We start from the raw sequence: 143,297 nt of genomic DNA on the forward strand, positions 1-143,297 counted from the left end.
CACCCAGATTTTGTATATGTGTACATTTATAAAGGTGGTTTAAAGGGAGCTACCCCAGAACACTATTGTCTAGCAAACAAAAGGCTTAGTACCTGGTATGGAGTTACCTCTTTTAGAGCTGTCCCACAGAACCTCCAAAACACGACAGGTATCCTCATATCTCTACGTTACTCTCCAGAACTTGATAGGGGAGTTGCTAAAGATGTCCCATTTAGGACTGAGGACTCCATTTGAGAATAAATGGAGTGTGTGTCTCTGCATTGATTAATATCCACTTTAAAAACAAAAACGAAAACTTCTACCTAGGTCTAGGGGCATAAACACAGATACTTAGAAGGAATTTCGACCACAAGACTGTTTAGGACACAGCAACGGCAGCTTCTTCCCTGGGACTAGGACCTCCCCAGCTACTGCTTTGGGGCGAGTTTTCCGGTGTGGTTGTGCCATTGCTCCCTTTCACTTAGAACTGTACTCAGCATCTAGTCTCTGCCTTCTCGTGAGTGAAACTTGATATTTTATAGATTGTCTTACTATTATTTTCACGTGAGGAGGCACACACCCTGGGGTGTGTGTGGAGATGGGGAACAACTTCGTAAAGTCGCTTCTCTTTTTCCATCACATGGGCTCTGGGTATGTACTCAGGTCATCTGGCTTGCAGGAAAAGCTCCGTTAGCCACTGGCATCTTGCGAACACTGTTGCCAGTACACTCTATTTTAGTGTTCCTACTAGTGGTGTAATGACAATTTCTTGTGTTTTTTATGTGCATGTATGCACATATCATGTGCTGATGATAGTGATGTTTAGCATTTTCCTTGGTGATGACTCCCATCTCCGTATCTTCTTTGCAAAATGTTTATACTTATTTGTTTGGCTACTCTTAAAACTGAAGTTTGAGAACTTTAAAAATATTCCCATAGCCGGGCGTTGGTGGCACACACCTTTAATCCCAGCACTCAGGAGGCAGAGGCAGTCAGATCTCTGTGAGTTCGAGGCCAGCCTGATCTACAGAGCAAGTTCCAGGACAGCCTCAAAAACAATACGGAGCAACCCAGTCTCGAAAAAACAAAAAAAGAATAAATTCCCAATAAAAATCTTTGGATATATGGCTAGAAAATACCTTCTGTCAAGCTGTAGCTTCTTTTCATCCTTCATAGGGTTTTTTATAACTTTCGGTCTTCCATTTTCCATATTAAATGTAAGAATTGTTTGTCTGTCTCTCAGACTTGATGCTTTTCCCTTTTCCTCTTACAAGGTTTATGATTTTACAAGTTTATGTAGATCATGTACATTTTAAATTAATTAAATGAAAAATAATCCCCTCGGAGGGCCTAGGTCCTTCCCCAAATGATGTGACAGACTTTGATGATCCCTCATGGAAGGCCTCACCCTCCCTGGGTGGTCGGTTGGGATCATGGGTGGATGGGAGGGAGAGGGAACTGTTTCTAATTTAAGTGAAAAATTATGAAATTAAAAAAGAAAAAGAACCCCATCCCTCCCTTCTTCTTCTGTCGTGACTTTGAGGACTAATGCTCCAATGTGACTTCTTGAAAAGTTTCCTCTGAATTTCTTTAGTCAAATTTCTTTGCCAAGTCAGCTGGATGTATTCCTGTGAACCTATTTCCCGTTTCTCTATCCCATTCCATTGATTTATGTGTTCGCCCACCTATCCATAATATATACTCATGATTCACAAACTGTTTTGATAAGCCATATTGGGTAATTGTAAATAGGACTAATCTAGAGTAAATAACATTGTTTTAAAAATCAAATTCCCATTATTCATTGCTGCTAAGTAAGACATAAATGATTTTTGTTACCTGTTAACTCTATAATTACTCTAATTTGCACTGCGTACTGACTGCATGTATCTCTTCAGTGTAATAATATTAAGACTCAGTGTAATAATATTAAGAGGCTGAGCTGTCATGAGTGACATTAGTGCTCCCCAAATGGTCTGGTCCTTTTATTCAAAGGCATCATCCTGGAAGCATTGAGGATTCACCAGAGACAAAAATCAGTCCTTAGACCTTGGACTTCCTAGCCTCCACAGCTATAAGTAACAAGATTTCTACTATTTGAACATAATGCACACCAGGACAGGACAGGTCCTCTTTGGAGGACCTAGGTTCAATGCTCAGAATCCACAAGGTTGCTCACAACTGCAGCTCCAATCCCAGGGCATCTGATCACTCCCTACTGGCTTCATGGTTCCAGGCACACACTTGGTGCATAGACAAACATACAGGCAAAACACCCATACACATTAACAACAAAGACAGGTTTAATGTACTTTGTCATTCCTTCAAGAATGAACTAAATCATTTATTAATCAGTCCAAGGGACTTTTTGTGACTGTTGTCCACTATTTAGGACTTTTCAAAAAGCTACATAAACAACCATGTATTCCGCAAAGATCCTTTTTAATCCATGTGTTTTTTTTTCTTGTATTACACCAGCTAGGACTTCTAGTATGACATTAAATTGGTATGGTGGAAGTAAACATCACTGCCTTGTGTTTGATCTCAACAGGGAGGCATTTAGGTTCCCCGCCATTAATTATCACAATAGATGTAGAGTTTTTTAAGCTCTTTATCAACCTCAGAAATTAGCCTCTATTTCTACTTTGCTGAGAGTGCTTGTGAATTATTGTTTAATTTTGCCAAATGCTCTTCTATATCCAGTGACATGGTCACACGGTCTTATTTCAGTTGCATCTCTTCACTGCTGCCCACTCCACTCCCCTCACCCTTATCCAGCACTTCTCCCAAGACTGGCATCGCCCATGGGGTCATGACCGAAGTCTCCCTTTCTTGGCTGTCTGAGACCCTGTCTGTCATGCTTTCCTGGGGCTGAAGTACATGCAACTGTCAATGAGCTATCAAATACAGTCAAAAGAGTAATAGGGAAAGCTCAGAAACATCACTTGAGTGATAATCACATTCCTTCTCCCTCACTGACCCCAAATCTACCAGGTGTCACCTTCCTGGTGGGGTTTGGAAGATTCGATATTCTCCCTCTACCACCTCTGGATACTGATCCTGGTATGCCTCTGGTATTCATATCTCCCGATTATCCATGGGTTTGATCTCTTTCCATCTGAAATGCATGTGTGCCAAGGCTGCTACTGTGTTCTGTTAGTGAAATTAGAATGATAAAGAGGAAAAATGACTTCAGCAAGGCAGCTAGCTCCCATATTTTTGTTTTTTGTAAAATCAATAACATTAAGGCCATGCAGACTAAACTCTTAAACTATTTAAATTTAAATGTCAGAGCCTTTTACATACTTCCTTTGTTACTGAATATCTGTTGAGTCATCTCCCAGAGAGTATGCCGAGTGAAGAAAGCCCCCTTGTGTCCAGCTGTCAGTTTTGCCTGTGGCTTCCTGTATGGAAGGAATGTAATTCCGGATTTCGTCCGACAGGGGGAGATGTTGTGCTAGGAAATGGCCTCTTAGCGGGCTTGCAGACTTGTCTCACCACAGCGGGCCTTACCTACTCCCTTTACAGATTCAGATTTTATTAGCCTACACATAGGCCAGAGGACAATCTACACGTCCAAATGGAGCAGAGATCAAACAAGAGGCTCCCTTTTGCACTGAGTGCTGAAGCACCCATCACGCCCCCCATCTGAATCCCCCCAAATGATCCTGGTTTTTGGATTCCCTTTCTTCTCCTTTCCCACCGAAAATATCCCCTAAGTTCCATCTTATTGCTTCCCTACCACTACCAGAATCACAATGAAAATCAGAGGTGTATCCCATACACTCCTGCTCGGCGACCCAAAGAACTCAGATGCTAGTCAGGGTTAGAGGGGGGAAAGGAACAACAGAGGGGAGGCAGAAAGATGAAACTTGATTGTCAGCACGTTTCCACACCGGCATCCGTTTCTCTCCAGGTAACTATCAATGCTACAGAAGACCCTGCTGCCCAGGTGTCATGCACGTCTCATGCTAACCCCGTTGTTTCTGTCGGGCTGAGCTGACTTTGACCACATCAATACTTTCTTCCTCCTCTTTGGAGAGAAAAGTATACCGTGGCTTCCTTGGATGAATCAAAACAATGATGTTGAGCCCCTCTCTGAATTCCTCCCAACATGGGCATACATACAATCGTGTGGCCTCCAGAACCCCTTTGAGATAGAAAGCTCTCAGAACTATGTCTCACTTCCCCTCCCCCACCCACCCAAAAACAGCCGAAGATGAGGTGGGAGGAAGAACGGGTTCTGGGTTAGAAAAAGAGGTCACCTACGTGTTCTCATCTACAGTTTGGATAACTGGCTTGGTTTTAACGGAATGGATTTCTGGTGTTTGGGTTCACCCTAAGCTATGTAGCACATACATTTGTTTGTTTGTTTGCTTGTTTTTGTTTGTTTTCTGCTGACACGATTTATTTCTTCACTAGAAATTCATGCATTCAGTAGCCATACTGTATCCCTTTACTGTGGAGTTACGGGGGGCTTACTCTCCCAGTCACAGCCCATCTCTGCTCCTCCGCAGAGTAAAAGTTGAGTGCCAGTGAAGAAGCATGTGGGTCACTGGCTTCGCCCTCCCTCCTGTCGTCAGACTTATTAACAGGGACTAAGATCCCCTTCCTTCCCCTGCTGCATTTGTTTCTTGGTTGGCAGACTTTTCGTCCAGATCCCAGAGAATCCTCTCAGGTTCTGGAATGTACAGTGCTGAGTATGTAATGGAAAGGACCCTGGTTTATAGATTACGAGTTCATGGGCTGGGGAGTTGGTTCCAGGGTTGAGAATTTCTTCCAGAGGACCTTGGAGTTTTGAGTCCCAGCACCGCCCCTCCCCCACCCAGGGGCATCTCACAGCCCTCCAATTATAACTCCCAATTCCAGAGGATCTGCTGAGCTCTTACCTGGCTTCCTCAGGCACCAGGCGTGTACCTAGTACGCAGGTATACACGAAGACAAAACACCCATACACTTAAAGCAAATAAATCTAAAAGAAATTTCATAGATGGAAAGCTGAGAAGTTAGACCATGGCCTTGTTTCCTCTCAGATGGGAATGAGTGTAGCAGGCAACTCACTCAATCCTATGTGCAAATAAGAACTTGATCTGAGACGTTTCCCAATTAATTTTAGGCAGCATATATGGAATCCTGTAGGAAGCACTGCTTAGAGTAAACATTGAAGAAACCAGGATTGTCAATCACTCGGGCCTATTTTCTTCAACAAAATCATTGATGCCTGGTCACCTGGAATGCTGGAGTGAAAGTGGTCAGACAACCTGATGGTCCTTTACTATGCCATTAGAAGCCTTCAGCTGAGAACTGCTTAGGCCCTAATTGTGGGTTTTGTCTCTCAGTGACTAGACCGCACCTTATGAAAGAGGCACCACTACTTTGCATCCTCATCAGTAGAATTCTTCTTTGAGCTTATAAAACATTCTTCGTTTACAGGCCTTAGCCCTGGGCACTGTTTCCCAGTCAATGTAACCCATTCTTATGATAAAGGTCTCAGATGCTATAAAATAATCTATAAATGGGGTGTTTCGCAAGGGAATTTCTGTATAACCATCTCTGAAGCTTTCTTATGAGAACTGTCACATGAAAATTTCCCCTCCCCCCAGAAAAATTCTACTGTGTTTAAATGTATAAGAAAAGAAAATCAAATCATGGGGTCAGATTCTCTTGAAGTTTTGATCCCATTTGACTGACTAAGTACAACTGTACCCAGTTTTCATTCTAACATCCTGGAGGTTCAACCCTGTCAGTGGTGATACCCACAATGACCCCACCTGCCACACCCAGTGGAACCTGAAAATAATGAGGAACTTTTGGCTGGTAAGAGTTAAGAAGTGCATAGCCAAACACAAACAGCTGTGGAAACAACCTTTATTACTTTATAACATTGAGAATGTGTGTTTAGAACAAACCAATGGAAATACCATACAAATAACCTTTACTCCTGTTGCATCTAAAATTTCATAACTCACTATAGATATAACTTTTTAAATTTTGCCTTTGGGAAAGATATACAGAGCAGGGGAAACACAATAGAACTAGGGGATATCTTAAAAATAAGAGGACCTGTGAAAAGATCGATGCAATGCTGGTGAATCCGATCTCTTATAAATCTTCCCACACTATCTCACCCATTTCCGTCACAGGATCTAAGACCTCTGGCTGTCTTCAGAACATAAGTTCTCCTTGATTTTGACAGTTGTAAGATTGCTTCCCTGACCATGACTTCTTTTCTCTTCAAGGGACTAAGGCTTGAGTGTCTCACTGCTGAGAAATGTTCTAGGCTGTGTAGTGACCTCCTGGCCCATTCCATGGTAAATCCCATGAAGTAGAACCGTCTCTTCCAGTGTTTGCTCTCCATAACTCACATTCAGGAGTGCCCAGATACCCACATTGTATGGCGGAGACCAGTTTCCTTGCCTGCTCAATGACTTCCACACCATTCGTTGCAGGTTCATTCCAGATTCAACTCTTAAGCCAGAAAGCCAGATCAGAAGAAAGGCAAGTATTTCAGGGACCTTTGGGGGCTGAAAAACCTGTGCCCCCATGACCTGGCTTAGTTCTGGTCATCAGAGAAGGAAGATACAGGTAGAAGCAAATGAATCAGTGCCTTTGACATCAGTTCAAATTACCAGGAGAACCATAGGCTTCTTTTCCCTCACTCTCTGGGCCAACAACTCCAGTTTCTATGCTCTGAACTTTTTGACATTTTTACGTCTCTTAACACTAAGTCCCCTGAGACCCGATTTGTGTTTAATCTTCTTTTTCATGTTACTTTACTTAAATGGTTCAACTCAGATTTTTTTGTGTTGTTCATGAACTTTGAAAAAAATCCTAGAACACAGGAAGCAATCTAAAACATCCCTTTTTTGGTGAAATCAATCATTTTGCAAGTTCATAAAACAGTATTGTCTGTAGAATAACAACACCATAGGCAATTCCCTTAAAGTTGGAAAATAGATTAAGTCCTCTTAGGACTATTGGCTGAACATTTCTTCATCCTGACATCCAAAGATTTTATTATGCCAATATTTATTTTGCTTAATATCAGCAATAATGGATTCCATAATAGAACCAAACTCAATAATATTGGAAGCTCCATTTTGATACTCACAAGTGAAGCCAGCACAGTGCATGGCCACCAGTGAACCATTAGAATCAAGCACTGGGGATCCAGATGACCCATTAAAAAAAGTGGTGTCATAGGTAACCACATGAGGGTTGTGAAACATTTCCTGGAAGCTTCTTTGAGTGAACATGTGCAGAAAGGGCTTAGAAAAATGGTAGCCTATTGCTTCTCTTGCCTGAACATTTTCCTCACATTTTCTTCTTCGGTTATCTCGAGGAACCACTGTACAAGCATCAATAGACTTCTTTCCTCCATCTGGATGGCCAATGATATAAATCAACCCATTAAGTGGTTCAGGGCCTCTTCCATTATACAGTCCAGCAGGTACTTCTTGTCCGTTTTCCTCCAGTTCCAGGACAGCATAGTCCAAGTCTTTATTAGATATCTCAAACCAAGGTTTAACATTAAAAACACTGTCTTCTCTTGGTGGGAACTCTTCATAATCAAAGATCACCTTTACACATTGACTAATTATGCTTGCCCACTCACTTAGCTCTGTGCCTTCCCCCACGACATCAGTTATCACATGCCGACAAGTGAAAATGTACAATCCTCTAAAAACAAAGCAGGTGGCACAACCTTCGTTTCCATTATTGTTCCACCACAGGAACCCTACTGAGTCACTGACCTGTGAAAGACACTTGTACATTTTAACAGAAGTGGAATTTTTTGTCAGTTTTCCAAAGTTTTCTTTGTGTATTTTGAATAAGGAAACGTGCTTCTTTCTTTTTTCACTTGCTTCCTTGATGAATGCTCTAAGCGTTGCTCGTTGTTCTTTCAGTGTGGGGTACTCATTCACAATGCGCTCGTCTACCTCACGAAAGTTGCTGTTCTGTAGCTCAGAATTCGGAATGACAGACACTAGCCTCGAGTTCCTTGTTTGCTCAGCCTCAACCTGAAAGAGCTTGCCATCTAATTCATCCACTGGCTGGGTGTTTTCTATGATGGTGTCCAGGTCATTAATGAGTTTCCAATGGTCACCCTCTGTGAAAATAAACCTGCCATCCTTCCTCAGAGTGTCCTTGATGGTCTCTCCTTTTAAGCCATAGACACAGAGTTTGTTCCCATTTTTATGAAGTTCTCCACACTTCACGATCTTTCTCTTCTTACTCCCAATTGCATGAATGTAAAATCGGACGTAACTGGTAGATGCTTGGTCCTGTGGCTCAAACGATCTTTCTTCCAGCTCACTTTTACTTTTAGAAAATGTAATGACCACGTGGCTGCCTTCTGGCAAACAGCAGAGGGGCATGCCAAGGTTGATGTACCCTTCGATTCCTTCTTTGCCACGCACCAGCATTTCTTTACCCTGATGAGTTTCTATCTCTTCTTTCACAGCACTGAGAGTGCTGAGTGCTTCATATAAGCTACTTGTCCCGTTATGTGTGAGCTCATGCTTCATATTTTTGTTCTTCCTTGGGTTCACATCCAAAGTGACTATAATTTTCCTATTTGGTGGAGGACTCTGATCTTGTCGAGCTTTTTTAGATGAAAGTGATCTTTGGTCCTGGGTGTTGGTTATATCTCTTGGCATTTTTCTCGAGGCCACTTTTACTTGAGAAATACTGGAATCTTCCTGATCTTCTTTGGGCACCTAAAAATAAATGGTGGATACTTTGTAACTGACAACTCTGGTCATATTTCCTTTTTTAGTACCAACTCACATAATTCCTGTGGGAAATTCAGTACCAACCTCAAAAGATCAATAAATAGAGTTCATCTTGGGATCCAAAATACTACCTCAACTTCCCATCACATCATCCAGAAAAGCTCCTCTCATTACATATGGTGCATTTTTCTAACAAATAGTAGGACAGACACAAGTGTTATCCAGATACTCAGAGGTCTACAAGCTTCCCTATATGATATTTCAAGTTATTTTTATTATTTTCAGCAATAGACATTTTATCTTATGCAAACATAAGGTGTATTGCAATAACAGTTTATTAAGCTATTTATCACTAATTTGTTTTTTAAGATTTATTTTAAATATATGAATGTTTTGCCTATGTGTATGCGTGTGCTCCTGTATAAGCCCGATACCCATAGGTGTCAGAAGAAGGCATCAGACCCCTTGAACTGGAGTTACCAGTGTTTGTGTACCACCATGTGGGTGCTGGGAATCAAATCCAGTTCTTGTACAACAGCAACAGATGCTCAATAATTAGTGGGTTTTTGAGATGGAGTCTTGCTATATACTTAAGACTTCCCTGGAATTCAGTGTGTAGCCCAGGTTTCCTTCAAACTCATAATTTTAATATTTTCTTACTACCATGATTCAGGCAGCATCTATCAAGAAATGAATAGAAGCTGTTCCCTTTGTCTTTGTATTAGATTGTACGTTTCTTGTCAATTTTCATCATCTCCCATTCTTATAGGACTTTAGTTAATAACCAGGAGAGGGGAAACTGAGAGGACATAAATCAAATTCCGTAAATAGGAAAGTCTCAATGAAAACTGAAAGTGTCTATGGCAGTTATTGTTAACTGTGTGCTTGACAGAATCTCAAATCACCTAGGAGATGGGTCTCTGGACAGATCTGTGCGGTGTTGTCTTGGTTACATGAATCCCAGTGAGAACCAGCCTAAACCTGCTGGCAACATTTCCCTGGGTAAGATCCCAGACTGTTTGAGACGATAAGGGGGAAGGGAGCATGCATTCACTGCTGTCTACTATTGACTGTGGATAAAACATAACTAACGCTCCCATGGCCCTACTGCTGTGACTTCCCCGCCATGATGGTCTGTCAGAAACTGTGAGCCAAGTAAACCCTTCTTAAATTTAAATATTCCTGGATAAATATGGACTTTTTGTCAGATTTTTTCTTTTCCTTTTTGAGGCATCATATAGTTCACTCTGGTATCAAATTCATAATCTTCTATTCTCTGCGTTTGTAATGCTGGGATTACAGCATCATGCTCTCATGCCTAGCTTGGTGTATTTGAAAGGGAAAGGGATCATAGGTGTTCCTCGAGCTTGTTGTTAAGGGGTAGGACAGAAATAAACAGATCTCAGCTTGTCATGGATTTTCTAGCTATTTGGATGCCTTGTTTTCTAGAATCTGGACACAAAGAAACAAGGAAAAGGTTTTGATTTTGCATGGCAAATGCCTGATGCTTCTCAACTGTCTTGATATAATAAAGTAGCATGTTAGCCTCAGAGGACACAACTGTTTGTCATGACAGAGCCTGAGAGGAGAAGACTCTGGATGTCTCAGCACACTTGCCCAAGTGTCCATCACATGCTCAAGAAACTTCATTCTCTCAAATGTCCATCACATGCTCAAGAAACTTCATTCTCTTTTGTCTCCTTAAACAAACTGGAACCAACCTTCCTTGATTGCCTATGAAGGTTATGGTAAGAATAAATATACAAAATCCTTTGTAAACTGTAAAGTACCAAGCAAATATAGACTGTTATGATTAAAAGGATCAGTCATATCCAGACAGTTTAGTGCTATTAAATATTACTAATTTTGTCTCACATGTTTCAGTGATATATAATATTTGATCACTTAAATAGTATTCATTTTGTTTGTTCTACAGGTGGATACGACATATTCCATTTAATCTATTTTATTAATGTTTCAGATATGATTGCAATACTTTTTTATTCAATGCTGCTTTGATATAGCTAAAAGCTGATTACAATTCCTCATTTTTGCTGCCATCCACCAAAATAAATAAAGTGGGCAAGAAAGATCTTAGAGTATGTCACTGTCCCAATCAACAATGAGGAGCTTCAGGTGAGCTTGGATGGGGGGGGCACACTCCCCATCCCGCACCCAATCAACAATGAGGCATTTTCTTGGCAGTCAATCCTATGTGATTCATGGTAGCTGTCCCACAAGCAATATTTGTAGACATACCGGAGAGAAAAAGTCATTGATTTTTGTGTTTTTCCTCGCATTGAATGGCATCCTCTGTGATCTGCGCTTCTTACAGCTCATGGTGGCTCTGAAATGAAACGCGTGGCTCGGCTGAAACACAAACTTCAAAATGGTTCAAGTTGGGTTGGGAGTTTAGTTCAGTGGCAGCATGCTTGTTCAGCCCTCAGCTCAAAAAAAGATAAGAGAACAAAAGAAAGAGAAAAAGTGGTTTAAGTTATGGCAGTATCTGCATACAGGCTGAAAGATGAACTGGGTCCTATATCGCATCTTTCCCATTCGGCTCTGGCCTTGTTTGTCGCAGGATCGTAACCGTGCAAGCTAACCCGCCAAACATAACCACCCGACAACAAAAGCAGAGCATCACATGTACCAAACACATAACAGAAATCATCTGTATTAGCTAATCCCCATCACTGCCACGAAGGCAGCTTCTATATAGATTTTATTGAGGGAAATTGTATGTTTGACAAGGGAGATGATATATACAAACACACAGCTTAAGGTAAACAGAGAATTCAAATGCAGACACCCAACCCAGCAAAAGGTTTGTAGCTCGGAAACTCAAAACTATGTTCTACCAACACTGTTGTTAAAATCTGCTCTTTGTTTAAAGGAGATGGAGATGATAAGGGCAGGGAAATAGGCAGGAAGAGAACTGAATAGCACCCTGAAAACAAACTGTAAAGAAATATCAAAAAGAAATCCCCATGGGAGACCTCACCCTCTCTGAGGAGTGAATAGGGAGTGGGATGGGGAGATGGTGGGGGGAGTAGGAGGACTGGAGAGAGAGAGAACTGGGATTGCTTTGTAAAATAAGATGGCTTTTAATTTAAATTAAAAAAAAGAAATCTGGAAAGTTTATCCAAAATGACAGGAGCATTAGTTACTGCTTTAGGCCTTATGTTTGAAGTAGCATTTTCCCCTGCTGTCTCTGCATAAGAGAAAGAGCAGTTTAAATACAGCACTGAACCACCAGCCATGCTAAGTATCACTAGAAGGACAAGCACCACAGAGAGCAGCAAGCTCGTCTGTCTTCAGTAAGTCACCATCAACCCTAGCATGTAGAAGACCCTAACACTTCAGTTATAAAGATACAGTCAGAGGGAGTGGACAGGCAGTGACTGGAAAGGCCATCTCCTAAGTGCTTTCCACAAGCTGCCTCTCACAATTCTTCAAAGCTTGCTTAGGTGGGTATTACTATGCTTACTTTATCCATAAAAAGGTGGGGTTCTTGGGCATTGGCAGCACACACCTTTAATCCCAGCACTCAGGAGGCAGAGGCAGGTGGATCTCTGTGAGTTTGAGGCCAGCCTGGTCTACAGAGAGAGTTCCAGGACAGGCTCCAAAGCGACAGGGAAACCCTGTCTCGAAAAACAAAACAAAAATGTTGGGTTCTTTCTAGAGAGGTTAAACTTCCATTCAAAACTGCAGTGAGTATACTTTGGAAAATTTGTAGTATCATTTTCTAACTGAAAATGACAAGAAGAAGGCAGGAAAGAATCATATATGAACTTGAAAATACCCATTATATCGCAAACAACTTTGTTCTTGGAGGTTCTCCAACTTATATATCTTTTCTTTTCTGAGACAAAGTCTCATGAAACTCAGGTTGGCAGTGGACTTTGAACCCTTTGATCTCCTGCCTCCACCTTTCTGCTGCCTGGATTATATGTCATAACGTCTGGCACAGTGATAGAGAGAACCAAACCCAGGGCTTCGAGCACTGCGTGAAGGGTAAACACTCTAGCAACGGGACCACATCTCTAACCCTACAGTGTCTTTTTAAATAGTAGATGACAGATACATGGTAAGATTTTAACAGTAAGTTGTTTCTGTCTCTACAAGTTACACACTTTCTTATATACTTACAATGCCAACTTAGTCACATCAAAATACAGACATCACTTTTCTAAGTTTTGGATTTTGTTGTTGTTACTGCTGCTGCTGCTGCTGCTGTTGTTGCAAGCATTACAGCCCCTGAAAGCCAGGAGCCAAGGAATATCAAAAAGTTACACCACACAACAAACCTCACACAAGAGATTTATTGGGAGTGAAAGAAAACAGTGGCTGCCTCTGCTCTATCGAGAAACAGCAGCAAACTGAAAAGAATACAGGGCTTATACAGAGCTTCTTGGGAAGGGAATGGAAGTTTCCAGAGTGGATATTGGTGGGATTTCACCTCAAGAGATTGGGCTTTTTACTCTGTAGAGTGGGGACAGGGTCCAGCAGTAACTGAAGCACTAAGACAAGAGGGAGCCCTCCAAAGACTTAACCACAATCTTAACCATGATGCCCATGACCTTAAGCCCTCCACTTAAGAAGAATCTAAACCCTAGATTTCTACCAGTAACAACTGCTAATGAGCTATGAAAGAAATCTACTGACCTGCCTGGGTCTAGTCTTCTGTTTGAGAAAAGCAGCAGCAACTGTAAACGAAACAAGGACATTCTATGAAAACATGACAGTGCCAATGACGAGTCTGAGCTCAGCAGCTGCATGACACTGGGCACACTGGCTATTTTCTGCCTCTCCCTCACCCTGAGAGGAATGAAAGAGTCATCCTCGATTGATGTGAAAATCAAAAAGTATGTAATGCACAGTCTTCAGACAATGGCCATATGCGATCGAATGCTCAGTGAACATTACTGCTAGTGTGGCCATCAATACCAATACTTAACCACAGAGAACACTCCTTGGACTGTAGAAAATGAGAGATTAAGAACTTGAGGAAACAGACTAGATTATGATCTCTGCAGGTAGAAATTTATTGTTCAACCAGAAAAACAAGTTGAGGTTCCTGGTCTGTTGATGTCTCATACTGTGATCCATATTTTTAAAAAAAGCGATGAAAAAGGAATATGGATTTTACAGTTCACATACTTAAGCAATTATGAACCATTCCATATCTATACCACACAAATGATTCCAGTGTCCATGCTGGATCATGTTATATTAACATGTGATGTACCTAGAGTTGTCCTGGACCAACCCATATTATGATTTCCAGAGACAATGCCCACTGAACTACCTAGATTTGCTTTCTTTCTTCAGTAAAGCAATAAATCAACACAGCCTGTTCAGGGTCCCTCCTCCAGCCTCCCAGACAGTTCCCGGGAATCCCTCTTTCTCCATCTTCTTCCCTCTCTCTTTTCCTTCCTTTTCCTCTAGTCTTTTTCACCTCCCTCCCCACTCCCCAGTCACTTCCTCTTCCTCTCCCTCTCTCTCCCCCACACTTTTCTCTCTCCAAGTCTCCCTCTTCCCCACTAGCCACATGCACGTTCTGCCCCACTTACTTTTCTCTCAGAAAGGCTTTCTGGAGACAAGGACCACAGCTGATCTATGTCTCTCCCTACACCACGCCCGCCTTTCACTCTAGTGTTCTGGGAGTGGGGGGGTGGGGGCCGCTGAAAACATATTTCTGCTCCCTGGGTCCTTCTACCTCTGGCCCCAAGGGCTTCCCAGCCCGAGAAGCTCCCAGAGGCTCCCGTGTGCCTGAGTTTGGACCCCCAACCCTGCCGAGCGTCACAGTTTCTTCATAGGCCTGCCACCTTCCTTTGCTGATTGATAGCCAGCATCTGCTACACTTGAATTCAGCACCGAACATTAAGTTGGCTCTTCCTAAGGGAAACCCTCTCCATGCTCTGAGGGACACGGGGCCTGACAATGAGCACAGGTGCAATTTGTGTCTTTAAGACCTCTACTCCAATGAATAATAAAGATGGCTTCTATTGTCTAGTCCTTGGCAGAACATTCTGGGTTAGTACATTTATGTTGATGGAAACAGCAGACAAACAAGTCAGTTTAATGTAGCAGCCAACTATTTGTGTGTAGACCGCTTCCACGGTACATGCTAGGCATGCCTGAGAAAAAATCAGTACTTGTTTCTTAGTCTGCGCATTTTTATTCTAAAAAGAAACAGACTTAAGAAATGGATTGGTGAGTATTTGCTATGCACAGTTTGACACGAAGAAGTTAATCTTAAGTGGGGCGTTTTACTCACCGGCTTTTCCTGCCAGGGTACCTTCCCTCCAGTGGCTGTAATCCCGCGTTTTTCTGAAAAACCAGAACCAGACTATCATTTAATGCCTTTGATCACTGGGTGGAGAGATTGCAGATTGGTCCTTTCGCTACGTTGCACATCAGACCATTGGCCGCGCTCAGAGCACGGGACCTGAGCGAGCACTTCCGCCCTGATCTTTAATGGCCACACTGTCAAAGCAGCCAAGCAGTCCTTCGAGTGGGTGTGGACCTCTATTCTCCGGGGATTCCCTCTCAGAACACACTCGACTGAGAGGGGCGAGAAGCCAAGGAGCCAGGAATCGGTGGAAGGTTCCCACCCAGTTTCAGGGAGCTGCGCAAATTCAGGAATTTCCAGCCAGCAAGCCGGGCAAGGCAGGAGAAGCCCAGGCAGCAAGTACTACAGTGCCACCAATGGCTGCAGGCAGCAAGTGGATGAGCAAGGAGGAGGGAGTTGGAGGGCCCTGGACCTTTCTAGGGGACAACATCCCTACAGGGGACCAGCTTCAATGTTTAACAATCAAGAAGAAGCTGCAAATGGTTGGCAAAAACAGATGAGTCTTTTTATCTTAATTTTTAGAAGTGTATTGCATTTGTTTATTATTTATTTGCGTGTGTTATGTGTATGCATGTGTGTGCCACGTATCATAACTTTAAGGAGTTGATGCTTCCCTACCATGTGGGTTTCATGGATTGAATTCAGGTCATCAGGCTTGGCAACAGATGTTGAGCCATCTTGATGGTCTAATAAATCGATTATCTACCGGTAAAAAAGATGATTTCCATTCCAGAAATATACATCCAAATATAATGTTAAGTACTTGCCATGTGTTAGTCTGAATTGAGCTGTGATGTGAGTGTGTGTGTGTGTGCGCGTGCGTGCGTGCGTGCGTGCGTGCGTGTGTGTGTGTGTGTGTGTGTGTGTGTGTGTGTGTGTGTGTGTGTGTTCAACTGACCCTGGGTGTTTTCCTGGGTCATTTTATTTACTAGGGCAAGAACTATCTCAAATTGTAGAAGCTAGATATCTCTGTTAGTTTGGCTAGCCAGCTTGGTCCAGGTATCCCCAGTCTCTGCCTTCAGTTGACAGAGTGACTGGCAGGCCATCATGCCTTTGGGACGTTTTCAGGGGTTCTGGAGTTCTAAACTCTGATCCTCACACCTGAGTGTCAAGTGTTTTACCATTGAGCACAGGCCTTCTCAAGAGCATTTTTTAAATATTTTGGCTTTAAACAAGAGGGCATTCGAGAGAAGACTTGCAAAAAAGCACATACTACTCTTTCAGAGGACCCCAGTTCAATACCCATTACCCATATGGAGGCTTACAACCATCTGTAAATCCAGTTTCAGGGAATCCTATGGTCCTATGGTCCCGGACCGCCAGACCCTCATATAGGAATATATATAGGAAAGTTCAACTGCTGGGACTTCAGAACTGGTGGTGGTTGAGTTTAGAGACCCTATCCCAGCTATAAAGGCTAATCTTGGCTGTCAATTTGACTGTATCTAGGATGCATGCGGTGGGATGGTGAGTGTCGATGACTCAGACCCTCCCCCCCTACCAGTTACTGGTTGGGGGGGGGAGAGACACACTGAGTCGGGAGTCTGTCGAAGCAGGATCTCGATTTATTCCAACAGGCAGGAACTTATATAAGGCTGAGGTAGGGAATGGGAAACATAGGATAGGGTAAGGTGATCTGAGGAGTAAGGGCCAATAGTATTCCACAAGCAGGCAGGTAGCTAGACAAGGGGCAATGTTGTATCAGGTCTGGCTGAGTCACCCTCACATGGAGGTTACAGGTTAGAGACAGGCCTTTGATCTGGATCTTGAGGCTGGAAGACACAGGCTTATTTATTTATTTATTTATCTTTAATCTGGATCATGAGTCTGGAAGGCACACCTTTAATCTGGTCCATACCTACTACTGGAAGCCTATATAAGGACAACATAAGAAGGAAGGGTTTGTTCATTCCTGCCTCCCTGCCCTTGCCTTCGCTAGCATGTCCACTCCTTCACCAGCATTGGAGTCTGCTTCTTTGGGATTCCAGCATATGCAGAAGACCAGCTGAGACACCCAGCCTTGCAGGACTGAGCAACTAATAGATTCTTGAATTTTCCATTCACAGCTAGACATTGTTGGATTAGTTGGACTGCAGCCTGTAAGTCATTTCAACAAATTCTTTTTATACGTATATATTAAGTCATTCTGTAAGTTCTATGGCTGTAGAGAACCTTGACTAATACACCAATCCTCTTGCAAATGCATTTCCCTGCAGCAAAGAAAGAGGAGAGCCCATTGTCAATCCACCAGCGAATAGTAAAAGATCATTCCTCTGTGCTTGAGCAACGCTGAGTAGGATGTCCAGGTTCTTGTGTAACCCATCCCCAGAAGCCCTCTCTCGATGTTTTTTGCACATTTGCTTTTTAGTTCTTGGGATAACAATTTGGGCTCTTGTTCATCATGCTATCCTTCACCTACTAAGTTCAACTCATAAATCACTGTCTCTGTGATACCCTGCCCTAGTAGAGGCAAAGTGCTTTTCTCTGCTTGCCCAGAACACACATGCAACTTTACTTAACTGAAACTGGCCTGCTCCATTGGGGTATGGAAGCCTCTTTCAGGGGCTCATGAAGGAGCCACTACTGAAAAGCATTGGTCTTATCCCTTAAATATCCCATTATTTCATCTATTTCCACCTACCCCAACTATGTGAGGGACCTTGTCAGGTTCTTTTGTTTGCTTGGGGTGTTCTTTGTTTGTTGGTTTGTTTGTTGATTTGACAACAGAAAAATAGCTCAACACTCTTCACTTGGCCAAAACTATAATAGGCATGGCTAGAGCCAATGAGATGTATCATGTCAGAGGAATGCAGAAGCAGGCTACTTTTCAAGGCCAACACTATCCCCAAGCATATCACACAACTATTACAGCCCTGTCTGAGCATCAGCTGAAGGGGAGGTTTCCTTGGTAACCTTGTATTCTCTATCTGTTACTCACTCTTACCGTGTTGCAGAGGGTTTGTTTCAAAGGCGTGAGAGAACAGCTACCAAAAGGCAAACTAAGCTTCGTTCTGCTCCAGTGCTAAAAGTTGTGACCCAGCTAGTCCAGGCTGTCCATGAGACTTAGCTTTACAATTCAAAGGGAAATGAAGGCTGACGCTTAAATGATGACATCAGACTAATTTTCTGAGCAGTGTTCCTTGATGACTAACATGATAACAGAGCAGATGCATCAGATGCTTGCCTCTCAGCAAGCAACCAAACTTCAAGACAGCCAGAAAGCACATGCTCACTGAATGCCAATAGACTGAATAAATGAGAACATCAAGGTGGCAGAACTAGACCACGCCCAAGAAACCAGAACGGGTGGGAGTAGGGGTAGGAAATAGCTCCCTGTGAACATGTGCCTTAATTTTCACCAGCCTGCAACACAATTCTCAGTTAATGACCAACATGCTTGCTGTCGTGGGTCCAAGCTTCTCTCTTTTTTTCCAGCCTTTTTTCAAATTTTTATCTGTTTCCTTTCCTCACATGTCCAATCCTTGTCCCTGCTTGTCCCTGGGCACTCACCATTCACCATTACCCACTGAAAGTGAATCTTTACACATCAGCTTTTATCTTTTAGATGGAGCTGAGTAAAGCATGCACACATGCATACATACATATATATCGTATGTACTACACACACACACACACACACACACACACACACACACACACACACCAGCTCCTTCCTCAGACTTTATGTAACAGCCAATGAAGACTTTATCACTCCAGTTGCTCACATCAGGAATCAACACTGAATTGTCATTTTCTCCACAAAGAAATTCTATAGGCTGCCCCTTTTATTTAAGTGCTAATTCCAACTATGGCTACCACCTTGAGAACCCCAACATCTTTGGAACTCCAAGACAGGTATCTAACTATCTTTTCCACATCTACCACTATCCCAGAGTTTGTAGTCTACATAGCCAACAGAGTGATTTTTAACAATATAAGTCAGTTTATATTATTACTCAGCTCCATAGTCTCCCATTAGAATAGATTTCACACATTTGTCATAAAGTCCAGACTTTGTCTGTGTCCCATGGGATGATTTGCACAGGTATGTGCTAACACTCTTGTGGTATGGTTCTTTCCAGGGAATATTTTATGTACAGAAGAAGTGAAATAATTTCAGAAACATTATCCCCCACCATATTTAGTTTTCATGATTCTTAAATTTCTACCCAATCTACAGTGAAAGATCAGCAAGGCCCCTGCTGAGCTGTGATTCCCCCTCAACTGCTGCCAATTTGGTGCTGCTTATGTGACCAGTTGCTTCAGATTTTAGGAATAACATTCATGTAAGAAAACTATTACAATTCTCCCCATATCTTATTATGTTCTATTATTATTATTTTGACAAGTCTAGTTCTACAGTTACTCTCTCCAAACCCTGCAGAGTGCCCAGAACTTGAGTCAGAATGTAGCTTCACTATGTGTTTTATGCTAAATTTGGAAAAACACACCTGGGGATTCCAAGACCACCATCAACTTTTACATAAATATGTGTTTGTCTATGAGTGATCAAAGTTTGATCTCCATGCCACCTTGACCAGCTACACAAATTCTCCTCTTCTTTGACCAACATCTCAATAGTTAGGATTCTAGGTAAGAGGCATTCACCAGTCTCCCAGTCAATGTTCTAAACATGTGGTCATACAGATAGCTAATGCTCAAAGAAGAGCTGGCCTCACAGATGTCTGGGAAGCAGGGAGAACACTAAGAGAGATATGCATGGTACCCCGGAGAAGGGGAATGGGACAGGATCTCATAAGCAGATTGGGAGCATGAGGGAGGGGAGAGGGAGCTGGGAAAAAGGGAGGGGGAGAAGAGGAGGGGAGAGGAGGTGAGGGGAGGAGAACAAGAAGCTTAAATTGGGGAAAAGTAGAGGAGAACAGGATGAGAAATACATAATAGAGGGAGTCATTATAGGTTTGAGCAGAGATCTGGCACTCACTAATGTGATTTCCAAAGATCTGCAAGGATGACACCAACTGGCAATAGTGGAGAAGCTACCTTAAAAGCCTATCCCTAATAATGAGATTGATGACTACCTTATATGCCATCCTAGAGCCCTCATCCATCCAGTGGCTGATGGAAGCAGAGACAGACACCCACAGCTAAACACTGTGGAACCCAGTTGTAGAGAGGGAGGAGTGATGAGCAAAGGGGCCAAGACCATGCTGGTGAAACCCACAGAAACAGCTGACCTAGACAAGGGGGAGCTAGTGGACCACAGATTGATGGCTGAGAGGCCAGCGTGGGACTTATCCAGACTCCTTAAATTTGGGTGTCATTGAGGAGGCCTTAGCAATCTATGGGGCCTCAGGTAGTAGATTAGTATTTATCCCTGGTGTACAAATGGATTTTGGAAGCCCATTCCACATAGAGGGATACTCTCTCATCCTGGACACATGGGGGAGGGCCTAGGCTCTGCCCAGGATGAAATGACAAACTCTGCAGATCCCCACAGAGGGCCTCACCCTCCTTGGAGAGCAAAGTGGGGATTGGGTGGGGGATTGAGGGACTTGGAGGGGAGCAGGGGAGGAGGGGAGGGAGAGGAAGCTGGGATTGACATGTGAAACAAGCTTGTTTCTAATTTAAATAAAATAAATAAAGAAATAGATACATAAAAAAGAAGAGCTGGCGTCAGGTACAAGATTTTACTAACTTATGTACACCTTAGGCTTATGCATTTCATGTACAACTTTATTCTTCAATCTCTTTCAGGTCCCAGCTCCAGATTATGCTTACAACTATTTAAACAGAAACAGGAGACTGCAAGTCGGCTCACTTGGGAGATTTACACAGTGGAGATATTGCCAGAATCATTTCCCAAATACACCAATGTTGAACTTTTCAAATAGTTGTTACCTAGATTCATCTTGCCCATCTGGTGATCATTTCCCAAATACACCAGTGTTGAACTTTTCAAATAGTTGTTACCTAGATTCATCTTGCCCATCTGGTGATATTACGCTTCATCCTACATGAGCACAGGGGACTTAAAAGACAGACCAAGATTTACAGATGGCTGTGACCACTTGGGCCTTCCCTTAGAGGCTTATCCTTTCATATGGAGATGGACCTAATGACCTGTTGGAAGTCAGGGTTGTCTCCTTTTGTTATGAGAAAGGAGACTAATTGGAGGTCAATCTTAGTGAAAAAACATTAGCAGAAACTTTTCTCAGCAATCCAAAACTTCAACTAAGGTACAGAACGTTCTTACAGTTTCTAACAAGCATGGTTAGTAAACAACTCACCATTCAGTTGTATTGTGAGTAGTCCTCCTTTAGTTAAATTCTACTTTGTATCACTTAATATTTCTAAGCCTGTTTATTAGTGAAACCTATACAGCATCAATTTTACTACTTCAAATTTCTCCTGTATCCATAGGACCTTTGGCTGTAAATTGTGGTCAGCACCTCCTGGTCAGAGGAAAATACCTACTTACCATCTCACCTGGATGAGTGATAGGACACACATGAGGTTAAAATTGTAGTAAGTACTGCCCACATATGCTCACATTGTCCATCATTAGATAAGAGCCCATCTGTCAAACAGGGTAAGGGCCCACCCTATTCCTCTCACCCAGGGTATTGATTCCTCATTCCCCCTAAAATCATGAAAGAATTCAGCAGAGTGCCCTCTGTGTGTCGGAAGGTGGTGCTTCCAGGGGGAGTGATAAAATTCTATTTCAACTAAAACATTTAAAAAATAACCATTTTGGGGGAAATTGAGTAATTATATCATAATCTCAAAACTAAGAGGACTTTTTTTTTAATTTTCAGAAAAACAAACAGAACATAGGGTTCTTGAGCTCCTTGTTTGCCAGACCCTTCTCTAGCCCTGTGGAGTGTATTCATGACTTTTGCTCTCATTATTAATATTATAAATGTATACTTTTGTTACTTCTGCACCTGCATCTTGTTCAATCCTTTGCTTAAGACAAAGAACCTGGACATCCCATCAAAGGACACAGGAAAACAACACTTTGGTACCAAGGATGGCACTCTCTGGAGGTAGTGAAATTGTGCCTTTGAGAGGTTGGACTTTGTGACCTCTTAGGCCTGTGCAGATGTTCCCTCAAGGAGGATTTGGGGACCCTGAGCTATAATGTAAATGATTTTATTCCATTGTGCATGCCTGCAGTGAAGGAGCTGCCCCCCAGCAATCAACAGGGATGCTGGACCATGCACTGGAAACTCAAAAACTATGAGCTAAAATAAGCATTGTGTCTTTGTAAATTAATCATCCCTAATGTTTCCTTAGAATGATAGCAATCCAATGATCATAAGCCCTAGACTACAAAGGCAGTAGCTTCCTGAGTGTTGTGTTTGATTTATCAGTGAATTCTGGACTGTTTTAGACTGACCTTTGGGAAAACAATAGCAGCTTTCTATGAACCTCAGGAATTGTCTCCTCTGATTCTTCTGGGGGATTTTTTTCCTGCTCTGTCACACTCACTGATTAGCAATTGGCTACTATTTCAAGAAGTATCCTCTGAAGACCTCCTAGGCTCTCTCTGCTTCATTGACCTTCCGCCTGCCCGTAGCTTCCCGGTGCAGGCAAGTTGTGGGCTCTGCCTAGTTACTTCCCCAGAGATGTGCCTTGGAAACTGCAGTGAACTAGACAGAAGCATACTGTGCTCGTGTCTTTTCTTTCCCAGGGCCAGAGGTGACTTTCCTGTGCTGCCTGATGTTTAATGTTTGGCAACTGTTGTTCCATGGGTCTTGTATGTCCCTTTTTGAACTTCAATTATTCGAGGTGAAAAGGTAAATCATTTTTATCATCTTCATCTTGTCCATAGACATTAGCTACACTTTATTGATCCTCTAATTCTTTTTGAACTGCAGTTACCTGATTCTTGGTCAAAAGGATAGGATTTGAGTCTATATCTGGTCCTGCAAGGAAACAGGACATTCTAAACCTTCCAAAGAACTGTAAGTTACACTACTGAAGACTTCCTTAAGAGTTAATCAAATTGACCTTCTAATCATCTGGAAAGAAAAAAAAATGTCCCTTAAAAAAGTAACTTCAGATTCATGATATAACCAAAGATGGAAAGAATAACCAGTACTTTAAGGAGATACATGCCTAAAGAACCTTGGAACTCTCCTCTGGGTGCAGTGGCTTGCTATTAAGCCTGCCTGCTTTATTGAGCCCTGACTCGGAAACAATCCCCACTTCCTCTTTTCAGACACAGGGCCACTTCCTGTAAGCTAGCTTGCCCTCACACTGTAGGCACTGTACTCTGTCAGGAGCCACGCCCAAATGCAGCTGCTCACAGACTTGCCTTGCTGATCCAGAACTTTCTGGATCGATCTCTCACTGAGAAACCACAGCTTCCTCTCGTTGTCATCAGTCCTAGCTGGCCTCTGCTCAATGTCCAGTTTGCTTGCTTTGCTTTTCTTTAAAACACCAATAAATAGCTCTACTAAGTCTAGAATTATTTTATCTAGGAGAATAATACCTACTCAAGATGACAAAGCACAGAGCCAGTGGGGGGAGGAGTGAGCAGAAGATGCACACTCACTGGGATTTGAATCCAAATCCACTCCTTCCCTTGATTTTCCCTGGTGGATCCAGAAAGTCCACTTGTCTTCAGAGTAAGTAAGTTGCTAAGGAGAAAAGATCAGCTCAAGGTCTATGCTCCTCGTCAGGCGTCTCTAGTCAAGATTCCTTAAGCTGAAGGAATCAGTATTTATCCCTGGCATACGAATGGACTTTGGGAGCCCATTACACAAGAAGGGATGTGCTCTTGGCCTGGACACACAGGGGAGGGCCTGGGCCCAGCCCTAGATGATATGACAGACTTTGGGGATCCCTCATGGAGTACCTCACCCTTCCTGGGAAGTGAAGGAAAGATGGAATGGGGCTGGTGGGGGCTGGGAAAGAAGGGGAGGGAGCTAGTATTGACATATGAAGCGGGCTTTTTCTAATTTAAATAAAAGATTAAAAAAAGAAAATGTGGTACATTTACACAATAGAGTACTACTACTCAGTGGAAAAAATGAAATCTTGAAATTTGCAGGCAAAGGGATAGAACTAGAAGAAACTATATTGACTCAGAAAATCCAGTCACAGAAAGACAATATGGATATTAGACTTAGAGCAGAGGACTACCAGCCTACAATCCACACTTCCAGAGAAGTTAGGAAACAAGAAGGACCCTAAGACACACATACATGGTCCCCCGGAGAAAGAGAAAGGGACAAGAACTCGTGAGAAAATTAGGAACAAGGGGTGGAAGAGAGGGAGGGAGGGAGAAGAAAGAGAAGGGGAGAAGAGGAGAGGGGAGGAGAACATGAGGAAATGTCAGAAATCCACAAGGAAGACCCCACCTAAGAATCTAAGCAATAGTGGAGAGGCTGTCTTAAATGCCCTTCCCCTATAAAGAGATTGATGACTACCTTAAGTGCCATCCTAGAGCCTTCATCTAGTAGCTGATGGAAGCAGAAGCAGAGACCCACAGCTAAGCACTGAGCAGAACTCCTGGAATCCAGTTGTAGAGAGGGAGGGGGATTGAGCAAAGGGGTCAAGACCATGCTGGGGGAAACCCACAGAAACAGCTGACCTCTTCGGGAGTCTGGGCTGTTAGGTGCACTGCTCTGCCTCCCCGAAGCCCGTCTTAAGGAGGATTTTCTGCATTATTCCACCACAAATAAATCCTCCCAAAATCTAAATCAACCCGGAAACTAAGAGTAACTCACCTAAGCAAAGAGTTCTCTCCAAATCGCGCTGTCACTAGTTTCTGCCTTACTAGGATTCCTCCAAGGCTGTCTGTCTGTCACAGCGGGACTCCGAAGACTTCTGTCACAGTGGCTCGAGAAAAGAGCGCCAAAATATGGAGTCTGGGAGGCCCTGACAGTTCTCATTGGCTGCTCCAAAAGAAGGCAGAGTGGGAGGGCTCTAGCTCTGAAGATTTAAGTCTGTGGCTGGAAAGGGGTGACGCAACCCGCCTGCGATGGTGCACTCCTGAATCTTCCTGTGAGAGGATTAAGTCACAGCCCCTAGAACAGACCTTTCCTCTGCCAGGTTCCTCTTTTTTCGTGAGTATTTGAACATCCCTCGAGGTCGGTAGAGGGCCAGATGCAGATCTGATCATTGAGCTAAGCGGAGGAGCCAGGGTGCAAGGTTTCCTGCCTCAGCTCGACCCAGGCGCCCAAGGTGCCACAGGCAGGAACTTGGCCCAAGGGCGTACTGGAGTCCTGACCAGAGAAAAGATGGGGACCCAAGTCCTGCCAAGGACATTTGCTCAGAGACACCAATCTCTGTTGCCAGGTAGTGAGTGAGTTCCGGGAAGGAGAGAGAACGACAGCCCCTGTAGGTGGCAGCTGAAGGCTTTGAGAGTCAGGAAGAAGCTACAGTTGCCTTCAGAGCAAATTCACTTACCATGAATCTGTTTCCCAAAGGAACCGGAGTACCTGCTGAGGTTTTCAGTCCTGGTGAAGATCATGGTGCCCATTCCAGAACCATAGACTGCAATTGTGCTGTTAAGCATTTGTCATGTGTCACTATCAACTGAGAAATGATATAAATATAAAAGTAGACCACTGGATGAAAGGAACTTGGTATGAAAAACATGGAATATCCAAACACATGTAGTTATTATGCGTTGAAATCATAATATTCAGGAACTGGAAACAACCTATATGTCCCTCACGTGAAGAACTGATGCAGGATACGTGGTATATTTGCATAATGGAGTATCACTCAGCAGTTAAAGGCAACGTCATCATGAAATTCTCTGACAAATGGATAGACGTATAAAAGATCATTGTGAGTGAAGTAACCCAGACCCAGAAGACAAACATGGTATGTATTCACTCATATATGGATTTTAGACATGGCACAGTGGAGTGCCAGCCTACAATCCGATGGCCAGAAAGCCTGGGAAACAGGGAGGACCCTAAGAGAGATATGCATGGTACCCAGGAGAAGGGGAATGGGACAGGATCTCCTGAGTGGATTGTGAGTATGGGAGGAGGGGAGAGGGAGATGGGAGAAAGAAAGGGGGAGGAGGAGAGCAGAGGACATGAGGGAGCAGGAAGTTTGAATTGGGAGAAGAGCAGAAGAGAACAGGATGAGTATTACAATAATAGAGGGAGCTTTTATAAGTTTGAGGAGAGATCTGGCACTAGGGAGATTTCCAGAGATCAACAAGGATGACACCACCTGGCTATATAAACAATAGTGGAGAGGCTACTTAAATGCCCTTCCCCAATTATGAGATTGATGACTACCTTATATGCCATCCTAGAGCCTTCACTCAGTAGCTGATGGAAGCAGATGCAGAAACTCACAGTTAAACACTGAGCTGAACTTCTGGAACCCAGTTGCAGACAGGGAGGAGTGATGGACAAGGCGGTCAAGACCAGGCTGGTGAAACCCACAGAAACAGCTGACCTGAACAAGGGGCAGCTCATGGACCCCAGACTGATAGCTGAGAGGTCAGCATGGGACTGATCCAGCCCCCCCTGAACGTGCATGTCAGTGATGAAACCTCAGCAATCTATGGGGCCTCAGATAGAAGATGAGTATTTATCCCTGGTGTACTTGGGGAACCCAATTCTCATGGAGGGCTGCTCTATCAGCCTGGACACATTGGGGAGGGCCTAGTTCCTGCCTGGGATGAAATGACAGACTTTGGAGATCCCCCATGGAGGGCCTCACCCTCCCTGGGGATGGGAGGGGGGAATGGGGTGGAGGGTTGGGGGGTGGGGGCAGGAAAGGAGTGGAGGGAGAGGGAGCTGGGATTGACATGTGAAGCTAATTTTATCTAATTTAATTTAAATCTAATTTAAATAAAAATTTTAAAAATTAAGTGGACTTTAGCTGTGAAGTAAAAGGCAAACATGCTACAATCAACAGGCCCAGAGAAGCTAAGTAACAAGGAGGGCTCAAGGGAGGCAGACACATGAATCTTACTATGAAGGATAATAGAATAGACATTGCCAAGGGAAAAGGGGAGTGGTCTGGTTAGGGGTGGGGTGGGGGTGGGAACAGGAGGGTTCAGGTGAGGTAGGATAAAGGGAGAGCAATGGAAGAGACAGCTGGAATTGGGGTGTGTGGAGGGCATCTCTAGAATGAGCTAGAAACATGGTACCATGGAAATGCCCAAGAATCTGAGTGTGATCCTAGCTAAGCCTCCTCCCAATGGGGGTTAAGGGACCTGAACCAGTCATCTCCTGTCACCAGGCAAGACTTCCAGTGGAGGAAGTGGAACAACAACCCAGTAACAAAACCTTCGAACTACACTTTGTCCTTTCTATAAGATGTGCTGGGGTAAAGGCGGCAAGAAATTGTGGGCATGGTCAACCAATGATTGGCTCAGCTTGAGACCCACTCTATGAGACAAAACCCACCCCTGACACTTTCTAGAGGGCCAGGGCCCAAAGGCTGGACAGCACAGAGGCCTAGAGACTTAGGATAGGACCAAATACAACTGGCAAAAAAGAAAAAGAAGTCAATCAAATGATTCTTAATGATATTCTGCTACACGGTGAGATTGGTGCCTAGCCCAACTGTCATCAAAGAGACTTCACCCAACAACAGATAGAAATAGATGCAGAGATCCACAGCCAAATACTAGGCAGAGCTTGGGGCATTATGAAGCAGAAGGGGAATAAGGATTGAAGGAGTCAGAGGGATCAAATAAACCACAAGAAATCGCATAGTATCAACTCACCTGGGCTCACAGGGACTGAACTGCTAAGGAGGGAGCCTGCATAGGACTGACCCAGGACCTTTGCATACATATTACAGTTGTGTAGCTTGGTTTACTTGGGGGACTCCTAACAGTGGGAACAGAGGCTATCTCTGACTCTGTTGCCTGTATCTGGGCAGGTACGAGGCCCCTCTTCCTCTTCCCCCCCCTTTCTCTCCCCTCCCATATTTTCATCTCTACTAGAAAAATGTTATTAGTAGAAGAACTCTAGAACATACTCTCTAGAGTTCTGTGGCCTTGAGTAAGAGACTAACCTCTTTAGAATGTCCATTTCTTTATGGATAAAGTAGTATTAATGATGCCCTCTCTTAGGATTGAACAAACTATGTGAGGCTATTTATATCAGAAGCACTTAAAACATGGCATAGCATAGCATATAGCTGCTCTATTAATTTGTGGATTATGTGTTCTTAAAAAGACTTTTCTTGATCCCATGAGAATTCCATAACTGATGCAGTGTTCCAGGCATTGTTCGGATGGTGAGAGATATTGAAGACCCGTGTTCCTCCTATCCTCAGTGGTCTTTCTTTTTCTAGTGGTACTCGGTATGGTTAAAGCTTTGAATATTTTATTTGAATTATTCATTTGTTTGTAAGATACAGAGGAAATTCGTCTTCAAGCAGAACTTAAATAGTAACCTGGGTTGCTAACTATCATTTTAGATAAGCTTTCTTGAGTTCTTTCTGGTATCTTTTTACAACTTTGTTTCCACATTTTACCTAGCTCCTTTTCTACCTGTTTCCCTATAGTTTACCATCCTCACCTTCATCTTAAAGGAGGTAAGGTTTTTATGTCAAGGCAAGTAGACCATCCTTTCAAATTCCTCAGCTTTGCAAGGAACTGATGTTTGCATTTAAATTCTGTCTCTGTTCCAAGCCAGAGACACTTTCATCTAAAGCGGAATCTACACAGGACCCGCTTCCCATGCAGTTGTGGAAGTTAGCAAGCAGGATCATTTCTTATAAGAATCTGGCACACTATTTTCTTGAGGTGTGTGTATAAATACTACGTTTACATTCTACCATAGTAGGCTCAGCCGTTCTGAGTCACACAGTGATTTCTGCTTAGATTCTGCCTCCTTGTGTATTGGGAACATTATATTCACCGAAACATGCTGTCTGAAACAAAAAGGAGAAAGAGCGACCTAGTCTGATGCATGTTTCGAAAATTGGTTCGTGACAAGGGTGTTTGGTCTTTCATCTGGATCCTGAGTTGCCCTAACTCCCCTCCTGCTGATTCAGCAGGCCTCACTGGACCCGCTGCCCCAGTAGATGGCGCTGCAAACGTAGAGCAATGACTTCTCCGCCCTAGCCTCATTGATGAGGCAATCAGAGTTCCGCTTCCAGCCTCCACCCCAAAGTAGGTGGTTCCCAAGTGCCCAGCTCAAGGCTAGACAGCAACAGATTCTAGGCTTTTTAAACGTTTTCAAGCCTCGGCCAGTCATATCTGTTTGAGTCCTGTACCAGCTTGAGACAATTCTAACCCCAGACAGAGAAAGATATCTGGAAAGGAGAACTGACATTGACCCATTGCGCAGCCTGGTTGCTCTTGCCACGAATCACAAAAACTAGGGATCAGAGGAGGAGGTGGCGGGGTGGGGGTGGGGAGGGGTGGGTAGGACAACCGTGTGTAGGTGGCTGGAGGTCACCTATCCGTTCGCACTGGCTGGTGATTGGCTCCGCGGAGGCTGCTCCACGTCACAGCTGCTGTCTCTGTAAAAGGCCAATCCACGGTTTGCCATCCCCTAAGAGTTGGCGCGCTTTTTCTGGCAGTGAGCCATTTTTGCGAATAGAGGATAACGTGGTGCCGCGACAGAATCGTAAGTGGCAGTTGAGTTTGCGGGGAAACTCAACTCTTGTGAGGATTTACCCCCTCACCTGCTGGCCGACCGGAAGCCTGGTAGGACTTGCGGGCAGGGGAATGTTGCAGAAAACCCTCCAGCATTTTTAATTCAGAAAGTGTCGGTAGGAGAGTGAGTGCAGTTCCTTTTGGGTAGTGTCAGCAGTTCTTGGGCGAGTAAAGAATAAAGTAAAAAAGAAAGAAGTAAAGGTTTTTTTTTTTCAATGCTCAAGAAATAAGACCTCAAGTTAAAAAAAAAAAAAAACTGGTAACTGTTCTTTTACTGCAAATGCCTCCTAAAATGAACTAACCCGTGTTTGTGTGCGACAAATAGTCATAAATATGGTTTCCTGTCTGTGCTTCTCTCCAGTATCAAAGCAGAGGCAGTAGCTGACAAGCTGATTTCTTTCTCAGGCATGTTCAGCACGCTCTGGTGGTGCAGCCACGTGTACTGGCCTAGCAAGCCCCTGAGTAACCCCACACTGAGTTAACTATGCTACCTGTCTCAGTCATCATGACAGGAATGGTTTTCCAGGAGTTACAACGTTGCAAATCCCTTTGATACTCAGTAGTTTTCTCAGAGATACAGCTACTGCCTTTAATAGAAAATATCAGATATTTATTTGTAGCCCTGACTTGAAAATCTTGCGTTTGGTATACCCACAGTCCTCATCTGTTACTATAGCCTTACCAGTCGTCCACATTATAGCTTGTGTTAGACCAGCGTTTAGAATACCAAATCCCTTTGTCTCTCCTCAGCCTTGCTCTTCTACCGCAGCACAGCCAAACGGTTAAGTAACTCTCACCTCCATTGCAATAAGTTCAGCTTGCTTTTATCAACAGGTTTCTGGGAGGCCACATTGGCCATTGTCAACCCCCAGCTATAACGACTGTGTGTCTGCTTCTTCTGTACTCCCTGTCCCCAAAGGTGAGAAAGACATTTTTGTGTTAGATTTTCGGTGTGTTTTTATTGTGTTTCACAGGTTCTTAATTAATTTCCTTCCTATGGGTAAAGGTACCTTTTAATACATCCTTCTAATACCAGATTTTGAAATGTTTGTGTTTTTTTTAAAGTTCTTTTTCTTTGAGTCCAAACCACGCAGCACAGCAGCACCTGTCTTAAAGAAAAATTGTAAAGGTGATATGTAAAGGTGTTAATGTTTGATGTAACCAGTGGGCATTGTTACTATGAGAGAAATATTCCTGAACTTTTAGAGATAGAAAGTGACACAGGATTATGATGTCTCAGTGTCTCTAAGTGGGGATCAGGGTGCTGTCCATTGATAGACTTATTTGCCAGCATACCTGAAGCCCTGGGTTGGATTCTAAGTATCACATGAACCTGGCATGGGGGCACGTAATTGTAATGCTAGCACTAGGGAGGCAGGAAGATTAGAAGTTCAGGTTTCAAGGCCAGCCTTAGCAACATGAGACATTTTCTAAAGAAAAAAAAAAAGAACAATTAATTATGGGTGTTGGGCCACCCATAATTGGCCAATAGGGAAACAAGACTGAACAGAGGGGGAAGGTGGGGTGTGGGACCTCCAGAAATACTCTTCTCTATGCAGTGTACATCACCTATGAAGATACTTGAAATCATTTTAAATTTGCAATTCATCTGAGCTACCTGTTTCATGTCTAATCCATCAGGCATATCTCAAAGAAGGTCCTAGTTCCTACAAGGAAACAATATGGAGATCCTGCGCTTTTTTCCTCAGGTATGTCTGTAAATACTGCACATTCACAGCAGACTTAGCCATCCTTGGCCCTAGGTCACAAGGTCCTTTCTGCCAAGAAGCCATCTTATTGTGTATTGGGAATATTTCAGACATTTCTTGTCCACTTTCTTCTTTCTGGATTGGAGAATGGCCCTGAAGGAGGGAATCATAGAACAAATGTCATCCATATCAAAGTAGCCTTTAATTAAAATAAAAAGCAAAAAGAAAAAACTCCCTGAAACAATAAGGAAAAACAGATCAAATGCATTTTGTTAGATTAAATTGGGAAAAAGCAAAGTTCCCTAGCATGGCAATATCTTTCTGAGTGTGTCTGATCTACTTAATCCTAAGAATCTGTAGTTTATGAAATGACTGTAATTCATTTCTTACTATAACCCTGTTAGGCATGTGAGAAGGAATTGTTTCTAAAACCTCTCCTGCATGTGTGGGTCTGGGAGGTCTGCTCTCTGACTCAGTGACATGACTGTAAAGGGCTCCCTGAGTTGACCAAGAAGACTGGGAAGTATCAGGCATTTAGATGCTCCTTCAAAGATATAAGCTCATTATCTTTATGCCATATTCTAGAAAACTAGAAGATTCAAACACTTAGAATATCCATGAAAAACTTAGATCTGTGTGTGTCCCCCCCAGCCCCTCCTCTGTCCTTGTCTAAGGCTGAGCAAGCTCATAACCACATGAACAACCTCTTGCTTTTTCTCATCTGCACCAGGCCAGGCATGATGGCACATGTTTAGTTTCTGAACAGCGAAGGAAGGGATCCTAAGCTCAGGACAGCCTGGGGTATGGTGTCTTAACAATCAAATCAAAACTCTTAGGTAAATATCTAGGGCTTCTACCATGTCCGAGGGAATGGAAGCATTGGAAGTGCAAACCTAACCTCCTGATTTAGATTCCTGCAATGTAAGAAGAGAACTTACTCCCACTCTTGTCCCTTCCCTTCCACGTGAGGGGCACAGCATACTTCAGGCCTGCACTCACACACACAAACACTAATGGTGGTCTTGGGTGTCTCTGTTGAATAGTCGAAAGTATATCCCAGCTCTTTCAAGTGGTGAGACATGAATGTTTCTTAGGGTGATTAGACAGAAGAGTCACTCTTTGAGACTTCCCTCACAAGCTTCTTTAAATTTTGTTTTAACCAGGGTATCAGTGTTATTACTAATGATGAATAGGCTTAGGCTTCACCATGTTCCACCACTGTTATTCCCGTTGCCATGAGTGAACCATACTTGTTCACCAACAGAGAAATTGAACTTTTCGGACACAGGAATCAGATGCCTTAATTTTTAAATCATTTTCTCAATTTTGATAATTTCCCCTTAATCCCTTCCCTCTTCCCATTTTAAGATAATGTCTCACTACATGGATGTTCTGAGTACAAATTTATAGAACAGAACACATAGTCTAATGAAAAAAAATATTACACTAACTACTGGACTTCAGAAACTCACTTCCTTGTTGGTTATCATGTGACTAAGAAAGGCACTTAGCCAAAGTTCCTGTGAACTCACAGAGACTGAAGCAACATGCACAGGGCCCTCATGGGTCTACATCAGGTGCTCTCTATATATCATTGCTTCCAGTTTAGTGTTTGCAAGGGATTGCCGAGTGTGCCAACGAGAAGTTCTCTGATCCTTGTGCCTCCTCTTGGGCTGTCCTCCTTCTGTTTGTTATATTCAATTCTGATGTGTTAATCTTTGTTCCATCTTCTTATATTATATTTAAAATGCAAAAAAGAAATGAACTTTAAAAAATGAACATTACATTCTTGATCTTCTCAACTGCTGTACAGTGACATGTTTGTTGTTGTTGCTCCTGTATAGTTCATGGCGTTTGAGAACTGACGTAAACAAGAAAATAGTGTGAGTGTTTTTGTGGTAGATGTTGTCTAAATCAACTTATTGAGGAGCCATGAATATTGTGAATTTGAGGCCAACCTGGGCTATGGATATAGGTCCACAGTAGCCATGACTATTCAGTGAGACTCTACCTCTCAACTGTGTGTATGCTTGTGCAAAGAAATTACAAAAGAATTCTAAGTGATTCTAAGCTTAAAAATTTTAATCTAGTGTTTAAAAATAATAAATTAGATACAAACTAAACACTTTCTATTGCAACTGGTAGATTTTGAGACATCTGGATGAGTTATGTTCCTTCTGTCTGCTGATTAAGAAAATATGGCACATATTATATACAAAATCACTTGAATAGAGCTGTAGTCAGTTTTCTAAAGTGTCTATTATTTCTCTTTAGGTTCCAAAAGAACATGATCCCATAATTTCTAAAATGAAAATGGAATGTAGACAAAGACCAAAGGAGGTGACCAACAACCAGGACCAAAGATCACATTCGGAACAAAAAACTCCACAAGTTCAGAACTCTCCCCAAAATAGGAAAATTACCATCACTTTTGGTATAAATCATACAGCCTATGAAACCACAGATGAGGAGAGAGCTAGCTTATACGAGGCACTGAACACCCTTGACCCTGTCAAAAGAGAGATAGAAAGACAGCCAGGCAAAGAAATGCTGGTGTGTGGCATAAAAGGAATAGAAGGGTACATAAACCTTGGTATGCCCCTCCGTTGTTTTCCAGAAGGCTGCCATGTGCTCATTACATTTTCCAAAACTGAACGTGAGGAGAAAGAAGATAATGAAGTGTGTGGTCACTTTGACCAATCACCTGCTGAGTGTGTTGTATTTTACATACATGCAGTTGGGAATAGAGAGCAAAGGATTCTGAGGTGCAGGGAACTTCACAACGAGGGGACCAAACTCTGTGTCTATGGCTTCAAGGGAGAGACCATCAAGACCACTCTGAGGAAGGATGGCAGGTTTGATTCCTTTGTAGAGAGTGCCCATTGGAAACTCATTACCAATGACACCACCATAGCAAACACCCAGCCAGTTGATGTGTTACAGGGCAAGCTCTTTCAGATTGATGTCGAGAGAAAGGAGAACCCTTGGGTGGCATTGGCAACTCAGAAATCTGAGTTAGAGGACAGAACCTTCAGTGAGTTAAAAGGATACATTGTGAATTTGTACCCCACACTGAAAAGAGAATGTGAGAAAATGAGAGCATACATCAAGGAAGAGAGTGAGAAAAGAAAGAAAACCTCCTTATTCAAAGCACATAGAGAAAACTTCAGGAAGTTGACCCAAAACTCCACTCCAGGTAAAGTCTTCAAACTCCTTTCACAGCACAGTGACTCAGTGGGGCTCATAGTTTGGAACAACAATGGGAAGAGGGGTAGTGCTACTTGCTTCCTTTTCAAAGGGCTGTACATTTTCACTTGTCGACATGTAATAAATGACATTGTAGGGGAATGCATAGAGCCAAGTAAGTGGGCAGATATAATTAGTGAGTGTGTAAGAGTGACATTTGATTTTCAAGTGTTCCCCGCAAAGGAAGACAGCTATTGTTTTGTTGAACCTTGGTTTGAGGTGTCTGATGTAACTCTTGACTATGCTGTCCTGAAACTGAAGAAAAATGGACAGCACATTCCTACAGGAATCTGTAATGGAACACCTTCTGAATCACTTAGTGGGTTTATATATATGATTGGTCATCCAAATGGAAAGTCTAAGGTTGTTGATGGTTGTACTGTGATACCTCAAGATGAACAAAGAAGGAAATGTGAGGACATTCAGGGAAGAGAAGCAGTGGGTGGCAGTGATCCTACACCATATATCTATATGTACACCCAAAGAAGTTTCCAGAAAAAAATCCATGAACCTGGTTTGGTTACCAGGGATAATGCTTTCTATTGTGGGTCTTCTGGATCTCCTATATTTGATGCTAAAGGGTCACTGATCGCCATGCACACTGCTGGCTTCATTTGTGAGTATGCAAGTGGAGTTTTCAGCATCATTGAATTGGGCTCTTCAATAAAACACATCCTTGATGATATTAAACAAAAACATGAAAGATGGTACAATGAAATTTGTGCATTCAGCAGGATATAGAAATACTGAGTCTAAGCTGAGCTTTGGTGGTACACGCCTTTAGTCCCAGCACTCGGGAGGCAGAGGCAGGCGACGGATCTCTGTGAGTTTGAGTCCAGTCTGATCTACGGAGGAGTTTCAGGACAACCTCCAAAACAATACAGAGAAACCCTATCTCAAAAAACAAAAACAAACAAACAAAAAAGAAATACTGAGTCTAGAAGACTCAGAACCGAGAATTCAGTCAGTTTCGTATTATTAAGGTAGCTGCCTCTGTATTGTTTTTCCGTAGGCAATGACAACATTTCTTTACATTTAAATGGTGAGGACCCTCCACTTGGTTTTTTCCATAGGGTTTGTACAACTTCGCACACCCACCAGCAATGAATGAGTGTTTCCCTTACACCATAAACTCACTAGAATGAACTATCACTTGCTTTATTGATCTTGGCCATTCTGACTGGATTATGATGAAAACTCAAAAGTAGTTTTGATTTGCATTTTCCTGATGACTAAGAGTGTTTGCCATTTGAATTTCTTTTGAAAATTCTCTATTTCGATATGTAGGGTTTTTGTTTTTCTTTTTCTTTTTTAGTTTAGATATAGATATAGATACAGATACAGATATGAATCCTCTATCTGATTGGTAAAATCTTTTCCCATTCTGTAGCCTGCTGCTTTGTTCAAATGGTGATATTCTAATGAGGTCTCATTTATTAATTATTGTTCTTAGTGCCTATGCTATCTCTGTCATGTTCAGGAAGTCTTTTACTGTGCCAATGAGTTCAAGGTGCATTCTTTTCTGTTAGTCTCAATGTCTCTGGCTTTATGTTGAGGTGGTTGATCCATTTGGAGTTGAGTTTTGTTCAGGGTGATAACTATGGATCTATTTGCATTCTTCTACATGGATACATCCAGCATCACTAGCAGTATTTTTGACAATGCTACCCAACTGTCAGTGTTTTTGTCTGCTGAAATAGATGACTTTTCATCTGTCCCATTTAATAGACTCTGCCATCATAGAAAAGCATGCTTAAGAGTGTCATATTACAGACTTCGATGATTCCCCATGGGTGGTGTCACCTTCCCTGAGGAGTGGATGGGGGGTGGGATGGGGTTGGATGGGGGGCTGGTGGAGGGGATGGGAGGACAAGAGGGAGAGGGAACTCATATTGGTATGTAAAATAAGATTGTTTTTAATTTAAATAAAATTATTTGAAAAAAGAGTGTCATTAAAATTGGGCACAGGTATGAAATTTCTATAATAAACTCCCATATTTCCATTTTTGCTTGTGTTCTATGTAGAAATTCCAAGTGATCCAAAGACATTCATATTTTCTCTTAATTCGTTTTTTTAATGAGTCAACTTTTGGAGACAGGATTTCCGATATTCCAAGCTAGCTTCAATCTTACTATCTAGTCAAGGTTGACCTTGAATTGCCTTATGTCTCCATGTTTGTGCATGTGTAGCTGTGTCTGTGTGGCGTGCATGTATATCTTTGGGTGTGTGCATATGTACTTGATTGAGCATATATGTCTATGTGGGCATAGATGTGTTGTGAGCGCGTGGAGATCATATGCCAGCATCAGGGGTTTTATTCATTCATTCTTCACCTTAATTTTTGAGCCTGTTTCTCTCACAGGACCTGAAGATTACTGAATTGGCCAGACTGGCTGTCCAGCAAGCCTCAGGATTGTCCTCTCTGACCTCCTCTGTACTAGAATTACAGGCAAGGCAGGTATCAACTGAATTTTTCTGTTTACTAATTATCCAATCTGGTGTTATGCTCATACAGTGAACACTTTACAGACTGAACCTTTTCTCCAGCCCTGGAACTTCTGCTTCTGTCACCTTCACAAGTTCTTGAAGTTTTGACCCTCCTGGATCCCTTCCCCAAGTGCTGGTTTGGTAGGAATACACCAGCCATCAAATCAGGTGCATGAGGGGCCAGGAGCCAAATCCAGAACTCAGAGCATGCTAAGTAAGCATTCTACCAAATGAACTTCATAGTCAACTCTCTAAAGGATCTATTCAGCTCTCTAGCTTATAAAAACCAGGTTTCTTCGTGGCATTTTCATACATAGTTTCTGTTCATTCCATCTGCCTTCCACTCTTGTCTCCACCTATCTCGCTTCGTCTCCCTCCTACTTCCAGAATTCCTCTTTCCACACTGATGCTGTTTTCCAGTGATCTCCTTGACCATCTCCCTCAAAGTCTTTCTGGATCTTCTCTGGCCCTTCCATCTCAAGGACCCTCTTTCTAGTTGCTGCCTCTAACCATGCTACTTCCACCCAAATTTACATCCAAAGGCTTGCAATGTGGCCTTTTGGTCAGTTTTAATTTCTGCCATCATTCTTTCCAAAACACTCATTTTCACTACTCCCCATAGTGTCTCTCATATTTTCTTCTTATTCGTGTTAAAGAATAGCAGGTAGAATTTTGAATTAAGATTTTGAAAATTACAAATCTGTATACATAGCATGACTTGAAATTCTTTTTTATGACTTACAAAAGAATATAACAACACTCAGGAGGCAGAGGCAGGCAGATCTCTGTGAGTTCGAGACCAGCCTGGCCTACAAAGCTACACAGAAAAACACTGTCTTGAAAAATCATGATGCGCACTGTTGTAGGTACTTACAATGTGGTAATTCATTCCTCATATATGTGAAAGTCAGAGTCCATTCGAGAAAAGAAGGCTATGCGATGAAGAAGCAATCTCACAGTCTAACAATGGGTCAGAGACAATGCTTTATTGGGGGCATCTATGGAGTATCTGAGAACCTGCAGAAGGTGGGAGGATTGAGGGTGATGGTGTGGGAAGGTTGAGAGCAGATACTACTCAGCAGCAATAACTGATTCTTCCTCTGCCGGAACTGAGTTATATGCTGGAAAATTTCATACAGTTGGTAGTAGAGAACAAACTAAATGCTTTCTCACAATACCGCTTAGTCTCCAGATAGCCAGCAGAAATGAAGTCAGCAAGCATGAATTCAAATCTGGATAATAATGAGCAATGTTGACTCAAGTTTGCCTTAAATGAAAGCTCCATCTAATTAGAGCAGACTGCACTTGCAGCCTGCAGTGAAGCCATTGGGTCTCTACTCAATCTAAGATCAAGTAACCCTTTCATAAGGTGTAGAGAATCATTTAAATATGATTGATGATGGTCACAGACACAACTCAAGGATATATAAACCTGAGGCTGTCTCTGGAGTGGCTGTTCCGAGGTTCTCAGTCAACTTTGATGTTTGACTTTGGTAATACAAACATCAAATCTCTTGGGAGGAGAGTAACAATACTGAAGATGAAGGAATTTCATGACAATGAAGTACACTTTGTATCTATGCCTGAGAGGTGAGACTATCAAAAAGTTCTCTGCAAAGATGGCCAACTGAGATCTCACCTAAGTGAACTCAAATGGATTCTATCATAATTAGCTTTAACTGTCAACTTGGTGTAAACCTAAAGTCATCTGGAAAAAGTGAAACACTACTGATGACCTTTCCAGATCAGACTGGCCTATGGCCACATCTGTGAAGCATTTTTTTAAAATTCTTATTGATGTAGGAGGGGAAAGCACGCTGTAGGTAAGTTGGCTTGGATTGTATAAGAAAGGAAAATGAACAGCCAGTAAGCAGCGATCATGTGTTTTCTCCCATGAGCCTTTGTTTTGAGTTCCTATCTTGGCTTCTCTTGATGCTGGATTGTAGCCTATAAAGCTTTTGGTCAGAGCTCTTTATCACAGCAACAGAAAAGCTAACTAAGACAGACACTAAGAAGGTAACAAGATAATTCACAGACAACAGTCTATAGTGGATATGAAGTTAATAAAACGGTTTCAAAAAACTTAGAAATGGGCAATTTTTTAGACAGTAAACGTAATAAATTCTTTGTGTCTACGTGAACTGGATACAGACTCCTTGGGAAAATTACAGAACAGACCCCACCATGGTAAGATACTATGAATCTGGTAACTAACTATGATTCTGGGTATCTAGAAGAAGATAGCTCATCTCTTGACAAATTTTCAATGTTGAAACAACCCATAGTGCATCCATATCAGAATTAGAAAAGAAAAATATTTTTTGAGACAGGGTTTCTCTGTGTATACTTGGCTATCTTGGAACTTGTTCAGTAGACCAGGCTGACCTTGAACTCACAGAGATCCACCTGCCTTTGCCTCCTGAGTGCTGGAATTAAAGGCCTGGGCCACCATTGCCTGACTGGCTTGGGAAAATATTTTAGAAATCCACTATGGGCTGGAGAGATGGCTCAGTGGATAAGAGCATTTTCAGCTTTGTTAGAAACACTAACAGACTAACACTAACAGATGTCTGTAACTCCACTTCCAGGGGATCCACATCCTCTTCTATCCTACTCCAGGACACTAGACATGCATACATACATAAAGGCAAACACGCATATAAAGAAAACAAAAATAAATATTCTATAAAAATCCATCATGCTAAAGGTGATTGGAAAGCCATGTACAGGTTCAGTAAATGAAATCAGTTTTTGGTTTTTTTGTTTGCTTGTTTGTTTGTTTGTTTGTTTGTTCGCTTGTTTTGGCAGAGTTTCTCCAACAGGGTTTCTCTGTGGCTTTGGAGGCTTTCCTGGAACTCATTCTTTATAGAACAGGCTGGTGTTGAACTCACAGAGATCCGCCTGCCTCTGCCTCCTGAGTGCTGGGATTAAAGGCATGTACCACCACTACCCAGAAAAATAGTTCTTGAAATTAGCTCTTTTATTCTCTATGCCTGTCCTGCGCTTCTTCATGTCCAGGTTTTGAAAGTTATAGTTCCAAGTATCTTGCCTTTTTGTTTTCTATGATGATGATTATATAGCTCACGGTGAGTAAGGACATAGGTCCAAGTTTGTGGCCACAATTAGTAATAAGTAAAGGTGGCTTTCTGTTGTAAAGAGCTCTGGTCTTCTCTGATATTGTATTTCCCATTGAGACATAGTTTTACTGTATGATAGAAATCTAGAGTATACAATTAAATGGAAAGATGGAGGGACTGGAGAGATAGTTCAGTTGGTAAATTTAGTCAGACATTGTGTAAAAAAAAAAGGAAAAAATTCAGTGAATGAAAAGGATAGGGATTGCAGCTCAGTAGTAGAGTTCTTAACTCACATGCACAAGGTCCTGAGTTTAATTTCTAGAATCTTGGGAGAAGAAATGGGGACAGGAAGAGAGGAAAGAAAAATGAGAGACATAGTTCTGCTGCGATTCTGACATGGTGGACAAGCAGCTCTTGGATGCAAGGGAGACTGTCCCACATCAGATGTGTATAACTTGATGAGATAAGATACCTGATAAATCAACAGTCACCAGAACCACTCAAAGTCCATAACTTCTAAACTCAAGAAGGGAATTTCACAGTCCAAGAGAGGATGGTTTCTAGAAAGAAAATGAAATACAGGATTAGAGGAAGAAGGAAAGAACACAGAGATCCCAGGAAATAGGACATGATAAAACTGTTAGTCTAGGGGCTTTTCCTAGAACTTATGGCAGAAACTGTAGTCAGCCTAAGAGGGTATTCAGCCCAGTCAGCCTACCCACAAGGTGTCCAAGAGCTTATTAGTTCAGTCACGACATCAGTGTACCTTCCAGTCAGTGGGGCTTGCATTGAAGGTTATGTAAATGGAGAAGAAACGTAACAAGAAGTTGGAGCAAGAACCTGACATTCAGCCAGGACAGAACCAAGGATATTTTCAGCTTCAGTACAAGAACTGAGGTCACTAACCCTCAATTGCCTTTTAGCTTCTGTTGGTCATTCTCATCAATCGCTATACACCAAGGTTAGGAAGATCTCCAGATTATTAGCAAGACAAGCAGAGAACTCCAAGCTTCCATTTGTCTGCTTTTACACAAAGAAGGTTTCTGTCAGGGGTTTGCAGTGCGTACACGACCACATAAAACTTCTTACTGTAGTCGGTCTTCACATTCTCCAGTGTGAAAATCTGAAAGGCTTCCCGCTGACTTATAATTGGGTATATTTATAAATGTCAAGATAGAATTCATGCCTTTACTGACTTTGGTTAGTCTATGTATTCTATTCTTTTCAATACTAAATAGAAATAATGAGAGTTTAGTTGATTGAAGACACAAAAGACAGTCACAATAAACAGAAAACTAACAAGATTTCATTTCAAATTCATAAGACTGATCCAGGAAGAGTGAAAAAATAAAGATATAACAGATGGGCCTGATTACACAAGTTGGTAATCATTTACTCCAGAAGCCAATGAAGGAGAATCACAAGTTCCAAGCCATGCTAAAGGCCAACCTTGAAGTTCTGTCCCCAAACCAGATGTTGGGGATGTGATTCAGTGGTAGAACATTTATCTAGCAGATACAAGGTCTTCAGATTAATCCCCACTCAAAAGTACATATTAGAATTCAAGTCAATAGTTAAGATGTTCTCACTGGCTTTTAAAACTGGAAAACATCTCAATCCTCACTTAAAATACTCAGCCCATGTACAGTGTACTTTACAAAACCCCTTAAATTTGCTATTCTAAATGCTTAGGGTGCTGCATCACCATAGCTGCCAGAGAGATTCTTACTTTCTGATAAGATTCCAAAGTCCTTTGGTAATCTAAATTTTCTTCCTTTCTTATCATTATGACACCAGCTTCTACTGTCAGTAGAAGAATGTTCCAGGTTTCTGCTTGTTGCCCTCAGCTCTCAGCAACTACTAACTCTTCTCTGGCAGGTAAGAAAAGTCACCCACTCTCTACCTCATTCTTCTCATGATGTTCATTGTTTTGAATAACAAAGGCCAAATCTCAAGCAATTAATTAGCAACTAATTTCTTAACATAAGTTGGATTCTTCTGCACTTACATACTCTATGAAAGGCAGAAACGAAGTGCAGGTCGTCTTGCTTCTGCTCCATTTCAGGCAAGCTAAGTCACAGAAAGGTGAATGTGTAGAAATCACAGTATAAATTACCTCAGTATCAATGTGTAACAGTCAGTTTCATGGATAACCAGAGTTCTAGCAGCAGCAGCTGTAAGGGTTGGAGGATCTGGCATTTACTTTGAATATATAAGGATGCTACTTTGATAGAAACTCTTTCCTAATGCAGCTTCTTGACTCCCATGTTCTTGAACTTAGTGATTCTCCTGCTGCCATGAGAACCCACTGTTGTTTGCATCTTAAATATTTCTGCACAGGGTCCTTTATTTTGTGTTCCATCGACCTGAACTTGGACAGTTAGCAGCTAGTTGGACTGTCTTGGTATGCACATGTTCGGACTGTCTAAATATGCACATTTTCTTTATGAAAGAACCATAAATCAGGCTCAAGGATCTTGTTTCTAAACTCTAGATTTTTGTGTCTATCACAAATTACATAGGAATAACTGCTGAATTTCTTTAAAAATGAATTTTAAACAAGAGGTTTTAATTTTTCTTACACACACACACTTTTCTGTATCACAGAAATTACAGCCTGACCAAGATAATTAATTTTTCAATCAGCTTACATTTCAGTCTTCAACATGGACCAAGATGCCTGTTTGATTGGTAGACAGCTCCTTGAAAGCCTCATGCTTAAGGGCAAATTTTCATGGAATCAGATGTCATATAAGCTTCTAAAGGACGGATGCAACCACTAGTCCTACCCAACTAGGATGACTATAAACCACAATAGTAACAAGCATGGAACAATAACCCTAAGGGCTCACAGTGGCATAAATTGGACTTAAGACCTGTGCAACTAAAAAGAACCTATGTCTGGTCCTAGAAATCTAGCACGCTACTTAGAGCTAGTGAAGTCATGGATCTTGGAGGAGAACCTGAAACTGCCACTTTATGAAGCTAGCATCATCCTTAACTATATTTTAAATGTTACTCTTCTGCTCACAAATGTATGTACCTCCACACCTCATCAAGGAAGCTTCTCTTTGTAACAGAGACCATTATAGAAAACCACAACTGATCAAAATGTAGAGTTGTAGAGCCCAGTCCCAACTGACACATCTACAGCATAACTCCTGCACCTAAAGTTCAGGGAATTGTTGCTGAAGAGGAGGCAGAAAGAACATGAGCCAAGGGTACAGGAGATTTGCTGTGTGATTTTGTCTCCTAGAATGTCTGAAGTTACACCTATGAGGGCTCACTAGTATGGGTACCTAAACAAGAACTAATAAAGATGACGTGAATAGACATGTTAACATGGAAAGGGAGGAAGCTCATGAGGCCTCAACCTAGACAAGAATTAAAGTGACTAAGGAAAGTTGACAGCAGGAGTCTTGCCTGAGAAAGAGACACCAATATACAGTTTGGTCATCCAATACCAAAGGATCACCCCTAAAAACATACATACCATTATTTGATATTAGAACAGAACACACACACACACACACACACACACATGCTTTGGTATGTGTTTGAAAAAATACAAGGTGGTTGTGGTGGAGTACATGGGAGGAACTTAAAGGAGTAGAAGGAAGGAGAGAAATAATGTAATTATATAAATCTCAAAAACTAAAAAAAGAAAATGAGAGGAAGAAAGAAACTAACTTCTACTCAGCACAGTCGTGCATCACCCAAGGGTAAGAGGAAAATGGAGAAGTGTGCCTCCTGCTCCATGCTCTCTTTTACTCCTCCTAGTTTCTTTGTACTATAATTTTTTAAACTCAGTTGCAAAACCTTATGACTTCAACCCATAATAACTACATGCTTTTGGATATCCCATGTTTTTCATACCAAGTTCCTTTCCATCCTGTGGTCTACTTTTATATTTATATCATTTCTCAGTTGATAGTGACACATGACAAATGCTTAACAGCACATTTGCAGTCTATGGTTCTGGAATGGGCACCATGATCTTCACCAGGACTGAAAACCTCAGCAGGTACTCCGGTTCCTTTGGGAAACAGATTCATGGTAAGTGAATTTGCTCTGAAGGCAACTGTAGCTTCTTCCTGACTCTCAAAGCCTTCAGCTGCCACCTACAGGGGCTGTCATTCTCTCTCCTCACTCACTACCTGGCAACAGAGATTGGTGTCTCTGAGCAAATGTCCTTGCAGGACCTGGGTCCCCATCTTTTCTCTGGTCAGGACTCCAGTACGCCCTTGGGCCAAGTTCCTGCCTGTGGCACCTTGGGCGCCTGGGTCGAGCTGAAGCAGGAACCCTTGCACCCTGTCTCCTCCACTTAGCTCAATAGCCAGATCTGCATCTGGCCCTCTACCGACCTCGAAGGATGTTCAAATACTCACGAATAAAGAGGAACCTGGCAGAGGAAAGGCCTGTTCTACTCAGCTGCAGACAAAGCTGTGACTCTCAATCTTCTAACAGAGAGAAGCATGCTCAGGAGCCGGGAGTGCTCTCTTGCCTCCTAGTAGCGCCACCCGTTTCCCGCCATCATCAGACTGCTCTAGCGCTGCGCCAATGAGGGCTGTAAGGCCCTCCCACGCCAGCTACGTCCTTTGGCGCGCTTTTCTAGAGCAGAGGCGCTGTGGCAGACGTCCTCAGAGTCCCGCGGTGACAGACGGTCTTAGTTAAACAGAAACTGTGACTGCGCGATTTGGAGAGAACTCTTTTGCTTAGGTGAGTTACTCTTAGCTTCGGGGCTGACTTAGATCTTGGGAGGATTTATTTGCAGTGGAATAATGCCGAAAATCCTCTTTCAGACGGGGGTCAGGGAGGCAGAGCAGTGTGCACCTGCGTGCCATGGCTCCGGAAGAGGGCGCTGAGCAAGATGGCATCACTTGAATCTATCTGCATTTCTTGGGGACTAAAAGAACTCCAGGGCTCGGGTGGGGGGGGAGAGGTTGAAGGAGTTGGTGGGGGCGGTGGAGGAGGGGAGGCAGAGGGAGTTGAGACTGACATGTGAAGCAAGCTTGTTTCTAATTAAAAAAAAAAAAAAAACCACCGGGGCTCAAGGGAGAACACTTTCTGATGGTAAAACCTGGTCTGTAAACCGGGTGACTCGCTTTAAGAAATGCCCCTAAAATTAATTTCTCAGTGTCTAAATGTGTGTGTAGCAAATATCCACAAATACATTTTCTTGAGTGGGCCTCTGTCTAGAATAAGGGTACAAGATGTAGGTGACAAAAGCCGATCTCGTCCTTAGGCATGCTCAGTGTGTAGACTAATGCCATCGGTTCTCGCGTAGCAGGCTACTACAGTAACCTGACTTACTCTTCTGCTCTTTAAATCGTCATCAGTGCTGAGTGTTCTGCCAGGGGACTACAAAAAGTTGCAAGTGCAATTATAATTTATTCCACTAGTATGCGCAAGTATCCAGTCACTCTTCATAGAAGATATCAAAGAACACTTTACAAGTTTTTAATCCTGGTCTCTAAATCCTAGGTTTGGTATAGACACCAATCCCAATCTGTTGCCCAATCCTAACCAACCCCAGCCCCCAATTAAAGCCTGACTTAAACAAGGCCTCAAATTCCCGCAGTACTACACTCGGTCTCAGCCTAACCGTGTTCTCTCTCAGTACCGCTAGGACTGTGTGAAGTGCTTGTTCTCATTACCCCAAGAGCAGTAAACCGAGGTTTGTGTGTACGAAGTCAACATCCACAGTACCTGTGTGTGCGGCAGTGACGTCACCTCAGTATTCCTGGCGGTCACTCTTGGATTCAGAGGCAAGAAAGTAGATGTTACATCAGTCATTTTGCTTCTACTGTGATTTGTGGATTTTTTTATTTGTACTGGTAAAGATAACATTTTAGGAACCTTTGTGATTATATAATCAGTTGTTGAAAAGTTTTTAGGTTTGGCCTCCCCAAAGTCTACCTGTAAATAGCAATATTGCAGTTTGTATCTGTCCTCTTTGGTTTTGTTTGGTTGGTTTTATCCTTGAGTGAAATAAGTGCACAGAGAGCAGACATGGGCCTTGGGAATCTGATACTCAGGCTGGCTGTGTGTGGCATGAGGCTGACCACAGAGGGCGTTGTTCCCATCTGGAGATGCCAGAGAGTCTAGGACATCATTCTTTCTGAATAACTGAGGAGTGCTTAGGTGGGTAGGTGTGTTAAGAAAGTCCTTCCAGGTTGACAAAGGGAAGGAAACAACCAATGTTTTATTTAAATTGTTTGTTATTTTGGGAGTGGACAACAAAGGAAAAATAGTTGGGAGAAAAAAAAAAAACTTCTTTAAGTAAAGGCACTGGCTTTTATTCCAGCACTTAGGATGTAGAGGCAGGGGGCTCTCTAAGTTCAAGGCCAGCCTGGTCTATAGAGTGAGTTCCAGGACAGTCAAGGCTGCATAGAGAAACCCTGTCTCTGAATTAACAATCAAAAAAACAAAAAAGAAAAATAAAAAGAAAGCAGTAACTAAGGCTCCTAAATATTATCTTCCTTGCATTTTCAGATTTTAATAACTCTTGCTAAATTTCGTTTCAGGGTATTATCCAGTTTTCCCTTTCTTATTTCCCTACAATTTGTTATCACTTTCCATCTTTATCTTCAATGAAGATTATAATTCCTTAAATAATTATTGTTTTTGGATTATAACATAATTACATCATTCACCCTTCGTTTTTCAAACCTCCCATCACACACACACACACACAGAAAGAGAGAGAGAGACAGACAGACAGACAGAGAGACAGAGAGAGAGAGAGAGAGAGAGAGAGAGAGAGAGAGAGAGAGAGAGAGAGAAACCAGATTGCATTCTCAGAATACTGAGAGAGGGAGAAAGAGCCTTTCCCATGAAAGAACATACCAGTTGGTTATCTAAAACCAAATGGAAGCCCTGAAAACATACACACAAGTAACAACATACGTTCAAAGATTAGGTTTAACATCTCCGTTAGTAGAAAACATGCTTTATTTTTCTAACTGTAAATTTTTTGTGGGTTACTGTACCAACATTTAATGTCCTCTCTGTTTCAAGATTTGGACTTGGGCACTTCACCTTCTTTTCCAAAGTATTCTGTCTGAAACAAACAAAAACATCCAAATGGAACCTGTTTTCCCTGATAGTTCTGTTGGTCAGCCATTAGAGACAATTTTGATACTTTGGTATAACACCTGACCTACAGCGCTTCACTTTTACCATTTGGCTCATGATGCTTGGTGGATAAACTATCTGATGCTAACACCATCCTGGAGCACGAAAACTGAAGAAGAAAGACGTGATTTAGAACTTCCGGCATTTTTTCCCCTAGATACAATATGTGATGGTTGGGAAGATACTGCTGTAATATGAACTGTTTTGAAATTACTGTTTCAGTTGGAGCATCTGTTTCACCTTCAAGCCACCATGAGCTATAGCAAGCCCAGGTCTCAGGAGGTCCATCATGATTTAAGGGAAAGCATGAAAATCAAGTACCATCCGTCTCGGGTATGTCTGTAAACATTTGTGTATTTGTGAAATGTCTTCCCATTAGACTATATTATTCTAGATCCTAGGTCACATAATCTTCCTGCTAAGACAAGGACTTATCAGTACTGGGAATATTGCATTCATTGAAATGTGTGTGACTGCAGGGGCTGGAAGATTGCATCCAGTGCCCTGGACTTACAGATAGCTGTGAGCTGCTATATGGGTGCTGGTGCCCAAAGCTGGGTTCTCTGTTAGAGAAGTATGAACTCTTAACCACTGAGCTGTCACTTCAGTCCTTGAAGCAATTTTTTTTGCAACATCATATCCAATGTATTAGATTAAACTGTAGAAATAACAAAATTAATAGTACTTTAGGAGTATAAAAATCTTACCCAGGTTGTGGCTAATCTTCTGAATCCTAGCAACCTTCATTTGCACAGTGCCTTGCAGTTTGCAAACATAATTTTCTGTGCATCTGTTCCTACCCTTACCTCATTAAGTGGGTGCAGGGGATTCCACGTCGGATATGTTTATGGCAAGAAAGGAAAGAAGGGGTTTCCTGAGCCAAGTGGAGCCTTGGACAAGGTTGCTTACCTGAAGTCAGAGTTCTTCCTGGTCTGCAGGCTCTGCTGACATGGCAGATTCTGTTTCTCTTCTGAGTCTAAAGCACTTCTTGAATTGATAATAAGAGGCTGAGACTACCAGTCCTTTGGCTTGTTTCCTCTTGTCCAATTCTAGAAAAGTTGATGATTCAAACAGCTAGAAAATCTATGAGGTTTTTGTTTCTAGGTCTGTTTTTTCTCTGTCCTACTTCATGACAGAGCAAGTTAGGAACAGCACATAGGACCTGACTATCCCTTTCAAAAATGTCAAACCAGCAAAGTGCCTCACACCTGTAATCTTAGCACTCTGAAGGCAGAGGATTACGAGTTCCATGCCTGCCTGGGTTACTGTGTCTCAAATGCACAGCACAAACCAAAAATTGATGAAGTATCTATATTTGTCCAAGGAACCCGAGTAGGTGGAAGTGTGCTGCAGCATCCCACAAAGTGGTGTACAGATGCTTCTGACAGCCTTTTAACTGAAGAGGTGCTTTCTGAGATTTTCTATGCATGCCTACAGGACATTTATATTACTTTACATTCTTTTATATGTTTAAAGCAGAGTAACAGTTATGGCAAATGATGACAGGCTTAATATTTACCATATTCCACCACGGTTCCAGCCACTACCAGTGAGTATACTGCTGGCATGGAAATCTTGCCGAGATAACACAATGTAGGAACATGGGGCAAAGGGCTTTTATTTTTGTTCATTTTTGCTATTTGATTGTCAACCTTGGTTCTCCCTTCTTTCTTCTTCCCTGACTCTTAAGATGGTGGTGTATAAGAATGGGACACAAATACCATGAGTAGTCTAATGGGAAAAGACATTATTTGTAATTCAGATAGGTTGTTATGTTACATTAGGAAAAGCATTTAGGAGATGAATTTCTGATCCTCAATTTCTCCATCAAAAAAGAGGCCATACATAGGATTTGTGAATTTATGTAATAAAGGAAATACATTGATTTCTTTGCAGAGTAGTTAGTGGTAGGTGAATTGGTGTATTGATTTTTCATGAGTAAGTAATTAAGTAATGATCAACTGGTTTAGATTTCACTCCTGGATAAAAAAATAAATCATAAAATAGCACCTGAAGAGATGGCTCAGTATGTAAAACACTGGCAACAGAAGTCTGTGGGACAGAGTTTGGATCCCCAGGACCCGGGCATGGTAGCCCAGATCTAATACCAGCATATGAGAGACAGGTTAGGAGATTCCTGGAGAATACTGGCTAGCTAGATTGGCTTAATTAGAAAATTTTGTTTTGAAGAGACTCTAACTCAATACATAAAGACAGAATGATCAAAGAAGATACCCAACTTAACCTCTTACTACATATGCTGTGGAAACATGTGCCCGTACACGTAGGAATACCCACAAACACACACTCCCAAACTCCACAAATAGATGCATGCACAAACAAAAAGAAATTTAACATAAAAAATAAATCACACTAGCATATGCCTGCTAATTTTTAAAAATGATTTCATTACCTTTAACCCCAGCACTTGGGAGGCAAAGGCAGGTGGATCTTTGTGAATGCGAGGCCAGCCTGGTCTACAGAGCGAGTTCCAGGATAGCCTCTAAAACAATACAGAGAAACTCTGTCTCGTAAAACCAAAAAAAAAGTCTTCACTAACGGTGAACATGGTAGTGCATTCCTGGCTTCTGAGCACCAGAGTGAAGGAGGAATGAAAATCATGAGTTTGCGGCCAGCCTGGGCTAGATATTTTATTCCATAGTGGTTTCAACTACAGAGTGAAATCTGGTCTCAGAGAAACTACGATAGATGTCTGGAGAGATGGTTTGCTTTCTAAATGAATGTGCTGCCCTTAAGGAGAGCTAGAGCTCATTGACCAGCACTGACATCATGAGGCTCGAACTGGCTGGAATTCTAGCTCCAGGGATTATAATGCCCTCTTCTGGTCTCTGCTCGTACTGCAGTAACATGCCAAGCCCACATAGTTACACCAACATACACACATAATTAAAAATACAAATAAAATCTCTTACAAAAACAAAAATGAACAAATTCCAGTTTAGATACCATAATTCGCTATGTTTGGCAAAGATAAAAATTGCATTTATGAAAATAAAATACTTGAAAAGGGTTTTATGGAAGCTGATAGACAGTTAAACATATGGGGAACAACTGTGTTTCTTACTGCCCATTTATTTGAGGAAGGAGCCATGTACAATAGGAAGAGATTATCTGATGGATAACCTAGTGGGGCTGGAGTTTTATTTTGGATTTTGGGTTAAATCCTGATTTAAACATATTCATTGATTCTTTGAGTTGCATACTAATGCAAGAAACTAAGGATTAGAGTTGGAATCCAAATTTTAAAGTATCTATCATTTCTTTTTAGGTCCTTCAAGTAGAGCAGAATGGTTCCAAGATGTTAAAAATGCAAATGGGATCCCCAAAAAGAACAAATGAGATACCTAACACCCAAGAGCAAGGACTCTGCTCTTCTAAGAAAACTCGACAAGATCTGACCACTCTCCCAACTAAGATAATCAACATTACCTTGGGGATAAACCCCAAGACATGTATGCACTATTTCATCCAGGAGGACAAAGGGAGCTTATATGAAGCTGTGAGCACCCTTGACCCTGTCAAAAGAGAGATAGAAAGACAGCCAGGCAAAGAAATGCTGGTGTGTGGCATAAAAGGAATAGAAGGGTACATAAACCTTGGTATGCCCCTCCGTTGTTTTCCAGAAGGCTGCCATGTGCTCATTACATTTTCCAAAACTGAACATGAGGAGAAAGAAAATAATGAAGTATGTGGTCGCTTTGACCAATCACCTGCTGAGTGTGTTGTATTTTACATACATGCAGTTGGGAATAGAGAGCAAAGGATTCTGAGGTGCAGGGAACTTCACAACGAGGGGACCAAACTCTGTGTCTATGGCTTCAATGGAGAGACCATCAAGACCACTCTGAGGAAGGATGGCAGGTTTGATTCCTTTGTAGAGAGTGCCCATTGGAAACTCATTACCAATGATACCACCATAGCAAACACCCAGCCAGTTGATGTGTTACAGGGCAAGCTCTTTCAGATTGATGTTGAGAGAAAGGAGAACCCTTGGGTGGCATTGGCAACTCAGAAATCTGAGTTAGAGGACAGAACCTTCAGTGAGTTAAAAGGATACATTGTGAATTTGTACCCCACACTGAAAAGAGAATGTGAGAAAATGAGAGCATTTATCAAGGAAGAAAGTGAAAATAGTAAACAGTCTCTTTTCAAAGCCCATAAGAAAAAGTTCAGGGAACTAACAAAAAACTCTACTCCAGGTGAAACCATCAAACTTCTTTCACAGTTTCTTGATTCCACTGGGCTCATAGTTTGGGACAATAATGGAAACAGGGGTAGTGCCACTTGTTTTGTTTTTGGAGGGCTGTACATTTTCACTTGTCGCCATGTGTTAAATGACATTGTGGGAGAAGGAAAAGAGCCACTTGAGTGTATAGACCTAATTAGCCAATGTGTAAGGGTGACATTTGATGACGAAGATTGCAAAGAGCCAAACTCAAACTGCAACAATTGTTTCTGCATTGAACCCTCATTTGTCATATCTGATGTAACTCTTGACTATGCTGTCCTGAAGCTTAAGGAAAACTGTCAACAAGTGCCTGCCGGACTGTATAATGGAATAGCTACTGCACTTCCCAGTGAGTTAACATTTATGATTGGCTATGAAAATGGACAAAAGGTTATTGATCGTTGTACAGTAATCCCTCAAGGAAAACTAAAAGAGAAAAATCAGCAATGTGTTCGTGGAACAGAAGTAGCAGGTCATAGCCATTCTTTGAAGTACATCCTTATGAATACTAAAAGAAGTTTCCAAAAAATGATTGACAAGCCTAATGACTTTACCTATAATACTTTTTATTGTGGGTCATCTGGCTCTCCAATATTTGATTGTAAAGGCTCTCTGGTGGCCATGCACACTGCTGGCTTCATTTGTGAACATGAAAGCGGAGTTTATGATATCATTGAGTTTGGCACAAGGATGGAATCCATCCTTAATCATATTAAGCAAAAACATAAAGAATGGTATAATGAAGTTTGTGTAAATCAGCAGGATGTAGAAATGTGCAGTGGTGAAGCCTATATAAATGACCAAGATGTAGAAATGTACAGTGAACCCTACATAAATCCGCAGGATGTAGGAATATATAGTGGAGCCTATATAAATCAGCAGGATATAGAAATGTGTAGTGTAGAAATTTAGGGGTAGAGAGAATTTCTCTTTAAGAGAATTGGGTTTTCAAAAGCAATAATACATTTTTCTGACTTTCAAAGCATTCATTTTAATGGGACAAGATGGCTGGGAACACGGCTCACTGGTTGAGCACTTGCCTAGCGTGCATGAAGCTCTGGGATTAGTCCCCAGTGAAAAAGGAATGTTAGCACTCCAGTCAGTTTCCAAAATAGTTGTTTCCACTGGCTTTTTAAAGATGGCACCCCCATGGGAGGCCTCACCGTCTCTGAGGAATGGATGGGGGGTGGGATAATGAGATCATGGGGACAAAGGGAGGATGGCAGAGAGCAGGAACTAGGATTGGTCTGTAAATTAAGATTGTTTTTAATTTAAATAAAAGTTAATTTATAAAATGAAACCTGTCCCCTATGATGAGATGCCTTGTTCAGCCTTGATGCAGAGGGGAGGCACTTGGTCCTAATCAGCTTGATGTGCCATGGTTTGTTTATGCCCCTGAAAAGACGCTACTCCAGCTAAGTGGAGACCAAGAAGGAAGTGGATGGGGAGGTGGGGGGAGGGAGCAGGAAGAGAGGAGGGAGGAGAAACTATGGTTGATATGTAAAATAAATAAATGATGAAAATAAAAACAAAAAACTTTGAAGCCATCTTAAGTCTCACTTAAAGATTCATACACACTTTTATAGAAACTTTGGGATTTGCTTTTCTAAATCCATAGTTTGCTCTCTGTTCATAACTGGCAGACTGATTCATGATTGCTAAGATTTCAAAATCCTTTGACAATCTGAGTTTCTTTCCTTTCATTCCACCGGTGGCATCTCCTGTCAGCAGAAGGAGAATGTTCCAGGGTGTCTGCATTTTGCTGTGGCTCAGCAATCACTAAGCTTCCTCGGGTAACTCTGGAGAATAGTTTGCTCCGTCTCTGTCCCTTCCTACTCATGATTTTTAGTGTCTAAAACACAAATAGCTGAATCTCAGGGCAGCAAGTTCTGATTACTTGTTCAGCCTTGATGCCAGGGGGCAGAGCCTGGTCCTGCCTCAACTTTGTATACCACGCTTTGTTGATTTCCATGGGAGGCCTTACCCCATCTGAGTGGAGATGGAAGAGTTGATGGGGAATGGCAGTAGGGAGGTGGGGTAGGGAACATGAGGAGAGGAGGGAGGGAAAACTGTGGTTGGTACGTAAAATAAATTTCAAAAACGATGAAAAGAATTACATTTGTCCATGGAAGATGTAGAAGGCATGAGATTCACGTACTTACAGATAGCAGTAGAGAAAAGAGAATTTTGTGAAACACATAGGCTTTTTTTCTTCAATGAAAGGGATTAACACCTGTTCACCCTGAAGGTAGGAGTGGATATTGTTTAATAATCTGGTGATATATCTTGTGGCAGCATGATGGGAGAGAACTGGCTCTATGGTCACAAGAGACAGAAAGCCAACCCTATTAGTCCAGGTGTAGGTAAGCCAGTCCTGAAGCTGTAAACATGGGAGAGTTGTCCCCGTTTCCCATCTGACAGAACAGCCCTACAACTACCCAGGCACAGACCCAGGGTTACTACTTGGTCCACCACAACATCCAACCCATCTATGATCTGCTGGAGCACATGAAGGAACCTGACTGGCAGACCAAAAGCTGCAGGATCTCCATATCACAGGGCAACAACAGGATATCCAAGAAAAGTCCTAGTGTGGGCCCAGCATTGGTAGTGTGGTAGAAACCAGAGGCCTCAAACCAGACCAATGACTACTAAAGCGAACATTTCCAAGTAAAGATTATGGTCAAAGGGACCTGTAGCATGAGTCCAGCTTCCTTGACAAGATTTTTAGGTTTTTACCTTTTTTCTCTTAAAAATTTTTGGGAGGAGCCACGGGAACAGAAGTCAGATGCAAAGGGATGGGGAAATGAATTTGATATAAATGACCAGAGATAAAATAGTGTGTGGAAATCACAGTGTAGGTGTGATGAACATGATTTTTGTTTTAGAAAGACCTCTTAGACATGTAAAAATATCTTAATGAGGAACTCCACTATACCCAACATTCTGGGGGAGAGGAAGGCATCTACATTCAATTAGACTATTTCTGTCAACATAAATGTTCTGGCAGGGCCTACAACACTACAAACATCTCTTCAGTTATTCCTGTGGTTTCCTTAAATACCCAGCTATTCTTTAGTACAAAACCTCAAAGAACAATTTAAAATAAGGTTCCAAGCCTGACAATGGTGGTTCATGCCTTTAATCCCCTCACTAGTAGGTAGAGGCAGGTGGAGTTTGAGGACAGCCTGGTTACAGAGGGAGTTCCAGGACAGCTAGGTTTACTCAGAGAAGAAAGAAATCCTTGGCCTCTGGTCTCAAAATTCCTCCTTTGCTGTATCCACTAAGCCTACACTGCTGGCCCATCCTCCCCAAAGTGCTGATCTTTCTCGTCAACCTTGCTCTTCTCCCTCAGCACTACCAAGATTCTGTGAAGTGATGTTTTCATTACATCAATTGCAGTGCAGTTATCTACTTATCTCTGTTTCAGAACAACTTTCTGGGAGGCCACATTTTACTTCTGAATCCATCACCAGCCTTCAGTTACAACCAGTGTGCACCTCTGAAGTTCCTTCAACATTCTCTTCAAGTCTTTGCCCCAGGGAAGAAAAAAAAGCTTCATTCAATTTGTGTGTGTGTGTGTGTGTGTGTGTGTGTTGGAGCTGCTGGAACTAGAGTTACACATGGTTGTTAGCCTCCACGTGAGTTTTGGGAATCAAACCAATTCCTCTGCGCTTTGGGTATGGCATGGGCTCTTTAAAACTTAGTTCTTTTCTCTTCATTGTATTTCCTTTTTACCTGTGTTTATAGTAGCCATCACTAACAGAGGGGGGAAACCCCTGGGATGTTTTTCTAGTTAAGCAATAAGTTTCTGCCTTCGGCAATTTTAAAACGCAATGCAGTTGCTTGGTTACTTATTCAGGTTCTCTACAGTTCAATGACTATCTCTGGGCCTAGCCATCAGTTTCATCTATAAGTCACCACGAGCTGTAATAAGTGCAGATCACAAAAGATCGCATTAAAATGTAAAAAAATCAACTACTATTTTTCTGAGGTATGTCTGCATATTTGTTACTTGCCTCATTTCCATGACAAATGCCTTACCAGAGCAACTTAACAAAGAAAGCTCATGTGACTTACTGTTTGAGGCCACAGGCCATCATGGTAGAGACCACATGCAGAAGTTGAGTGTGTGGCAGCTGGTCACAGTCCCTCATAGTGAAGACCATCTACTATCAGGAATGAGTGTGAGGCAGCTGGTCATAGTCCCTCATGATGGAGACCATGAGTCAGCAGGGGTAAGTGTGAGGCAGCTGCTCACATTGCATCTGCATCCAGGAAATAGCTGGTTGCTGAAACTCAACTAGATTGTTTCTTTTCATTAAGGAGGTAATTGCAGTTGAGTCTGGACCTGTGACACTGCCCCTCCATAGCCACTGATGTTCTAATCAATCACTCAGCATCAGTAGAAGGCCTAGTGGGAGGCCCAGATACTTTCTGTGAACTTCCATTCACATTCATTAGTAACTCAGGATCCTGCAGAATTGACAGTCACATAAATCATTAGTCTGCAAATGCTCATTGAAAAACATCATACATGACTTAGCCTTCTTTTTGACCTAGGCTATACATTCTTCTTGCCAAGAAACCATCTATCATGTACACAAAACTTTTTCTTGTCTATGTTATTCTTTCTTTGATGGAGTTGTAATGAATTTCTCATGACATTTGGAGCAAGAACAAAAAATTTATATGTGATACGTTAAAGTAACCAGTAGATTGAACAAAATCAATATTATTCCACATCATGGGAGCATCATTTTGAATACGGCTTCATCTATTGAACCACAACAATCTATACTTGTATAGAGCTTTACCGTTTGTAAAAATTACGTTGCATATACTTATTCTTAGCATAAACTTGTTAGGCAGGTGAGAAGGATTTTGCCTCCAATTTATTTTTAGAGAAAACCATGTTGCTTGAGAGAAGTGTGAAGACTCTTGAGTTTGCTGACATACAGCGAGAGCTGTTTCTACCTACCAGGCTCTGCTGTCATTTCAAACTACTCTGTCCTAACCTGGATCTGAAATGCTCAATGAGTTGATCAAGGCTGACAAGTGACAGGTGTTGGGGAAGTCTTATGTCAATAAAGCACTGTTGGTCCAATAGGAATCTAGATAGGTGGGACTAGGAGTCCAGGGGGACTCTGGGAAGGAGAAACACAGGAGAGTCGAGATATAACGCCATGGGGTCGGAAGCCCAGAAACTTCTCTGGTAAGAGACATACTTAGATTAACAATTATGGGGTAATTACTTAAGTCAGAGCTAGCGAGTAAGAAACAAGCAAGGCCAACAGCTTCATAATTAATACAGCGTCTTGTGTATTATTTGGGGACTACAACGCGGCAGAGCCCAGGCGACTGGCAGGTGATAAACCAAAGTGGCTAACAAGGGAAAAGCTTCTCTTTACAGACAGGTACTTGACTTGCTATTCAAAACATTTACCTTACTTTTCTCTTCTCCAGGTTCTAGGAATCAAGAAGATCCAAATAGCTAGGATATCCATGGTTAGCCTTGATCTGCTTGTCTGTGTCCCTATTCTACCACAAAGAAACCTAATAACCAAACACACTCCTTCCCTTTGCATTCAGAAGCATCATATGCCATAATCCTAGCCCTCCAGAGGCAGAGTGGGGGAAACTGCATGTTTCCCAAGGCCTATCTGGGCCACATAGTGTTTTGAAGAACAAACACAACAAAAGAACTGAAAGCTTATGTAGTTTTGCCTGTCCCACTTAGCTCCAACCATGAACCTGACATAGTCCAAAGTTATCTAAGGAAGTCTCAACTGGGGAATTGCCCAGATCAGACTGACCTCTGAACTATCTATGAGGAATTGTCTTGGTAGTTGATTGATGTAGGAGGACCCAGCCCACTGAGGGCTATTTCTAGGCAGAATGCCCTAGGGTATGTAAGAAACCTAGCTGACCTGAGGAGGCTTCTTCCATGGTCTCTATTCCAGATTACTGCCTTGAGTTCCTGTCCTGGCTTCCATTCATCATGAACTGTCAGCTATAAGATAAAATAAACCCTTTCCTCCTCCAAATAGCTTTTGGTTATGATATTTATCATAACAGATATCAAATTAGAACACTACCCAAGAATTGTTTACATAGCTGGAATTTGACTACAGTATTCCAGTGGGATGTGACAAGGATATTTGGGACAGCATTTTCTCCAATGAGATGCGTTTTGAGAGTTTCTATGCACAGACAAATTTTAATTATATTATGTTCTTTCTAAAACTAGACATTAGTGAATTTTTTTTCAAAAAGAACTTTAACATATTGAATGCCAATCATTATGTTTGGCAGTGTCATACAATGGCAACAGGGTACTCGTCACCATGCTCCATCATTACTGTTATTATTTCTGGAGAGTGGTATTTCTAACATACCTCTTGGCATCCTTTCTATCATGAATACTATACACAAAAGTGACACCTTCAAACACTGGAATTAGATGCTTTCAATTTTCACTTAGTTTTTGGTATTTTATTAATCATTCTTACTACCCTTGTTCTTTTTATAATTTTATTATTTTATTTTTGAGAATTTTACATACAAGTATTCTATTTACATAATTTTTATGCCTCCCTCTTCATCCTTTAACTCTTGTTTGGTTCCCCAATATTTCATTCCAAATTTGTAATCTCTCCTTCCTGAATTATTATTGTTACATATTCATCTACAGAAACAGGTGGATCCAAACAACCCTAGTCACAGAAACATGTAGAAGTCAGTGTTGATTCCATTGATGTTGGTGTGTGGCCATCTGTTTTTTGTAGGTGTCCTGAGTTGTAGCAGCAGCAGGAACTAAGTCAGATTTTCAGTGTCTGGCATTTGCTTTGATGTTGTAAAGAGGTTCTGTGATGGCAACCATTTCCAAATGCAGCTTCCTGTCTTCTGAATGTGTTCTTGGACCCAGAGATACCATTGTTGCCTCCTAAATCCTGTTCTTAGCATCCTAATGCTTTCCTGTCCTTTTTTTTTAAGAGACCAGAGAAAAGTCATTCTATTAGGTTTGCTGATATTTTCACACTGACCCAAAATAGAATATTGATATTTCCACCCATTGTCTTCATATGTATATTTGTAATTATATACACATGTAAACCTAGTAATATTACCAAACAATATCCTTCTTTCCTACTCCTCATAGCTTCTACTATATTTTTTATCTAGATTTTTTTCATTTAAATTATAAACAATTTTACATATCAATCCCAGTTCCCTTTCCTTCCCATCCATCCATGCCCCCCACCAATGCCCATTGATCCCCCTTCTGTTCCCCAGGAAAGGTAAGGCCTTCAGTGGGGGATCATCAAAGCCTGTCGCATCAGTTGGGGCAGGGCCTAGGCCTTTCCCCATGTGTCTAGGTTGACAGAGTATCCCTCAATGGCGACTGGACTCCCAAAGTCCATTCGTACACTAGGGATAAATACTGTTTCACGACAAGAGGCCCCAAAGACTTCCCAGGCCTCCTAACTGACCCCCACGTTCAGGGGGCCTGGTTCATCCTATGATGGTTTCCCAGCTGTCACTCTGGGAACCATGAGCTCCCCATTGTTCAGGTCACCTGTTTCTGTAGGTTTCCTCAGCTTGGTCTTGACCCCTATGCTCTTCACTCCTCCCTCTCTACAACTGGATTCCAGGAGTTGGTATCAGTGCTTAGCTGTGGGTCTCTGCTTCTGCTTCCATCAGCTACTAGATGAAGGCTGTAGGATGGCATATAAGGCAGTCATCAATCTCCTTATAGGGGAAGAGCATTTAAGATAGCCTCTCCATTATTGCTTAGATTCTAAGTGGGATCATCTTTGTAGATCTCTGGACATTTCCCCAGTGACAGATTTCTCTTTAAGCCTATAATGGCTCCCTCTATTAAGGTATCTCTTTTATTGTTCTCCTCTATTCTTCCTCTAACTCAATCTTCCTACTCCCTCGTGTCCTCCTCCCCCCTCCTCTTCTACCCTTCTCTATCTCCTAACTTCCTCTCCCCTGTAGCTTTGTAGACCAGGCTGGCATTGGACCCACAGAGATCCACATGCCTCTGCCTCCCAAGTGCTGGGATTAAAGGCATGGGCCACCAACACCCGGCTTCATGTTTGTCTTTTTGTAACTGGGTTACCTCACTCAGGATGGTTTCTTCTAGTGCCATCCATTTGCCTGCAAATTTCAAGATTTCATTGTTTTTTTCCTCTGAATATTATTTTATTGTGTAAATGTATCACATTTTCTTGATCCATTCTTCAATTGAGGGGCATCTAGGTTGATTCCAGGTTCTGGCTATTGCAAATAATGCTGCTATGAACATAGTTGAACAGATGTCTTTCTGTATGTATGTGCATCCTTTGAGTATATGCCTAAGAATGGAATTTCTGGGATCTTGAGGTAGACTGATCCCGAATTTCCTAAGGAACCACCATACTGGTTTCCAAAGTGGCTGTACAAGTTTACACTACCACCAGCAATGGAGGAGAGTTCCTCTTTCTCCACATCCTCTCCAGAATAAGCTGTCATTGGTGTTTTTTATTTTTAGCCATTCTGACATGTGCAAGACAATATCTCAGAGTTGATTTGATTTACATTTTTCTGATGGGTAAGTATGTTGAGCAATTTCTTAAGAACCTTTCAGCCATTTTAGATTCTTCCATTGAGAATACTCTATTTAGTTCAGTACCCCACTTTTTAACTGGATTACTTGGAGACTTTCTTCTTGAGTTCTTTGTATATTTTGAAGATCAGCCCTCTGTCAGATGTGAGGCTTTTTATTGGTTTTTCGAGACAGGGTTTCTCTGTATTGTTTTGGAACCTGTCCTGGCACTCGCTCAGTAGACCAGGCTGTTCTCAAACTCACAAAGATTCACCTGCCTCTACCTCCCAACTGCTGGGATTAAAGGCATGCACCACCACCACCCGGCTGCTATTTCTTTAGGAGTTATAGATCTGTTTAAATTATTTATCTGTTCTTGATTTAATTTTGGTAAGTGATATCTATCCAGGAATCATCCATTTTCTTTAAATTTTCCAATTCAGTGGAGTACAGGTTTTCAAAGTATGACCTGATGAGTCTCTGGATTTCCACAGTGTCTGTTGTTATGTCCCCCTTTTCATTTCTGATTTTGTTAATTTGCATGTTCACACTCTGCTTTTGATTAATTTATATAAAGGTTTGTCTATCTTGTTGATTTTCTCAATGAACCAACTCTTTGTTTCATTGGTTCCTTGTATTGTTTTCTTTGTTTCTACTTTATTGATTCCAGCCCTCAATTTGATTATTTCCTGGCATCTACTCCTCTGGGGTGAGTTTGCTTCTTTTTGTTCTAGAGTTTTCAGTTGTGCTGTTTATTCTCTAGTGTGACTGTTCTCCAGTTTCTTCATGTGGGCACTTAGTGCTATGAATTTTCCTCTTAACACTGCTTTGGAAGTGTCCCATAAGTTTGGGTATGTTGTGTCTTCATTTTCATTAAATTGTAGGAAGTCTTCGATTTCTTTTTTTTTTCTTCCTTTGGCCAGGGGTGATGCAATTGAGCATTGTTCAATTTCCATTAGTTTGTGGGGTTTCTGCTATTTGTGTTTCATTAAATTCTAACATTTAAACCATAGTGATACAATAAGTTACAGGGAGCCATTCCAATATTTTTTGTATCTGTTGAGGCTTGCTATGCTGCTGAGTATGTGGTCAATTTTAGAGAAGGCTCCATGTGGCGCTGAGAAGAAGTTCTATTCTTTTGTGTTTGGATGGGATATTCTATAGATCTGTTAAACCTAATTGTGTCATAACTTCTGTTACTTCCCTTGTTTCTTTTTTAAGTTTCTATCTGGTGGTCCTGCCTAGTGGTCAGAGTGGGATGTTGAAGTCTCCCAGTATAAGTATATGAGGTTTTATGTGTGATTTCAGTTTCAGTAATGTTTCTTTTATGAACGTGGGTGCTTTTGCATTTGGGGTATAGATATTAAGAATTGAGACTTCATGTTAATGGATTTTTCCTGTAATGGATATGAAATAACTTTCTTTATCTCTTTTGAATGATTTTAGTTTGAAGTCTAATTTGCTAGACATTAGTATTGCTATACCAGCTTGTTTCTTGGGTCTATTTGATTGGAAAATCATTTCCCAACCCTTTACTCTGAGGTAACGTCTGTCTTTGAAGTTGACGTGTGTTTCTTGTATGCATCAGAAGGATGGATTCTGTCTTTGTATCCATTCTGTTAGCCTGTGTCTTTTTATAGGCCAGTTAAGGCCACTGATATTGGGGGATATTAATGACCATTGTTTGTTAATTTTTGTTTGTTTTGGATTTCTTGTTGGTGGATTTCCCCCTTTTTTTCTTTTGGCTTTTGGTAAAGTGGGATTATGTATTTTTGTGAGTGTAGTTAACTTCCTTGGGTTGGAATTTTTCTTCCAGTACTTTCTGTAGGGCTCGATTAGTGGATATGTATTGTTTAAATCTAGTTTTGCCATGGAATACCTTGTTTTCTCTATCTATAGTGATTGAAAGCTTTGCTGGGTATAATAGTCTGGACTGGCATCCATGGTCCCTTAGCATTTGTAGAACATCTATCCAGGACCTTCTGGCTTTCAGAGTTTCCACTGAGAAGTCAGGTACAATTCTGTTATATGTTATTTTGGCCCTTTTTCTTTGCTGCTCTTAATATTCTTTATTTATTCTGCATGTTTGATGTTTTGATTATTATATGGTGAGAAGACTTCCTTTGTGGTATCTGGTATTCTGTAAGCTTCTTGTAGTTTCATTGGCATGTCTTTCTTTAGGTTGAGAATGTTTTACTCTATGATTTTGTTGAATGTGCTTTCTGAACCTTTGAGGTGGGTTTATTCACCTTCCTCTATACCTATTATTTTTTGGTTTGGCCTTTTCACAGTGTCCCATATTTCCTGGATATTTTATGTTAGGATTTGTTGGACTTAAGATTTTCTTTCGTCGATTAATCTATTTCTCCTAGTGTATCTTCTCTCTTCCATCTATTGCATTCTGTTGGTCATGCTTGCATCTGTAGTTTCAGATCATTTACCCAGGTTTTCTATTTTCAACATTCCCTCAGACTGTGTTTTTTATTGTCTCTATTTCAGCTTTTAAGCCTTGAACTGTTTGAATGATATACTTCACTTGTTTAGTTGTTTTTTTTCTTGGCTTTCCTTGATTTCTTTAAGATATTTGTTTATTTATTGCATTTTGCGGTTTGTCTTTTCCTCCATTTCTTAAATATGTTTGTTTTTTGTCTTCCATTTCTTTAAAAGATTTTCTCACTACCCTTTGAGGGTCTCTATCATCTTCATAAAGTTGTTTTTAAGGTTGTTCTCTTCTACTTCATCTGTGTTGGGGTGTTCAGGTCTTGCTGGTATACAGTCCCTAAACTCTGGTGGTGTCATATTGGTCTTCCTGTTATTTAATGTGTTCTTATACTGTTGTCTTCCCATCCCTTCTTCCAGTGTGTGCAGGTGTGCTCTTTTTCTCTCCTGGGGGCTACGGGTCCAAGGTTTTCTTCCGGTGGATGCAAGCAGGTCCAATACTCTGATTGCTCTCCCTGTGGTTTCAGGAGGGTCTGAGATACTCCTTCTCCCAGTGGGTGGTGGCAGGACTAGCACTGGGATGTCAGCAGACTCTTCATGGCTTTGTCTGCCAGTGCAGGTCTACCTGTGCCCAGTCCCTAGGCCAGAAGACCCCAAGGAAAGCAAGCAGAAAGTGGGCCGGAGACAGGCCCAAGTTCACCTCTTCCTGTGGGCGGAGGCAAGTCTAGCAGTGTGGAGTTGGCAGACACTGGATGGCTTCGCCTTCTGGGGCAGGTCCATCTCCCCAGACCAGGAGACCCCAAGGTGGGCAAGCAGAAGGTCAACTTTTCTGTTCTTAATCCCTTACAATGCATTGCTTTTTCTTGGTTGAACTGAACTTTCTCATGGAAACCAGTTTTAATGTCTGAATCATCAAACATTTTTCAAGTGTGCAGGAACCATCACCCTACTCAGATCTTGTTTGGATGTTACACATCTTTATGCCAATCACAATTCACATGACAGCAACTGCTGAAATTGATAGCTTAAACAAGAGAGGAGTTCATTTCCCTCACGCAAACACACAGGCTTCTGTATCTCAGAAATTCTTGTCTGTCTGAGATGATAGGTTTCTTGGGTCGGACTACAGCACAGTCCTCAACACAAGTGAAGATGTCTGTAAACTAGAGTGCCTCCACCAAAAGGATAATGCGTGAGATGCATGCCTCTTCCTTCCTGCCTCCTTTCTTATTGTTATTAGTTTTTAATATTTTGTTTTGTTTAACTCCATTCCAAAATGTTATTTCAGCATATTATAAATATACATGTTTGATAATTACTGTTTTTTAGACTGTTCTATACAATGGTACGTTTTTTGTTTATTTATTTTACATTTACTTCATATGTTCACACTAACAAGTCACTAAATACCCTCTCCTTCATCAGGGTTGAAACATCTGCCCTCACTGGTGTACATTCAGAAAATCAAGGACACCTGAAGCTTCTGATTGACAGAGTCCTGAAGCCTGCCCTCTGTAGGGGGTTGTACCCTTTAGAAAGCACCTTAGGCCCCCGGCCTCCCCTATTTCCCACTATCCCAAGTCACAGTGGTCGCTGCTTTCTGCAATAGCTGGTGCCCCTCCACATGCCCGAAGTCTGGGACCTCTGGGACCAAGTTCTTCCTGAAATCTTGAAGCTAATTGTTCTATGCTGCTGGCTAGAACCTTGACAGCCTACACCCACCACCAGAGTCATCAGTCCTGTGCTTCATGCACCTCTGGTTGATTTCCCAAGGTATGTCAGGCCCAGTCATACAAATCCACATCTACCCACAACCCATCTCCACTGAGGCCCAATCTAATACTCCTGAAAAGAGGAATTCGGAAGAGAGAGGCCACGATTCACCCAGTAGGCATTCTGGTTATGAGGTACCACCCTGCTCTGGGAGACAAATGCTATGCTTAAGAGGCAATAACATGCAAACGAGTAGAAAAAGGACAAAAAAAACCCACACATAGATACAGAAACACGTTTGCATCACAGAAACCTCAAACCACAAACCAGAAAGCATAACATATACGAAAAGTACCTAGAAGGTTTAATAACGATGGCCAGACAAAGCATTGAGACAAAGACCCTCCAAAAGTGCCACTGAGTTGGCTTGTTTGTTTTTATTTTATTTTACTTTATTATTGTTTTTAGATGACTGGTTTCTAGTAAGAAAGAAAAAGAAAGGGTGTGGATTTGGATGGGAGGGGAGGTAGAGAGGATCTGAGAGGAATTGTGATTTACATTTTAAAAAAGGATTAATTGTGAGCATGTCTGACATTGGTAAACTTAACTCAATATGCAAAGGCACTCCACATGTGTCCTCAATCTGTAGAGGTGCTCTTCATGTGTCCTGGTTAGTACAGGACCACCAAGAAGGATCTGCAAAGTTGTGTGCTACCAAAAATATCTTTAATAATGTATTTTCGTCCACTGATTCAGGGGCTCAGTGATGACCTCAAGGAGAAAAGGACATTATGTAGACAGGTTCCACTGCATGTTTGTCCTCTCATATCTGGCTAATGGTTAAGTCTAGTCTGGAATATAGGTCTTTGGAAATTATAGGGCTAAGCTGATTTCCCATGTCAATCTATATTTTGATATTAGATAAAGAATTTCTCAATATTCATATAATAATTAGTGCCTTAGCTTCACACAGCTACCATAATTTAAATCTCTTTTTAACCTTTTTAAATGACACACAGTAAATGTCAAAGTGTGTGACTATGGAGAGAGAGGAGAGAAAGGAGCTTACTTTCTGCCATGATTAGAGAGAACTATAATGTAACTGTAACTATTTTGTCTTCAACCCCATCAGAGATATGAGAAGGATATAATATTATCTGAGTAAATATGAACTACAGAGCAAGAGACTTTCAAAATTATGAGATGACAGAAATAGCTGGACAGTCACCCAAAGTTCTTCTGTAAAATATATAGCACATGTTTTGTAGTTTTTCTAGGTTTATTTCTTGATGTATGTAGCCAGGATTTTTAGGGTGTCTTCTCTGATCAAACCTGATCCATGTCAACATGAAATGAATCCATAGCCTCTCATTTCCTGTGGAAATCAAAACACAGCCTCTCCCTCAAAACAACATACCTTTTGACTTCCATTTTGAAGTCAAGGTATTTTTAGAATATATAGGTCATTTTAATATAGCAGTTTTAATAATCCAATATATCTTAGCAGCTGTCATTCCTTCATTAGGAATCAGAAAATCTAAAGATAACACAATAACACACAGGACCCAGACTCTCTGTGTATTTCCTATCTTTACATGGTAGTAATTTTATTTTACTCCTTTTTTAAGGACTTTATTATTCATACACTATTTTTATACTATGACTGTGTATACATCCTCTTTTCTCTCTCAAGCCTACACATATTTTTAAACACACCATAGCCTATTTAAAGGTTTTTTTTTTCCTGTCTGGGGCTGTATTTACTGAGCATCTGTATTGCTCTTTGATTGCATGAGATGAATCTTATTTTGGGGGGAGGGGTTTGGGGTTTGAGACAGGGTTTCTCTGTGGCTTTGGAGGTTGTCCTGGAAGTAGCTCTTGTAGACCAGACTGGTCTCGAACTCACAGAGTGCTGGAATTAAAGGTGTTCACCACTACCACCCTGATGAATCTTAAACTGCTATGTTAGTCACCAGCGTGGCTCAGCTTAGTTCATGCATTAACACAAGGCAGTGGTGACTGGCTCCTCCTTCCTCCGTTCCCTGAGAGCTTAGCCTCATAGCAGAGGTACACTTACTGCTTCAGCCACGCTTACTGCTCCAGCTCTGGGAAGTTTTTGAGTCCACAGTGCCACAGAGTAGCACAGCACCTGATACTTATAGACCCCCATTTAAGTGTTTGGTAGCAGGGCCTCTTATAAGGGCTACACCATGTTTGCCAGCAGCAATGACCCAGGAAGCTGCGTCTTAAAAGAGCCAAGCCTCTTTTACTGCTAGCATCAAGTCTCACTGAGAAAAAACGATTATCAGAATGCAATGTTTGTGTGCTTAGAATTTTTTATTAAGCTTTGTTAGGTCTTATGTGGAAATTCCAGCCCCACATTGGAATGCCATTTGTAGGTGGATTTTATTTCCCTCCAGTCGGTTCCCAAATAAACACACAAAGACTTATTATTAATTATAAATGGCTCAGTTTGTCACTAACTAGCCCTTATAACTTAAATTAACCCATATTTCTTGTCTATGGTCTGCCGCATGGTGGAACCTTTTTTTTTTTTTTAACACAGCAAGCTTACCTTGTTTCTTTCCATGTCTCCTCTTCTTTCACACTCTCTTTTTGCTTGCCAGTCACACCTAAACTCTACCTGTCCAGCGACTGACCAGTCAGCTTCTTTATTAAACCAATCACGATGACACATATTCAGACAGTAAGACTTAGGTATTGATGTAGTGTTGGAAATGGTGAGTTCTTGCATGTTAGATGCTGGATGAATCAAGGCATCTATTACCAAAAATAACTGTTTTTATGAGCAAATAATTAATTAATGATTTGTTATTATTAGCATTGAATACCTGGTACTAAATCATTTCACTGTACTCTTTCTGAATTTGAGACTTGTAAACTAAAAATTATAAAGCCTGGGATGGTAAGGTGTCTCTAAAATCCCAGCACTAGAAGACATAAGCAAGATAATCGTATGTTTGAGGCCAATAGGAACTAACTGAAGGGTTCTGTGGAGGCCTTGGTTACATAATGAAATCCTATAACATAAAAACAATAACAAATAAACAAATGAATATAATTTCCAGGGCAAGACACCTCTGTGCTTGTCAAATATAAGAATTATATTGTTTAAAATAATAAGCAAGACCTAAAATACTCCATTGGAAGTTGTAGATTTAAAATATCTGGATAAAACTTGTGTCTTTCCCCCACATTGGTTGGGAAATTTACCATATGCAATGTGAGGTGATGGGAAATGTTCTTCTGTGTATGTTTGTCTTATTGGTTGATGAATAAAGCACTGTTGGCCAATAGAAAAGCAAGATAGGTGGGACTAGGAGAGGTAAAGGATTTTGGGAAATGTAGGCACAGTCATCCACCATGTAGAACACAAGAGGAGTAACAGGTCTGGACCCTTTCTCCGGTAAGAGAAGACCATGTGGAAATACTTAGGTTATTAGAAATGGGTTAACAATTTAGGCAGAGCTAGCCAGTAAGAAGCCATAGCCAGTGGCCAACAGTTTCATAATTAATATAGTATCTGAGTGTTCATTTGGGGCTGATGTGGCTCTGGGATCAGGTTGGTGGGAAGAGTGCTCATAACAGTGAGGAGATTATCTGACTGATTTTATAGGAATCTGAGCTTATATTTTGGATCCCAAGTTCTGATTATCTCTACTCACCAGTCTCTTGAGGTTGGCACTGAGTTTCCCCACAGGAATCCTATGAATTGTATACTATCTACCATTTAATTTTTTAGATCCCCAAAGAAGAGCAGAGTGATTGCAATGTTGATAAAATTAAGGAAGAATCTAGAAAAAGAGCAAGTGACAAAACCGACACAAATGATCAATGGGCATTTTCACCTAGGAAATGTTGGCAAGATCAGACCACTTCCCCAAATAAGACAATTAACATCACCTTAGACGGAAATCACAAAGAAAATGAAAAAATTAAATACAAAGTCACACATAGGAAGACAGATAGCTTGTATGATGCACTCAGCACTCTCAGTGCTGTGAAAGAAGAGATAGAAAACCAACAAGGCAAGAAAGGCTGGTGCGTGGCAGAGAAGGAATCAAAGGGTACATCAACCTTGGCCCCTTCATTGTTTTCCAGAAGGCAGCCACGTGGTCATTACATTCTCTAAAACTGAAAGTGAGCAAAGAGAAGATAAGCAAGTGTTTGGTTCTTGGGAACAGGTGTGTACAGACTGCATCAAATTTTACATCCATGCCCTTGGGAAGAAGAATGAAAGGATTCTCAAGTGTAGAGAACTTCACCAAGATGGGAACAAACTCTGTGTCTATGACTTCAAGGGAGAGATCATTAAGTACACTCTGAGGAAGGATGGCAGGTTTCTTTTTGCTCATTAATGAACTGGACACCATCATAGAAAACACCCAGCCAGTTGACGAATTAGAGGGCAAGCTCTTTTTCAGGTCGAGGTTGAAAGAAAAAAAAATGTCCTCAGGCAGTAGACTCCACTGATTTAGAGAGGCCATCTTACTGTGAGTTAAAAGCACACATTGTGAACGAGCACCCCATCTTGAAGAGAGAATGTGGAAAAACTCGGAACATACATCAAGGAAGGAAGTGAAAAACAAAGTAAGAAAACTTCGTCATTTGAAATGCATAAAGCAAACTTCAGGAAATTGACAAAAAACTACACCCCAACTAAAGTGCTCAAACTTCTTTCACAGTTCAGTGACTCAGTTGGGCTCATAGTTTGGAACAACAATGAAAATGAGGGCTGTGCCACCTGCTTTGTTTTTACAGAATTGTATGTTTTTACATGTATGCATGTGATAAATGATATTTCCGGGAAAGGTGTACAGCAAAGTAAGTGGGCAGAAAAAATTAGACAATGTGCAAAAATCACTTTTGATTATGAAGAGTTCCTGGCAAGTGAAGATAATTGCTTTTCCATTGAGTCTTGGTTTGAGATATACAGTGAAACTCTTGACTACGCTGTCCTAAAACTGGAAGAAAATGGACAACAAGAACCTGTACGGCTATATAATGGAATAGCTCCTGTGCTATTCTAGTGGATTGATTTATATTATTGGTCATCCTGATATAAAACAGAAGCTTAGTGATGGCTGTATGGTGATTTCTCAAGATGAGCACATTCAGGAAAGAGAAGTAGTGGATGGAAACAATCCCATACAGTATATCTATATGTACACCCGAAGGAGTTTCCAAGAAACAGTCTGTGAACCTGGTGTGGCTACCTGTGACAACATTTTTTATTGTGGGTCTCTAGGATCTCCCTTATTTGATTCCAAATGATCACCAACAGCCATGCACATTGCTGGCTTCATTTGTGAGTATGAAAGTGGTGTTTCCAGTATTGTAGAGTTTGGCTGTGCTATAGAATCCATATGAAGACTCATATTAAGACAAAGCATAAAATGTGGTATGATGAGGAATGTGTGAATCAGCAGGATGTAGAAACGAGTAGTCTAGATTTTTGAGAACTGGAGAGAATTTGGTCTGTTTTCTTTTTCCTTTTTAAAGAATACCATTTTTAGTCATTGAAAGTCTCACACATTTAAACAACATATATTGATCATATCCATCTACGGCCACCTTCTTTCAACTCTTGTAGCACTCCATCTCTCTCTCACTCTCAGGTCTTCTTTTTACTTTATTATTGTTAATAATTGAGCCCAATTAGCACTACCCATATGCACATAACTGTGTGACCACCCACTGGGGCATGAACACCTTACCAGCAGCCTTAGCTCCAAAGGAATGTGACTTTCCTTGCATCAGTGGCCATCAACTGTCAGTAGCTCCTCAGCAAGGGATGGTGTCCTAAAGACCCAACTTCATCCTTGCAGGAATTTTGATGATTTGTTCAGGTAACCATAGCTCCAGTGAGTAGATGCCTGCAACGTCCTGTCATGGCTAGAAGTCAATATTCCAAGGCTCTCCTCTCCTTCTTCGGGCTCCTTTGTTCCACCTTGTCCACGAAGTTCCCTGAAGCTATCAGGGTTGATACAGATTACCCATCCACAACAGAACACTTACAGTTATTTATACTCAGCACTTAAACATTTTTATAAATCTTCTCTAACCGATGATGAGTGTGGCAGAAATTGCCTCCTGTCTGTAGCCTATTTTCTGCTTTTTCAAAATATAAGATGTTCATTAATTCTTTTAAAATGTAAGACATGCATACAATGTACTTTGATCATATTGGCCTTTCTGTTCCTCTTCCTAACCTTTTCTCATTGCTCCTCCCAGATAAACCCCATCCAACTTAATATCCTTATTTTTGTTTTTAAAGTAACATGAGTCCAATTTGTACTACACATATACTGACATGTGTTGGGGGCATATACCGAGGCATGGTTGAACTACCAGAGCCCAGAACCTTAAGAAATCGGCTTTTTCCTTCCCAAGTAGTCATCACGTGCAGAAAGGGTAGGGATTCCTAAATCCCTTCTCTATCTGTTTCAACTGATAGTTTCAGATGGTAATTCCTACTCGTACAATTAAACCTACTTAAAGACCTTATGCTTTTATTTGGAGTTCATAAGCTTATACCAAATGTCCCATTTTTTTCCAGGTTCCATCCACATTCATATTTAATTATCATGTCACCTTTAGGTTCCTGAAGACTGTGACAACCTTCTGGAGCTGTTGGTTTTGATAGCTCTGATAGGAAGAGTACTGGTCAGGCAGTTTTTAGGATGCCCCTCTATTGGAGTTTGCCTGATGATTTTCTTTTTGTCGTTATCGTTGGGTTTTGAGACAGGGTTTCCTCTGTGTAGCTTTGGATTCTGTCCTTGAACTCGCTCTGTAGACCAGGCTGGCCTTGAACTCACAGGCCTTGAACCCCTGCCTCCTGAGTGCTAGGACTAAAGGTGTGCACCACCACCTCCTGGCTACCTGATGATTTTCTGATAACTAGACTGAGGTGTGAGTCCGAGGAGGCCGATCACAGTCAGGTATCATTGTCTCACCATCACACCCAAGGCTCATTTATCCACATGATTCGTATCTACTGTTATTGACTCAGTTACCTGGCTGAAATGGTGTTTGCAAGGTTTCCCCATTATGAAGGTATAATCCTTCTCCTCCTTCCACTTCCCATGGGAAGGAAGTCACTGTGCACAGTGACTTAAGGGGGGGGCTATGTTTCTCCTTCCTGAAGTAGGTAATCGTGGAGCATCTACATAATCCCTTGGGATGATCCTGCAATGGGAATTCCTCTCTTCTTATTCACTTACTCATTCAGTTATTCAGGAATATCAGTAAAGGCACAGAAACCGTGACCCACTGCCCTATGCACACATGTCTCCCCAACTTCTCCTCACTTGTATGCATACTTGCCTGCTTTGAGGAATGCACCATACCTAACAAAATCCACACCTCTTTGCTGGAATTTTAATCCAGTACTTTATAAATACTAAGCATGTCTGTAGTACTGAGTCCCCCTGCTGGTCCTCACAAATTCTGAGTAGTATATGCTTTTCTTTTGTATTTGTGTCTCCCCAACTCATGGGAGGAGTGCTTTCTATTTTAAAAATACTACATTAGAATAGGGCAAGGAAATATTTGAATGTGTTATAACCTGAATCGATATGTAGGTAGATAGATGGATAGATCTATGGATATTTGCATCCATAACCATTTGTATCTACAATAATTATATACAGAATTATCATGGATCCCACCAAACATGATTCGTAACTATATAGACCATTTCTGCCTCTCCTCAGTGCATCTCTATAAATTCTCATTCCAACCGTGGGAAATATGGATCTTACAGTATCTCAGTCATTTAGTTAATTAATGAAAGTATAGATAAATACAGAGATTATATAGACATACAGATGGATGATAGATAGTTCATACATACATGCAAGTGTAGATACATAGATAATAGCTACATAGATGCATAGGTGATAGATACATAGGTATATATATACATGATGATATGCATAAACACATAAATAATATATGTATAGATAAATACGTATATAGAGAACCATAGATAAATAGATAAACAAATGCATAGATATAAATTCAGATACATAAATCCATAGATACATATTATAAAAACATAGAGATAGTTATTTAGCTACATGGATATATGCCTAAATATATAAATGATAGATACAGAGCAGTAGCATATATGTCGAAATTGTTTTTCTGTACTTGGATGAGAGATAACATTTCATCAAGTAAATAATGTGCTCCTGTGCAATTCCTTTGCTTCAATCTGACATGTGCCATTCCCTTTTAAAGTTGAGACAGGGATTCCACCCACCCGACAGACACCATACACACATTAGGTGAGATTCCTTAAACATTTGGCATTGTTACACACACACAAAATTATCCAGGGATATTCCATATTCATGCTGTCCTTTGATTTCCTGAATGATTTCATAAAACTGTATAACTTAAAGTTCACAGCGTGACATTTATTGGATTTAGCAGATGTTCAATGTCCCACATCTCCTAGAGTATCTGCAGAGTACTTGGGCTGTCCTATCAAGTCCCTTCTCTGTCCTTTCCTCTTCCTGAACCCTGGCGATCATCTTTCTTCTCATGGTCCTCATAGTTCTACTGTCTCTAGAGTGCCGCATAAGTGGAGTAGTATGTAATGTACATTTGAAGACTGTCAATACCCCACTGAAGTTGCTTGCACGCATAGCTCATTTCTATTCATTACTGCATAGTGATGCATAATGCACGGATTTGCTGTAATGTGTTTATTTACTTTCTCTTTCAAGAGATCTCTGTTGCTTCAAGTGTTCAGTGGTTATGAATAAAAGTGCTACAAACCTCTGTGTTTTGGTTTTTGTACGACACACATTTTCAACACTGTTGGCCAAATACCAAGCAAGCAAAGAGTATAATTGGAGTCTATACTAAGACAGTGTTTAACTTTGTAAAAATCTGCCAAAATTCTCCCAAAGTAATTACTATTTTGCATATTCTGGCAATAACAAATGAGAGAGGGACTATCTCCCAACCCCAACATTTGGTATCATCTGGTTCTGTGCTGTGGTTTATTTGATTTGGATTTGAGGCATACCACAGGGAAGACTGGAGGCCTTCTGGGGGTTGCAAGATTTATTAAATAAGTTGGGGCTAGTTTATGGAAGCTAGGTTATAGAGTACAGTACAGGAATCAGAGGCTCTTTGACTGTGAGAGCTGCAGGAGAGGACAGCTTATGCAAAACTGCAATGAGGGCATGTCAGCCCAACTACTTGGAGCAGGGAGAAAAGTTATTGACAAGTGTAGATGTCTGAGGAGGTCTCATTTCTTGTCACTATGATGCTACTAGTAATTTATGGAGAAATTGCAAAGCTACCACATTAGACCTAACTTAAAAATCAGATATTACAAACTCCTATCTAGTTTCCTTCCATAATCTTCCAAGAAATAAAATGGTTCCTACCTTCCACATTTCTTCTTTTGTGAAATGTAATGTTCAATTTATTCCTTGAGGTTTTCACGCACAAATACAATGTATTTTGATCATATCCTCATCCCAAGTTCCATTTAACTCCTTCTGTATCTCTCCCAAATTCATGTCTCCTCCTCTTCTTCTGCTTCCATTTTTCCTCACCCTCTTCTTCTCTTTGTTTTCATAAACCTCTGAGTCCAAAATTAGCTCTACCAAAATGTGCATGAAACTATCTCCTAGTCCAGTGCTTCTCAATGTTCCTAATGCTGCAACCCTTTAATACAGTTCCTCATGTTGTGGTGACACCCAACTATAACATTATTTCATAACTGTTGCTACTTCATAACTGTCATGAGTTGTAATGCAAATATCTGATATGCAGGGTATCAGATACGTGAAATAGTTATTTGAACCCCAAAAGGGGTCTTGATCTACAGGTTGAGAACCACCGCGCTAGAGCATGGTCAAGAAAACCATGCCTCTTGCGTCTCTCTCTTCCCTTCTTCCTGAGCCCTGATGATCATCCTTTTATTTTATTATCTTTGTAGTTTCATCTTTTTCAGAATGTCATACCACTGGAGTTATATAGTGTGTACCCCCTCTCGCAGTCGCCATCAACTGCTAACAGTTTCTCAGCTGTAGGGGGACTCATGGGCCCCTCTCTCACTGATGCTCCCATGATGTCTGGCTTGAACTTGTACAAACAACCATACCTACTGTGAGCTCATTAGCGCAACAGCCATGTCATGTCCAGAAAACATTGCTTCACAGCAGTCTGCTCTGACCTCTGGCATTTAATCCTGTCTCCTACTCTTCCACGATGTCACCAAGCTTTGGGGGAAGGGCATACAAGATAAGTGTCAGATTTGTGGCTGAGCACTCCACAGGTATTTGTTCTCTGGACTGACAACTTGTAAGCTCGCATTAACTGCTGCACACTGCCTGAAGAAGCTTCTCTGATGGGGGAATGAAAACTGGCTTTATCTATGGGTATAAAGGAATATTTAGAAGACAGTTTGATATTCCAACAGTTTCGCACAATAAACCATAATAGGTTCTCCTCTACGGAGAACCACAGGTTCTTGGCCAAATTTACTACAATACCAAGCATGAGTTTCTTCCTATGAAACAAGTCTTAAACCAATTCAGAAACTAGTTGGTAACTCTCATAACATTTATACGACCATTGCACACATGGACATACCTTATCAGACCAACCATTATTGCAGCTCACATGTGTAGTGTGTTGTCTTCCCACCAACCTGGTTCCAGAGCCGCATCAGTCCCAAATGAACACACAGGAAGCTATATTAATTATGAAGTTGTTGGCCATTTGCTTGTTTCTTACTGGCTAGCTCTGACTTAAGTATTTAACCCATAATTGTTAATCTAAGTATTTCTCTTACCGGAGAAAGGGGTTGCCCTCATACTCCTCTGAAGGCTACATCATGACTCCTCTGTGTCTCTCCTTCCCAGAATCCTCCTCGACTCCTAGTCCCACCTATCTTGCTTCCCTATTGGCCAACAGTGCTTTATTGACATATACACATGGTTCACCCCAAATGAGACTGTTGCTGACTCCCCCAACCCTCCCCCCAAAGCCTGTCTGACACTTTCCAGTACTGTGAAAGCTAACCACCAAGGACCAAGCTTCCAGGCTGACACTGGTTTGTTTCCTTCATGTCCTATGTACAAAGTACTTTGTGCCTTCAGCTGTAGAGTCTTATCAAGTTTTTTTTCCCCACGTAACCAAGATCACTGGCAAAAGCCTGTATTATTTTGGGGGTCTCTGGGAATTCCCTGACTAACTTGGAAGTAGGTATTCCGCACCTCGAACTCAGCATTTTGTTTGACAAACTATGGCTTCTGGGAGAAGCTTTGGTCCCCATTTAGGGTGACTCTGCATAAACTCACTCTCTCTCTCTCTCTCTCTCTCTCTCTCTCTCTCTCTCTCTCTCTCTCTCTCTCCCTTAGTGTGTGCTGCATGTCTCTTTATACATATATGCATATATATGTCAATATATCTGCATCTATATGCCAATGAGAAAAGTATATAATATTAATGAAGGGGTAGGTTAAAATGGGAAGGAGAATGGGAAGGTAATAAAGACAGGGGGAGGAAAAAGTAACACTAAGGATGTTTAGAAACACCAAAGAAAAACATAAAATTATAATTGGAATATATGCACACATATATACTGGATACCTACACACACACACACACACACACACATACACATATATGTATATACATTTCTCCTACTGAAATAATACATGGCCTACTTATTTTACATCTTTGATTGCTTTCTACATAGATATTTTAAGTGAACTCTAAAGGCTTTTTAATTTTATTTTCTGTCTTTTTGTTTAATTTGTGTATTATTTATTCATATAGAGGCTAAATTGCAGGCTGACTTCAAGCTCACTGTATAGCTGAAGGTGACCTTAAACATCTCTGGGTATACTGTTTGTGCACATGAGGAGGGGTGCTTATGCGTTACATGAGTGAAGGCCAGAAGTCTGGTGCCAGCATCTTCCTCAACCACTCTTTATTTGTTTGAGCCAGGATCCCTCACTGAACCTGGAGGCTGCTCATGTGGCTAGACTGGATGGCCAGAAGGACACAGGGATTTTCCCTCAGCCTTCCCAGAACTTGGATTACATGCAAGCTAGGGGACACCTAGCTTTTGTACATTTGTTTGTTCATTTGTTATTTTAGGTGGGAGTTCTGGTGAGTGGGAATTGGGTCCTCGTGCTCACACAGCAAGGCTGACAAGGTCAGCTTCTCCCTAGCCCCAGGACTTCCAATCTTTAGCTCCCTCCTCACCAATACTTGAACTTCTGATCTTTCTGCCTCTACTTCCCAAGTGCTGGAACTAGAGGGTTGCACCATCATACGCAGTTTAGGAGGTGCTGGGACCAAATCCAGGTCTTTGGGCATGCTATGCAAACATTCTACAAACTGAGCTATATATGCCCAACTGTCTCCAAAGGCCTGCTTCCCTTCCCTCCCCTCCCCTCCTCTCCCCTTCCCTTCCTTTCCCTTCCCTTCCCTTCCCTCCCCTCCCCTTCCTTTTCCTTCCCTTCCCTTCCTTTCCATTCCCGTTTCTTCCTTTCTTTCACAAAGTAACAAATTTTCTAATAACATTTCATACATATTAATTTCTGGCTGATTCTTATCCCCACACCCCTCCCTTCCTGCTCCCTGCCCCTCCCTGTTGGCCTACGGCTTCAGTATTTCTCTCACTTGTCATTTCTGCCGTTATTATTTCCTAAGTATTTACTTTCACTACCTTATTCCTTTACACATTTCATACTGAGTCACAAGCTTAATTTTTTTTGCCAAATTTCTCTATCCTTATACAATTTTTAAGATAACCAGAAAAAAGTTGAATTTCAAACAATTGAAAACAATCCCAATCTGTATACCCCATTATCTATAATTTACAAAAGAAATTAACAAAAAAATCACAAAAGCTAGCCAATGGGGCATGTTTATAGGGTAGGCACTTTTTAAAAATACTTTGCATATTTCGGTGTGAAGTCCGCACGTGTGTGCTCCTCAGGAGTCGGGCTTCCTTGAGGAGAATGGAAGGATGTGTGATCAGGGAGCAATGTCACAACCACAGTAAAGCATCGGATGGCACTCTGGAGCAAGGAACTAAAGGAAGGAAAGAGGCTGGTAGTCAAACTCTACTGTCCGTCCTTCTGCGCCCTAGCTGCGCTTGGCCAGCATCGCTGTATTCCCTGGGTTCCTGTGCAACGGGATTGCTCTAAGCTTCTGATTTCCCAGTTACCCAGTTCAGGGAAAGAATTAGAAGTCAGCTGGCTCTCCTGAAACTTGCAGTAGGGAAGGAAAGCAATGGGAGCCTGATCAATGGGACCCCAAGGATGGATTCAAGACGCTGTTGTGGGATGTTGTGTTACGCGCTTCACTTCTCCATCTCCTGTTTGCCACTGGCTTCCTGTGGACGTGTAGATCACTGCCTCTCTGTGAAAACTCACAAAAGCAAGCCAGCTACAAAGGATAACAGGAGAGTTCAGCTGTGCTTAGACCTAAAGGCTGCAAGTGCCTTCACAGGTTACTTATAGCACAATAGCTCCCCCTGCTGGAGATAACCAGCAAATACATCCTTTAAAAGCCACCCTCCTGTAGAGAACAACCTTTTGGAATTGACTCCTAGGAAGCCTTCTTTTCCATGTGTTCTTTCTTGGTATGAATTACTGAGATTCACCAACTAGCAAAAGGAGCATCCAAAAGTCCCTTGGTAGTTAACTTCAAATGATGTACTCAAGAGCTCAGTCAGGTAGTGCTGGTATTGGTTTTGTTTTGTGGTTTTTAAAAGACAGCTGTCTTTCTGGAGGAAAATTTTGTTCTTTACTCAGATGTTGTTAATTAATGCACTAGAGCCCCAAAATCAGGAGGTGAGAAGTGAATCCAAGAGTAATCATAAATTCTGTAAGTCAGAGACACGCTAGGACCTCCCAACCATAGCGAAATATAAGCTATCAAATCTTGCACATCCCACCAGGAAGAGGGAAGCACATACTCCACTGGGGAGAAGGAGGTGTGCCCTCTGATTGGCTGCTTTGTGTCTGGAGGCAGCATGGGGGAGGGGCGTGTTGCCACACCCATTGGCAGGTTCCCACACAGGCTGCCAGCATTGAGTTAGACCTGCATTATGTTGGAGTCCATCAGAAGAGCCATTGGTTGCCCTGCACTGCTGCTCTGACATGCAGCCTGACTGCTCTGTAGGGGCTAAAACTATTTGATGTCAGTAAGAGTACCATGAAGTGGAAAAACATCGCAGCACAGATTCCTGGGGGTTTGAAGCAAGGATATTTTTTTTTCCTACAGGGTTAGGAGAACCAAACCTCCTTTACACTGCACCCATTTTTGCCTTGGTTTGAATCAGGTGACTACACAAGCAAGATTTGTGCAGAATTTTTCAAGTCATAATGTCAGGAGTGGCCAAACACAATCTCTTAGAAGATGGACAATGCAATCTCAGGCCTGCACAAAAGCAACACAAGAGACTCCATGGAGTTGTATAAGGAACATGGGGGAGATGCACAGAGACACACATCTAATCCTGAGAACCTTCAAGTGTGTTAGGCTTCACAGAAGAGAGGAATTAAGGTTGCAAGTGAAATTAACAATGCAAATCAGTGGACTTTAACATCAATAGGTTTAGGTAGCTGGGTGGGTACCATATAAGCACATGGGAGCTTCCAGAAGGGAATGTAACCATCAGATATCTTGATTTTTAGCCTGGCCCACATCACATTTCTGACATATCACTGGGGAGCAAGAGGCAAAGACAGGAGAGGCACACTTACCTTTGCTTGTGGTGACACACTCCTGGTCCTTCTTCCTATTCTCCAGTGCAGGGATCTGCAGGCTGCCAGGTCCTGGTACCTTGTAGAGAGAAACACTTCTACCAGGAGACATGGAGAGATGTCACTGAACTCCGGAAGCTATAGCCTCTCCTGTCACTTCACAAACTTAGCATCTAAGGACCAGCAGATTATCAACCCAGTTCATGAGGAGGGTGTAGAGCTACTGTGATACTGGGAGGGAAGGAAGAGATGTGACTGCCGTTCAGGTTTGCCCTTTCCCAGATTGGAGACTGAATTGACTGAGTAGATCCCAACTGGAAAATGCATAACAAGCAGGGTTGCAGATAGTCAAGAAAGGAAGACTTTTATCAGAACACAATGGAGGAGAACTTCTAGATAAAGTTAGGGGGACTGCAATGGACAACAAGAGCGATGCAACTGAGATCTAAAAACACACCGTCATATTACTGGGCATAGAAAAGCATTTGACAAAATTCAACGCAAGTTTACAGGAACTCTCAGCAAACCAGAAACAGATATAAGCTCTCTGGCTGAAAAAAATACTAACAAAAATCCCTGTGACTGTTGTAATTAGTGGTGGAAAACCTGAATGTATTCCTGCCAAGATCAGACACAGGCAGTGATATCTATTCTCACTACTTCTATTCATTATCACACTATACATCCTAGTGAATGGAATAAAACAAGAAAAAAGAAACGATAAATAGTGTGTACACTAGGAAGGAAGAAATAAAGCTATCATTACACATCCATTATTGTCTAGGTGATATTTACCAACATCAAGGCATGAACAAAAAATGTTTCAAACCCTCTGGAATTAAAAGAAATACTGTCTTAGTTCATTTCTGTTGTAATAAGAAAATATCATAAGCAGATTATTTCTAAATAACAGATATTTGTCACTTATAGCTGTGGAGGCTGAGACATATAAGATTTTACAGATTTGGTCTGTGGTGAAACCTTACTCTCAGCTTCCAAGATGGTACCTTAGGATGCATCCCCAAATAACAGAATGTGGGAAGGCAAAGACAGAAGGGAACTAGTTGCTTGAAAGCCTTTAAGGCGATACTCTTCTCCCTCATGGCAGCTCTACCTCTTTCTTTTTTGTTGTTTTGTTATTTTTGTTATTTCGAGACAGGATCTCTCTATATTGTTTTGGAGCCTGTCCTGGAACTCGCTTGGTAGACCAGACTGGTCTCGAACTCACAGAGATCCACCTGCCTCTGCCTCCCGAGTGCTGGCATTAAAGGCCTACACCACCAACGCCAGGCAGCAGCTCTACCTTTTAATGGTGTCACTGTGGGTCTTACATTTGAACCTATGAGTTCTAGGGGACCCTTACATTCAACCCACAGCCATGATTAGAGTAACTGAAGAATTAACAGCTAGCAAACAAAAGTTGCTTTCTTAAATATTGACAGTGAACAACTGGGATTTCATATTTAAACCAGCATATTTCTTCAGCAAATCTCTTCAAAATTACCTTGGTAGAATTTTCATAGGGATTTTGCTAAATCTATTGATCGAGTTTAAAAAAAACTAGTAAGTTAATAATATTGAGTTTTCCCATGATGCATATTTGCCAATTCACTTGGTTATTCACTGATGTGGTTTGATGGCTTTCCTCACACAAACCTCATGCATTATTTTTAGGTTGATGTATCGATTGCATTCTGCCAGTGAAGTGTATGGCTAGTGCTATTTCACTCAGTAACAACAAATGACACTGCACATGGATTATCTACCTGGGGAGTTCACTCAAGCTGTATTTTCAGACTTTTTACTGAAAACTGACTAGCCATGTATGCATGGCTGACTTTATTCTCCAGACACTTCAGAGTCATGTCTGATATTGTGTGGCCCAAACTTACCCCACAGATACTAGATAAAATAGCCTTCTACTCAAGGAAAATTACAAGGGGCAAAAGACCATTATCTGATAATAAAAATATCTCATCTAGAAGACAGGAACGCACGCAATGGACCTCACCTGGGCAGCACGGTAGAGCTGACCCTTATTGATTGGGGTGCGGGTGAACATGGGAGATCTGGCTCTGGCCCTAATTGCCCATATGGTGGCTTGGGCAGGAGAGATGCACCCTCTCCCAGTCCTCCACCCTTTGCTGCCTGTAATGGGTGGGAGAGCTGGCCCTGCCCCTCACACCTGCAGCGCTTGGGAGGATGGCCCCTGAATCTCACCTGGGCAGCACAGTAGAGCTGCCCCTGATGGTGTAGGTGTAGGTGAGCCGACCCTGAGGGTGTGTAAGCAGGAGAACCAGTCTAGTCCCTCGCTCAGTGCTGCAAAGGGTGAACTAGCCAGGGCAACACTGGAGAATTCACTCTCGTGGTGAGGATGGGGGAGAGCTGGGAGAGCTGGAAGACTGACCAACCCTTCAAATACCCAGGATCAGAACCAAGGTTGAGTTGGCCCGCCCAACATCCATCCCATCTATGATCTTCGAGAACATAGTGTCCCATGAGAAGGGACACTTCCTGCAGATCCAAAGCTGCAAGATCTCCATGACACAGGACAACAACTGGATACCCGAGAGTATACCCAGTATTGATGGTGTAGCAGAAACCATAGGTCTTCAACCAGAACAATGACTCGTTGCAATGAATACTTGCAAGCAAAGATAGATGGATAAAGGGGATTGCTAAGTGACTCACTGTGTCACACTACAGTGTCCATGATGAATTTATGACCAAATTTTTCTTTTCTCTTCTACATTTTATTTTATTTTATGGGGGGGTGATTTGCAAGGACAGTGGGGCAGGGAGATGAATGGGATCAAGAGGCACCATGTGAAATAAAAAGAAAGTTAACAAAAGAGAGAAGACATTATTCGATCCAGAAAAACAATGCCTTTTTTTCCCCTTTGTTGTGGCATGGCTGAGAATGGTCTGAAGGCTTGGTGCAAGCTAAGCATGTGTCCTACAACTGAGGTACACATCAACATCCTATATAAACTCTTATCTAGCCTTGTAGAATCATCAACTAAAACTGTAGAAGACCATGAAACAAATAAAGCTTGTATATAATACAAAAAAAGTTGAATTGTATTACTTTGCTTGAGGACTACAATGAAATCAAAGTAGAAATGAGTAACAGGGAGACAGCATGTCAATCTCCTCAGTGTGGGATACCAGTGAAACACATGTAGATAATACGTATGTCAAAGAGTCTCAAGAGAAATGCACTGAATTGAGTGAAAGCAAATATGAACACATCAAAATTTATGGGGTTACCTAAAGTAGTGTCAGGGGGCAAACTTAATACATAAATGTTTATATTTGAATATTGAAGTCTCAACCCCACGTCAGAGCTTCTACCTCAAAAATGTGGGAGCAGTAACTGGGTAGAAGACACAATGGGTAAAACGCATCCACATCAAAGTCAGGCATGATGACATATGTCATAACCCCGCACTGAGGTGGGTGGGGAGCGGCTGTGGTGATGAGACAGGCGGGTCTTTGAAGGTCATTCGCAGCTAGCCTAACCAAATAGCTGGCCTATAGGGTCAGTGAGAAAACGTGTGTCCAGAAATAAGGGTAAAACATGATTAAGGAAGATGTTTGAAATCAGCCTCCACATTTACACACGAACACACACACACTTATATCCACACACAGGAACAAAAACATGCGCGCACACACAGAGCTTAGAAAGGGGGAATAACAAAATGGATATATGAAGAATGAGCTACTGCTACTACTACTGATAATGATGATGATTAATAAGAGTAAGAATAATAAATGGGAAATATATTAAGAGACATGAATTTCCAATTCCATAGAAGACATCATATATATAACAAAGAAGGGTTGTCAACAACTCCACAAACATACATTCCACAACCATTCCTCAACTTTGAAGAAATGAACTAAGTCCTTAAAACCTGCAAGCCAAGACAACTCCTTGGGCTGCCTTATAACAACTAGAACATCTAATTTGTAACTAAAACGTTTCTGAAAAGAAATATCCACATCTAGATATTTTAGAGAAGAATTCACATCGCTCTCCCAGAAATTAAAAGATCATAGATTTCCCAACTTATTTCGTGAAGCTCATATTACCTAGATTCCAAAACACATACAAAGACAATACAAAGAAGAAAAAAGAAATGAAATAAAAAATCCAGAAAAGTGTCTTTCATAAATACATGCCCCCAACTCCTTAGCAAAATATTAAACAGAACTCAGCAATATTTTTAATCACACTGTGACTAAATAGGTTTTACTCTAGAGAAACAAATCTACACTTCATTATTTGGAAAGTTATCGTATTAAAGAAAAACACATGCCATAAAACTCAATAGCTGTTCACGGTTTTAAAACCCTCAAACTAGAGGAAACAGCCTTCAATTTGATAAAAAAAGAATCTAAAAGAAATACCCACAGCTACTATAATTCTTAATGATGAAACACCAGTTGCTACCTCTGTAAGATTAAGAACAAGGCAAGAATGCCCATTATCAGTTCTGTATTCAGTGTAGTGCTGAAAATGTAAGTAACACTTTCACTTTGGGAAAGACTCCATAAAGAATGTGGAAGGTAAGTTGCAGTTTGGTAAATATTTTCAAGCCACCTATCTGAGGTTTTGTTTGTTTGTTTGTTTTTGTTTTTAATTTGGAATATTTTCCAAAGCTCTGGGACTTCAACAATAAAAAGCAAACAAAAAAGAGCCTAAATCATAAACAGACACGTCATCAGAGAAAACATATGGATAGCAAATAGCCACATAGGGAGCTACTAAACATCCCTACTTTAAACACACACGGGGAGGGGTTGCAGAAGTTACACATCTATCATAAAGACTAAAACAAAGTACACTGGTGTTAAATGATGCTGGTGAGAATGTAGAGGCATGATAAATACGTTGTTAAGAGGAAATACAAAATCGAAAACTGACAGTGTTAAAATATATGTGAACAGTATAACTATCTTATTATCTTGTGAATTATAACCCTAAATATTTACCACACAGAAATGGAGCTTAGTGTTCACTCAAAATCCTGTATGAGAATGTTCATAGAAGTTTTACTCATAATAGCCCAAACTAGAAATAATTCACAAGTTCTTGCATGGGTAAACAGAAAAATAATCTGACATAGTGGTACCATTGAGCAGTATTTGGCAATGAAAAGGCACATGACTGATAAACATAACTCAAATAAATCCTTAGAAAATTGAGCTTAGTGTGAAAATCCAGCTCCTCAAAGATTAGGTACTCAAGTTTCCATTTACACAGCCTTCTTTTAAAACAAAACAAAACAGAAGAGCAGAGGTTAGAGAGATGATTCAGCGGCTCACAGCAGTTGCTGCTCTTTCAGAGGACCTGAGTTCAGTTTCCAGCACCTGTGTCAGGAGGCTCACAACTGTCCATAACTCCAGCTTCCGGGGATCAGATGTCGCTAGGCTTTTTGAGCACCTGCATTCACACACACACACACACACACACACACACACACACACACACACACACATGCTCCTACACATAATTAAAATAAAATACGTAGAGTGTGTTGGTGACACAGACAGGATGACAGCAGGAAAGAAGTGGGTGTGATTAGAACATTGCAACATGGAAGAAGCACAGCATGAGGGGTCTGTTGCATATTGTGTGCAAAACGTAAAATATACTATGTATAACACAAGGAGGGACCATTAAAAATCATGGAGCAACTTCTGTATTTTAATTGTGTCCATCAGTAACAATGCATATTAGAGTTTGTAACCATAGGATATCTACAATTTGATAGTAAGGAGAAAGGAGATACATGGAATCTCTCTGTCTTTTCAAGTAAGGGTGAGTTACAGTGATTTTAAAACAAAATTTAAATAACAAGTGGGTACTTCAGCTTCTGTCCGGCCTTTTATTTGGGGCCTCACTTAGCAGTGAGGATGCCATCAGCATCGTTTCGGGTCTTGGGCAGAAAGCTCTGTGTGAGCAATCGGATGACAGAATCTGTGAGTGAGCAAGCCTCGTGGACTCCAGGTCCAGCCACCTGATATGCAGCTGCCTGGAGCTAGCTATGTCTGTGTGGCCCAGGCTAAGTGTCCCCAGAAGCCTCCGTCAAACTGCAGATTTGATGCAAAGGAAGCACTTGCTGATGTTTTTAGCCACTAATTTCAGAATGGTTCATTACACAGTGATGTACGACGGGAAGAAGGTGACGTTTGCTATGAATACTCCATGAAAAAGAAAAGTATATCCTCATTGAGACTTGTGGGAGCCATGATGGCGCTTTAAAAAGCACCGCCAAATTGAACACTTCAAACCTGGTTTGATTCCATTAAATCTCAGGAAGGTTTCATTATAACCAACATAATTTCAAATTACATATTGAGTATGTCATTTGCTTAAGGAGCTTTATACCATGTATGGCGTAAGATACTATATATATATATACATATATATATATATATGTATATATATATGACATTCAAGAAGTGAGATGTTGTCTGAATTTTAGGGGTTTGTGACTCAGATTAGCTGAAGTTGGGATACCTTTGAAATATTTTTAAGATATCGACACATACATAATTATTATTGACTTATAATTAGAAATGATTGAGTGCTGGAGAGATGGCTCAATGGTTAAGAGCACTGACGGCTCTTCCAGAAGACCCAGGTTCAACATCCAGTACCCACATGACAGCTCACAACCCAAAACCCATGGCAAAACACTAATGCATAAGACAACAATAGCAAAGAAATTGTTATTTGAAATTTGGTTTTTGTAGACTATAAGTCAATGTGGCTTGTTAAAATACATGTTTTTGCGAGTATAGATGCGTCGGTTGCTTGTCTTGCTCCTGTGATAAAATACTGAAAGACAGAAGGAAGTGCTACTGCTTGGTTCATGGTTCAAGGGTGCAGTTCATAGTATCAGGGAAGTAATGAGGGAGCTGGTCACGTGACGAGTGAGGAAAAAGAGTCATGGTAGGGCGCTTAGCTCTCATTCTTCCTTTTATCCTGAACTGCAGCTCATGGAATGGCGCTGCCTGCAGCTGCGGGGTCTTCACACTTTAATTTAAGTGATTCTAGGTAAGTCCTTACTGGTATGCTGGGAAGCTTTTCTCCTGAGTGACTCGAGATCCTGTCAAAGAAACAGGATCGACTATCACGACTAATTACTGAAGGAAACTCATCTGTATATCCTCTCCCTCCAGCCAACTACCCAGGCTGCAAATGCTCTCCTATGTTATCATTTAAATTCTGCCATAATCCCCTGCCGTGTTAGCATGACAGGCAAAAGAAGACTAAATGCAAAACTAGGATGGACATAAGAAGTAGGAGTCTATTTTTTCTGTCTCCTGCTTACCTTTAAAGCAGTCAACTAAATATTTCTTAATATCCCCTCCCCTGCCTAGATTATGCTTGCTTTAGCTAGGAATTCCTAGTTTATCTGCTCAGGAGCAGTTTTCTGTTTGTCTCCTCAAATATCAAAAGAGCATACGAAATTCTGAAAAATCTTTTCTAAAATAGTTCATAATCTTATTACCCATATAAAATTATTCCAAATTATATCTTCACTTTGCCGGGATGAGTTCATTGTAAGTGTGGTTTCACCCCATGGAGAAATGAAGTGTGTTCCCTTACAAGGTTAATATTTAATTCTCTTAAAATTGCTAACTTAATTTTTTTGAGAGCTGGTCTGGCTACGTGGCCTGAAATTCTCATTTTCTTGCCTCAGGCCTCTCGGTTGCCCAAGTTACAAGTGTGAGGTACCATGCCCTGCAATAATATGCACTCCAGACTTCAATCCCCTTAAGTCAGAATGCACTCAAGATTGATTCATGATGAAAATAAGCTAGTCTAGCTTGTTTATTCTGCCGTCTCATGGTTTTATTCACAGAAGTACAGCAGGATGAGCCTTCTAGTTCTAATCATATAGAAACGGCCCGCTCTCTACATATGCAGTATAAACACATTCTTTGGTACTGGTGGACACTAGTGTGTGCCCTTTGACCTGCACAAGAGATTTGCGACCACCAGGGGGCGGGGAAACTCTAGAGCTCTTGGTGCGAGCGGCCAGTGGGCGTGGCTTCTGCATCCTTGACAGACAGCTAATGAAGGATGCAGGCGAGGATGAGGTAATAGCGGGCCGAACGAGGAGGGCGGGCGTGGGGTTGTTCGTGCGCGTGTGTGTGTGTGTGTGTTAGTGTGTGCGCGAGTGTGAGTGTGTCCGTGCGTGCGCAAGCCAGAGGAAAATGTGAGCCTCGGAGCTCGCGCCGCGGACCCAGCCGGCGCTGCGCTGAAGAGAGACAGACAGACAGACAGACAGACAGACAGACAGACAGACAGGCAGTTCCATTTTTTAAGAGACTCCGAAGTTAAGGCCCGGCCGTGGCCGCTGGGGTCGGGATGGCGCCCATGCTGTCGGCACCGGGGGACTAGGGAAGCGTCCGCGGGCGCGAGCTCGTCCTGGTGCACTGTCTGGGAGGGGCGACTCCTTCTGGAAGCCACTGAGCGGAGCCGCAGGGAGGGGGAGCTGTGCAGCCGCGGTCGCTGCGCTCAGTATGGAGAGAGGGCGGAGGGCGTGACCGTGCGGTGCGATCCACGCGGACGCCCGCGGAGCCCGAGGCGCAACTGGTGCGAGGCGGCTGCAGCGTCGCTCGGGCGGGCCGCTCGCCCCCGGGTGGCTTTGCCAGGCGGGGCGGCGAGTGCGCAGGGCCGGGCCTTTGCATGAAGCCGCTGGACCCTTCGGAGCAGCAGCGGCAGCAGCGGCGGAGCCCGGCGCTTCGCGGTCCGAGGCGGGCGGCCCCGGGGTCCACGTCCTGGTGCCTGCGCGGCTGCGGACTCCCCCATGGGCTGCAGCTGAGGCTGCCCGCGGCGGCCGGGCGCGGGGCGGGGGGCGCGGTCCAGGCCCGGAGGCGGCGGCGCCGGAGGAAGCGCAGGAGGCCGGGCCCGGGAGGCGGGCAGCGCTGCGCCACAGCCCCGGGCTCGCCATGCTCCTGGCCTCGGCCGTGGTGGTGTGGGAATGGCTGAACGAGCACGGCCGCTGGCGTCCCTACAGCCCGGCCGTCAGCCACCACATCGAGGCGGTGGTGCGCGCGGGTCCCCGCGCCGGGGGCAGCGTGGTACTGGGCCAGGTGGACAGCCGGCTGGCGCCCTACATCATCGACCTGCAATCCATGAACCAGTTCCGTCAAGACACGGGTGAGCCGCCCACATCCCTTTCTATCCCGGGAGCTACCGCCTCGTGGTCGTGGGTTGTGGGCAGTTTGTCTTACTGGTGTCCGCGATCGGGGTTAAGGACAGGTGCTTCCTTCCTTAGATCCCCTCAGGATCCCATGACCACCTCCAAATACATGTCCTTCCAAGTAGTTTAAAGTGTCTTGATTATGCAAACCCAGCTACAGCCTAGCAGCAGGAGACCCCTTTAAGCCCTCTTTCAACCCCTAGTGACTCTTTGTGCAGGAATTCCAGGGCTTTGCAGCCCTCCAAGCGATGCTTAGCAGCATGCAAGACATTGCTGGAGCCCCTTGGCTGCTCACACCTTGACTGACCCTGCTTTGTCCCAGGCACACTTGGGGCTACCACATGTCCCCCTTTTAACCTTACTGTCTCTGGCTCTCCTCTATGGAGCCAGCTTTCCCAACGTCTACTCCTGGGTGTGAGACTTGGGGAGGCAGAGGGGTCCCCTGGCTCTAACTGCAACATAACTAAGAAGAGAGAGGTGGAGCCAGGGCTTCCAGGGTTGGGACATCCTGGATGTGGTGGCATCCGCAGATGCCTCTGCGTGTAGACTCCAATCACTGGAGCAACAGGCCAGAGCAGATGGGGAGACAGGGGAAGGACTGGGCTCTGGAATGCAGGCAGGGAAGCTGCTCCCTTTGTCCTTAGAGGAGGAGGGAGGGAGTAGGCGGAAGGCTAAGAAGAAACTGTCCCCAGGTTTTTTATTACAGCACCACACAAGGGCCACTCTGGCCTCCCAAGACACTAAACTCTTGTCTTTACATAAAAACCAAGTTGCCAGCAAGACCACCACAGCTCTCCCAGCGGTGTGCCCTTTAGCCAGGAATGGAACTACAGAGGTTAGAGTTGGGGGCCACTGGAGGGAGGAGGAAATCACAGTTGCTCTCTTCTCTGGGTCTAGTGTGGTTAAGTTTAACTAATGACCTGGGACAAGTTTCAGTCCCCAGAGGGTAATCTTTTTAATTGGGGTCATTTCTGGAATTCTGGCTGGCCTTCCCCAAGGGTGTAACTGCAGAGCCTGGAGAAGCAGGTGTGGTGGGGAGGGAGAGGAGGATATGAGGAGGAGGGCCCTGTGGCTGGGGAACAGCTGCTGAACAGGTCCCCTGAACTTCCTAGGAAAACCCTCTCACATCCTGTGCTAATTGCAATTGTCATGGGAAAGAAGTATAGTTCCTCCCTCTTGTAATCTGTAGTCATAACTCCGAACAGCCTCTTTGCCAAGAACTCTGTGACCCTGGCTAATGGAGGAAAACTTTCTGGGAAAAAAAAAAGAAAGATTCCAGAAGTTTTAGCATCTGGCGGGCTTGAGCCTTTGTGGAGAAAGCAAGGATGGGGAAGTAAGGCGTGGAGTGGGGCCTCAGATGGAGGGCATGTGGGGGCCTCAGATGGAGGGCATGTGGGGGCCTCAGATGGAGGGCGTGTGGGGCGTGTGGAGGAAGCAGCTGAGCCGTGGAGGTGGAATCAGCAGACCACCTGACAGGGAGTTCCAGGCCTGCTCAAAATAAAACAGCAAGTTTAGCTCTTCTATTTCAGACCGAGTCTGTGCAGCGTATAGAGAGGCATTCTAGTAACAGGCAAGCCCCATCCTCTGCCCCACTGTTAGGAAGTCAGAGGCTTAATCTGTATTTGGGACTATTTAAGATGACCATAGAACTAGGAACAGCCATGACCTAGATGGCATTCTTGCCAAAAGTGAAGTTCTAGAAAACCTGGAATAAATAACAGTATCTCCTTCCCAGGATCTGGCTGCTGATGGCTCTTCTCTGGGCAGTACCTATAGCCTAGTGGTTATAGCAGGTCACTCAGCGTTGGAACTTCTCCTGTTTTATGTCTGTGTCTGAGAACTAGCCGTGATCCTCGTCAGGACTCTGCCACTGAGCGGTTCCTTCTGCCTCTGCACCTCTCTTAAAAATATGATCTAGGTAGTTACTTCAGGCTGGCCGCAGAGTAGCCAGCCACCTGCCTTAGCCTCCCAAATGCTGGGAATGATTACAGATATGCACCAGCTCCTCCAGTGTGCACCCTTTTAAAGATGCCCCGTGTGTCCTCCCAAATGCTGGGAATGATTACAGATATGCACCAGCTCCTCCAGTGTGCACCCTTTTAAAGATGCCCCCTGTGTCTCACATCCACACTGCTTTGGCTTCATCTGCTCTCTCCTGCATCAGGAGCGCTTTCCTAGGCACCTCTCATCTCCATGCCAAGTGCTAGGCTGGGATGCTAAAGGCATACATAAGGCTGATTTCCTAGAAAGGCTGGCCCTGCCAGGGACCTTGTCCGTACAAATTAGAATCCTTCATGTCAGCTCTGACCCCCTTCTGCTCCCTTCTTGGTCCACATAAGAACTTGGTTCTCTCAATATAGACCACTGATGAGACTATGACATAGTAGGAACTTTAAGCCACTGGCTCCCAGGCAACCTCAGCCAAGCCCTAGCAGTGTTTAATTAAATTACTCACTGTCCCCAAGCCACACTGTAAAGCTGCGAACAACAACAACAAAAAATCCCTAAGAAGACAGACTAGCTGGAAGTTCCCTGCCTAGAGGCAATTCCTCTCTCTTTGGTTGTCTTGTTTTATAGGCATTTGACCTGAGAGCTTTCTCTTTTCAGAGTTGTATGCCTGGATACTTAGTGAGCTTGGTCTCTCAGAGCTCTTGACTGCATCCAGACTGTCTCCAGGGAGATGGCTGGGAGGTTGCAGACACCCATCTGCCTGTTTCTGTTTGCCCCGGGTTCTCCTTCCCCAGACTTTTGCAGATAGGAACTGATTTGCATTCTAGGATACTTTTCTCTAGGCATTTAGCCTGGAGAGAGGGGGTTCGGGACCGTCAGGAAACCTTGGTGAAGTCCTCTCCATCCAAAGTCCTCTAAGTCCTCTACTGTCATTTCCCTTCTCTTTTGCAGTGAGGCTTTCCCATAACTACTCAGGCCTTTGCCTTTGTAGATTGAAGAGAAGCCTTCAGAGTCCCTTTCTTCCAGTATAGGCATCTGCAGATGCATGGCCCAAACCCGCTGCACCAACAGCCATGCCGATGAAAGTAGATGGACGCAAGAGAGAAGTATTTGCAGCTCAAAGCTTTGAGTACTAGCCTGTCTCTTTCCATCTTTAGTGCAATGAGAAGGGTCCAGTGGAATGGGGGGGATAAGATTTGACGAAATCTCTCCTGTTGCTTACTACCTAGTGTGGGCACAGGAGTGGAGGAGGTAGGCATGATTACCACGTGGATGCTATAGTATAGAGGAGATGTGTCTGTGACATGCCAAGCAACTTGCACAGGCGTCTTGTTTAATCTTTACAAGGATTATATGAAGACTAATTATTCCTGTTTTATAGAAAAAGGACCAACGTGAAAGAGCTTAACTTGCTCAAGAGTTCAAGTTACTTTGTCAGTGACAGAGCTGAGTTCAGTGGCATGTCCCATGTCTGCTTCCTCATTTGTGGACACTGTGGATTGGTTACATGTGCAGTGGCAGGTATGGGGGGCATATTGATAATAGAACATCCAAGAATTCACTCGAATGGAACGTCTACAGTGAGGGTGAGGTGCTGATAAGAGAAGCTGAGTGTTTGACAGTGTAGACTGTAAAAAACACAGGCGTGGGTCACATGTCAGAGACATCAACCCATGCCTGGAGCTGTCTCCTAGTTCTCAAGAGACAAAACATCTTCAATGCTATTGGATGCTGGTGTCTGGGTAGCTGAGAGAAAGTCATTTTTTCCTTCTCTTCCTTCCTCTTTGGTTTGTGAACATCTGCTATGCCTACTGTATTGGGAACCTTCTCCCTGGGACATCATACTGTAGGATAAGATGGAAGTTCTTCACACCATCTAATCCATGGTCCTGATTCTAGAAAAGTCCAGGGCTAGGACATTCCAAATAGAGCAGACTCCAGGAGTAAAATCTCACTTTCTCTATTATCCCAAATTTTTGGTTCTGAGGTTGTATATTTTTGATGACTACCCTGTTGGGCTGAACTAAATTCGTCAAGTCTCTCTGGAAAAAATGAGCTTGTCTTTACATTCCTCTGTTTGCTACCATTTTGCAGTATCCTTGAGGTCAGCCTCAGGGTTGTTTGACTCCTCTTACTCAGAGCCCAAGTGGCTGATGTGTCCAGGAATACAGAATACATCGCCCATTGGTTGAAATTTTAATGAGCATGAAGAGAACCATATTCCCAGACCAAGGCTCTTGGGCTTTGAGGTCATTGCTGGGCTCGTCGGGGTTGAGAACAAGCGGCCTTGAAACCTCATTTCCAGAGCATGCAGCTGCCCATGCTCAGGTCCTTCCCAGTCCTCTCCATAGGATCTCCCCACCTCTCTTTCTGCTTTCCCTAACACCTGCCCACCCACTCTGAACTCACTGAGAGAGCAGTTTTGGTCTTGTCACTTATACTAAAACTCCCCACTAGCTCTTCTTACCCCCCAACAAAGCCCATCATAGCTTGATGTTCTAGACTTTCCATACCGTTTCTAGCTTGGTCCTCTGTGCCTTAGATTTTCCCAGTAGTTCTGAGGTTTTCTCCACCCCATATGTTCATGTGGTTGTCCCTTGAAGTGATACCCTTTCTTTCCATTCGGCTATTGCAATTCTCTTTTTCTTTCAAACCTTATGTCATTTGTTATCTAGTTCTTCTAATGTTCTGCAAACCATCATCACTTCAGTTATTAATCACATTTTATTGAGCCCCTTAGGCTCAATAAATGTCAAGCCTGTGGAACAAAACTAGGGCAAACACTTTTATGCTTGCTGTCACCAGATTGATGATCTAGGGAGGGCAGCAGGTCTGCATCCAACTAGCTACATAGATAAATGTGCAAACTGCATGTTGAGATTAGTACTGTTAAAAAGTGGGAACAGCATTTGATGTGGTCACAAAAAATTTCCATAGGGTGAAATGAGTTCAATTTAACCCGAAAGAGCCAACAAAGAACTTGCCGAGTGATTAGGAGGGAGGACCTATCATGGTGAAGAGTCCCAGAGTCAGAGAATAGCAATGGAAAAGACTTGAAGGCAGTGTGAAAGAAATGCATGCAGAGTGTGTGCGGGAAGGAGCTGTAGAGATTGGTGAAGCAGGGGATTTTGCTCTTGGCGGAAGAAAAAAAAATCTGGGAAGATTTAAGCCTGGAAGGGGTCCAGTCATTTTTCCCTAGTGACTTGTGTTTCCTTGGTGTCCTTTTGGCTCATTTTGCATCATAAACAACCACTCACACATTTGCCTTCTAACTCCTTTTGAGTCTGTACTCTGCTTAAGGAATGCTTGAGTTTTGCATTCCCCATAGCAACTAATGGGATGCTGAGCAATATGCAGTCAATGAGTAAATATGATAGTAGCCAGAGTTCAATCAATCATGGCACAGTTTATGGTGCTTTTATAACTGCCAGACATTGCATTAGGAAGTAGAATACAAAGAGCCACACAGCTATGTCCCTACCCCCACTCAGCACCTACAAGGAGGGTAAGCTTAGACATCTGAAAACAATCAGTCCAGTTCTGCACCTAAAACTTCCTGAGGGGTGGGGCTGGGACTAGAACATTTCAAGAAGTAGGTGAACTGAAAGAGAGAATTTCAGTAGGTGAAAATGACAAGAGGCTGTAAGTGGAAAGGTTGTGGTACAGTTGGGGAGCCACAATGGAATGCATGAGAATTAAGAGATTCTGTGCTTGACAGAAATAGTGGAAAATGCAAAGGACAGAGGGAGATAAACTAGGAACGGGTGAATGGAGCCACGGCATGGCCTGGAGAGTTCAGAGACAATGTTCAAACTGTTCCAGGATTGATAACTTTATTGTCTAAAAATCAATTGCTCAAGCAAACAAAAGTGTTTTTCAAGTGCATTTGTAAGTACCAATCAAGTACATTGTCCCTGTTCCCTAGAAGTTCCAAAGGTGTCATTAAACTCTCTGAACTTAGTTTTCTTATCTGTAGAAGGTGTTTTATAGGATTGCCATGAAAGTTGTATAGAATGGGTTCCTGTGAGTAACCAAGCACATAGGCCAGGGTAATTTCTTATTTTCTCTCTTCTCCCATTTCTCCCCTACACACACACACACACACACACACACACACACACACACACACACACAGAGAGAGAGAGAGAGAGAGAGAGAGAGAGAGAGAGAGAGAGTCCTCTAAACTGCACTTCCCTATAGCATCTCAAGGGTGAACTACAATAATGATCACCATTTCATTGAGCACTTGCTGTGTGACAGGTTCCTGTTTGTAGTTCTGTATTTCATTTAATCTTCAGATACACCTGTTATACCTCTGCACAGACCTAAGGGATGAGGAGAGAAGGCTCCTTCCACAGCAGGAAGGGATGGAGCCTTCTCCATGGGCCCTGTGCTTTGTTCCCCAGAAAGCTGACCTGTTTGCTGAGGAAGGAAATGGAGGCTAGCCCGGGAACTCCCCCTCCATCCTGATACCCCAGGGCCCCCAACAGAGGTCCTGGCACTGAATGGAGAGTTGTTCTGCTTCTCCCTTGTGCCTCTGAATGTTGATGTTTTGGGTTATTAAGGGGCTTGAGATGGGATGGGGAGTAGGTTATGACCCTGGCAAAGGCCTGAATAACTATTGTTCCTTTCTTTCCCCCTTGAATGGGATTCTGTCCCAGTCATGGTGTCTCCCTCTGGGCTGGGGGAGGGGGTGGGTCAGAGGCCAGGCAAGGGGAACCTTTTCCCACCACTTCCTCAGATAGAGCTTAAACTGGCAGATGCAGGGACCTCAGCATCTCAGAGTCCTCTTCAGCCTTGAGCCTTGATGTTGATGCCATGAAATGAGCCCTGGTTGGAGGCAGAATTTGGGCTTAGGGTGGGTAGAGGAAAAAGAGGCAGCCATTCTGTAGGGCAGTTCTCTTGTGTGTCCTCTGGGTCATCCATGCTGTCCCATTATCTTGTTATCATCCTGGCCCTTCCAAACCCACAGGGAGACTATGAAAATGAAGAAGATGCTATCTTTACAAGGGTTGAGTTTCTTGGAAGAAACCCTTACATAATTATGAAATAAATGTTGTTATTATTACTGATAAAAGACTTAATGCTGGGAATTGGGTGAGAGTTCTCTCAAGATGATGCCCTATCTCCCAATAACACATTTTCGTCTTAATGTCTTTACATTTATTTGGTTTGGAAGGGTAGGGGATGGGTTGAGCCATGGCATGTGTGTGGAGATCAGTGGGAACTTGTGGGAGTTGGTTTTCCTTTCCACCGTGTGAGTCCCGGGGACCAGATCCAGGTCATTGGGTTTAGAATCAAGTCCCCTTACCCACTGAGTCATCTCAGCGTCCCAGTTCTCCCCTCAGCATCATTGCCACAACCCCTGGCCTTTTACATGGAAGCAAAGTTGTCCTCCTGCCTTCTGGACTTTCATGGTTCTTTTCCTCCATAGTCCTGAGGGTGGGGCTACTCAGAGGGACAAAGATAGCATATGAGCACTTCCCTGCATGAGGGCATTTCTCTCCCCAGTGAGAGTTACTGGAGAAATCCTGGCGTATGTGAATTCATATGCATTAACTACATAGTCACCTTTAGAGTTGTTTGGTTTTTTTTTTTACGAAAACTCCCAGAGAGGAGTTACCCTCTTTTTGTGAACAAGAATTGACTGAGATATTCTGTATTAGCTGGAGAGTGAAGTGATTTGTCTGCAAATTACTATACCTGAATCCGGAGTCTGGAGCTGCGTTCTGCTGCTTGGCAGTGCTTCCTCTGCCCTCCAAGTGGCTTCATCTGCTTCTACTCTGCATTGCTTGTAGACTCCTGAATGTGTCTTATTCAAAACTGAGTCTTATTCAGAACCTTCCTAGACAGCACAGGGCTCACCACACAGTAGGACTGCTGTCAACGTTTACCTGTGAATCTAATACAAATCAGTGCTGTTCTCCTAACTCTGACCCTCATCTGTGTTACTTTGACAGGGACTCTACGTCCAGTCCGCCGAAACTACTACGACCCGTCCTCGGCGCCTGGGAAGGGTGTGGTGTGGGAGTGGGAGAATGACCATGGTTCCTGGACACCCTATGACATGGAAGTGGGCATCACCATCCAGCATGCCTATGAGAAGCAGCACCCCTGGATTGACCTCACTTCCATCGGCTTCAGCTACATCATTGACTTCAACACCATGGGTCAGATCAACAGGCAGACCCAGCGCCAACGCCGCATCCGCCGCCGACTAGACCTCATCTACCCCATGGTCACCAGCAGTATGCCTAAGGCTCAGTCCTGGCCAGTCAGTCCTGGAACAACCACCTCCCCCCCTGCACCGCCCTGTTCCTGTCCACAATGTGTTTTGGTGATGAGTGTCAAGGCTGCTGTGGTCCATGGGCGCACTGGGCCCCTTCAGCCTCCAGGAACACGCAAGAACATGGCTCCCTCTGGAGTGGGCAAGCTGCCCCCACCACCCGGCCCTGGGGCAAAGCCACTAGACTCTGCAGGCACCATCCGGGGCCCAGGGAAGACTGCCCCATCCCAGGTGATCCGCAGACAAGTCTCTAATACACCAGCTGGGGCAACCGTAGGCTCCCCCACCAGCCCACAAGGAAGCAACAGGAAGACTGGAAGGGTGGCTCTGGCCACTTTGAATCGGTCCAACCTGCAGCGACTGGCCATTGCCCAGTCCCGGGTGCTGATTGCCTCGGGGTAGGTGTTCCCATGGCTGCGAAAGAGCCATTACCCACCTCAGAGATAGCATGGGACTCACCACTGAATCAAACAGCAAGAGGGGCTGGCTAAAACAGGCAAACCTAGTCTTAGGCTGAGCCGCCCTGGCAGATGGAAGCCAGCAGGGTGTGGACAAGGAGGGATGTCACAGTAGGGCACCAAGAGGTCTGGTTATAAGTGAGGCTTTGCCTCTTAGTTGCCAAGCGGTGTGAGGCAGGACCCACACGTGAGGCTGTGACTTCATCATTAGTAAACACTGCAGACATAACGTGTATTACAGTCCCAGTGAGGGGTATAGATGGCTATGCTAGGAAGGCTTAGTCAGCATTAGTTGAACTCCCACTGCGTTCTGGTTTAGTGATTTCTCTAATCTTTGTAATGACTCTGCAGACATTACCCCATTTCACAGATGAAGGAAATCAGATACAGTACAGGAGTCTGTCCTTGCAGCTGCCCTTCCCTACCCGGCATTTTCATCAGCACAGGCATACAGTAGGTGCCAAGCAAGGATTGCTTCTTCCCTGCCCTGTCTCAGCATTCTTATGACACGCTGGTACTGTTGGAGGTACCATTAGTATTTCTGATGCTCTTGATACCCCTCATCCACCAAATGGAAGTGCCCAGTTCCTGCAGTGCCCACAGCAGTCTTCGCCTGCATCCCAGCTTCCTGTCAGCCCATCACAGCCAACTGCCCTCCTTTAGTTCCCAGAGGTCTGGCCCTGCTCCTGCCCTGTGCCCCAGACGGTTGAGATGGCTTTAGAGCTGGAATGGGTCCCGACACTGAAAATCCAGGCTGCCCTGAGGCAGTGCCATAGATGCTCAGCTGGGTGTCCAAACATCTTAGCACAGGGCAGACTTAGCACAGGGAAGGGAAATGAAGGACACACAGCTGGGGCAGAGAGCCCTAGGCTGGAGCAGCCTCTACTGCCTCTCACTTGTGTAAGCCCTTGGATCTTTGCAAGGGCCGGTCGGTGTCCTTGTGTGTCAAAGACGATCCCAAGTTCGTACCTGCTCCTGAGGTCATTGTGAAGACCTCCATGGATAGAGGTGACTCCTTGGCAAGTCGCAGATGTGCCTGTCCATACTGTGTCACTTCTCTCACTGATGTATTTTAGGTATGGGCACTTTGCTAAGATCTATCTTTCCTCGGAGGGTCACCCGGTTCCTATGCTGCAGAGAAGCTGGAACACGAGATTTTGTCCACTGTTCCATCATTGTGTTGGCTATAGCCTCAGTGATGTGAAGGCAGCTTACACTGCTAGTCAGAGGCCTGGGGTGCTCATGACTCCCTCCATGGTGACGTATGGGACAGAGGTGCCTGGATCCTGCTGCTCCTCTATCTTGGATTGCAGCAGAGGGCTAGATGCTCTAGCAGATTTCCGGGGTGATTGTTGGCACACAGGAGGAAGCACATGTGAGCCCCTGGTTGCTGGACTTGAACCCAAGTTCCTTACTGTGCCACTTGGAGTAGGTTTTGCATCCTCTGACTTCCGTATTCTTAGCTGTCGAGTGACTTTATAATAGTACTTCAGGTCCAGGGTTGTCCCAAGGGTTGCCCAGAGGCCAGTGGGTGTTAGCCGCAGATGACGATGATGATGATGGTGATGATACATCTAAAGGGTATACGCTTGTGTTGTTGCTGAAGTCAAAGCTGAACTGATCCAATTTCCACCTCATTTCTGTCCCCCTTGATAAATGCCCCAGTGACCCCATGCCATCATGGAGACAGATGCCCCTTGACCTGCCTTGAGTCTGAGGAAGTTAGCAGGCTTCATTCCTTCCCTTTTTTCCTCTCCCAAGCTAGACAGAGGGGTGGGTCTGGCGGGGCACTTTCAAAGGCTATGGAAATGAGCTGCTTTTGCTCGGTCTTCCTGACAGGGGGCGCCCTCCCACCTCTGTCTTCTAGCCCTCTCTTCTCACCTTTCTCCACCTCCCACGCCCCGCTGCCATCTTCTTTTCCAGCTTCCCTTGGCCACTAATGAGCGTGTGTCGCCCCCTTTGTCTGGCGTTGCCATCAGCCTTCTGTCGTTACGCAGCCAGCCCCCATCCTGTCTGCCCATGACCTCTTCAAGCAACACTTTCCCACAGGGAGGGGGTGGGGGTGGGGAGATCAGGGAGGGCAGGCAATGTGGGATGAAAGTCTTGGCAGGGAACAAAAGATGCCGTGAATTATTCAGAGACACAAGCAGGAGGTTCTTAAAAGGGGTGTGGAGGCCTATGCAGGGCAGTGATCACCCATCTCCCCCCAGAGTCCAGGTTTCTGTACCTCCAGCTAGGCGTGCTTGTTGGTTGCCTTAGAGACACGGCCATTGTCCTTCATGAGGTTTCCTGGTTGGTGAAAAACTTGGAAAACACTAGCTTTCTCACCACGGGGCCTGCGGGGATACCCCACCCACCCCCATTCAGGCTGCCCTCCCATTGCTGTGTTAGGTCCTCTCTTTCCTCGGTTTTTATTTTATCAATGGAAATAAAAAACGTGGACCCTCCTGTAACCAGTAACAGCCTGAGAGGATGGGGGAAGGGCTGCCTTCTGATTGGCCAGCACATGACGAAGTCCAAGGGCTTTGGCTGAGTTGCCTGGAGGACGTGAGAAGCAGGCCTGTTATTGCACTGCTGTTTCCTAGAAGGAGGGGCTCAGACTCAAATAGCTGAGGCCCTGCAGGCAGAAGACAGGTTTTCTGGGGTTTTTATTTTAACCTGGAACCTTGGGGGAAGGGTAGGCAGGTGTTGCCTGCTCACAATCCTCAGTACTGCAGGACTTTCAACTCTGCCCTTTATACCTGATACCGTGTGCTCAAGAATGTGAGAAAACTGGATTGTTAAAGCAGGAAGTGGCAGAAATGAAGTCCTTTGACAACTGGAAGATAAAAGTGTAAACAGTTGCCCAAATTTGCACAAAGCATCACTGTTTACCAACTCCCTGACCTAGATCCTAAAACCTCACAGGGTCCCCAAGGGAGCAGGCATTTATCAGGTCTTGTTTACAGCTGGAGTAAAGGCGGGCAGATGTGATCCAGAATACCCAGAAGCTAGCCAGCATCGCCACAGGCAGAGCAGGCTGAGTACAGATGCTACAGTCACTTTCTGTTTCTCCCTCCGTGTTTGGTGTTTGGTAAAACACAGCCCCCGTCTGCACTGAGCTCCACTGCTGCCCACAGACTAGGGACCAGATTGTCTGTCCCCTTCCTGACACACAGTTGATCCCAGTTTTCCTGGGTGTTCAGGGGTTCCACAAGCAGATGTCCCCTTATATCTCTTTAGACCCCCCCCACTCCACAGCTTGTGGGCTGCTCTGAGGATTGGAGTATTTCCTGGTTGACCAGATAGCGTGTGGAAACCTGCCAGTCCAGTTTGTGGGAACAAAGGTGGCCTTTGTCACTCAGATCACAGTATTTTATCAGCTGAGGTGGGAGCCATGGAAATGGTGAAAGAGGGCAGGTGCAGGGCTGTGCTGCGCATGCCCTTCCGGTGGGCAGCCAGGAAACAGCACAGTAGACCCGCTCTTCAAGCCTTTTCAGGTAGAGTCTTGAAGGTGAATCTGCCCTGGAGGGGGTCCAGGGCTTCTGAGTCACCTTCCTCTCAAATAGTTTGATGGGAAATTGCCACGAGGAGACATTCTGACCCCAGACTACTGAGGCTCAAGCAGGTGGCCTATTGTTTGCATATTACTTTCAGTGTTTAGCCATTTACAAGTCTGTTCCTTTTTCCTTGGTCTAGTGACTTATTTAAAGACATCTTTTCCCTTTCCACATCCGGTCTTGCATTATTCAGGGAGCAGTTCAGAAAGAAAAGTAGCTTCTTGGTTTGGCCAGATATATAGACATAATGTGCTTTTATGAGTTCCACTGCTTCTGTCTTCATGGAGAGGCACTGGAGGAGCCTTTCCATCCGGGGCCTGTGTGGGACAGAGAGACCCGGCTGTGGGGCCTCTTTTCTGTCCTAATGGTGGCTTTGCTCATCACAGCATGGGGCAGTGGAGAGCTTGGCATCATGGGCGGCACTTTGGAAGGACTCCGGAGCCAGATAATGTGTGTCTGACTCTTAGTTGCAATCTTGGTCTAGTTGTCCTAACCTGTGTGTACCCAACTCTGTTACCTATGTAGTGAGATTGACAGTAGTACCTCTTAAATAGATTGTTGGAGGACTGACTGTGTTTATCTGTTGTGGGCACTTACCGTTGCCCCTAGCCAGATCTGAATTCTGTGACTTATAGCCCATAGAGGAAGAGCCATTGGTGTCATGTTCACAGCTGTACCCCCAACGTTCAGCATAGTTGTCCCAAAGTGGGTTCAAGAAGTTCTTTTCAAATAGACAAATAAATAAATATTGATTCCTTCCTATTGACTTCCCAGCACAGCCCTACCCCATCTGGATTCTCAGGCTGCCTGGATACCAGAGGCATCTATCACCAGCCCCACTGGCTTCTCCAAACCAGCTGTGGAAGCCTGGGTGGCAGAAGCCTGGAATGGCACAAGTCCCATCTCTATGTGTCCTGTATTTTCTCTGTCAGTGGTTTCGCTGTGGGCGGCCTAGCCTTTCCCAGGCAGCTGTGTGGGCTCCTCTCCAGAGCTGGGGAGGACAGGGAGAGGAGGAGATTCTGCTTGTGTTTATAAGTTTGTGGGACAAGAAGTGACAGCTGTTCAAGCAGTGGTTTCCAAATGCTAGACCAGGGAGGGATTGCAACATCTCCACTCTTTGAAGAGCTTCGGGGGGGGGGGGGGGGATGCAGATTCCTGTGGTGCATGAATTTGGGGGGGAAGGGTTATGACTCTGAACTTGGCTAAAGATCTGTGTTTTAGCCAACACTAAGGGGAGAGTAGGTGGAAATGGCCAGTGACTTAGAAGAATATATTAGGTAGAAGAAACATTTACAAAGGTGTTTAGGCAGGAGCATGACTGGCAGGAGCTAGGACCAGAAAGAAAGAGAGTGAAAAGGGGTTGAGAAGAGGATGTGCGAAGGCTAAGGAGATTCGGATGGAGGTATTGGCAGACATCGCAGGGCCAGGAACCCTTCTATACTGTCAGGTTCTGAGTGGAGGGTGTTGTGATCCGAGTTCAGTTTTGAGCGTCTTACCTCCCACTGATGTGTTAAGAACCTACTTACTTTGGTAGGTTTAAGCACTGGTTCGTTGTGCTGTTTGTCAAAGCCATATAACATCTGCTCTTTCCTTCCACAGGGTCCCCACTGTGCCTGTAAAAAACTTGAATGGGTCCAGCCCTGTCAACCCTGCCTTGGCAGGTAAGAACTAGCCTGGGCTGGACTTGCTTAGGCTGAAAAATCAGTCACAGAATAGCTAATGAACACTTACTTATAACGAGAGAATTTGGATGCTAACTGAAGAAAATGAGATCTGCGGAGTTGAGCGAGAAGACTTGGGGTGGTGCTAAAAGTTCAGCATGTCCAGGGTCTTGGGAGGTAGCCCATATAATGAAGTGTGTGACAGAGAAGCATGAGGGCAACAGTTCCACCCCAGAGTCCCTCTTAAAAAAAAAAGAGGAAGAAAACAATTTGGGAACAGTGATGTGTGCATATAATCCCACTGCTTGAGAGGCAGAGATGGGCATATTCCTGGAGTTTGCTGACCACCAGTTTCCTAGTGAGGTCCAGGCCAATGCTACCTTGACTCAGAAAACAAGGTGACCATCCCCTCTAAGGTTCAAGGAACATCATGGAAGAGGGATGAGAAGAATGTAAGATGCAGAAGATAGGGAGAAGAACTGTAAAATTCTACCTTGTAAGTATAATGCAGACAGTTCAGTCAGGATCTTACATTAGCTGTGGCTGCCTACACTGGGCCTACATAAGAATGGACTTGTCATTGATCAGACATGGACTGGGGAGATCTCAGAGGGCCCTGCATGTCCCTGTTGAACTAGTGCTTACTGATAGATTTAGGAGAGAGGGAGGGTTGTTGCCTTCAGCTCCAATAGTCACACACACAAGTCCCTGGTCAAAATTAGCGGTTCACAAAAGACTTTTTGATAAAGGGAGAGGGGTTTAAGAGGGTGAGGGTTAGAACAAAAGCACATTTAATTGATCTTTTTTAAAGCGAGGTGGTTGGCTTCTGAGGAAGAACTTACAAAGCAGTTTTCTGGCCTCCATCCAACCATACACTCAAGCATGCAACTGTAGAGAATGCATGAACTATAAAGACTGTCTGCTGGAGAGGAGGAGAGTGGGTAAGCGGGAGGGAGAGTGTGGGAATCTCGGGAGCACATTCTTCAGCTCTTCCTCACCCCTGCCCTGCCCCTTCCAGGAATCACCGGGATCCTCATGAGTGCAGCGGGACTGCCTGTGTGCCTCACAAGACCACCGAAGTTGGTCCTCCACCCACCCCCTGTCAGCAAGAGTGAAATAAAGTCTATCCCAGGGGTCTCTAACACAAGCCGCAAGACCACCAAAAAACAGGCCAAGAAAGGTACAGGCTTCTTCTGATTGGGTACCTGGAGTGGAAGGCTGGGCCCGCAGCCCACATCCCCAGCTCTGCCTGCACCAGGGTCAGCCCCTGTGCTGTCACTTCCTCGGCTGAGAAGCAGGCCTCATTAGTAGACTTTGTTTGTTTGTTTATTATGTATACAGTATTCTGCCTACATGTATGCCTGCTGGCCAGAAGAAGGCACCAGGTCTCATTACAGATGGTTGTGAGCCACCATGTGGTTGCTGGGAATTGAACTCAGGACCTTTGGAAGAGCAGTCAGTACTCTTAACCTCTGAGCCATCTCTCCAGACCCCTAGTAGACTTTGATGAGTCTACCAAAGTGGGTTGGGTGTGGCTCAGAAAGAACTACCTGGACACACATAAACATGCAGAGCAACAGTAGCAGAAACATCAAGATTGCAAGTGTTGTACAAAGACAGTATGTTAGAAGAGACACTGAATCAAGATCCTAACTTGGTCGCTAGCTAGTTGGGTGCAATGTCTGCTTTCTTGCCCTTGTAATGTCCATGACCAGCAGGTATGTCCTGGAATGTGCCCATGACAACTGGAAAGCAAGCACTGTCTTATGTCTCTCTGGAGACTCTGAACCCCATGAACCCTGCTTCGTAAATCACTGTGTACCAGTCCATAATCCAGCTACTGGGGGAAAGGGCACCTTCCCTGACTCCAGCAGCTCTGGGTTGGCTCTGTGGCTGATGGTCCTGCAGGCTGCTCTTGGTTATGAAATGATCTTCTTCTTCCAAGCCTTCGTCTTACAAACTTCTTAGGAACTTTTAGTCAGAATGGATGTGCATAAGTAGCACTTAGCCTGGGCCTGGCAATAGGGAATAAACTCTCAACTAATAGAAGCCAAGTTCTTTTAAGAGAAGCAGGGCATTGGGAGGAAAGGGCCTGCATCTCAGCTTTTGGCCGTTGTCTGCTAAACTTCCTCAAACCCTTGTCCTACTTTCCCTGTCTATTTCAATTTCCCTGCTTCAGTGAACTCACATGCTTTTTCTTCGGCCAATAGGTCGGGGCAGGGGTTTACACTCCTGCCCCCTTCCTGGCACTATTAATAGCACATACTGTCTCCTTAGCTGGCAAAGTGCACTTGGGCTGTGCATCCATCAGCTAATTAGTCGTCAAAGCACCCACTGCAGTAGGTGCTATCAATTATCTTTATTTTGTGGGTGAGAAAACAGCTTGGAGAAGTCAAGGGAACAGCCCAAGATTCCATGATTTTTTTTTTACTCTGTGGCTGCTTGTAAACCAACGGGAACCTATCCTCTGCCTTCATGTTAGCTTACTTCCCAAGGGTCCAGAGCTTGAAGATCCTTAATTCCTGCGACTCCTAGTATGCTTCCCAGAGCCTTACCCTTTCCCCATGGCTGGACTGCATCTCCTGGCAGGAACAGCACCACTGGAAGCCAGGAAGGATTGTCCTGAAACTGGGGGTCACAACTTCCTGCTTTCCTATAAAAATAATTTGACTGTGACACCATATTACAAAGCCGAGATAGGGCTTAACAAGTTGTTGAAGGAATGCACCCCGACTGATTGGTGTTTGTGGAGTGGTGCAAAGTGTTTTCATTTCTCTTTTCTCAAGGGATCATGTGGGCAAGCTTAAGCTCTTTGGTTATCAAGAAGAGGAACTCCGTTTATATCAGTGAAAATGCTGATTTGTTGAAGTAGGCAGACATGTCAGAGCGTGGGCTGGAAGAGGTCAAGGCAGATCGGAACATCATCCTTCTTCAAGTCGCTTTGATCTGAGACAACCTCTATTCCCTTTCACGCTCCTTAAACCATTGCAAACATAATTTGACCTCCTTTTCTCCCTCCCTTCCTCCCTCCCTCCCTCCCTCCTTTCCTCCCTCCGCCCCTCCCTATTCCCCCCCACCCGTGTGTGTGTGTGTGTGTGTGTGTGTGTGTGTGTGTGTGTGTGTGTAAGCATGCATGTAAGTCTGTACATGGAGACCAAAGGTCAGCCTCAGTATCATTCCTTAGATGACATCTATCTACCTTGTTTTTGAGACAGGGTTTCTTATTTGCATGGGGGCTTCCCAGTTAGGTTAGAGTGGCTGTCAGCAAATCCCCAGAGATCTTGACTTTTTCATCTGGTTTCCGGGGATCAAACTTAGGTCCTCATTCTTGCAAGGCAAGCACTTTACTGACTCAGCTGCCTTGCAGCCCTTTTCCTCTTTGGACTTGCCTCTCACTCTCCTCTCTGAAGCAGCTAGGATGGCAAGGCTAGTTGAACATGTCTCCTTTGTCTTGGTGACATAGTGCCTCTCCTGTCCCCATAGGTAAAACCCCAGAGGAAGTACTAAAGAAGTATCTGCAGAAGGTCCGACACCCCCCGGAAGAGGTGAGTCAGGGGGTGTAGGGCAGGGTTCACTTTTTCCATCACCAAGTTCATGTCCTCTGTCCCCATGTTCTACAGGGTGTGGCAGGTGCTGCTTTCTAAGTCTGGGCTGGCACAGAGCAGATTTAGCTGATGCCTTCACTTCAAGGTTCAAGGTTTCAAGCTGCAGTCACGATTTAGCTTGCCCCATTTAGCAGAATTCTAAATGATTGTAAGCTAGCTTCCATGCCTGTCTGAGCTTAAGCAAAACAGTGTGCCAAGCCATGTGAACTCCCTCTAGAATGGATTTGATATGGACCAGTGACTCTCAGCTGAAAGGATTACCCCTGAGGGAACATGTGGCCTTGTGTGGGCATTCTCTGGGTTGTGGTGATTGACTAGAGAGTGTGCTGCTAACATCTAGTGGGTAGAAACCAGAGGAACTTCTGAACACCCTGTAAGGCCTGGAACAGTATCCACAGCAAAGCATTGCCTTACCACAATGGCAAAGGTGATGGCATTGGGAAATAGGTTGTAGATGTATTTAGATGCAAGCCCCCTCTAATACACTTGCAATACAATACCTTTACAGACATGCTGCATAAGCAGAGCTTGTCATGGTATCTGTTGACAAGCGCCTGGGAGGCACCAAGCAAGGGCAGTGTCACATCAAGATTATAATATAGTCAAGGAGTCCATGTTTAGCATGTACATGAATTATTTGAGGAATTTCTCTGCTATGTAAAGCAAGACACATTTAGACTTTATTTAGAATCCTCCCAAACACAGCTCCCCTGATTTGTGGACTTTATAGAAGAGGGGAGAACCACTCGCCTGATGCGTGCCATCGTGCAGGAGCCGTCATGCTCTGGCTGCCCTGGCTGGGTGAAAGTTGATACCTCTCTTATCCTTCATCTACCAGGACTGCACCATCTGTATGGAGCGTCTCACAGCGCCCTCTGGCTACAAGGGCCCACAGTCTACAGTCAAGCCTGACTTGGTGGGAAAGCTGTCCAGGTGTGGCCACATCTACCACATCTACTGCCTGATGGCCATGTACAACAATGGGAACAAGGTTCGTGTCTTGGGTTTGGGGGAGGTCAGCCATTCGTTCCTAGGTGGCCTTGTTCTCCCACGAAATGTTCTGGAACATGGAACCGGTTCTTCAGGTATATTTGCCACTTTACTAACTGCCGTGACAAACTACTGGCAGAAGCGATTTAAAGAAGTCAGGGTTTATTCTGGCTCGGTTTGAGACAGCCTGTGGTGGTGAGGAAGTCATGTTGGCGGTAGGAGCTGGAAGGAGCTGATCCGTGTCCATTTGTAGTTTGGAGGCAGGGAGTGATGGGTGCTGGTGCTCAGCCCCCTCTCTCCTCTTTACTTAGCCCATCGAATGGAGCTGTTCCCATTTAGGTTGCTACAGCCCAATCTAGAAACTCCTCACTGTCATAGCCAGAGGTATGTTTCCATGGTAAATCTGAATCCCATCAGGTTGGCCATCAGGATTAACCTTCACCCCAGGGCAGCAGGAATGAATATTTTCACTGTTTGCAACTTCGCTGTTTTCTGGATTAGTTAGCCCCGCATTGCAAAGTCTGTCTTCGTTTTCCCTTTGGGTCAAGCTTCCCTTCATCTCTAGTTTGGGTATGTATGGTAGTCTAGCAGAGGTGAGCTTTGTGCATGAGGGTTCCCAGGGAAATGGTACCCCATTGGGTGAAGTGGGTTCCCACCGGTGAAGGAGGCCGTCACCACAGTGCTGCACCCATAGTGAGAATTTCTTCATTCATTTGATTGTCCCTGCAAAGGCGTTGTCAGAGTTCTTGGTAATCCCCACCACAGCATCAACTGTCTGAGGATGAGACAAGGCTTCTCTCCATTAACTGACCTAGGGTGCCCCCCATTATAATTGGTTTCAGAAATCTGGGTGTTTCCCCAAGTGACTATTTTCCCTTTTCAGTATCTGAGCTTTATGAAGTCATTGACTTGCATTCTTGTGTGTGTCTGGAACCACCCGTCCACCCCTGTTCCCTGTGAGTTTGAGTACAGCTCAAGTCTGAGATTTCCATGATGTCTCTCAACTTCTTACTCACCCAAGAACATGTCTGGATTTTAGGGACTGCTCCTTGTGTCCTGTGTAGTGGGGAAGGGTTGGGGAGGTATGACAGGAAGCACACCTTCATGAAAATCTTGGCTTATGAGATGAATGACTCTAAACTTCTTCAAGATTTCACTTTCCATTTCAAAAGTGAGCTGAAACAGTAGCTGCTGCCCCCCCCTGTGTGTGTGTGTGTGTGTGTGTGTGTGTGTGTGTGTTTGTGCTTGTGCATGAGGAGGCTGGAGGACACCTCTGCTGTTACCCCTAGAACACTGCTCACGAATTGGGCTAGGGTGGCTGGCCACTGAGTGCCAGGGTTCCTCCTTTTTCCGTATCTCCAGCACCAGAGTTATAAGTGATGCCACCACCCCTGGCATTCTAGGGATCCAACTCAGTGTTTGTAAACAAGCTGCTTACCCTCTGTGCCATCCCTCCAGACCAATGTCTGCTTCATAGATGTTATGGCTGTTATTACTCAAAATGGCATCTCCTTTTTATTACGACTCTCATTTCCTCTTTTCATCTTTGCATGAGGTTGAATTGCTAACCTTGACATCTTCATTGGTGTCCCAGAGGCTAAGACTTCCGGATGCCCTTCATCATTGGTGAAAGGTTCCGAGTTCTCTTTCATAGCCCAGGGCTGAAATCTTTTATCAGAGTCTCACCTTTTGAGAGGTTATTTGGAATTTTTAGGGTGTCTTAGCACATTTGTTCCCTTTTGGATGACTCTTCAAGGCTGCCCAGTAACTCCATGTATATGTCTGCAGGGCTCCAAACATGTCCTTTGTTCTCCCTTTCAGTGTTGCTTTGAATCATTTTTATTCTCTTAAGCACATTGAAGAAAAGCATGGGAGAGAATGGACTCATTCGCCCCAGGTCTTAAAGCAAATAAGGCTAGTGGAGAAAGCAGGAGCCTGGTTTCAAGAGCGGTGACTATGAATATGAGCTGTTACTTAAAACGAGCCCAGCTTGGATAGAGACATGCCTAAGTAGCTCTGAGGGGGTCTCATCTCCTTCCAAAAGACTGCAGGTGTCTGTCTGCCGGGGCCTTGGTCCCAGCTGAGCAGCACCCCATTCTACATCCATGCTGGCTGCCCACGCGTGCTTCCTTCCCTACTCCCCTCCTTTTTCTGTGAGGCTGGGAGATTCCCTTTGCTGTCTGGGACCTCTTGCAGGCTATCATCTGCCCTACCAGGTGACACTTCACTAGATCCTGCTGCGAAGTCACAACCGTTTACACCGTGTCTCCGTGACCCACGTTCAAGTCAGTGTTGATGGCTATGACAAGATACATGGGAAAACAAGAGGAAAGGAAAGAGTGGTTTTGTTCTTGTAGTTAGTTAGTTAGTTAGTTAGTTAGTTAGTTAGTTTTGGCCCATCATTTCAGAGGTATAGTCTGTGGTTGACAGACTTCTTTGCTGTGGGTTTAGGATGAGGTAAACCATGGCCACAAGCACATGAGGCGTGAATGAATGGAAGAAAGCCCTGTGTGAGTTCATCCTGCAGCCCCTGTGTGTGTGTGTGTGTGTGTGTGTGTGTGTGTGTGTGTCCCTGAGTTCATCCTGCAGCCTCTGTGTGTGTGTGTCCCTGAGTTCATCCTGCAGCCCCTGTGTGTGTGTGTGTGTGTCCCCGCCTCCCATTGTCATCTCCGTTTCCTCCTGCCTTTCAAACCTCCTGGCTGCCATCAAATCACTCTACCAGTAGCTTCATCTAGTGATGAGGTCTGAGTCCTCAGTATCCAGTCAGTCTACAGAGGCTCATCGGTGAGCAGCCAGCCCTCTAATCCCTGAGCCTTGGGGGACAGACCTGTGATGACCTGCTGTGTGGTCTAGGGCAGAGGGTGGGAAGATCTAGGGGCCTCACTGGAATTCCAGCCCTCACTGGGGGCAAGCATTTCACTCTTGATGTCCCTCTACTCCCTTTTCTCTTAAGGGAATCTCAGGTCCTTCCCAGCTAAAGTCAATTTATGACTGTTTTAAGAACTTTTTTTTTGGTCTGAGACAGGGTTTCTCTGTCTAACGGTCTTGGCTGTCCTAGAACTTGATCTGTGGACCTGGCTACCCTCGAACTCATAGAGATCTACCTGCCTCTGCCTCCGAGTGCTGGGATTAAAGGCGTGCGCCACCACTGCCCTGCAAGAACCATTTTCCTTAAAGTCATTTTTATTCCTTTCCCATATAGGGCCCAAGCATTACTCTCTCCACAGATGTCATAAGCACACTAGTAGCATTTAAATGTGACATATGCTAAACACTTTATGTATCTCACTTAATTTTCATTAACCCAGAGAAAGAGGATTATATTTCTGCCCTAGTTGGCACTTCCTTTCAGGGACAGAGGTGTCTCTCTATACATCTCAGCTATGTGTGTCATTTTCTTCCAGGAATTTTACAGAAAAGCTATGTGGCTTAAGTAGCTAGAGAGGGTTTCAGGTCTATCATCCATTGGGTGAATTTTGTCTCTTGAGACTTTGGTCTCTGGTATTTTAGGGGCTTCGGGGAAGGTCATGAACAAAGTAGTTTCCTAATCTGGCTGTACTGGGATTTGTTTCCTTAGGATGGGAGTTTACAGTGTCCAACATGTAAGACCATTTATGGTGTCAAGACAGGCACCCAGCCTCCAGGAAAGATGGAATACCACCTCATCCCCCACTCCCTGCCTGGCCATCCGGATTGCAAGACCATCCGGATTATCTACAGTATCCCGCCTGGCATTCAGGTGAGCCCGCCCTTGGATGATCCACTTATTATTTCAACGTTGAATGTTTGGAGGCAAAATATTATACTAGCAAAAGTCTCCTTCCCGTGCTCATCCCTGTCCTGGGTCTCCCTCCCCTGGCTCCCCTGCCTCACTACCTTGTCCTTACTTTTCCTGTGTCCTCCCAGCATCCTTTGTGTTATTCGGCGGGACTGCCTCCTCTCCTCCTCCTTTTGCACAAAGAGCTACATTTAGGCACATTGTTTCACACTCTGCCTCTTTCAGCTAACAATGCGGACCTTGTGTCTATATAGAATGTCCTCTTTCTATCTGTGTCAGTGTCATAATCCAGTGTATATACATAGTCTAATCTAGCACCTCCATTAGCTGTCTGTTTAGATTGTTTGTACTCTTTTGCTACAGCAGATAATGTTATCACTAATAACCTAGCACACCTGTGACCATATCTGAAGGACAATTTCCTGGAAGCGGAATTTCTTGGTCAAACAGTTATTTATTTGCATTTTTAAAAATTGATGGTTATGCTTTTTGTCTTTGGTGGCATTTCTTTCCTCCCTGGTACTTCAAAAAGAGTCAGGCCTCAGGAACAGCGTGACTGATAATCCCACGAGTCAGTGCAATGCAGCCCTTTCCTCACACAGTGGGGCCTTAGGTGTTCTGGGGAGCAGACTGGACTCATCCCTTAGCAAACATCGGTTGCTCAGCCTCTCTCACTCCACCTGTGTCTCCCTGCTTGTCTTTTATCTGGCAAACGTTTGCGCGTGGGTTATGCCCAGGTGTGTGTTAAGCACTGGTAAAACAGTGTTTGAATCGGTGCAGTCTGTGATCCCTGAAGTCTCCACTGGGGCCAGGAGGATGATAAGCAAATAAATGACGAAGTACTTCCATATACTGAAAGTCAGGAGGAAATAAAAGAGGAAAGTGTGATAGTTCATAAAGCACGCGTCTTCCCTGGGGCACTTGGCAACCAGGCAGAGCGAGATAAATAAATGCCTTTCGCTCCCGATCTGGAGAGCAGAAACGGATATGCACTGGTGATGAAAGTGACACACACAAAGGGAAGTGCAGAGCTTCAAAGTCTTGTGACCCCAGGTCCCACTTCCTGTCTTCAAGGTGCCTGCTTCCTCCTAGATTTAGTTTGTTTCATCGGTACTGCTGGGAATCCGCTAGGCAGAGGGCCAAGGGTGGGAGAGCCTGTCTGCGTCCATTTCAGGGCCCACTACCAAGGGGCTCAGGACCGTGCTTCCTGCTGTCTGATTGGCTGAGATATCAGGTTGAGGAGGGGGTGTTTACGGGTGGTCTATCTGGAAGGTGGGCGGAGACTTTCTGGTTCAGGACACTGTCCAGTGAAGCCATGAAAGACATAAAGAAATGCAGAGTACATATTTAGCTGGAGGAGGTAACAGCGGCAAAGAAAAATTGCATGTTTATGGACAGCAGAATTTATTCATTTGGGAGGTTGGGAGCTCGGACTTGAGGAAAGGCATGGAAGGAAGGAACTGGTGAGGATGTAGGGGACAGGTCACAGAAGGAGCAGGCATGAAGACTTAGACTATGGGGAGCCCCTGGAGACTGCTTGTCTGATTAGGTTTATAAAACATCATGTAATTGAATTGAGCTTTAAGAAGCCTGTGTGACTTAAAGAACAGATGAGTGGAAATAAGAACGCTGTGGCATTTCAGGCTCCTGAATAAGGGGAGGCCCAGGGTAAGAAAGTAAGATATAATCGGCTGGTGCTCAGGAGAGACTTGTGGAATGGTTCTGGGGCAGCCGTTGGAGTGGTAGGGACGAATAAAATGTGGGAGTGGGCTGGCCAGATGGTTCAACTGGTAAGGGTGCTTGCTGCCAGTCCTGACAACTGAGAGCCTGTCCTGACTATCCAAGTTCAATCCCTGAAACCCGTGAGTGGAAGGAAAGAACTGACTCCTGCAAGTTGTCCTCTGATCTCCACACATGCGCTGTGGCACACACACACACACACACACACACACACACACACACACACACACACACCAAATGTTAAAAAGAAAATGAAAAGAGCCCAGCAGGGATCGAAGTAGAGCTAACAGTCAAGGTGGGGGTATCCATTGAGAAGGCCATATTTTTAAGCCTCCAGGGTTAAAGCACAGAGAGCGCCTCTGTAGAGGGGCCGGTGCTACCTATACATGGCTCTAACACCTCCAGCAACACCCTGGCTTGTGAAAGGAAATGCATCTCTAAACAGTCAGATGCTCTGCAGACTTGCTACTGTGAGTCAATAGCAAAATTTTTGGTGCTGTGCTCCTTGAAGCTCCAGGGGCGATGCAGGCTTGGGCTTCGGTGAGCTGAAGTCTTTAAGCTCTGAGCTGAGGTCTTCAAGCTCCACTTTCACTGCAGAAAGTGAGTCCCTTTGGGAGAAGCGCTGGGCCAGGCTGAGGCAGAGTCGTGACTGCGCTTCCTGGCAACAGGCCCAGAATGCACAGCCTTACTGGGTCAGTGCCAGACAGGCTGAGCTGGACACACACCCAGCAACCCCAGGCATCAGAGGAGTAGTTGGAGCTATGGCCAGGCTTAGTCCCTCAGTGATGAAGCCTGGCTTAGAAAAGTGTGGTCATGGGAATGCTGTACATTTGTCTGGATGTGAAATTATAACTGTCAGATTCTTTTACTCCAAAAGAATATCACTCTTCTTTTAGCTCAGCGTGACACTTGCAAACTTTTTAACATTTTTCTACGATCAAAATATATTGTGTGGATATGTAGAATTCTCAAACAATAAATAAAATTATACTTTAGAAATTTTTAATATTTTTATTCTTGGGCAGTTTTATGCATGTGTATCCTGGGTTTGAGCATTTTCAACCCCTGTTACCCTCATACCCTCCCTCTCGTCTACCAAAATCCTTTCCCCCAACAATCCCTCTCCTCTTCTTTGAGCCAATGAATTTAATTTAATTCATTCATTCATTCATTCATTTGCTCACTCATTCCATAGTTGGCAAGCATTTATTGATCTCTGGGAAAGCATGTCAAACAGCTGCATAGAATTGTCAATATTTTATGACTTGGACTTATAAATAGTTTTAAATAAGGTTCTGCTTCCAAGGGGTCAGGAATATTCAGAAATTATATACAAGCATTTGCATGGGTGGAAAGCTGTTGTGTCAAACTTCATAAACTTCTCAAAGGGACCAATAAATGTGTTGGGGCCTGTGATAGCTCTGTCAATGTGACACAATTGAGAATCACCCAGGAAGAGAATCCCGTGAGGGATTGTATGTGTTAATTTGGTTTATAGGTATGACTGTGGGGGGATTTCTTTATTACATTAGTTAAGGTGAGGAGACCTGCCCACTGCGAGTGACATCATTCCTTAGGAAAGGGGATCTGTAATGTGTCAGAGTGGAGAAAGTGAGCCAGTCATGCGTGTATCAAATCATTGCTCTTTGCTCTTGACTGTGAATATAATGCTGGTTGCATTGGGCAAGGTCTCCTGGTCCCTCCGCTCATGGAAGCAAATAGACAAGCAGTAGCATTCAGAAGAGGAGGACAAAAAGAGGAAAGCAGCCTTGCTTTGTAAGCAACATGCTTTCACAAGAACTAACCCGGTCCCTTGAGGGCAAGATGAGACCTCTCAGGAGAAAGGCAAGCACATCGCCCCTTCCACACCCCAGCTGCCCACAAGGCTGCAATGGAGACCAAATTCCAGTGAGAGTTTTGGAGGAACGAACCATACCCACTACCATAGCATCTGGGTTCTGAATCAGTTTCCTGTGGATGTCTTTCTTACTCAGTATCCTGAGATGGCTTGGGTAATAAGGTATTGGGTGATGATAGCTTTAGTGCCCCAAGACTTTCTGTCCTGAACATTGCAGTCTGTGTTGTTGAATAAGGAAGCAAAACCCATGAAGACAAAGGAGAAATCCACAAGAATCATACAGAAAACTCAGACTACATGGCTTGTAGCTTGGAGAACTTTATTATTCTAAGTAATTGCTTTGAAAGTCCAATGTATATGCCTCAGAAAACCTGGGATTAGGTTAGTTTTGGCAAAGCCGGTTAGCTTCTGCGGGCTGTGGTTTTCATCATTCACAAAACAGTAGAATAAGTGGGGTTGGTACTGATGATGATAAAATTTGCTGTACCCTTCCTGAATACGGGTGCCTAGTTCCCTGAGCATTGGTAACACCCCATAAGGTGAGTTTTCCAAATCACTCTTATCAAAGAGGGGAATTCCATAGATTCCAGCAGGGAGCTAGCAGCTGCAGTCCAAACTCAGGTCACATGATGTGTGACAACTTAGACCGACTTTTTTTGGTTTGTCCTCTGTGTGAACTCTGTGGCTCTTGTTGTTGTCCCACTAAGCCTGTATTAGCGTCTCGTCAGAAATGCTTTTGCAAGATGCCTTTGTTTTCTTTCTGCTTCAGGGACCAGAACACCCAAATCCTGGGAAGAGCTTCAGCGCCCGTGGCTTCCCACGGCATTGTTACCTTCCAGACAGTGAGAAAGGGAGAAAGGTAAGAGCACGTGTTCTGTAGTAGGGGTAGGGGTTGATTTTGTTTCTGCAATGCACAAACTGTGTATGTGTAATAATGATGTCATATCGGGGTCAACCTTAGGTAAGAGTTAGTATCATTAGGATGTTGTTTTGTTTGATTGTTTTTTAGTGTGTGTGTGTGCGTGCGTGCGTGCGTGCGTGTGCGTGTGCGTGTGCGTGTGCGTGTGCGTGTGTGTGTGTGTGTGTGTGTGTGTGTGTGTGTTACATATGTATGCTATCTATGGGATTGCAGGCTCTCATGCGCCACAGTGTGCATATGGAAGCTCGGGACAACTTCCAGTTGTCAGTCCTCACCTTTGCTTTGAGGCAGGGCCTCTCTTGTTTCTTGCTACTGCACTGCCCACTCCAGACTGGCTGGCCTGATAGCTTCCAGGTGATTCTTCTTCTCTACCACCCATCTCCCGACAGGAGCACCAGGATTACAGATGCGCACCACTGCACCCACCTTTCAGCGTGGGTATCTGAACTCAGGCCACCAGGCTTGCATAGCTAGTGCTTTCACCCACTGAGCCATCCTACCAGCCTCATTAGAATACTTTTGCAGGTGGTTGGAAGTGGAATGGCTCTCCCCCTCTCCTCGGGATATTACTGGCAATAGTCCGCTTATTATAGGATCTTTATCGAGAGCCCTGCTGTTTAAAGCTGGTCCTGGAGAAATACTAGTGTTACCTCCTAAGAGCTTAACAGAAACTCTGAACTGGAACCCATTTAATCTTCTCAAGATTCCTGGTTGTTCTATTCTGAACACACACAAAAGCATGAGCAGGACGTTCTGGGATCTTAATTAGTGGCAAATTATTTTATTTCTTTTATGGATTCTTTGTGATTTATCAAGACTTCTAAATATCCTAATTGGAATGACAGGATTTTCATTCTGATGCCAAGAGGACTAAGAACATTAGTTGGAGAAATGCAAGAGGCAGGCTTTTAGTCAGCTTCCTTTCTAGATCTGAGAAGCCTACTCAACAAATGTCTGTCTTTCTGCATTTTGAGTGTTAATGGCTGTGTTGCCATGGTGTGTCAAAGTCCAAGCATCTGTGAGCCTATCTGAGTTCCAGCAAACTGCCACAGACCATAGACAGAGTGGCTCATGAAAAGCAGGTGTTTATTTCCTACAGTATGGGGTTTAGGAGGTCCAAGATCAAGTTGCTGGCAGATTGAGAATCTGGCAAGGGTTCATTTCCTGTTCATAGACAAAGCCTCTTCTCTCTGTGTCCTTGCCAGGGAGAAAGGGCAAGAATTCTCTTCCCAGTCCCTTTTTATAAGAGTGCTAATCTCATTGACATTCATTTTCATGACCTAATGAACCCCAGAAAGTTCCATATTCTAATATTTTGGAGGCAGTGATAGAAGGTCACATGAATTTAGGGGATGCATAAGTATTTGCCCAAAAACTTTCCATGTGTCTTCCTGCTTTGGAAGCCAGACTGGAGAATTTCCAAGAAACATAAATGAGACCATAGAGTGTTCCTACAGGGCATCTGACAGGATTCTATGCTAAGGAAAACTCTATGCCACAGGAATACAGGAAGGCAGAGTGTCTTCCTGATAAATAATGTTAACAGTTTGAGATTCCCAAGGTTTTTGTATATCTCACCCTTAAGCCTGACTTATTGCTATTTTAACATTCTTATTTGAAAATATATCTGTGTAAACGAAATATCTCTATTTATGCAACCTTTACACCAAATGTAAATTGTGCTGGAATTCTTGATTTTCAGCTGGCCAGAGGTATCAACCAGACTCCAAGGTGGGGGCTTCCATTTCTTCCCTGTAATCTCTTAACACCCTATCTTTCTATACTGCTTCAATGTCAAGTGATGTGGGTATGTTCTGTCCTTCCAAGATGGAAAAGGACAGTTTGTAACAAGGACAATATCATGAAAGATGCACTAGTGCCCTGTTCTCAAATTGAGAATGAGAATTAATGAGAAGGAGAATTTGTCTCCACCAAGAGACAAATTTCTGTGCCTCAGCCCAAGTTCTCTAGCTAAAAGCCCCAGTGTAAAGTATGCTGTTAAAGACTACAGTTGTGGAATGGGGGTGTGTTTCCATTGGTAGAACACTTGCCTAGAATATGGGCAACCCTGGCTTCCATCCTCTGCACTTCTAACCAAACACCTTACACTTGCCTGTAATCTCAGCACTGAACCTGACTGGGATACTCAAGACTGTCTCAAACAAGTACCAGACTACACATGTTCCTGAGAGCTGCTCTCCTTCTAGACCTTCCTCTTCATGTAGCAACAGACCCCACATCCTTGGGACCCAGGCTATGCACATTCTCCATTTTGAAGTCTTGCTTTTAGTGACTAAATACACTCAGTTCATTATTCCTCCCTGCATTACCTTCCAAGCCTCTTAATCCTCTGCTAATCCTACAGGAGACTGCTTCATCTTTTTTCCTGACACTATGTCAGGAAAAAAAAACAGTTTCTGGCATCAAGCTCCTTTGTTTAAAAGCAATTAAAATTTAGAGTAACACATAGATGTTTCAATGGCCCTTCCCTTTCTTCCTTACAAAGTACACTGTCTTGGCTTAACATAAAAAGTCTTTGCCTTGTGGTATGGATGTAAACTATCTCCTCTCACCAATTCCTTAGCAATACCATTATTAGTAAGTGTCCTTAATATCCACAGGCCCATGACCCTAACCTTGGACTTTGTTGCAGGTTGGGTATGATAACAACAAGGTCTTTGAAGCTGTGTCATACTTTCAGTTCTGCTAGTCACTAATGATGGTTCAGTGAGAGACCTGTCTCAAAAAAGAAAATGGGCAGAGAGCACTCCAGTAAAGCACACAGCTTCATCCAGTGGCCCCCAAGTGCACACACATACAGACATGTGCACATGGATATGCTACACATGTGTACAACCTTTGATATGGGTGACTCCATTGCTGTTTTATAAGTAAACGAATTAAATCTCAGAAAGATGTTTGAAGTAATCAGAAGTTACACAGTTATTAAACGACTCCGATTTCAGATCTCTTTCTCTTCTTCTGAGTTGCTTAGAGCATCATGATGAAGGAAGGGTTGGGGACCTCAGGAGTCCACCATCTGAAGACCAATACTCAACAGCTGCCTATGGTCTCTCAACTCTGTTGCCCTAGGTTCTGAAGCTGCTTCTGGTGGCCTGGGATCGACGTCTCATCTTTGCCATTGGAACCTCCAGTACCACGGGCGAGTCTGATACTGTCATCTGGAATGAGGTGCACCACAAGACAGAATTCGGTTCTAATCTCACTGGCCATGGCTACCCAGATGCCAATTATCTGGATAATGTGCTGGCTGAACTAGCTGCCCAGGGTATCTCTGAAGACAGCGCTGCCCAGGAAAAGGACTGAGGTGGGAGGGTACTGGGGACTGCTGAGGAGTCATGGTGGAAGTCGATGCCGTGCCTCCTGACTCCCTCATTTCCCTTCTGGTTCTGTCTCCACTCGTCAACTCTCTCAGTCACAGAGGGAGCTAGATTAAAGTGATGTCATTCATAAATTTTTTCCAACACAAGCAGGATGTGGGATGAGGGCCACCCCCCACACACTTGTCCCCATGGAGTTTTCAGTGCTGGGCAGGTAAGAACCTGCACCTCTGCCTTCCCTTAAGTAGGGGATGTGCTCAGCACACTTAGGAATGGGCAGTGTTGAAGCATGGAGTTTTCAGTGCTGGGTAGGTAAGAACCTGCACCTCTGCCTTCCCTTAAGTAGGGGATGTGCTCAGCACACTTAGGAATGGGCAGTGTTGAAGCATGGAGTTTTCAGTGCTGGGTAGATAAGAACCTGCACCTCTGCCTTCCCTTAAGTAGGGGATGTGCTCAGCACACTTAGGAATGGGCAGTGTTGAAGAACTCTACCCTGGCCTTGTGCAGCTGAGATCCCTTGCCTCAGCTGGCTTCTTGCTGCTTCCACTCCGCTTTGAGAGCAGAGTTTCTGCTTTTCTCTTTTCCTCTACTGGAGTCAGGGAGCTCTCACTGTGCAAGATTGGGGAGAGCGGTGTAGACTGCTGTGACATCAGAAATGGGATGCCTTGGTGTAGAGGAAGGAAGCAGTTCATGCTCAGAGGGTCAGTGTCAAAAGCCTCTGAGAGCATGTTCAGCTCTCATTATTGTCCCTGGCCTCTCTGGGCCCTCCCCTCCTCCTGTCATTGACCTGTCCATAGACATCTGGTTTTCTCAAGTGGATGGAAGGACTCAGGGATTCCCCTTTGGGGTGGCATCCCGTGATGCTGTTTCCAACCCCTCTCTGATCCAACCAGAGCCTGCATCCCACTGAGCATCTGTACTATCCTCAGGGAGAGGAGCCCACAGCCTTCTTCCCAACTCATCTCAGACTAGCTCAGTTTCATGAAGTCACTGTGAGTTGGAGCCCATCCTGGGCTCTGTGTCATCTGTGTCTGTGCCTATGTTTGTGTGGGTATGTGTGCATCCCTGGGCTAGGTTGTTGGGAAAGTCCCATCATGTCCTTGAGTTCTGTTTCACATGCCACATCTCAGTTCTGTTGGGGATCTAATAGTAAAGGTGTGGCCCTTTGATTTTTCTCACCCTTTGCTAGCTCATCTCATGATAAACTTGGACCCTGATGTGCACAGACCTGCACTTGGGAAGATGTGTTGATGTGAGAGCTATGTTGACCTTTCTCTTTCTTATTGATATGAGATTAGAGCCAACCACCATCCAGTCTTGTTTGTATGAGAGCTCAATTCAGATTTGCTAATTCAAGGCCAGAGATGTTACTGGTCCCCCTTTCTCCACACCCCATCTAGTAGAGACTGACCAAATGCAGGTGATGGAAACCTCTTTAGTTCATGGTTAGAAATGCATTCTAGTCTTCTCTAACCTGTATCTGGGTGTTGTGACAAGATCCAGTGTATCCCCAATATCTTCTCATCTTTGGCTCCATGAAAGAATGGTGTTTGGTAAAAGAGAATGAAAATCAAGAAGGGAAACCAATTTCTCCTTTGGAAGTGGGTTCTTTGACTGTGTTTGGGAAAAGTGTCTCTGGATACTAATTTGAATTTATGTACCTCATGTTTTGAGGGTTTGACATATATATGTGTACATATATATGCATATATATACATGAATATATACATATGCATATATTGTTCATAAGATTTTAAAGGTTTTGACTCTTGAAGGAATAAAAGAGAGGGGGGAATAAAAGAACCTTGCACAAGGTACTTGAGTTAGAACTGGAGTCCACACTTTCACAACTCCCTGCTCTTTTGGGGCCTCCAGCATTGTCAATATTGCTGTGGCCTATGGAATCACTCCAGTGCTCCCCAACCAGTTCCCTGGAACATGCTGGTGCTGAATCTTCTTTCACTCTACAAATGGCTAATGGAACTTTAATTGCTTCCCACTAGGGGGAGCTGTGGTAGGAGAAAATGTTCTGCCATCTTAGTCCAAGATGGGAGGCCATTTTGCCTCACTAGCAGACCAGGAGACTGCTGAGGTCCTTGAGCCATGGGGAAAGCTTCTACCACAATAGAGAAAGAAATGTCAGAACTAAATGGAAGGCATATGTCATGGAATTAAAAGTCACGTCCATGTCTCTTGTCAGGCTAACACATTTCAGAAATTATCAGAGCCCCACTGAGGGCTTGCAGTCATTTTTGCCTTCAGTGCCCCGCATCTTGGCAACAGGGATGAGAAGATACATGGGAGCCCATGGGCAGGAAAAGGAGGCAGTGGGAAGCAAAGGAATGAAAATGGGCTCCCGAGATGTGGGAATGGGCAGCAGGGTACAGTCTCACAAGGCAGAGGAAAGGGTAGCCCAAGTCAGAAGAAATAGGACCCAAGTGGACATCTAAGGGGGTGATTGTTCTTGGAAAAAACAAAACAAAGCAAAGCAAAAGAATATTTTGAGAGTTAGTCTTCATGCCTTCAAGAATTTCCACAGAGGACTTTGAAATGTCTATGCCCCATTTCCTTCTTCTCTGCGGATGCTCTGAGGGGCTACCTCATCCTCGTCTTTCACTCTTTCAACTTTCTGGGCTTTAGGAACCTGGGAATTCTCAACAGTGTACTACTGTCAGTCAAAGCGATGGCTAGTACCTTGCTCTTCCTCTTGTGCCAACACAGAAAGACACAGAATTGATTTTGGTGAGATTGGACACTGGGCACCTGCTACTTTGACCCAGGGTGCTTCCCCAAGAGAAGCCCCAGTGTGCCTTGCTGGGCCAAGCAGGGTCACCATGCTTTTCCTTTCCTGCCTCAGCGCCAGCGGCTCTGTTCTCCCGCTCTGAGACTCCAGGGATGCCAATGGGATTGGAGACACACCTTGTGAGATGCTCATCCCTTGAAGTTATGTGCTGTATCTGTGGCTGTCTGTGCCTTTGTGCTTCCATTCCCCTCTCCTTATGTAAGATTCAGAGTTCTCTGTGGTTTTAAACTTGGTCAAAGGTACGTGTCCTGGTACTACAGTGTTGCGTGCATGAGAGGTTTGGGAGAAGGCTGGCATGGCTCAAGAGACAACCACTGCCCCCTTTGCTTGTTGGTGGCCACTTACATCTCACAGGGGGTTTCTGGGAGAGGGCTGGTCAATGTCCAGATGTCAGGTGTTCTGTTTGTAACTGCTGTGATCTCAAGTTCTTGGTGTTGTTCTATGAGAGGACATCGCCCCCTGGTGCTCATGAGGTGTATGTGCAGAACAATAAATGCAAATGAACAAGCACAAATTGTTGTTACTCCCAAGGGCCTGCTTTTGTAGAAGTGCTTTGGTACCTGTCTCAGAAGCATGTGAGTTACTTCCTCTATGTGTGAAAAACCTCAATCTAACTAGCTAGAGACAGGGAAAACCCCTTTATTTTCTAAAACTTTCCACATCTCTTCTACTCTACCCACGCATTTGACCTAGCTTGACTCTGGGTTCCCCTCAAATAGACATGCAAAGGAAATGAGTATATGAACTTTGGCTGGGAAAAGTTATCCTGAAAACCATGGACATTGGCTTCTTGTGTATAAGGAAATGCGTGAGTGTGTGTGAGGGATGCATTGTATGTGAGGGGATGCATGTGTGAGGAGATGCGTGTGTGTATGGTGGGGTGCATGTGTGTGTTAAGGTGTGCTGATCTGTGTACACACATACTGAGGTCAAAGTTGGCGTCAGGTATCTTCCTCTTCTACCTTCTGCCTTTTCTTTTGAAGCAGGTTCCTCTCAATGAACCTGAAAATTACCATTTTGGGTAGGATAGGCTGGCTAACCAATGAGCCGCAAGAGCCATGTGTTCCTACCTGTCAGTGCTAGTGTTACAGGTTTATGTCACCCGACATCTCTTACATGGACGTTGGGAATATATACTCAGATTCTCATGACTAAATAGAAAGTACTTCACTGAACCATCTTCGCAGCCCTAAATACTGACCTTGAAAAGGCCCCTTCATTTTCAGGCAGTTTTTTAAAAATAAATAATTATTATTGAGCATGTGAGTAATCAGGAATACAAAACTAAGAAGCAAATATCCAGCCTCCTTTGTCACCACGCTGTGTCTCTATCTCTGATATCACATGGAGTGTGACTTTTGCAGAAACCAGCCCTGTTCTTTCTGTAGACCCCAGCCTTAGAAAGTCAGGCCTAGCAGAGCCCCAGAGCCTCACCCAGGACTTAGGGAAGTGGCTTGAGTGGGTACTGGAAACCCCTACATTCTGACTTCATACAGATGAACACCCACGCAGAACGTTGCTGAGTACACATTTTTTTTTGTTAGTAGAACTACATATTTATAGAATGAATTTTAAAAATTTCAATAGGAAGTTTGTGCAGTAAGGTCTAGAAGTCTCTTGTGCCTTGCTTTGTAGACTCAGGAACTCTTACAGAGAATTTATACAGAAAGAGCTGTTTCCAGGCCCCTGGTCCCTATTACACTACCGATGCTGGGCTCGCACTAGGACTTGTCTTGCATATCCTGTTGCTGCCCTGTGTTGAGATCCTGCCACTTTGGGTCTACAGGTCAGGTCCCTTCACGTGCTCTAGCAGATCATAGATGGGGTGGATGTTGGGGCGGGCCAAGCACCAGACAGTGACTCTTTCCAGTGAACACTTAAAAGTAAAGATACACAGACAAAAGGACTTACTGCCTGACTCACTGTGTCACGCCGCAGCTTTCATGACAAGGTTTTAATTTTTTTTCCTTTTTTCCTCTTAAATCTTGTTTTATTTTGGGTGGGGGTGCAGGGGCTGAGGGCAGATGCAAAGGGATGGGGAAATCAATGGGCTCAAGATACCATGATGTAAAAGACACATAAATAAAAAGAAAGTTTTTTAAAAAACTGGCAAACTTTCCACAAAGATGATGTGGTAGTATATTTATCCATACATAAAATGTAACTGACTGTTGGATACATCCAAGGAAAAGAAAGTTGTTAGCTTGTCTGAAACATATAGAATTCACTCAGAACCCACAGAACACATTTTAATACTGAAAAGGACAGGTTTGGTGGGGGGCTGTGGGATCAACGCCCTTGGCTGGGCTGTAGGGCAATAGTAGTTCAAACTCAGCTGTTCATTCCTCTCTGTATCTCAGCTGGACATGGATGAGTAATTCTTCCCACGTTCCCAGAGGCCGAGACACTTGGAGCTCTTCAGAAGGGCCTACTGTGTACACAGGTCCTTGACTCTCAACATTAAAGAGAGAACACTATCTTTCATAGACAATAGCCCACTGGTGGTGTGCTGTGGTGAATGGATTCATAATTTCTAAAGCAGCTGTGGAAGAATTTCTATGTTGTAGAGAATTAAATCAGATATTAAAATTGAGTAAAACCCCAACTACTGCCAGGTATCAATCATGTATCCTGACAGATACCCCATGGAAATCATCCTGTAATTGAAATAAATATCACAGGGGGGGTCTGGAAGCCTTTTCCAGTTAATTTAATGACATAACTTTTTGTCATATCAGTCCTGTTTCTAGCAGTGAAAACCAGCAAAGCCTAAAGGGACAGAAAATAGTGCTTTCTATGTAGTTTTAGTTTTAGAGAAGAAGTAATACTTAAATGGGGGCTTTTTGACTTTTGCGTTTTTTTTTCACCACTAGGAAAATAAAAGCTTCTTGTTGGAATATAGGGCATGTTTATGTGTCTGTACCCACCCATGATGAGAAGACGGGAAGGAGAAAGAGATAGGAAGGATAAAGGAGAGAGGAGAATGAAGGCTAGAGAGGATGAAGAGGAGAAAGAGGAAAGATGAAGGGGAGAGAGGGGAAAGGGTTATATATTTGAAACATGAGCATGGAACCATAATGCTTGATCTAACCTAAGTACAGCTCCACTCAGTTCCTCATTCATAATGGCTATTAGTTGACAGATCTAAGAATTCAATTCTGAAATAGTAGCATCGTCTCCAGAACCCCAGGTTTTATCCTTAGTTTGTTACTTGTTTCCCTACATTTCCCTCATCCCTCATCCCCTAACAGAAAATTGTAAGCTAAAATATTTTCTGAGGACTTGTTAAGACTGTTCAGAAGCCCAAGACTGATCTAGACTAAGTCCTAATTGTGGGGTAGTTGAGAAAAATGGAATTTGTATAAGCCCCTTGCATGCCTGTGAGATGACTCTGGGAGAGGAAAATCTGTAAATTAACACGGAGTCCTTAAAGCTAAAGGATAGTGGCTGTGTAGGCTTCCTGTGGCATTTCAAGGTCATGTCTGCTTCTTGATCTGTGAAACCTAGAGAGCTTCTTTACAAACAAGGAACTTAAAGCACAAACCCCTTCCATTCACAAACTGGAAAGACTTCAGACTAAATTGCTAATCTCCAAATGCACTCTCCAAATCTCTTTTCATACACATGAATTCAGGTAAAGACAATTATGAGAATGGATACATACCCCTTTCATGCCATGTTCCCAGTCCAGCTTTTTCTGAATGAACCACCCCCCCATTCCTCCTTAAACAACCCCTTTAATTTCCTGGTGCAGACAAGAAGTCCCACAGCTGTAATACCTGCTTTCTGTAGCAACTGTCACTTCAGTACTTAGGAATGCAGAAGAGAAAACCGAGTGAAAAGCATGCTCAAAGCTGTGGCTGGAAATGACAGAGACTGTTCCCTTTGAAGACAATTATGCTGGACTTGGATCCTGTTCTCCATTAGAGGCTGATGATGCATCTGTTGTTAAACTTCCAACCAAACTCTCTCGCTCGTCAATTGCCTGGTATTCCTTCTTCTTGTACTTCCGGGTATTGTAGATGACCAAGGCAATGACAGCCCCTAGTGCCACGATGACTGCCAAAGTGATTCCAGCAGCTTCTCCTCCTGACATACCACTGCTGTCCCCATGGATGACTGTCATGGCTCTACGCAGCTCCAGTGGCTCTCCCAGCTTCCACTGGTTGGTCTGGGGGTCTTTAATCCAGGATCTGGCAGTCTCACTACTGGTCACTATGACGGTGTTGGTGGCAGCTTGGCTCATGAGGGGTGGTTTGGTGTAAGGGGGGAGCCTTACAGGGAGCAGAGACCCTCCTGTAAAGATTCCAGCCTTGACGCAGTAGGACACTTGGCATCCATCACTGATAACAGCTAGGTGTTGGCTGAAGCCCCCAGGACACTTTTTCAGAGATGGTGCTCCTATATCTTTGGATGTATTAGAATCAACCAGGGGATTCCCCATTATACAGCTAAAGAACCCACCAAAGGGGACTGAAAACCTGTACCCCAATTCATAATCCAGAGAAACGCATACCTTGAGGTTCTCAAACAGGCTCAGTGGAATGTAGCTGGCTGGGCATGACTGTGCATTTGTCATGGGGTTGATGCTCTTGTCAGTGAAGACTCCCCCAAAGAGAAGTCCTGAGTTTTCAGGTACTTGGCCAGTGGCTGCACACCAATAAGCCCTAAATTCAGCCCTGGCTACTCGGAAGACATCTTCACACACTGTCTTGCAGAAGATTTTGAGGGTGCATTTCTTTTTACATTCCAGGCGACTGTAACCCTCCTCATGGTTCTGAGACAGCAAATGGACAGGGGTGTAGCCAGAGGGACAAGAGAAATCACCAGTGAGCAGATTCTTCTGCTCTAGGTTTTGGCAAAGAACATCTCCCGATAGTTCAGTGCATTCCTGGTAAACTCCACCAAAAGTGAAGTTGGTTACTTTCTCATCACATGAGCCATCATCCATATTGGCTTGAAAATTGAAGTTGGGGGAATCGACATTTGTGCAGCCAGGGTGGGTGTTAAAGGTGTAATAGTGTCTCACTGCAGTTTCCACTGTCTTCGACAACTTCTTCACCAAGGGACCTGGCAAGCCGGGCAGTTTGTCAGGCTTGATGAAGAAATGCAGAGGCAAACCAGCACGGTCTATTGCCACCAGGTGGTTACTGATGCCCTTCTGCCAGGTTTCTAAGGTGATGCCTGGGTAGAATGGAACCCCACCCATGCTCTGTACCCTTGAGTTGGTTCTGTTAGAAAGATAGCTCTTGGTCAAATCATTGTGAGAAGTGTAGTCTGCCTCAAGTTTGAAGTTCACAATGTTTAAGAAGGCAATCCCAGCAGAGGCAGTCACTGTGTTCTGGCTGTTCTGATTGTCCAGGAGTAAGGAGGACTTTATGTGGTCCTCCTGAACCAGTGCAGCCCCAGCATCCACACTAGTGACTACGTGTGTGCCATAGTTGAGGACCAACAGTTCTGCCAGGTAGGTGGCCATCTTTGTCTGATTTTTCTCTAGCTGGTCACAGATGTCCATAAGTGCCTTCATAAACCCCAAGCTGAGTTCTGAAGTTGGGCTATTTTTGACTGTGTAGACCAGGTTTCTTACCTGAACCCTGGTGGTTACAGCTTGATCCTTTACCTGAAGGGTCTTCATCCTTTGGAACTCAGTAGAGAACTTGCCATTGACTTTGGAGAAAAGAGAGAGTTCTGTATTGATGGAAAATGAGGTAGTGCTCTGGTAATTCACCCAGGAATCCAGGATTTCTGAGTTCATGTCCAGGTTGCTCTCTTTCTGAGGAATGGTAAAGACTTCATCAGGGATGATGTACTGTCCATCCTCTGTGGTCTTACAGTTGGTGTATGTCAAGTCCATCACCCGTCCCATGTCTACATTTCTCAGATTATCCCAGCCACCTCCAGGTAGGACCTCCAAGACAGGTAGTTTTAAGGCATCCTTGCATGTTTGAAATCCAGTCTTCGCAGGCTCTCCAAGAGGCTTGTCTGTTTCAACATGTGCTGCCATGGTCCAGATGATGACCAGGGCCACGAAACTGTTCATGATGCAGACAGTTCCAGCCATGTCACAGCCCAAGCATTCGCCAGCACGACTGGGGCAAACAGAAAGACAGGAAAGAAAGCAGGTGCTGAAAGAAATTTCTACAGTTTTCCTAAAACTACCAGTTCCTCTTTATGCTGCTCTAATTACAAAATAGAGAAATGAAAGCTGGTTGGAATATTAGAGACCATTAGGTCCTTGTAAAAATTCTTCTACACTGGATATGCAAGCACACACTGTGCACCATTTACCCCGCTGTGTCCTCCACCCTGTCTTTCTTTTGCCAAAGTGGCAGATACCGAGAAAGGCATGGACCCAACACCTACCTCTTCTCTATCAGAAGGCTCTGGTCTTGCTTTTGGTTCACTCTGCTTGACTGATTTCAAAACTTCCTGAGTTCATTTTACTGGAAGTTGCAACTTTGCCCTAATTTACATACCCCGCCCCCACGAGACAGGCTGCTGTGTGTCAAGGACAAATCTTAGGTGTCTCATTGGTACACTGAAGTCCACGGCTGAGCTCAGGAGGAAAGAATAAAGAACCTCAGATACTTTTGTTTTGTGAGGTCTCCTTGTTACAAGTTCTCACAGTCCTGCTTTGGATATGGAGTTATCAGGGGCTGAACTCAGCAGTCTAGATAAACATTCCATTTGCCATACACTGGGAAATCCCAGCCTGAATTGTCCTGAGTGTTATGTGAGGGTGAGGGCTCCCACACAGGGCTGCCTCTCTCCTTTCAGATAGAAATATTGTAGAGAAGACAAAAGCCACACTGTAAATTTTGTTTCACTCAAAGCATACAGTGGCTCAGGAGTATATGTACACATGTCCACACATTTGTCTGATCTTTTGGGTGTGTACAGTTTTAAATTAAGCAGTAACTAGCCATGCCTGTAACTTTTCCAGCCCATTATTGCGTGTTTATAATCAGGAAAGCTTTTTTTTATTACTCAGGTTAAAAGTACTAACATTCATTTCTTGTATTGCCAGGAAAACATAATCTTATGAGTTTTCTTCTAGCTCCTTTAGATTTATAATGTAGAGAAATCAAGTATCAGGATTAAGGGAACCTCAGATGATTACATGGTTGGAACAACTGAAGTGATCTCAGTACATTTTGCTGGCAGCCAGGGACTCCATCACAGATTAAAAAACCGCATGTGACGCCCTCATGAGGCCCAGGAATGATTATGTGAGCAAGATGCAAAGCTAAAACTTTAAAAAGAATCCCGTTTTAGCCATAGATTGGTGCTGTCACCTGTGCACCAGCTGTGAAGATCCCAAGGAACTGAATAATCTCAGGCTGTCAATGAGATAGTAGAGCATTTTTAGACGGAACAAGGCTGCCCTTCGCAGACTGTCTCCCTAGTCACTTTTCATCCCTCAGTGGTGTTCTATAAATCCAGAAAGGTCTCACTGTGAGTCAGTTCATGCCAACGTGTTTGGGGAAAACAACTCACTCCAGCCTCCAAAGATGTATGAATTTGCAAACCATGCCCAAACTATCCTAAGCTGGAGAACACAGCCCAGCCCTGCAGAGGATGCTCTAGTTTATAAATAATCAGAGGTTATGTATTCATACCTCAAGAGACAGCCCAGAGTTAAAAAAAAAACTGGGAGTTGAATGCCCTGCAGTACTTGCAATAACTCGATGTTTGTACTCTTTAAAAAAAACTGTTTCACAGACACTCATCTGAAGAAAGAATGGCTAGAAGTTTCTACTTGTTCTCTCTTTTCTGGATTCTATTAAGAGCTGGGGATGTGATTCTGTAGGTGCAGTGTTTCTTGTGCAGGTATGAGGACCTGAGTTTGGATCCTCAGAACCCACCTAAAATGTGGACACAACAGGGTGTGCCTGTATCCTCATGTTGGAGGATTCCCAAGAGCCTGTTAGCTAGTGTGTCTAGCTAAGCTTCAAGTTCATCAAGAGACCTTACTCAAAACTTAAAGTGGGAAAGCAATTCAGGAAAGATACTGATGTCAACCTCTGGCTTTCACAAGTCCTGCATGGATGAGCTCATCGACACATACACCTTCATATCACACACACACACACACACACACACACACTGTTGAGACCTTGATGTCTTAAAGTGAGAGAACAAAGTAAACACAGTTCTACATTCAAGCCTTTCTAAATTACTAAACATTCTATCACTTTTTTCTTTTAGCACAGTTTTCCACTCTTAATATTACATAAAAACTGAAGAAATCATATGATAAAATATTCTACAGCTAACACATTTTTTCAAACAATTTTGATTTAATGAGAAATCATTATGTTGTCTTAATGTATAAAAGTGATAATAGGCCCTCAGCATGACTCCAGATATGGTCAAATATATAAAATTAGAGGCTTCAACACCAACCCATTTACAGCAATATTATATCTGATCAATAGAGTTTTTAATCATTTTTTTACTCTTAATTTTCTAGAGATTCTTTGGTTTTCTTGCTTTTTCAACAAGAGAATGTCTTATTTGAGATTTTTGTTTGTTTTGTTTTGTTTTTTACTGAGTTTACTAAGTACCAAGTAACAGTGGATATCATTTTGTACTAAGTAAAACAATTCACAATATAACAGATGTATATTTTTAAAATTTTGGTTTTGAGATTACAATTAAACATTTCTCTATTCCCCTTTCTTCCTCCAAACCATGGTATATAACTCTTCCTAATCTCCTTCAAATTCATGGCCTCTTTTTTCACTAATTGTTATTGCATGCTGATATGCATGTAAGTATGTACATAAATATAACCTGCTCAGTCTGTATAATGTTCCTTGTATGTATGTTTTCAGGGCTGACTGGTACTAGACTACCAACTGGTGTGCCCTTATGTTTTTTTTATCTCAAATTATTTTGGCACTTTCATGTGCCGGGTGGTTGAACACATGGATTTTATGATTCATTTGCTCAAGGAGGTTCTCTTTTCAGCTGGTGGGAAACAATGAAAGGAGAAGTGAAAATGATGAGAATTTAGGGCGCAACCTCCATTTACAGGCTGGGGCTGGAAAGTGGGGCCCAGAATGGGCGGGTGAAGATTTGACTACTGCATCTCACTCCTATTTTTCCTGTTTTACTCCTCCCAACAATTTTCTGTGCTTTTTCTTGTACTGGAATATGCGGGTAAATGCGTTCTCTCCAGATGGCTACCCTGAGGGAGTGAAGGGCTGAGGCTAACCCCTGAACTCCGACCTCTAGCAGAGAGAAGCAATTCTTCCACAGAAGGTATGCCTCTATGGGAATTTCACTTCCTCCAACAAGCGGCAAGAGGGAAGTCACACATCTGCTTTCTTTCCCAGTCTGGACACGTGCAGCTCTTCTGACACTGTCATGAGGAGTTAAGCCATGATTCATGTCTGAGGTTCACTTCTGTGAGGGCTGGGGGCCTGTCCAGGTGTTTCCAACAAATGTATGTCACCAGTGATCTAAGATGGTTGCATTAGCCAGGACCAGCCTACTTTGTTTGTCAGGGATTTGGGAGACCAGTCTGAAACCTGACCTACAAGGCATTGATCGATAAATGGAACCAAAAGCATTGGTGAATGGAACTGAGACTGTGACTTTTGTAGATCCTAGAGTAAACCGTGATGAAAATGGAGGACCTGTGTGGTACAGAGCGCAATGACTTTTTTTTTTTTTCTAGCAGTTGACTTCTAACCTTATCTTCTGAGCATTGCTTTGCCAGCTCAGAAGAAATTCTTTGCACCAAGTTTGTTTACTACCCACAAAAAACAAAACAAAACAAAAAAACCCAAGAATTCAGTGGTTTCATGCTTCTCTTTAGTGTGGGGGGTAATGGGGAAATTTTGTATAGTCATATGCGAGGCCAGAATTTGGCAGCCCAAGCCATTTTATTCTGTTATTTTCCCAAGACAGGGCCTCATTGTGTAGTGAGCTGACCTGGAATTCTCGATGTAGACTAAACTGCACTTGAACTGACAGAACTTCGACCATATTAAAATAGGAGGAAACTTTGATGCAGTCTATTGGAGCAAAAACACAACTCTCACCTCAAAGAGAAAAAGACAGTTTATTCTGGGTTCAAATGTGAGTGACCTGGAAATAGATTTGGGTCACCCAACATGATAACAATTTCATGAAGTTTTTCTAGAGAAAGAACGACGACATTCATAAATCAAGGTATTTCTAAAATGTATTGGTAGGAACACCAGGCAGTAGGCTTCAGCAACGCTGCAAAGCCTTGGCTATAAGACTATGTTGAAGTCACTTTGTAATTTTTCTCACTTACTTTTTATTGACAAAATCTTGCTTTTGGGGGTAGTGAAGAGAAGGCTTGATGGTTAAGAGTACTAGCAACTTGATATGTCATACTTTGTTCAAGCCCACAGGAGGCCTGCCCTTTCTGAATGGAGATAGAAGAGTAGATGGGGAGGAGGGAAGATGGGTGCCTGGGGGAGGGAGTCAGAATGGAGAAGGCAGGGGAAACTGTAGTCAGTATGTAAAATAAAAGAAAAATTGTTAATTGAATAAGATGAAATTTAAAACAGAATACTAACTGCTCTTCCAGAGGACCCAGATTCTATTCCCAGAATCTGCAGGACCACTCATAACTGGCTGAAAGTTCAGTTTCAAAGGGACCTGAGGTCCTCTCTGACCTCAGTGGACATTGCATGCATGTAATACATTTACATACATACAGGCAAAAGCCTCATATGTATAAAATTAAAAAAATACTTATTGTTTAATTTTTTTAAAATACCTTGCTAATTATGCTATAGGATGCTATAGGATACCTTAAATATCCATCTATTCAAAAACTGTGTTGTTAGGGGAGTCCAAGAGATACCCCCAATGATATAGATTATTGCCATTGCCCTCAGTTGATTTCCAGAAAGGAAAGATAAAACTCTGCTGCTAAAGATACCACACATGGTGGACACAGAACTTAGAGGAACTGACATGGATCTGACCTGAAAGCCTCCACCCCGAGGAGTATAAAACTCTTGTAATATAAGGAGGAGCTTTGAAAGCTGTCAAAAAAGCAATCAATCATCTTATGTAGTTGTAACAACCACAAACGACAATAATCATCATTGCAAGACATTCCAGAACATCCAGTAGTGGTACTTACTGACAACCACATAATAAGACTTAAGGCTCAGCCAGGCGGTGGTGGTGCATGCCTTTAATCCCAGCACTTAGGAGGCAGAGGCAGGCAGATCTCTGTGAGTTTGAGACCAGTCTGGTCTACAAGAGCTAATTCCAGGACAGCCTCCAAAGTCATAGAGAAACCCTGTCTTGAAAAACCAAAAAAAAAAAAAAAAAAAAAAAAAAAAAGACTTAATGTTCACTCAATAGGAAAGAATTCACATCGGATACTGTAAACTTGGCCAACTACCCATGCCTGGTGAAACAAAGGAAGCTACAGGAGGATTTATTACCTTGGTATTGTGACACATTTTAATTTGGGAGAAGAAATGAAAAGCCACCTTTCCTGTTTCCTAGCTGAATCCTGAACACTTGTCCTTATACCCACAGATAAGTGTGGCTCTTGACCCTCAGCAAGGAAACTTCATTTTGCAGTAGACAGAGAACATTACACAAAGCCACAACTGGACAAAACACAGAAAATAGCTGACTGTGCGCCCCCCCCCATACATCAGAACACAGTCCTAAACCCAGAGGACATTCAGAGGAGGGAGCAGCAAGGTGTTGTTGTAAGAGCCAGAGGGCCAGGATGTCTGTTGTAAGATAGTGTTTTCCAAAAAAGGAAGGAAAAGGAGAACAGGAAGTGGAGGAATATGGGGAGGAGGGTGTACACCTGAGAGAAGGTGGGGGTGGGTCAGAGGTTGAATAGGACCAAAATACATTGTGTGAAATTTCAAAGAATTAATAAAAGTATTACATTAAAAGGGGGCTCTATTGAGGTATGAAATACCATTGGACACTGATTGCTTTTTGTATGATTTCGATAAAAAATGTTAACTCAAATCCAAATGTGCCTAACAGGAGTCAATTTTAAAAGCTAAAGCTATTTCAAGGTAGTCAAATATCTGAATATACCATAGGGCTTTTAGCACTTTCAATTTGTCTTATCGTAATGTTTTATATCTTAATGTCTTTTATCTCAATATTAAGAACTTATCATCCAATTTATAATCCAATTAGTTGAATCTAGTTAATATTCTTTTTTTTTTTAAATAGGAAGAACTTGAATTAAGAGTTTTGAGTTGAGACCAGGGGAGCAGCTGTTCCGGCGGCTGGATCAGGTACAACAGGCCCTGCTTCTGGGCCTGTGTTCCAGTGCCTGGGGATCGCCTGGGAACTGCACAGAGCTTCCAATCCTGGCGGGAGCCAAGCACCCCAGATTCCAGGTTTTCTCTCCCACCAACGAGACCAGGAAACTAGCTGATCCAGGGAGACCAGGGGAGCAGCTGTTCCAGCAGCAGGATCAGGTACAATAGGATCCAGCAAAGGGTCCAGGGGACCAGATGGGAGGCTAAGCACCCCAGATTCCTGTTCTTCTTCTCCATCCACGGGACCACAACGAGGACAAGGAATAGAAAAACCACCAGATTATTGGAATTGCTAGCACCCACCAAAAGGGAACTCTGGTCCCCTAACGACCAGACCAGTAAGGGGCTCTTTCTGTACCCACTAGAAGAAGAGATGGGAAAGAGACAATACAAAAACACACTCAGCAACAGAAAAACAAATATGACACCACCAGATTTTAGAGACTCCACACCAGCAAGACTCCAACATTCCAATGCAAACGAAGCTGAGGAGAATGACCTTAAAACCACTTTCATGAAAATGATAGAGGCCCTAAAAGAGGATATAGGAAAATCCCTCAAAGAAATGGAAGAAAAAACAAACCAAAAAAGGCAGGAAATGGAAGAGGAAACGAAGCAAAAATTGCAAGAAATGGAAGAAAAAACAAAGCAAAAAAATGAAAGAAATGGAAGAAACAAAAGGAAAAAAGGCAGGAGATGGAAGAAGAAACAAAGAAAAAATGCAAGAAATGGAAGAAAGAACAAATCAAAAAATTCATAAAAGGCAACAAATGGATGAAAAGATAAACCGAAAATTGCAAGAAGCAATGCAAACACTGCAAGGGTTGAAAACTGAAATAGAGACAAAAAAAAAAACACAATCTGAAGAAAGGCAGGAAATAGAAAAGCTGGGCAAATAGTCAGGTACTACCAACAGAATAGAAGAGATGAAAGAGAGAATCTCAAGTGTTGAAGATACACTAGGAGAAATGGATTCATCAACCAAAGAAAACCGTAAGTCCAACAAATCCTTAACACAAAATATCCAGGAAATATGGGACACCATGAAAAGACCAAACCTAAGAATAATAGGTATAGAAGAAGGAGAAGAAAACCACCTCAAAGGGGTAGAAAACATATTCAACAAAATCATAGAAGAAAACTTTCCCAACCTTAAGAAAGACATGCCAATGAAGGTACAAGAAGCCTACAGAACACCAAATAGAGTGGACCACAAAAAAAAAAATTCCCCTCGCCACATAATAATCAAGACCCCAAATATACAGAAAAAGAAAGAATATTAAGAGCAGCTAAGGAAAAAGGCCAGGTAACATATAAAGGCAGACCTATCAGAATTACACCTGACTTCTCCATGGAAACTCTGAAAGCCAGAAGGTCCTGGATAGATATTCTACCAACACTAAGTGACCATGGATGCCAGCCCAGACTACTATACCCGGCAAAGCTCTCAATCACTATAGATGGAGAAAACAAGATACTCCATGACAAAACTAGATTCAAGCAATATGTATCCACTAACCCAGCCCTATAGAAAGTTTTGGAAGGAAAACTCCAACCCAAGGAAGTTAACTACAACAAGAAAAACATAGGCATTAGAGAATCCCTCTCTACCAACAGCCAAAAGAACAAAGGGGTGAAATTCCACACATAATTCCACCACCAACAACCATTGCAAATCGAAGAAGGATGAGCAATCAATGGTCATTAATATCCCTCAACATTAATGGCCTTAACTCACCCATAAAAAGACACAGGCTAGCAGAATCGATTTGAAGACAGAACCCTTCCTTCTGCTGCATACAAGAAACACACCTCATCCTCAAGACAGACATTACCTGAGAGTTAAAGGTTGGGAAATTTTTTTTCAATCAAATGGACCCAAGAAACAAGCAGGGGTAGCAATCCTAATATCTAACAAACTAGACTTTAAAATAAAATCAATCAAAAGAGACGAACGAGGTCATCACAGGTGAAATCCACCAAGATGAAGTGTCTATCCTGAACATCTATGCCCCAAATACAAAGGCATCCACATTCATAAAAGAAACATTACTAAAACTTAAATCACATATAAAGCCCCACACATTTATAGTGGGAGATTTCAACACACCACTCTCACCACTAGACAGGAATACCAGACAGAAACTCAACAAAGAAGCAAAGGGTCTAATAGAAGTAATGACCCAACTAGGATTAACAGACAACTATAGAACATTTCATCCACATAAAAAAGAATATACCTTCTTCTCACCACCACATGGAACCTTCTCAAAAATCGACCACATACTTGGCAACATATCAAACCTCAGCAGCTACAAGAAAATTGGAATAACTCCATGCATCTTATCAGACCACCATGCTTTAAAATTAGAATTCAACAAAACACAAATTGGAGAAAACCTACAAACTCATGGAAATTGAATAATGCACAACTGCACCATTCCTGGGTCAAAGAAGAAAAAAAGAAATTAAAGACTTCCTAGAAGTCAATGAGAATGAAGACACAACATACCCAAACCTATGGGACACTTTGAAAGCAGTGCTGCAGGGGAAGTTCATAGCACTAAGTGCCCACATGAAGAAACTGAGAATAGTTATACTAGAGAATTAACAACACAGCTGAAAGCTCTAGAACACAAAGAAGCAAACTCCCCCAGGAGGAGTAGATGCCAGGAAACAATCAAATTGAGGGCTGAAATCAATAAAGTAGAAACTAGGAAAACAATACAAAAGAAGCTAAAAAATATACAATGGAGTAAAGAAGGCATCTTCAACAAATGGTGCTGGCATAACTGGATGCTGGCATGTAGAAGAATGCAGATCGATCCATGTTTCTCTCCATGCACAAAACTTAACTCCAAATGGATCAAAGACCTCAGCATAAATCCAGCCACACTGAACCTCTTAGAAGAGAAAGTGGGTGGTACCCTTGAACGAATTGGTACAGGAGACAGCTTCCTGAACATAACACTACTAGCACAGACAGTGAGATCAACAATTAATAAATGGGACCTCCTGAAACTGAGAAGCTTCTGTAAGGCAAAGGACACAGTCAGCAAGACATAAAGGCAGCCCACAGAATGGGAAAAAATATTCACTAATCCCACATCTGACAAAGGGTTGATTTCCAAAATTTACAAAGAACTCAAGAAGCAAGTCTCAAAAACACCAAAGGATCCAATTAAAAAGTGGGCCGCAGAACTAAATAGAGAATTTTCAATAGTGGAGTCTAAAATGACTTGAGAAAGTGCTCAACATCCTTAGCCATCTGGGAAATGCAAATCAAAACAACTCTGAGATACCATCTCACTCCTGTCAGAATGGCTAAAATCAAAAACACCAATGACAATTTATGCTGGAGAGGATGTGGTGAAAGGGGAACACTCCTCCATTGCTGGTGGGAGTGCCAACTGGTTCAGCCACTTTGGAAATCAGTATGGAGATTCCTCAGAAAAGTGGGAATAAACCTACCACAAGACCCAGCAATTCCACTCTTAGGCATATATCCAAAAGATGCCCATTCATACAACAAGGATGTCTGTTCCACTATGTTCATAGCAGCATTATTTGTAATAGCCAGAACTTGGAATCAACCTAGATGCCCCTCACCTGAAGAGTGGATAGAGAAAATGTGGTACATTTACACAATGGAGTACTATTCAGCAGAAAAAAAAAAATGGAATCCTGAGATTTGCAGGCAAATGGATGACACTAGAAGAAACCATCCTGAGTGAGGTAACACAGTCACAAAAAGAGAAACATGGCATGTACTCTCTCATATATAGATTTTAGACATAGATCTGGGGAGTGCCAGCCTACAGTCCCATGGCCAGAGAGTCTGGGAAACAGAAACTTCATTCAGTGGCTGATGGAAGAAGAGGCAGACTCCCATGTTTAAGTACTGAGCTGAACTCAAGAAAGCCAGTAACAGGCGGGGGCGTTGGTGGCACACGCCTTTAATCCCAGCACTTGGGAGGCAGAGGCAGGCGGATCTCTGTGAGTTCGAGGCCAGCCTAGTCTACAGAGTGAGTAACAGGACAGCCTCCAAAGCCACAGAGAAACCCTGTCTTGAAAAAACCAAAAAAAAAAAAAAAAAAGAAAAAGAAAAAAAAAAGGAAAAAAAAGAAAGCCAGTAACAGAGAGGGAGGACTGAGGACCAAAGGGATTAAGACTGGGCAGGTTTAACCCCCAGAAACAGCTACCTGACAAAGGTTAACTCTTGAATCCCAGGCATCAGCCTGGGAATCCAGCATGGGACTGATCAAGACCCCCTGAATGTGGGTGTCAGTGAGGAGGCCTAGGTAATCTATTGAGCCTTGGGCAGTAGATCAGTACTCATCCCGAGTATACACACGGACTTTGGACTCCCATCCAACAATGTGAGATGCACTCTCACCCTGAACTCTTGGGGGAGGGTCTAGGCCCTGCCCTGGATGAAATGACAGACTATGGACACCCCTATGGAGGGCCTTACCCTCCCTGGGGAAATGAGTGGATATTGGGGGGGATTGGTGGGGAGGGCATGGGAGGAGGGGAGTGAAAAGGAGAGGGAACTGGAACTGACTTGTGAAGCAACCTTGCTTCTAATCTAAATTTAAACTGAAAAAAAAAAAAAAGGAAAAGAGTTTTGAGTCAAAATAGAGGTACTTCCCCTAATGCAGTTCCTTTTGGAAGATTTAAAATAAATTATCAATAAAAACTAACTAAAAATTTAAATCCAAATTACACTGAATAATGAGAGACACTATTTTACAAAGGAATTGAAAATACTTGAGTCTTTTCAAACATGATGGCTCTGTTCCAGTAAAGTAGGAGGTCTGGGTGAATAATCATTTTTAACAAGAATGTGATTAATATAAAACAGCCAATCTTAGTAAGTAATAATTCCATCACCTAAGATTATACCAAGCAAATTCCAAACATCTTAGATGATTAAAATTATAACTGTGCAAAGATTTAAGAAATATAAAAGAGAATCAGTAAGAATATTGTCAGATGGCCGTTGGTGCCCCATGCCTTTAATCCCAGCACTTGGGAGGCAGGGGCTGTCAGATCTCTGTGAGTTCGAGGCCAGCCTGGTCTACAGAGCAAGTTCCAGGACAGCCTCCAAAGGAATACAGATAAACCCTGTCTCGAAAAACCAAAAAAATTGTCAGATGGATTTAAGTCCCGTCACCTGGAGTACTCAGTTGTCGAAGAGAGGTGTCATTCAGCTTTTTTGATGTCTCTGTGGCAACGTTTTCAGAAGTTGGTGCAAGTTTGAGGTTAGACTTACAAATCTAAGAATTTATCTTTTAAAGTTTTACAGCACAAAAAGCTAGTTAAAAGTACCTGATACTCCCCTCTAGGCTAAAGGAGATCTTGATGTTACTTATTCATTTATTTTTAACAAATTGATTAGGCTAAAGGAGATCTTGATGTCATTTATTTATTTTTAACGGATTGATTAATGTGCTTGAGCTCTTTCGGGAGTTCATAGTGCATTGTACTGTTAGGGATCACCATGAGGTCTCTGATAAAAATCCTAGAGAGGGAGGAGCAGTAAATCTGTGCTGTGCATAGGAGTCAAGACCATGATTGGGAACCCCACAGAGACAGCTGACCCAAGCAAATGGGAGCTCACTGACTCTGGACTGACAGCTGGGGAACCTGCATGGGACTGAACTGAGCCATCTGAGTGGGGGTGACATTTGTGTGGCTTGGGCCGCTTGTGGGGCCACTAGTAGTGGAACCAGTATTTATCCCTAGAGCATGAACTGGCTTTTTGGGGCCCATTCCCTATGGAGGGATACCTTGCTCAGCCTAAATACAGAGCGGGGGGGGGGCCTTGGTACTGACAGACTTTGTTGACTTCCCATGGAAGGCCTCACCCTCTTTGAGGAATGGGTGGGGTATGGTGTGGGGAGAAGGTGGTGAGAGCAGGAGGATGGGAGGGTGGGAGGCAGAGGGAACTAGGATTGGAATGTAAAATAAGATGTTTTAAAAATAAAAAATAATCATAAAAATCATATGATGTCTCCTTTTAAAAGAGGTGACTCGTGATTCCTCTAAAAAAATGTATAGGCTACCCCATACTTATTTTATAAAGAGATGTGGACATCTTTAAAAGGGGGAATAAATTTTAGTTTCCTCAGAGCTAAGAGGAGTGTCTTTAGCTAAGGAAGCTAAAAACTTGAGTTCATTTAGACATTTAGTGACATTTGTTTATTTTTCCACCAATACAGAAGATTTAAGACAATAAACATAATGAAAATTTTGTGCAGCAGTCCAAATTTTACAAGTAGATTTAAACATTTGCTCACAAAATAATTTAGGGTTATTAGGCAAAGGAACGCCCCAAGAGGGAATATTTTTAAATAAAAATTTTCCTTCTGTTAAGATAGTAGGAATACATGCAAACATAGTATTTGGATAACATCTAATCAAGTTTTAAATGGCCCATTCAGTACAAGAATAACACAAAAGCCTTGAATATGGAGAGCTAGCTGAATTTGGTTTCCAGCGCCCATAGGGAGCTCACAGCTGTCTGTAACTCCAGTCCCAGAAGATCTGACACCCTCTTCTAGCCTGTGGTGAACATACATGCATTCAGGCAAAACACTTAGAAAATAAAAACAATAAGTCTAAAAATTGTTAAAGAAGTCATTTAATAAAACCCTTGTTCTCTAAGCTTGCATTTTCTGTAAATGTTATTAAGGGAAAAATCAATATTTAAGAAAACATTATTGTTTTAAATAGGGAATCAGGTACCAGTTCCACAGAGTACAGATTTTTGATCTTAGAAATGTTTTACGACCTGAAACTGAAAACAAATACATTGTATGTTAACTATTTAGAAGTTACAAATAAAGGCAAAACACTGAGCCTTTTCTGTATTCTTTTAACAAATGTAAACACTGTTTCTTAGACATTTAATTCTTATTATAACCAGCATTTAGAAATTGCTTTTGTCAGGGAGGTGGTGGGAGCAGAGGTGGTGACACAAGCCTTTATCTATCACTGGGGAGGCAGAGGCAGTGGATCTCTGAGAGTTCAAGGCCAGAGTGAGTGCTTTTGTTTTTAAAGGAGTTTGTAGGGGATGTGTAGGGGATGGGGGTGGGGCTGGGGAGTGGGGTTGGGGGTGGGGCTGGGGTGGGGCTGGGGTGGGGGTGGGGGAGTCCTCCTCATTTGAATCAGGCATTTCTGTCTCCACCCTGTTTTACATCCTTTCACTTTAAGTCAACTGTCTTCTACCTTTGCAGTGAGTATATTAACCATTTAACAACCATTCTACTCTTTTTCTTTCCTTTTATTTTTTTAGGCTTAAGGTTTAAGACACACAATTTAGTTATTGTCCCAAATACATTGTAAAGGACAAATTACATTTGTGATATATTAAAACATGTTGGGGTCGACTGTAAACCTTAAGATATATGTGTAAGCCTTTATGTAGGTTAAGTAGGGCTTTAAATGACTGTTTTTTTCTTTAGTCCCCAAACTTTAGCATTCTAGTTCTATCGTATTTAGGTTTGTCTAAGATAAGGATCTTGAAAAACCTGTTTTTAAATGAGCCAGTAGCAGTCAAAACTCATCCTAAAAAGTCTACATTCCCACACACACATACACACACACACACACACATACACATACATACATACACACATACACATACATACACACACATACACACACACATACACATACATACACACACATACACACATACACACACATACACACACAGAGTGTATCTTAAATCAGACATGCAAAGAGTGGTAAGTCTAGTGCAAAATAAGTTTGAAAATGTAACACAAAGTGGGCATAGTTTAAAAATAAATCAGCTATGTTTAGGAATTTTAGGGCAAAGAGTTTTGTCCCACTTAACCAAGTACATTATCATGAACACATGTAATGCAACCAGAGAGTACACCTTGGCAAAACAAATAGTTCCATTCTCTACATCATCCAGAAGCAAAGCCTGCTCAAAGGAAAAAGATCAAAGGGGAAGGGTGGATTCCTGTATTTCTCTGTTTATGAACAAATAAGCCAAAAGACACCTCCCCAAATGGAAACTGTTAATACAGCATGGGATTTTCCCCCTCTAGGTTTTATCTTAGAGGCGGTAATAGTCTTTTACTTTGATACCGAGTATGTTCTGCTTGGAGATAAGGAAGAGGCAACATTGGAGAACACATGAGAATAGGGAGCTAACAGGCAGACATCCAGAATTTACCTTTGGCTTTGGCAAAATCTCTAAGATTTTCTTTATTTCCTCCTTGGTTTTAACATTACATTTGAACTTATAGCCTCCAAAGTTCTTTTTAAATAATAAATTACAAATTTCATCATTTGTTTAGATGTATTAAAATTCTAATTAAGCTGTCCATCATTAATTCTACTGTCCACCGAGGACTTCTCATTAGTGCAAAACAACCCCACCAACAATAATTTAGGATACAAATTTTCCCATGACGGGGCCTGGAGGGAGAAATGGCTCAGTGGTTAAGAGCACTGACTGCTCTTCCAGAGGATCTGGGTTCGATTTCTAGCACCACATGGCAGCTCACAACTGTCTCTAACTCCAGTTCCATGGGACCCAACACCCATGGCAAAACATCAATGTACATAAAATAAAAATAATTTTTAAAAACTTCCCATGAGGCAATCATAAAACCAAATTATATTCACTTGTGTACCATCCATTCCCAAATTCTTATGAGCTGAATGATCACAATTATAAAACATTAGCAGTTCTTCTTTGGGTTTCAACTTCCCAATTTCTTCTGAAAACCACCAGTTTCCCTAGGCTAGCTAGGGGATCTGAGATTTGATTCAGATTTCTGTGCTGCCTGAGCTAAAGACAGAGGTGGCATTAAGCAGGGAGGTGGCAGAAAAATGCTAATTAGATATTGGAGCGATGGCAGGAGAAAAGGACAAAAGCCATCGAGCTAACAATCAAATGTTCTAAAAACAAACAAAATGGATACCCTAAGACAGAACACTCCCAAACAAATGAAACAAAGAAAACATACCCTCCAAACCCCTCCCCAAATATCCAAACAGAATCTTTCCAACCAGCTCAGAATAAACCTAATTGGTTACTGACCAAAAAACTGGGAGGCCCAGGCCCCACAAAGAACTTACCAAATCTACCAGAAGAGACAATGAGAGTTGTGTACAAAGGTCCCATGATAGTTAGTACTTGGTTCTGGTTTGGGTGACTCTTCCAATGAAAATGGATCATCCTTGAGTTCTCATGTTCAGGTGCTAAAACTGTCCATGTAAAAACAGAGCTCTTCCTTGAAAGACAATTGAGGGTCTATTCTGAAGCCAAGTCCAAGTTACCATGTACAGGGGAAACAGATTCAGCTTACCTTAAGTCCCATTGTGATAATGGTTTCATGAACTTTTTATGACAAAGAAAGTTACAATTAAAGCTATTTTTCAGATACATTGCTAGGGACATCAGGTAGGTAGACAGGAGGGTTCCAACAGAGCAGGGAAGTCTTTGCTATACGATTCAGATGACGTCTGAAGACGCTGACAGTCTTACCCTCTGAGATGGTGGAAACTGGTGGTCTGTGTGTACATTCCAAAAAGCACTTTACCAGATAGCCACAAGCATGTTAGGTCAAAAACAGAGATAGATGGTAAATAGCTGCTAAGGAGGCTAAAGATAACTCTAGATAGTTTGGATCTGGACACGTAGTATTTACTCTTTAATCTTGACATAGTCAGCATTATAGAATCTTTAACATAGGTGCTTTTGTTTCTGGTCTGTCTGTTTGCTTGCTTTTGTTT

The 143,297-nt window shown here is 43.1% G+C and overlaps 6 protein-coding genes across 17 annotated transcripts; 4 read left to right on the forward strand and 2 right to left on the reverse strand.

The window, feature by feature from the left end:
• Positions 1 to 5,833: 5,833 nt before the first annotated feature.
• LOC101841659 (serine protease FAM111A) lies at positions 5,834 to 24,900 on the reverse strand. 4 transcript variants are annotated; one of them, XM_013117222.3, is made up of 5 exons: positions 24,768 to 24,900; positions 14,995 to 15,047; positions 13,380 to 13,420; positions 10,974 to 11,061; positions 5,834 to 8,699 (listed from the first exon to the last, which is right to left on the reverse strand). In XM_013117222.3, the coding sequence occupies exons 4-5, from the start codon at positions 11,052 to 11,054 to the stop codon at positions 6,954 to 6,956; spliced, it is 1,827 nt and encodes a 608-aa protein (XP_012972676.1). In that variant the 5' UTR covers positions 11,055 to 11,061; positions 13,380 to 13,420; positions 14,995 to 15,047; positions 24,768 to 24,900; the 3' UTR covers positions 5,834 to 6,953. The 4 variants fall into 4 exon arrangements, with proteins under 4 accessions (XP_012972676.1, XP_012972670.1, XP_012972664.1 ...); XM_013117216.3 differs by having other exon boundaries at positions 10,974 to 11,096; XM_013117210.3 differs by having other exon boundaries at positions 10,974 to 11,161.
• A 63-nt stretch (positions 24,901 to 24,963) lies between these two features.
• Positions 24,964 to 35,729, forward strand: LOC106022413 (serine protease FAM111A). Of its 3 annotated transcripts, XM_040746986.1 has the most exons (5): positions 24,964 to 25,106; positions 25,470 to 25,872; positions 30,467 to 30,551; positions 31,274 to 31,341; positions 33,616 to 35,729. In XM_040746986.1, exons 4-5 carry the CDS (start codon positions 31,315 to 31,317, stop codon positions 35,326 to 35,328), a joined length of 1,740 nt encoding a protein of 579 aa, XP_040602920.1. In that variant the 5' UTR covers positions 24,964 to 25,106; positions 25,470 to 25,872; positions 30,467 to 30,551; positions 31,274 to 31,314; the 3' UTR covers positions 35,329 to 35,729. The 3 variants fall into 3 exon arrangements, with proteins under 3 accessions (XP_040602920.1, XP_021081267.1, XP_012980008.1); XM_021225608.2 differs by lacking the exons at positions 24,964 to 25,106; positions 25,470 to 25,872 and adding an exon at positions 29,411 to 29,683; XM_013124554.3 differs by lacking the exons at positions 24,964 to 25,106; positions 25,470 to 25,872 and adding an exon at positions 29,411 to 29,603.
• Positions 35,730 to 36,467: 738 nt separating this feature from the next.
• Positions 36,468 to 52,838, forward strand: LOC101841927 (serine protease FAM111A). Of its 5 annotated transcripts, XM_040747013.1 has the most exons (6): positions 36,468 to 37,046; positions 41,950 to 42,030; positions 44,111 to 44,871; positions 45,773 to 45,920; positions 47,512 to 47,622; positions 50,579 to 52,838. In XM_040747013.1, the coding sequence occupies exons 5-6, from the start codon at positions 47,542 to 47,544 to the stop codon at positions 52,448 to 52,450; spliced, it is 1,953 nt and encodes a 650-aa protein (XP_040602947.1). In that variant the 5' UTR covers positions 36,468 to 37,046; positions 41,950 to 42,030; positions 44,111 to 44,871; positions 45,773 to 45,920; positions 47,512 to 47,541; the 3' UTR covers positions 52,451 to 52,838. The 5 variants fall into 5 exon arrangements, with proteins under 5 accessions (XP_040602947.1, XP_040602940.1, XP_040602950.1 ...); XM_040747006.1 differs by having other exon boundaries at positions 41,950 to 44,871; XM_040747016.1 differs by lacking the exon at positions 36,468 to 37,046 and having other exon boundaries at positions 39,967 to 44,208; positions 44,481 to 44,871.
• Positions 52,839 to 53,834: 996 nt separating this feature from the next.
• Positions 53,835 to 69,578, forward strand: LOC110341888 (serine protease FAM111A-like). The gene is given in 4 exon segments (XM_040731054.1): positions 53,835 to 53,901; positions 68,406 to 68,643; positions 68,842 to 69,325; positions 69,327 to 69,578. Coding segments are annotated over 4 exon segments (1,041 nt in total).
• A 17,548-nt stretch (positions 69,579 to 87,126) lies between these two features.
• Positions 87,127 to 121,732, forward strand: Dtx4 (deltex E3 ubiquitin ligase 4). Of its 3 annotated transcripts, XR_005877728.1 has the most exons (10): positions 87,233 to 88,247; positions 96,201 to 96,924; positions 102,123 to 102,184; positions 103,203 to 103,364; positions 105,668 to 105,729; positions 106,628 to 106,780; positions 110,357 to 110,518; positions 114,925 to 115,014; positions 118,168 to 118,629; positions 118,728 to 121,732. XR_005877728.1 is itself a non-coding variant. In XM_005063803.4 (9 exons), the coding sequence occupies exons 2-9, from the start codon at positions 96,308 to 96,310 to the stop codon at positions 118,399 to 118,401; spliced, it is 1,542 nt and encodes a 513-aa protein (XP_005063860.1). In that variant the 5' UTR covers positions 87,127 to 87,181; positions 96,201 to 96,307; the 3' UTR covers positions 118,402 to 121,732. The 3 variants fall into 3 exon arrangements, 2 of the variants coding, with proteins under 2 accessions (XP_005063860.1, XP_040602959.1); XM_005063803.4 differs by lacking the exon at positions 87,233 to 88,247 and adding an exon at positions 87,127 to 87,181 and having other exon boundaries at positions 118,168 to 121,732; XM_040747025.1 differs by having other exon boundaries at positions 118,168 to 121,732.
• A 1,613-nt stretch (positions 121,733 to 123,345) lies between these two features.
• Positions 123,346 to 127,650, reverse strand: LOC101831799 (macrophage-expressed gene 1 protein). The gene is made up of 2 exons (XM_005063804.4): positions 127,582 to 127,650; positions 123,346 to 127,307 (listed from the first exon to the last, which is right to left on the reverse strand). Exon 2 carries the CDS (start codon positions 127,277 to 127,279, stop codon positions 125,114 to 125,116), a length of 2,166 nt encoding a protein of 721 aa, XP_005063861.1. The 5' UTR covers positions 127,280 to 127,307; positions 127,582 to 127,650; the 3' UTR covers positions 123,346 to 125,113.
• Between the last annotated feature and the right edge of the window lie 15,647 nt (positions 127,651 to 143,297).

Source organism: Mesocricetus auratus, unplaced genomic scaffold (genome assembly GCF_017639785.1).
Source record: "Mesocricetus auratus isolate SY011 unplaced genomic scaffold, BCM_Maur_2.0 Super-Scaffold_4256, whole genome shotgun sequence".
Classification (NCBI taxonomy): domain Eukaryota; kingdom Metazoa; phylum Chordata; class Mammalia; order Rodentia; family Cricetidae; genus Mesocricetus; species Mesocricetus auratus.

Coding starts and splice junctions, on each gene's coding strand:
- LOC101841927 (XM_040747006.1), top strand. CDS start 47,542: ATGAGCTATAGCAAGCCCAGGTCTCAGGAGGTCCATCATGATTTAAGG. Junction 47,623..50,578: donor TCAAGTACCATCCGTCTCGG/GTATGTCTGTAA, acceptor ATTTCTTTTTAG/GTCCTTCAAGTAGAGCAGAA.
- LOC101831799 (XM_005063804.4), bottom strand. CDS start 127,279: ATGGCTGGAACTGTCTGCATCATGAACAGTTTCGTGGCCCTGGTCATC.
- Dtx4 (XM_040747025.1), top strand. CDS start 88,037: ATGCTCCTGGCCTCGGCCGTGGTGGTGTGGGAATGGCTGAACGAGCAC. Junction 110,519..114,924: donor GTATCCCGCCTGGCATTCAG/GTGAGCCCGCCC, acceptor TTTCTGCTTCAG/GGACCAGAACACCCAAATCC. Junction 115,015..118,167: donor ACAGTGAGAAAGGGAGAAAG/GTAAGAGCACGT, acceptor CTGTTGCCCTAG/GTTCTGAAGCTGCTTCTGGT.
- LOC101841659 (XM_021225603.2), bottom strand. CDS start 11,054: ATGAGCTGTAAGAAGCGCAGATCACAGAGGATGCCATTCAATGCGAGG. Junction 8,700..10,973: donor TCAATGACTTTTTCTCTCCG/GTATGTCTACAA, acceptor ATTTATTTTTAG/GTGCCCAAAGAAGATCAGGA.
- LOC106022413 (XM_040746986.1), top strand. CDS start 31,315: ATGGAGATCCTGCGCTTTTTTCCTCAG. Junction 31,342..33,615: donor TCCTGCGCTTTTTTCCTCAG/GTATGTCTGTAA, acceptor ATTTCTCTTTAG/GTTCCAAAAGAACATGATCC.